A 144,179-nucleotide genomic window follows, 5' to 3' on the forward strand; every position below is an offset into this window, starting at 1 on the left:
TAGTAAACTGCTCATTTTGGTGTCTGTCGTGTTTTGCAAGTGCAGTTCTACTTTTGTAAGCTTACCTGCATGGAACTATTCTTTTCCAAGTAAAGAATGTACCTGGCAAAAATTTGAAACAGTGCTACAAGAAGCACCGCAAGAGTGCCATTTCCACAACACGCAATTTGCAATGATTGATCAGGAAGATCGTCTTGAGACTGTGTTATTCCAACTTGGAAATTGTATCCAGCTGTGCGCTACAAAGGTTATTTTATTTGGATCTCCTAAGGGCTTGGTATGTAAATGCACTGACCAGTGTGAGAAGCTAAAGCCACAAAAACATTTGCTCTTCCCTGCCTGTTCAATTACTTGCTAATATTTGTCAGGGATCACACATGAGAAGGATGTGTGGACCCTCTGGTAATTGATCCAGTTGGGAGAGTTTCTTCCTCTGCCCACATCCCATGAATGAAACAAAAAGTTCTTAACGGGAGACATTGCTGGCTGGGACAACATTTATCGTCCATCTCTAATTGCTCTTGAGAAGCTGGCCATGGGCTGTCCTCTTGAATCACTGCAGTCCTTGGGACTTAGGGACAGCAATAGCGCTGTTACGAAAGGGGTTCCAGCATGAACCAGGACAGTCAAGCGACAGTGAAGGATCAGTGATAATGTTCCAAGTCAGAATGCGTGTGGCTTAGAGGGGAATTTGTATCTTCTGCCCTTGGCATTTTAGGTGCCAGAGCTTTTGGGTTTGGCAGGTGCTGATGAAGGAGGCTTGATGAGTTTGTGTACAGTTCTGGTCACCCCATTACAGGAAGGATGTGGAAGCATTGGAAAAGGTGCAGAGGAGATTTACCAGGATGTTGCCTGGTCTGGAGGGAAGGTCTTATGAGGAAAGGTTGAGAGACTTGGGTCTGTTCTCATTGGAAGGAAGAAGGCTAAGAGGGGATTTGATAGAGACATACAAGATGATCAGTGGATTACATCGGGTAGATAGTGAAAGTCTTTTTCCTAGGCTGAAGATGTCAGCTTTTACGAGGGGGCAATACTACAAATTGACAGATGATAGATTTAAGACAGATCTCAGAGGCAGGTTCTTTACTCAGAGAGTGGTAAGGACATGGAATGCCCTGCCTGCCAATGTAGTTAACTCAGCCACATTAGGTAGATTTAAACAATCCTTGGATAAGCAATCCTTGTAGCTCAGAGCTAGAACAAAAAGAGTCGTTGTCTCTGTTTTGTTACCCGTGCCACGTGATAGAGAGTCGAGGAATAGGGAGAGAGAAGAGTTAAATGCGTGGCTACAGGGATGGTGCAGGAGGGAGGGATTCCGGTTTCTGGACAACTGGGGTTCTTTCTGGGGAAGGTGGGACCTCTATAAACAGGATGGTCTACACCTGAACCTGAGGGGCACCAGTATCCTTGGGGGGGAGGTTTGCTAGTGCTCTTTGGGAGGGTTTAAACTCACTCTGCAGGGGCATGGGAACCTGGAGTGTAGCTTTAGGGTACAGGACCTAGAGTGTAGGGAGGTTAGGAATATGGCATCGATCTCGAAGGAGGGTGCCTGTAAACAGGAAGGTGGCTTGAAGTGTGTATACTTCAATGCCAGAAGTATAAGAAATAAGGTAGGTGAGCTTGCAGCATGGGTTGGTACCTGGGACTTCGATGTTGTGGCTATTACAGAGACGTGGGTAGAATAGGGACAGGAATGGCTGTTGCAGGTTCCAGGGTTTAAATGTTTTAGTAGGGTCAGAGATGGGGGTAAAAGAGGGGGAGGTGTGGCATTACTTGTCAAGGATAGTATTACAGCAGTAGAAAGGGTGATGGAGGAAGACTTGCCATCTGAGGTAGTGTGGGCGGAGGTTAGAAATAGGAAAGGTGAGGTCACCCTGTTAGGGGTTTTCTACAGGCCTCCTAATAGTCCAAGAGAAGTAGAGGAAAGTATTGCGAGGATGATTCAGGAGAAGAGTGAAAGTAGCAGGGTGGTTGTTATGGGGGACTTTAACTTCCCAGATATTGACTGGGAAAGCTATAGCTCGAGTTCGTTAGATGGGTCGGTGTTTGTCCAATGTGTGCAGGAGGGTTTCCTGACACAATATGTAGACAGGCCAACAAGAGGTGAGGCTATACTGGATTTGGTTCTAGGTAATGAACCAGGCCAGGTGTTAGACTTGGAGGTAGGTGAGCACTTCGGGGGCAGTGACCACAACTCGATGACTTTTACTCTAGTGATGGAGAGGGATAAGTGTGCACTGCAGGGCAACAGTTATAGCTGGGGGCAGGGAGATTATGATGCGGTGAGGCATGACTTAGGATGCGTGGATTGGAAAAATAGGCTTCAAGGGAAGAACACAAATGATATGTGGAGATTGTTCAAGGAACAGCTAATGAGTGTCCTTGATAAGTATGTACCAGTCAGGCAGGGAGTAAAGGGTCTTGTGAGGGAGCCGTGGTTTAACAAGGAATTGGAATCCCTTGTGAAAGGGAAGAGGGCGGCCTATGTAAAGATGAGGCGTGAAGGTTCAGTTGGGGCGATTGAGAGTTATAAGGTAGCCAGGAAGGATCTAAAGAGAGAGCTAAGAGCAGCGAGAAGGGGACATGAAAAGTCCTAAGTTGGTAGGATTAGGGAAAACCCAAAGGCTTTCTATAGGTATGTCAGGAATAAAAGGATGACTAGGGTAGGTATCGGTCCAGTCAAGGATAGTAGTGGGAAGTTGTGTGTGGAGGCGGAGGAGATTGGTGAGACACTAAATCAATACTTTTCGTCAGTATTCACTCAGGAAGAGGACACTGTTGCTGATGTGAATATTGAGTCACAAGTGATTAGAATGGATGGCCTTGAGGTATGTAGGGAAGAGGTCTGGGGAATACTGGAAAGGATGAAAATAGATAAGTCCCCTGGGCCTGATGGCATTTATCCTAGGATCCTCTGGGAAGCTAGGGAGGAGATAGCGGAGCCATTGGCCTTGATTTTTATGTCGTCGTTGTCTACGGGAATAGTGCCAGAAGACTGGAGGATAGCGAATGTGGTCCCCTTGTTCAAGAAGGGGAGCAGGGATAGCCCGAGTAACTATAGGCCAGTGAGTCTCACTTCTGTTGTGGGCAAAGTCTTAGAGAGAATTGTAAGGGATAGGATTTATGAACATCTGGATAGGAATAATGTGATCAAGGATAGTCAGTATGGTTTTGTGAAGGGCAGGCCGTGCCTCACAAATCTTATTGAATTCTTTGAGAAGGTGACCAAGGAAGTGGACGAGGGTAAAGCAGTAGATGTGGTGTACATGAATTTTAGCAAGGCGTTCGATAAGGTACCCCATAGCAGGCTAATGCAAAAACTACGGAGGTATGGCATTGAGGGTGCATTAGAGGTTTGGATTAGGAATTGGCTGGCTGGAAGGAGACAGAGGGTAGTAGTTGATGGTATAGGTTCATCTTGGAGCGCAGTTACTAGCGGTGTTCCACAAGGATCTGTTTTGGGACCATTGCTGTTTGTCATTTTTATAAATGACCTGGAGGAGGGGCTTGAAGGCTGGGTAAGCAAGTTTGCGGATGACACGAAAGTCGGTGGAGTTGTGGACAGCGAAGAAGGATGTGGCAGGTTACAGCACGATATAGATAAGTTGCAGAGCTGGGCAGTAAGGTGGCAAATGGAATTCAATGTAGCTAAGTGTGAAGTCATTCACTTTGGTAGGAGTAACAAGAAGATGGATTACTGGGCTAATGGTAGACTACTTGGCAGTGTGGATGAGCAGAGGGATCTTGGTGTCCATGTACACAGATCTTTGAAAGTTGCCACCCAGGTAAATAGTGCTGTGAAGAAGGCATATGGTGTACTGGGCTTTATTGGTAGAGGAATTGAGTTCCGGAGTCCTGAGATCATGTTGCAGTTGTATAAGACTCTGGTGCGGCCTCATCTGGAGTATTGGTGCAGTTTTGGTCGCCATACTATAGAAGGATGTGGAGGCATTGGAACGAGTGCAGAGGAGGTTTACCAGGATGTTGCCTGGCATGGTAGGAAGATCGTATGAGGAAAGGCCGAGGCACTTGGGACTTTTCTCATTGGAGAAAAGAAGGTTTAGGGGAGATTTGATAGAGGTGTACAAGATGATTAAGGGTTTAGATAGGGTTGACAGTGAGAACCTTTTTCTGCGTATGGAGTCAGCTGTTACTAGGGGACACAGCTTTAAATTAAGGGGTGGTAGGTATAGGACAGATGTTAGGGGTAGATTTTTTACTCAGCGGGTTGTGAGTTCATGGAATGCCCTGCCAGTAGCAGTGGTGGACTCTCCCTCTTTATGGTCATTTAAGCGGGCATTGGACAAGCATATGGAGGTTATTGGGCTAGTGTAGGTTAGGTAGGCTTCGGTCGGCGCAACATCGAGGGCCGAAGGGCCTGTACTGCGCTGTATTTTTCTATGTTCTATGTTCTAAGCACATGGATGATGATGGGATAGTGTAGGAGGATTGGCTTAGATTAGTTCACAGGTCGGCACAACATTGAGGGCCGTAGGGCCTGTTCTGCGCTGTATTGTTCTATGTTCTATGAGTGTGTCCAGCAGGTGGTACACATTGCTGCAACAGTGCGTCAGTGAAGAGACCAGATGTTTAAGATGGCTGACCTGGTGCCATTAAAGGTTTTTCCTGGATGGTGTCAAGCTTGGGTGTTGTTAGAGCTGCACCCATCCAGGCAAGGATGGAGAATTCCATCTCACTCCTGATTTGTGCCTTGTCAGTGGTGGATACACCTTGGGAAGTGAGTTACTAACTGCAGTATGCCTAGCCTCTGACTTGCTTTTGTATTTATATGGCTAGTCCACTACAATTTCTGATCAATGGTAATATCCAGGAAGTTGATAATGGGGGATTCAGCAATGGTAATGCCTTTTACTATCAAGGGAAAAGAGTTAGATTCTTGCTGGAGAAGGTCATTGCCTGTCACTTGTGTGACATAAATATTCTTTGATACATGTCAGCTGAAACCTGGATGTTGAGCACGTCTTGCTGTAATTGGACATAGACTGCTTTAGTACCTGAGGAATCATGAATGGTTCTGGAACATTGTACAATCATCAATAAATGTCAGCACTATTGACCTTATGGTGGAGGAAAAGTCATTGATGAAGATGGTTGAAGATGGTTGGGCCTAGGACACCAGGAGTGTATGCAGTCGCAGTCTATGCTTAGATAATTGATGTCCAACATGCACACCCACTTTGCTTTCTGATAGGTATGATGCCAAGCCAGTGGGGAGCTTTTGCTGATTCCACTTCGATTCCTGTTTTGTTCGGCAGCCTTGATGCATATACTCGATGTCAAAGGCAGTCACTCTCACTCTACCTCTGGGAATGAGAGCTCTTTTTGTCAACGTTTGGAGCAAGGCTGTTCAACCAGCGCTATTGGAAACCAAACTGAGTACAAGTGAGCTGGTTATGCCTTTGGAAATGTCACTTAATAGTGCAGTCAATAACCCTGGTTTAAACCAATGGGTCTTTGTACTATAAGTAATTCCAAAGTTTCTCCCAAGCCTGCGTCCTCTACCATCTTGAAGGTCAAGGGCAAGCAGCTACACGGAAATAATACCACCTTTAAGATCCACTCCAAGCCACTCACCGTCCTGATTTGAAACCATATCGCTGTTCCTTCTGAGTCACCAGGTCAATATCCGAGAATTCCCTCCTTAATATCACAATAAAATTCACAATTCACTATCTTCAAGGAAATTAAAGATGTTGGCATGGCAGCATTACTGACAACCCGCGAGAGATTAAATAAATTATGCAACAGGCAGTCATTGTAAATACCCTTCAGAACTATCAATGGTCATTTTTTTTTCAGAGATTACCAACCCCAGTCAGTGGATGATTAATGTAATGTATTTGTCAATTGACAGAAACCAGTCACCCTCCAATACTATTTGTTTGAATGGAATAATCCAAATATTGCTTCTGTGGCCTGTCATATTCAAATCTCCTTTTAGAATAGTTGGGATTGAACTAGGTCAGCATTAATTCTTATTTAATTTGATAAATTTTTCACTGATTGCATTCCTGAAGAATTCAACAGCTAGTATTTTAATGCTGAATAACCCAGCCTCAATAACACTGGTGGCTCATATCTGGACCTATTCAATGACACAGGATTCAGCTGATTTAAATGCAAAGATTAAAGGAAATGCTTAATCTGGTCTGAACACCTAATGTGTTTTTCTTGCAAATGTCTCTGCACTGCTGTACAATGTTCTTGCCTGAACTTACTTGTCCTTCGTATCCATCTTGGAGGTCTGAGCAGAACATATTAGAGAGTATTCCCTCCCTGGAATTCCCTCAAATGGCATTGTGGGTCAAACCACAGCACATGGACTGCAGCGATTCAAGAAGGCAATTCAACCACCACCTTCTCAAGGGCAACTAGGGATGGGCAATAAATGCTGGCCCAGTCAGCAATGCCCACATCCCACAAATGAAATGTTTTAAAACATGCACATTAAGAGTTAACCACACTGTTGTGAATCTAGTCACATTTACACCAGCCAACTAAGGATACAGATTTATTCCTTGTAAAGAACATTAGCTAATGAGATAGGTTTTTACAACAATCAATAATAGTTGCCATGGTCACCATTTAAAGACAAGCTTTATAAATGTGTCTCATTTATAGCGTGTGTGCCCTGCAGTGTACAGTTTGTGTGTCTCAGTGTTCCGTGTGTGTCTCAGTGTATATTGTTTGTGTGTGTCTGAGTGTACTGTGTATGTTTGTCTCAGTGTACAATGTGAATGAATCTCATTGTTCAGTATGTATCTAAGAGTACAGTGTGTCTCAGTGTATGTGTGTGTGTCTCAGTGTTCAGTTTGTGTATGTATTTCAGTGTACAGTGTATGTCTCTGTGCACAATGGGTCTCAGTGTTGCGTGTGAATATCTCCAATGTTCAGTATGTATCTCAGTGTACAGAGCGTGTCTCAGTATACCCTGTGTGTATGTGTCAGTGGACAGTGTGATTAGTCTGTGTCTCAGTTTTCAGTGTGTGTATCTAAGCGTACAGAGTGAGTGTGCCTGTATTCAGTGTTTATGTGCCTTTGTGTACAGTTTGAATGTTTCTAAATGTTCTTTGAATGTGTACAGTGTGTGTAACTCAGTTTCCTCTGTGCGTGTACCTCAGTATATACTGAGTGCTTCTCAATCTTCATTGACTTTGCATTTCAGTGTACAGTGTGAGAATATCTCAGTGTTCTATGGGTGTGTCCTTCAGTACAAAATTTGTGTGTATTGCATGTGTCTCAGTGATCACTGTGTGTGTCTCAATGCATGTGTGTCTCTCAGTGTGTAGTGTATGTCTCTGTGTGCAGTGTGAGTGAGTCTCAGTGTTGCTTGTGAGTGTGAGTATCTCTTGATGGACAGTGTATGTCTCAGTGTTCAGAATATTTCTCAACAGAAATTTCTCAGTGTAGTGTGTGTATGTTGTTGTACAGTGTATTTGTCTAACTCTTGAGTGTTTGTGTGTCTTGATGTACAGTGTATGCTTCTCAGCATTCATTAACTTTGTCTCTCAGCAGGCAGTGAGTGCCTCTCTATTCAGTGTGCATTCGTTTCTGAGTGTACAGTTTGAGTGTCCCTCAGTGTTCAATGTGTGTGTGCCTGTCTCAATGTGCAGTCTGAGTGTTTCTTGGTGTTCATTGACTGTGATTTTCATGTGCAGTTTTTGTGTCTCAGTGTTTTGCGTGTATTTTAAGATGGCGCCATAGAATGGCAACTTTGTACGCTTTTCACTGTCCTCCTGTATTCCTATACTTGAGCACAGGTTGCACGAAAATCCAATCTAATATTCTAGAGTCAGGAATTAAGTTGAAATTGCACCAATAACCAGTTACATCCTCTGATCTCAGTGCTTTGTTGTAGAAAACGTTAAGTGCACATAGCAAACATTGAAAGCATCTTTGTTACTTAAACTTATATCATGGCTGAATTTTATATAAATAATTTTATTGAAAACCTTTATAAATCATTTACAAAACATCTATATACAAAAACAGAATAACACCATCAAAACAGAAAAAAAGGCAGTACAACAAAGCCATAATGCAGTTCTATTATTAATGAACGATTGACTATTCTACCAGAACAAGGGAAAAACAATGACTGCAGATGCTGAAAACCAAATACTGGATTAGTGGTGCTGGAAGAGCACAGCAGTTCAGGCAGCATCCAATGAGCAGCGAAATCAACGTTTCGGGCAAAAGCCCGAAACATTGATTTCGCTGCTCGTTGGATGCTGCCTGAACTGCTGTGCTCTTCCAGCACCACTAATCCAGTATTCTACCAGAACAAACCTATCTACTTAACTTAAACTAAACTACAAACATATTACATAAATACTAACTTAAAATAAATTCAAGTAATTTAAATTAAGTAATATCTCACTACTTTATTCTATCTCGCTCATCACACCTTCACTGAGGCTCCCATCCCTGGGAGCACCATCTACATCTTTTTCCCCCAAATCTCCTCCTCACAGGGCCCCACGGGCATCCATACTGATTCCCGCGGCTATACTATGGCCCTACTTAATAGTGCTGATAAGTCAGCGTCAATATAATTTAAAAAGGGCTGCCATGTCATGTAAAACTGCTCCGTTTTGTGGTGCACCATATTTGCGAGGTAGTCTTAACGGAGATGCTCCATCACCAGCCTACACCACCCCATAAGACCTGGTGGTTTTTTCTGACGTCCAGTTCATTAGAATGTTCTTCCTTGCACAATGGGTAAGAATGTTACACAATCTCTTCCTGCGTTCCCCCAGAGAGTTCAAATTTGACAACCCCAAAAGAAGAAAAAACGGATCTAGTCCCATTTACCAGCATTTGGCCCACATCCCTCTAAATCCCCAGGATATCCTTTAGCTCCCTCACTATAGCACTCCAGTATCTCCGGACCTTACAACATGATCAGTAGCAATGTGTGAGTGCGTATACTAATTTTACATTTAGGACACCCTGGTGACGCTGCTCTCTTGAACTTAGCTAGCCTCTCTGGCGCCATATGAGCCCTGTATAAGATCTTCAATTGCATGGCCTGTGGTCTGTTGCACACTGACATTTTCCTTACATTTCCTCAAATGTCTATGACTGAATTTTATAAGGGTTAGCTGGAGGACGTGACAAGTCCAGACCCTGGTCCCCAGCAGTGAACTTGGTGCCTGAGGTTGTCGATCACCTCACAGCACATTTCAGTGACTGACTGAAAACCACATCTGGTATGGATTTTGGTGTTTTTTTATGACTGTAGCAGTAGTGTTGGCTGCAGCTAAAGCATGTAACTATTGTTGGCTCATCACCATGGTTTCATAATTGTTTCCATCAATGCTGTGGCCTTTTCTCTTATTCAAAAGATTCTCCAGAAAGGATTGAATGGTGGGCGGGGCGGGGGCTGTGTGGTGGTGGTGGTGTTGGAACAAATGATCTCAATGACCCTCTCTGACAGTTGCTCTTTGGAGAAGTTCTATTCACTCCTTTGTTGCAGCATCTCCCAACCAACTGGTCAATAGACTCCTTGGATTATTGTCTGGATGACCAGACTTGAAGTCTGCTAATCCTGAAAGGTATTCTTACTTTGAGCTTGTGTTTGTGAATTTTCCAGGATTGTTTTGACTGTCTATGTGTTCCTTCAACAAAGTCCCTCCCTTTTGATGAAAAGCAAGATTTTTAGATCTCTTTTGACAGGATAATCTATCACTTCAACCGTAAAATAGAACTGCTTACATTATTTAAACAGTTGTAACAGAGTTAAGGTTTCACCATAGACTCAAAGATGTACAGCACAGAAACAGACCCTTTGATCCAACTCGTTCCCAGCCAACCAGATATCCTAAATTAATCTAGTGCCATTTACCAGCACTCGGCCCACATCTCTCTAAGCACTTTCTATTCATAAATTCCTCCACGTGTCTTTTAAATGTTGTAATTGTATCAGCCTCTATCACTTCATCTGGTAGCTCATTTCATACACGCACCACCCTCTCTGCATGAAAACATTGCCCCTTAGGTCCCTTTTAAATCTTTTCTCTCTCACTCTAAACCTATACCCTCTAGTTCTGGACTCCCCCACCCCAGGGAAAATACCTTTCGATGCCCAATCTATAATTAAGCCTTTGCCTTCAATGCTCTTAGCAGGTCCTTCCTTTTTTTTTACAAGTAGTGCAGTGCAGAACATGCTTATTTCTTTTACCGTTTTTGCTTCTCTCTCCTTTTACTCTTCACTTTTCTTCTGTTTTCCTTTATTATCTCCTGGTTGTTGCTCATTTGTGAATTTCAGGCTTGTAAGCATCTACCTTTGGATGGTTTTTGTGGAAAAAACAGAATCGACGAGATCCCCTTTTGAAATATTTTGTGTCAATTGGGAAAAAGTGGTGAAACCAACTGGTGTCTGGGCACAAGTAAGCATTATTCACGTAGAATACCACTTTAAAAGAACATGTTTAAACTAGATTTCCTTCCACGTGCACTCTTTAGCTTTGCTTTCAAAACTGCTGCATTTTCTTTAAAGAAAATGTTGGATCAGTATTCATCCATTGGCACATTTCTTAAACAAAAAATTACAGTCCTCACTGCATTTGAGCATGGATTTGAGCATGGATCTGTAGTCTTTAGTTTTACTTCAGTCTTCTTATTTATACATAGTATATGTCTTGAAAAGCTTTACACTCAAACTCTTCTTGTTGGTCATTGCCCTATCTACAGTAGACAGTTGTACAATATCTGTATTCTCAGAAACTGATGCTGCTGATTGTCTGAACATTTTGTCATCCAGTTGGCCTTAAATTAGTTTTCCAAATGTCTACCACCAAGATGTAGCAGTCTCTTTTTTTTTATACACTGCCACAGCAATGGGAGTTCGTCTGCAACAGGATATTTTACCTGATGCAGCAATGCTTATGTTATCACCTGTATCACAAGGATGAAATATACTTTCAAGCAGTCTCAGAGATAAATCTTTGTCAGCTGCTTTGGCTTTTTAAGCAGATCTATTGCTATTTCATAATTTTGCGACTAACCAGGTAATTAGTGATAGTTCATGTCATCCTTCATTTCAACTGAAGCTTGGAAAGGTAAATATCAGCCATTGTCTCTTTTGCCCCCTCTTTTCCCCAGCTCCTTTCCCATTCACATGATATCTGTCAGACACCATGTGGTCCTGCTAAAACTTTAGGAATTAGAAAGCTTTTATTGTCACGAGAACTCGAATGAGTGAAAAATTTGTAATGTCATCGCTTTGATGACATTTTAGGTAAGGGATACCTAGGTACAGAATAGAGTCATAGAGATGTACAGCCCGGAAATAGACCCTTCGGTCCAACCCATCCATGCTGACCAAATATCCCAACCCAATCTAGTCCCACCTGCCAGCACCTGGCCCATATCCCTCCAAACCCTTCCTATTCATACACCAATGCAAATGCCTTTCAAATGTTTCATTTTTACTAGCCTCCACCACTTCCTCTGGCAGCGGATTCCACACACATACCACCCTCTGTGTGAACAAATTGCCCCTTAGGTCTCTTTTACATCATTCCCCTCTCACCCCACACCTATGCCCCTCTAGGTCTGGACTCCCCCACCCCAGGGAAAAGACTGTCTATTTATCCTATCCATACCCCTCATGATTTTGTAAACCTCTTTTAAGTCACCCCCTCAGCCTCCGATGTTCCAGGGAAAACAGCCCCAAACTGTTCAGCCTCTCCCTATAGCTCAAATCCTCCAACCCTGGCAACATCCTTGTAAATCCACTCTGAACCCTCTCAAGTTTAACAATATCTTTCTGAGAGGAAGGAGACCACAATTGCATACAATATTCCAACAGTGGCCTAACCAATGTTCTGTACAGCCGCAACATTACCTCCCCACTCCGGTACTCAATACTCTGACCGATAAAGGAAAGCATACCAAATGCCGCCTTCACCATCCTTATCTACCTGTGACTCCACTTTCAAGGAACTTTGAACCTGCACTCCAAGGTCTCTTTATTCAGCAATACTGCCCAGGACCTTATCATTAAGTGTATAAGTCCTGCTAAGATGATACAAAATACTCATTTAGTATCTCCCCCATTTTCTGCAGCTCCACATAAAGGTCACCTTGCTGATCTTTGAGGGGCCCTATTCTCTCCCGAGTTACCCTTTTGTCCTTAATGTATTTGTAAAAATCCTTTGGATCCTCCTTAATTCTATTTGCCAAAGCTATTTCATGTCCCCGTTTTGCCCTCCTGATTTCCCTCTTAAGTATACTCCTACTGCCTTTATACTCATTTAAGGATTCACTCGATCTATCCTGTCTACACCTGGCATATGCTTCCTTCTTTTTCTTAACCAAATACTTGATTTCTTTAGTTATCCAGCATTCCCTCTATCTACCAGCCCTCCCTTTCACCCTGACAGGAATATACTTTCTCTGGATTCTTGTTATCTCATTTCTGAAGGCTTCCCATTTTCCAGCCGTCCCTTTACCTGCGAACATTTGCCTCCAATCAGTTTTCGAAAGTTCTTGCCTAATACCGTCAAAATTGGCCTTTCTCCAATTTAGAACTTCAACTTTTAGATCTGGTCTATCCTTTTCCATCACTATTTTAAAATGACTGGAATTATGGTCGCTGGCCCCAAAGTGCTCCCCCACTGACACCTCAGTCACCTGCCCTGCCTTATTTCTCAAGAATAGGTCAAGTTTTGCACCTTCTCTAGTAGGTATCCCAATAAGGCGATCATCCCTTTCTTATTTCTCAGTTCCACCCAAATAACTTCCCTGGATGTATTTCTGGGAATATCCTCCCTCAGTACAGCTGTAATGCTATCCCTTATCAAAAACATCACTCCCCCTCTTCTCTTGCCTCTTTTTATATCCTTCCTGTAGCATTCGTATCCTGGAACATTAAACTGCCAGTCCTGTTCATTCCTGAGCCAATCCTGTAATTGCTATGATATCCCAGTCTCATGTTCCTGACCATGCCCTGAGTTCATCTGCCTTCCCTGTTTGGCCCCTTGCACTGAAATAAATGCAGTTTAATTTATCAGTCTTACCTTGTTCTCTGCTTTGACCCTGCCTGCCCTGACTGTTTGACTAGCTTCTGTTCTCAACTGTACCACTCTCAGATTGAAATCTTTCCTCACTATCTCCCTGGGTCCCACCCCACCTCTCCCACCTTACTATTTAAATCCTCCTGAGCAGCTCTAGCAAATCTCCCTGCCAGTATATTAGTCCCCTTCCAATTCAGGTGCAATCCGTCCTTGTACAGGTCACTTCTACAACAAAAGAGATTCCAATGATCCAAAAATGTGAATCCTTCTCCCATACACCAGCTCCTCGGCCATGCATTTATCTGCTCTATCTTTCTATTCGTGCCCTCACAAGCTCATAGCACCAGGAGTAATCCAGATATTAGTACTCTCGAAGGCCTCCTTTTTAAATTCCTGCCTAGCTCTCTGTAATCTCCCTTCAGACTCAACATTTTCCCTTCCTATGTCATTGGTTCCAATGTGTACAATGACCTCTCGCTGGCCCCTCTCCCCTGTGAGAATATTCTGCACCCTCTCTGAGACATCCTTGATCCTGGCACCAGGGAAGCAACACACCATTCTGATTTTTCACTGCTGGCCACAGAAACATCTGTCTGTACCTTGGACTAGACAGTCCCCTAACACAATTGATCACTTGGAACTCAATGTACCCCTCATTACATTACAGCTAGTCTCAATACCAGAAACGTGGCTGTTCGTGCTAAGTTCCCTGAGAATCCATCACTCCCTACATTTTCCAAAACAGCATGCTTGTTTCAAATGGGGATAGCCACAAAAAGACTCCTGCACTACCTGCCTACCTCTCTTACCTTTCCTGGAGTTAACCCATCTATGTGACTGTATCTGTGACTTTTCCCCCTTCCTGTAACTGCCATCCAACACATCCCCTTGCTCTTGTAAATTCCTCATTGCCTCTAAATGTCTCCAACCGAATATCCAACTGATAGAATTCACAACCAACGATATTTATTGCAGATATAATCTTCAGTAACCTGTAAACTCTCCCTAAACTCCCACATGTGACAAGAAGGGCAGCACGGTGGCTCAGTGGTTAGCACTGTGGCCTCATAACACCAGGGACCTGGGTTCAATTCCTGCCTAAGGCAACTGTCTGTGTGGAGTTTGCACATTCTCCTTGTGTCTGCATGGATTTCCTCTGGGTGCTCCGGTTTCCTCCCACAGTCCAAAGATGTGCAGGTCAGGTGAATTGGCCATGCTAAATTGCCCATGTTGTTAGGTGTAGGGGAATGGATCTGGGTGGGTTGCTCTTCGGAGGGATGGTGTTGACTTGTTGGGCCGAAGGACCTGTTTCCACACTGTAGCTAATCTAATCTAATCATATGACTCTACTGAAGGCCATTTTTGCTCCTTCACAAACTAGACCCAGAAAATAGTACCGTCTTATTTCTTGACAAAACACTGCTCCAGGATAAATTAATAGTCACTGAAGTGTTTGTTACTGAATTGTAAGAGCAAAATGAAAAACAGTTTAGCACAGGAATGCAAAGTTTTAAAAAGTATCCAAATTACTCAAAGTCCAGAAGAAGAATAAAAAGTATCTTTAAAAGTACTCAAATTACAGTCCATGTCCACCAGGCTTCAGAACTCAAGACCTCACGCTGACCTCCAGCCCATGACTCACCTCCAGGGCTCATCTCCCAAGCTGGCCCGGACTCGGACTGCCTCCCACATTAGGCTCCGGCCTGGACTCGGACTACCTTCCACATCAGGCTCCAGCCCGGACTCGAACTGCCTCCCACATCGGGCTTCGGCCCGGACTCAGACTGCCTCCCACATTGGGAACTGGGCTGGACTCAGACTGCCTTCCACATCAGGCTCCAGCCCGGACTCAAACTGACTTCCACATTGGGCTTCGGCCAGCCACTCGCCTCTCAGACTCACTTCCCGCGCCGGCCTGGTCTCCTATTCGTCTCTCACGGTGACCTGGAATCGGACTCGCCTCCTCCTTTCTCCATTCCCTCCAGATAATGGGTTGCACCTGAACTGGAGGGGCACAAATATCCTGGGTGGGAGATTTGTTCTTGTGGTTCAGGAGGGTTGAAACTAGTTTGGCAAGGGGGTGGGAACCAGATCTACATGTCTGAAAGGGGGGGGGGGAGTTGTATATGGGGCAGTGACAGGATGTAATGAATCTATCAGGAAGGTTTCTCCCATGATGAAACAAAGGGATCAGTTAAAGTGTGTCTACTTTAATGCAAGGAATGTCAGAAATAAGAGTGATGAACTTAAGAGCATGGATCAGTACTTGGGACTATGATGTTGTGGCCATAATGGAGACGTGGGTTTCACAGGGGCAGGAATGGTTGCTAAATGTTCCAGGATTTAGAGTGTTTAAAAAGAACAAGGAAGGTGGAAAAAGAGGAGGGGGTGTAGCATTGCTAATCAGAGAGTGCATCATAGCTACAGAAACGAAGGTTGGTGAGGAAGGTTTGTCTACTGAGTCAGTATGGGTGGAAGTTAGGAACAGCCACCACATTGGGGGTTTTCTACAGACTCCCTAATAGCAGTAGGGAGATTGAAGAACTTATAGTGGGGCAGATTTTGGAAAAATGCAGATGTATCAGGATTGTTGTTATGGGTGACTTCAACTTTCCCAATATTGACTGGAACCTCCTTTGTGCAGATGATTTGGATGGAGCCGCTTTTGTCAGGTGTGTTCAGGAGGGTTTCCTTACTCAGTATGTAGACAAGCCGATGAGGGGAGAAGCCATTTTGGATTTGATGCTCGGCAATGAGGCAGGACAGGTGCCAGATCGCGTGGTGGGAGAACACTTTGGTGACAGTAACTACAATTGCCTCACATTTACCAAAGCCTTGGAGAGGGAAAGGTGCATTTACCAAGGGAAGATATTTAATTGGGGAAAAGGAAATCATGACGCTACCAGACAGGAGTTGGGAAGTACAGATTGGGAGCAACTGTTCCACAAAAATGTGGAGATTGTTTAAGGAGCAATTGTTGCGAGTGATGCACAAATTTGTTCCTCTGAGACAGGCAAGAAGGGGTAAGATTAAGGAGCCTTCGATGACGAGAACAGAGGAGCTTCTCATCAAAAGGAAGAAGGCAGCTTACGTAAGGTGGAGGTAGCAAGGATATAGTACAGCTTTAGAGGATTACAAGCTTACTAGGAAGGAGCTCAGAAATGGGCTGAGGATAGCCAGGAGGCAGGAAGGATTAGGGAGAGCCCAAAGGCATTTTTCTCATACATGAGGAGTAAGAGAATGATCAGGGAGAAGGTAGGGCCGGTCAGGGATCGTGTAGGGAACTTGTGCGTGGAGTCTGAGCAGATAGGGAAAGCCCTAAATGAATTTTTTGCTTCAGTTTTCATTAAGGAAAGGGACATTGTTGTGAATGAGAACTTTGAGGAACTGGGAAACACGCTTGAACAGATCAATATTGAAGAAGTTGATGTGCTAGAAATTTTGGCAAACATTCAGATTGATAAGATCCCAGGGTCAGACCAGATTTATCCTAGGTTGCTCTGGGAAGCAAGAAAGGAGGTTGCCAAGCCGCTGGCAAACATCTTTGCTTCCTCACTCTCCACGGGAATCGTACCGGAGGATTGGAGGGAGGCGAATGCTGTTCCTCTTTTCAAGAAGGGGAATAGGGAAATCGCTGGCAATTACAGACCAATCAATCTTACATCTGTGGTCAGCAAGGTTTTGGCAAGAATTCTGAGGGATAGGATTTATGACTATTTGTAAAAGCATAGTGTGATTAAAGACAGTCAGCATGGCTTTGTGAGGGGCAGGTCATGCCACACAAACCTTATTGAGTTCTTTGAAGAGGTGATGAGACAGGTCTATGAAGGTCGAGCAGTGGATGTGGTGTAAATGGACTTCAGCAAGGCATTTATAAATGTTCCCCATGGTAGGCTCATTCATAAAGTCAGGAGGGATGCGACGTTGAGGTGTGGGTTAGTAAATTTGCCGAAGACACAAAGGTTTGAGGTGCCGTTGATAGTATCGAGGGCTATTGTAGGCTGCAGCATGACATAGACAGGATGCAGAGCTGGGCTGAGAAATGGCACACGGAGGTCAACCTGGATAAATGTGAAGTGAATTTTGGAAAGTCAAACTTGAATGCTGAATATGGGATTAAAGACAGGATTCTTGGCAGTGTAGAGGAACAGAGGGATCTTGGTGTTCAAGTACAGTTCCCTCAAAGTTGCCACCCAAGTGGATAGGGTTGTTAAGAAAGCATATGGTGTTTTGACTTTCATTAACAAGGGGATCGAGTTTAAGAACCGCGAGATTTTGCTACAGCTCTACAAGTCCCTGGTGAGATCCCACTTGGAATATTGTGTCCAGTTCTGGTCACCCTACTATAGGAAATATACAGAGGCTTTGGAGATGGTGCAAAGAAGGTTTACCAGGATACTGCCTAGACTGGAGGGCTAGCCTTATGAAGAGAGGTTGACTAAGCTCGGACTTTTCTCTCTGGAGAGAAGGAGGAAGAGAGGTGACCTGATTGAGGTATACAAGGTAATGTGAGGCATAGATAGAGTTAGTAGCCAGAGACATTTCCCCAGGGCAGGATTGACTAGCACGAGGGATCATAGTTTAAGATATTAGGAAAAAGATATAGAGGACATGTCAGAGGTAGGTTCTTTATGCAGAGAGTTGTGAATGCATAGAATGCGTTGCCGGTGGTGGTGGAAGCAGAGTCATTAGGGACACTTAAGTGACTGCTGATCATGCAGTGAATTGAGGGGTGCGTAGATTAGGTTATTTTATTTTAGATTAGGAATAATCCTCGGCACAACATCGAGGGCTGAAGGGCCTGTTCTGCGCTGTACTTTTCTATGCTCAATGTTCTAAAAGTTCAGGGTGGGGGGGGGGGGAAAGGAAAATTGCAGAAAAGAAAACTAAGGAAAAGGAACTGGCAAAGCAGAGGTGCTCTGGTTGGAGTGTCCTACTCTGCTTAAAATATTTACACAATCCTTCAATACTCCACCTCAGCTCCACTGTTGACACGACGTTTAGTGTTCACAAGACAGAAACCCAATCTGTACTGTTTTCATTGGAATGTTTCAAAGATGTATGCTTCCAGTGTGTGGGCAGCTCATGGTAGAGGCCACGTGGCTACAGCAAGCACGTGGGTACACATTACTTTTCTTGCCCAAAAGCTATGGATGGCCTTAAGCAGGTGGAAGACTTGGTGGGAGGAATTCCCATCATTAAGAGCTGCGGCCAATTTGATTTACTGGCAACTTGCAATGCAAGAACTCAGTCACGAGCACTACTGGGACTTCAAGACAACACCAGGAAGTACAATCCCAGATGAAGACTGAGGTTTGGAAGGGATGAAGAAGCTGAGAGTTTCAGAGGCAGATTCTGAAGCCAAGGAAGGCAGGAATAATGGAGGTTAATAGCTTTCAGAGCGGGTGGCTGGGGGAAAATCTGGGCACAGACCAAATGTTTCAACTTCCCCTTTCAGGAAGCCTTTACCATCATGTCATTTGTTAAACATCCAGGCAACTGACGTGTAAAAAATTTCAACTACCCGTGAATTATTCTAAAAGAAAACAATACCTGGCAGACTCCTAATTTCAGGTAAAATGGAGATTCGGTCAGGGGTGAGCAGGAAGGTGTTGGAATGGCCATCCTTTATATTGCCTATTGCCCCTATCCCCTCACCTGCCTGGTGGCAGTGGGGTCAGGGTGGGGATTAATGGGAAGTTAAAATCGAATCCCAGCAGAAATTATCTGATATTATAGACTACGTTACAGGAGGTAACGTTTATCCCATATTCCAACATTTTGGCCCATAGCCCTGGATTGCAAAACAAGTGTGTGTAAATCTTGACTACATGTTAGGAATTTCTGACTCACCACTCTCTCTGAGTGAAGGGTATCTCTCCTCAACCCCTCCTAACTGAAATCTAAGCCCCTTGATTAATAGAGAAAGTGCCTTTGTGGCCAGCCTGTTCATATCCTTCAATGTTATACGCCTCTGTCATGGCCCTCTTAACCCTCGCTGCTCCAAGGGAGACAACCCCAGTTTATCCAAACTTTTCTCATTGCTCGGAACCTCCATTCCAAGCAGCATCCTGGTAACTCTCCTCTGCATCCTTTAATTCAATCATCCTTCCTGTAAACATGATGTCAAGAAATGTACGCAGTATTCCAGTATTGGCATAACTGGAGTTATACAGTTTCAGCATTACCTTTTTATTATTAAAGATGTTGCAAGTCAAAGGTGGACTTACATAGCCAGAGTGGATTTCTTAATTCAGTTATGCAAACGATAGCTGGAAATTCAATATCAAGACAAACAGAGGGTGGTGCGTGCATGGAATGAGCTGCCAAAGGAAGTGGTGGAGGCTGGTACAATTACAGCATTTAAAAGGCATCTGGATGGATGGATAAACAGGAAGGGTTTAGAGGGATATTGGCCAAGTGCTGGCAAATGGAACTAGGTTAGGGTATCTGGTCGACAAGGACGAGTTGGACTGAAAGGTCTGTTTCTGTGCTGTACATCTCTATGACTCTAGATTTAACACCGACACTTGCCACAGACAGAGCCATAGCTTTTTAATCTGAGGGGCTTATTTTTGAGTAGTGCGTTTCCAAACAGGATGCTCATTTCAGAACCTGCCCAGCATGGAACAAAATCAGGATGTAATTGAATCAATAAAATGGTATGGTGGCTCAGTGGTTAGGATTGCTACCTCACAGTACAAAGGACCTGGGTTCGATTCCCACATTGGGTGACTGTCTGTGTGGAGCTTGCACAATTCCCCTATGCCTGCGTGAGTTTCCTCCCACAATCTAAAGATGTGCAGGCTAGATGAATTGGTCATGCTAAATTGCCATAGTGTTAGATTTATTAGTGAGGGGTAAATAAGGGTTTCTCTACAGAGGGTCGGTGTGGACTAGTTAGGCAAAAGGGCCTGTTTCCATACTGTAGGGAATCTAATCTAACCTAAAACAACAAATTGCGGAGATCTGAAATATACAAAAGCAAAAATTACTAGAGAGGTTCTGCAGTATTGGTGGACAGAAAACAGTTAATTTTTTCAAGCTCAGTGTTCCTTCCTCAGATAACATTGCATACTTTCAAAAGAGAAGGACATACATGCTTGGTGTCTCTCTCAATAAGCATTTAGAGGTCATAGAGCTGTACAGCACATAAACAGACCCTTCAGTCCAACTCATCCATGCTAACCAGATATTCAACATTAACCATTTGCCAACATTTGGCCTATATCCCTCTAAATCCTTCCTATTCAAGTACCCATCCAGATGCCATTTAAATGTTGTAATTGTAGCAGCCTCCACCACTTCCTCTGGCAGCTCATTCCATACACGCACCACCCTCTGCACGAAAACGCTGCCCCTTAAGTCCCTTTTAAATCTTTCCCCTTTCACCTCTAACCTGTGCCCCCTAGTTTCGGACTCTCCTACCCTAGGGAAAAGACCTTAGCTATTCACCATATCCATGGCCCCTCATGACTTTATAAATCTTTATAAGGTCACCCCTCAGCCTCCGATGCTCCATGGAAAATAGCCCCGGCCTCTCCCTATCGCTCAAACCCTCCAACCCTGGCAACATGCTTGTAAATTTTTTCTGAACACTTTCAAGTTTCACAACATCTTTCCTATAGCAGGGTGACCAGAATTGAATGCAGTATTCCAAAAGTAGCCTAATCAATGTCCTGTTCACTTGATGCCATTCTCCCACCTTCACACTGTAACCCCACACATGATTCCTTTGCTGATAATGGAATCTCACAGAAAGTGATATGTAATAAACACATTCTGACTTAGGTAGACCTTCAGTGAGAAGCATGTTTCTGATTTGCATTTTGTTTGGTGACTATTTCTGGGAAACCATCATTTAAGGCACCTGTTGTCTGCGCAGTCTTATTCAGCAGACAACTCAGACAGCAAAATGATGATCCACACCCTGACTAAGCAGGCCAGGTCATTGATGCAAGTATTACAATATGAATGGCAAAAGCATTTACATTGTCAAAAATCACGTGAAAGTTCCATTCCACTTTGAGGAGAGAATACATATCACCAGGTATTATCACTATGTGCTGCAATAAACTGCTCTGTTTGAAGAAAAAGACATTAAAACAAAGGACGCCAGGTGCTGAAGATCTGAAACAAAAACAAATTGCTGGAGAAACACAGCAGGACTAGCAGCATCTGTGGAGAGAAAGCAGAGTTAACATTTTGCATCCAGTGACTGTTCTGAAGAGGAGTCATTGGACTCGAAGTGTTAAATCAGTTTTTCTCTCCCCCCCCCCCCACAGGTGGTGTTGTCAGACCTGCTGAGTTTCTTCAGCAAATCCTGTTTGTGTCAAAACTCTGCATTGCTAGCCATTGTTATCAGTTTGTTCTTGAGCAGATACCGGGGGAGTTCAGGGAGTAACATGAAAGTATTTACCAAGCAAATGGTGACAGTCTTGCTCCAAACCAAGGAGCCTGCCACATATGCGATGCCAAGGGAACAAGAGATACGATGCAAGGTTACTGAGAGTTGAATGCAGTGTTGCAAATTGGAATGTCTTGTCCTTTTTTCTTTGAATATGCAAATCCAATGACTTCATAGTATTTAGGAAATAAATATCATTCTTGTTTTGGGTTTATTTAATGTTGCAGCACTTATAGCAACTAATTTGCCTGAATTTCAAATGGACTAGCAATCACAGTTCAATAATAATTTAAATAGTGTTCCATAGCTACCAGCCAATGAGAGAGTACTGAATGCAATCTCTCAATCCCTCTTCCTGAATCACAGAATCCCTACAGTGTGGAAAGAGGCATTTGGCCTATCGAATCTGCACTGACCCTCCAAACAGCATCCCAACCAAACCAAGTCCTCTATTCTATCTCTGTAACCCCACATTTACCACAGCTAGCCCATCTTGCATGCCCAGCCCTGCCACTACAGAGCAATTTAGCATGTCCAATCGATCTAACCTGCACATCTTTGGACTACAGGAGGAAACCAGAGAGAACCCGTACAGATATGGTGAGGATGTGCAAACTCTACACAGTCAGCCAAAGCTGGGATCGAACCCTGACCCCTGGTAGCAGAGCTAACCACTGAGCCACCGTGCCACCCAATTATAATCAGTTGCAAGCTGTATTTCCTGGGGGTTTTTTGGCCTTGGGACAGTGAATACCAGGCCAAACTTCAAGATGACCATGTAAATCTGCACTTGCACCAAGTATGAAGGGAAACCAGGAGATAGATAGTGAAGCTGCAGATGCTGGAGAAGTTAGAGTCGACAAAGTGTGGCACTGGAAAAAGCACAGCGGGTCAGGTAGCCTCTGAGGAGCAAGTGAGTCGATGTTTCGGGCTTAATCCTTCATTCCATTAAGGGATACTGGCCAACGGTAGGTATATAGAGTTAGGTCACAAGTCAGCCTAGATCTTATTGAATGGTGAAATAGGCTCAAGGGGCTGAGTGGCTTTCTCCTGTTCCTAATTTCCTCTGAAATTGCTGTCAGGATCAGAGTGATAGCAATAGTGAACACTGTCAGGAAAATATTTTAGAATCGCTATCGTGTGGAAACAGGCCCTTCAGCCCAACGAACCCACCCAGACCCATTCCCTTATTTCTCCACATTTCCCTTGATTAATACACCGAACACTCTGGGCAATCTTTAGCATGGCCAATCCACCTAACCTGCACATCTTTGGACTGTGGGAGGAAACCGGAGTACCAGGACATGGCAAGAATGTGCAAATTCCACACGGACAGTGAGCCGAGGTTGGAATCGAACCCGGGTCCCTGGTGCTGTGAGGCTGCAGTGCTAACCACTGAGCCACTGTGCCGCCCCAATTTGATGAGCACTTAATGACGTAAAACAAGGTTTAAAACAAAACTCACTATACAGTTTAAATGCAACCCATTTAACTAATCAGTAAATGCTTTTTAATAGCACGAAACAATGTAAAAAAAATACACGTTCATCCAAAACCCAAAATCTATATACAATGCAATTTTAAATGGACAGTCAATTTGTTTCTTTGCTTCAGGATTGAGCTGCCATCCTTATTTCATACATAAAGCAAAAGTGTTTCAGCCCAACAGCGCATGATCAACAGCCAACGCACTACTTCAGGAACCGGTCCAACTTTCTCTGAATGTTTACAAAAGCATCCCTTCCCAGATAATCCACATTGCCTTCTTCCCACCTCCGTCTTTCCTCCGCTTCCACGGGCTGGGTTGGCTCCTCATCCAAGGACAGGTCTGCGAGAGAGGCTGCTACATCTTCCTGGTGGGGGGGCTGCAACATACAAACCGAGTCAGGATTCCACCAAACTGACAAAAACGATTGTCAAATAAAGAAAGACAGCTAGGGAGAGAGGAGGAGAAATAAAAATAGCCAAGAGAGAGGGAGAAGGAAAGAGAGAAGCCTGGGGGAGACAGAGAGAGACAGAAGCTGGGGATGAGAGAGAGAGAGAGAGAGAGAGAGAGAGAGTGGAGGTGGGGACAAGGAGAAACTGGGGTTGGAGGGGGGAAGAGAGAGAGAGAGAAGCTGGTGTGGCGGGGGGGGGAGACAGAGAAGCTGGGAGGCTGCAAGAGACAGAGAAGCTGGTGTGGGAGGGCGCAGGGAGGGAGACAGAGAAGCTGGGGACGAGAGAGAGTGTGGAGGTGGGGACGAGAAGAAACTGGGGAGGGCAGAAAAGAGAGAGCGAGAGAGAGAGAGAGAGAGAGAGAGAGAGAAGCTGGGTGGGTGGAGGAGGAAGAGAGAGACGGAGAGAGAACCTGATGGGAAGACATTGATGCTGGGGAAGAGAGAGAGAAGCTGGAGGGGTTGGGGACAGACAGAGAAGGAGAAGCTGGGGGAAGGGAAAGAGACAGAGAGAGAAACTGGAAAGAGAGAGGGAAGCTGGGAAAGAGAGAAAACTGGGGGGGGGGGGGAGGCGCAGAAAGAGAGACAGATAATAGGTGTGTGTATGCGAGACAGAGTGTGTGGGAGAGCATGCAAGGGAGAGAGTGAGAACGGAAAATAATACTTTTTCTGCTGACACATATCACAGTAATGCATTGCTTTTATGACCAGGCTAATTTATGCTGCAGTGTGCAGCCAATGCATTGCAATACAGTAGAAAAGAAACATAGTATTAACTCAAGACTTCCCATTGATATCTCTAAGGGCACCCTAAATTAAGAACCTGCATTTACTGAATGCCATTTGGTATCTTCATGGTGTTTGAATAACAACTCCTCAAGTGCAATCCACATCGCACTGAGGGTAAAGACAGACGCCAAGTTGCACACAGAAATCTATTCCAAGGACCATGGCAACCAGTTATTTATGATATCAATCAGTAGTTAAATATTGGTCAGGGACACCAGGCCAAACTATTCCAGGCAACCAATTATTCATGATATCAATCAACAGCTAAATATTGGCCAGGGATAGCAAAACTCCTATGTCTTTCTAAACAAGTGGGAAGGACTTCATCCAACAGATGGCACTTCTGAAAATATGCACCAGTACATCACTCCCACTCTAACGTGTTAGCCTAGATTGGAATGAAGCTCTGGAGTGTTCGAGTTACTGAAAAAAAGAGGTATGTTGCCAAACCTTTGCTTTTTGTACACACCAGTACAAATGGAAGAATGCCCAATTTCAAATTTGGTGGCACAGTGGCAAAATCAGTAATCCAGACCCCCAGGTAAATGGACAAATCTCATGAGGGTATCTGGGGGAATTTAAATTCAATTAATAAAATCTGGGATTGAAAGTCAAAATTATTATAGAGATGTACAGCATGGAAACAGACCCTTCGGTCCAACCCGTCCATGTCGACCAGATATCCCAACCCAATCTAGTCCCACCTGCCAGCACCCGGCCCATATCCCTCCAAGCCCTTCCTATTCTTCATATACCCATCCAAACACCTCTTAAATGTTGCAATTGTACCAGCCTCCACCACTTCCTCGGTCAGCTCATTCCTTACACGTACCACCCTCTATGTGAAAAAGTTGCCCCTTGGGTCTCTTTTATATCTTTCCCCTCTCACTCTAAACCTATGCTGTCAAGGTCTGGACTCCCCGCCCCCAGGGAAAAGACTTTGTCTATTTACCCTATCCATGCCCCTCATAATTTTGTAAACCTCTATAAGGTCACCCCTTCAGCCTCCGACGCTCCAGGGAAAACAGCCCCAGCCAGTTCAGCCTCTCCCTGTAGCTCAGATCCTCCAACCCTGGCAACATCTTTGTAAATCTTTTCTGAACCCTTTCAAGTTTCACAACATCTTTCCGATAGGAAGGAGACCAGAATTCCAACAGTGGTCTAACCAATGTCCTGTACAGCCGCAACATGACCTCCCAACTCCTGTACTCAATACTCTGACCAATAAGGAAAAGCATATCAAATGTCTTCTTCACTATCCTATCTACCTGTGACTCTACTTTCACTCCTGCACTCCAAGGTCTCTTTGCTCAGCAACACTCCCTAGGACCTTACCATTAAGTGTATTTGTCCTGTTAAGATTTGCTTTCCCAAAATGCAGCACCTCGCATTTATCTGAATTAAACTCCAGCTGCCACTTCTCAGCCCATTGGACCATCTGGTTAAGATCCTATTGTAATCCGAGGTAACCTTCTTCGCTGTTCACTACACCTCCAACTTTGGTGTCATCTGCAAACTTATTACCTGTACCCATAGAGTCCTACAGCATGGAGACAGGCCCTTTAGCCCAAGCTAGTCCATGTCGATCAAAAATGTCCATCCACACTAACCCCATTTCCCGGCACTTGGCCCATATCATTCTGATCCTTTCCTAGCCATGTATTTGTCTAAATGTCTTTTCAATGTTGTTAATGTACCTACCTCAATGGCATTCACCCTATCCATGTCTCCATGGTTATGGAGACAACCATCAACGATGATTGTAAATAGTGGTCTGGCTCACCAAAGATAATAGGTAATGGGCCATGGTCCCAGAGGAGTACATGGCTGCTCTCCCATCAGAGAGACACAACTGGTGGTTGTTTAACCTGAAATCCTTTAAACATTCATAACCAGAATCACAGTGAAGGTGGTTCTCCAAGAGCGCAACAAGATCTTGATCAGGTAGTCAATGGGCCAAGGTGTGGCACATAAAGTTTAATTTCGTTAAATGTAAGGTGTTGCATTTTGGTAAGGCAACTCAGGGCAGGAATTATACACTTAATGGTAGGCCCTGGGAGTGTTGCCAATCAGAGATACCTAAGAGTGAAGAAATCTTTGCCAGACATCTTGGTATCTTGTGTAGCCCAACAGTAAAATATCATTTGATAATACCCCTTTGAAGTGTGCTTCTGTGGTTTCTTTAACATGGGTTGTGCCAGGGCTGGGCAAGATAGTAGTTGGGTTGGTGGAGGGGGCAGGGATTTGGTCAAAGCCTGGACCACTCGTGCCAAGAAAAATGGCATAGTTGCTTGAAATGGGGGCATAGGTAGGCAGGGCAGTGAAGGAGGTGCTTGGCACACATGCCTTCATTGGTCAGATCATAGAGTATAGGAGTTGGGATGTCACATTGCCATTGTACAAGACATTGCTGAAGCTACTTTTAGAGTATCGCATTCAATTCCGGTTGCTCTGCTATAGGAAGAATGTCATTATACTAAAAAAACTGCAGAAACAATTTCCAACTGTGCTGCTGGGACTGGAGGGTTTGAGTTATTGGGATAGGTTAAGTAGGCTGGGATTTTTTTCTCTAGAGCATAGGAGGCTGAGGGGTTTATCAAATCATGAGGGGCATGAATAGGATTGAATAGCCAAGGTCTTTTCCCTAGGATGGGGGAGTCCAAAACTAGAGGGTTTAAAGGAAGATTTAAAAGAGGCATGAGGGTCAACCTTTTCCATGGTGTATGGTGTGTGTATGGAACAAACTGCCAGACGAAGAGGTGGAGGTGGCTACAATTACAGCATTTGGACAAGTACATTGATGGGAAAGGTTCAGAAGAATATGGGCCAAATGGTACTAGTTGGTGCAGACGACTTGGATCGAAAGGTCTGTCCCCATGCTGTATGATTCTACGACTCCATTATATAACTGGGATAAGATGCTGATTTCTCAGAGCTCTCTCTATTCCTCCAATTCTGCCCTATTGCACATCCCCATTTCTCACTCTGCCAATGGAGACTACACTTCTATCTGCCTGCACCCCAAAAACCTTGAGACTTGTCTATTTCTCCACATTCCTTTAGGATGGTACTTTGAAACCCACCTTTGCAACCAAATCTTTGCCAGACATCCTGGTATCTTGTGTAGCTCACGGTAAATATCATTTGATAATACCCCTTTGAAGTGTGCTTCTGTCGTTTCTTTAACATGGGTTGTGCCAGGGCTGGGCAAGATAGCAGTTGGGTAGGTGGAGGGGCAGGGATTTGGTCAAAGCCTGGACCGTTAGTGCCAAGAAAAAATGGCAGTGGTATTTGGCTACAGCAGCAAAGATAATGCAAACACAAAGACTTTCAGGAGAGAGGATTAAGGGATGGAAGAAAAGATTGTGGAACAAAGATCTGCACTTTAATTTCTGTTCTCCTGATGCTGGCTGGCTCACTGCATTCCCCAGGTTTTGATTTACTTTTCATGCCAACAGGTCCAGAACCACAGCTGACATTAACTTGCTCATTCTCTTGAGGGGCCAAATCGATATTCACATTAAAAAGTTGGCCTCAAAGTAAGAGGCGGGTAAAATGACAAATGGTGTGGTACATGGGTGCCTATCTACAGAAATGGTTCAAATTTATTCTGCTTCGGGTTTTGGCTCAGTGGTCATGTGAACAATGGCATTGTTTCAGTAGTAATCCCCTGGCTCCTCACCTCTCACTCACAGCCGTTTGAGTGTTTTAGGTGTGTCCCCTGTCCCCCCCACTGTGTTGCAGTTTGTCATTTTCTATACGTTAGCCCATGTGATGCACGCTGTGGAGAGTCAGTCACTTGTTAAGTCAGATAGCTCGATGATTATTAGCAACACCAGTTATGATTCCAAACTGTGTTAACATTTCGAGTCCAGTGACCTTTCTTCAGAACTGATTGCAGTTAGGAAAGGTTGTATTTATGTTGATGGTAGATGCCAGAATGGAAAAGGAGGGAGTGGCTCAGCAGAGAAGGAACCGAGAGAGAACACAAGCAAGACAGCACGAGAGTGCAAGCGATTTCAGGATTGTTGATAGTAAGCCAGGGAAGTGAAGATGCTAGATAATGGGAACTATGAGTAGTTGAAAATGGATTGACCATGCTGAAAGCAACCCATGACAGGACAGGAACTGGGTTGTGGGGGTGGGTAACAGACATGGAAGGAAATTGTCATGCTCTAAAATGGTTAAAGTTGAAGTTGAGTCCTAAAGGCTGTCATGTCTCCAAATATCAGATGAGGTGTTGCTCATCCAGATAGCATTGCAGATTGTAGATACTTTGCATGAATGTGTTCAGATACATAATGACACACCTCTGGAGCAGGTGAGGCTTGAACTCAGGCCTTGCAGCTCTGAGGTAGGGTCACTACCTTTGTGTCATATAAACAACATTGTAAAAAGGTGAACATTTGCTTTTTCTCAGAGCAAACCCCAGCACCTCTAAAGCTCTCCCCATCCTGGTCCCAAATTAGTCTTGCCCTCCTCCCACCTCACAAACACTCAACAACGAACCCTCCTCCTCAGCTGAGATTACATGCGAGTTGGCGTCACCGTGGGTCCTAGCAAGTCTCTACTGATTCCCGGATGCCTGGCCACCACCATTGCAACTGCTACTCTACCCCACAGGTGGGAAGACATATAGACCCACATTCCTCATGGGCACAGTCTCACTGTTATAGTGGGTGGCACGGTGGCACAGTGGTTAGCACTGCTGCCTCGCAGCGCCGGAGACCCGGGTTCAATTCCCGCCTCAGGCGACTGACTGTGTGGAGTTTGCACGTTCTCCCCGTGTCTGCGTGGGTTTCCTCCGGGTGCTCCGGTTTCCTCCCACAGTCCAAAGATGTGCAGGTCAGGTGAATTGGCCATGCTAAATTGCCCATAGTGTTAGGTAAGGGGTAGATGTAGATATAGATGTAGGGGTATGGGTGGGTTACGCTTCGGCATGGCGGTGTGGACTTGTTGGGCCGAAGGGCCTGTTTCCACACTGTAAGCAATCTAATCTAATCTAATCTAATCTACAAGACTCTGGTCACAATGATCCAAAACGTGCTATCGTTTCTGATCCACCAAACCCACAAAAAGAGAGTTTTTGTCTCAGTGGTAGTCTCATGGCCAGAAGGTGCAGCAAATGGGTGTGAACCCCACTCCACAGACCCTGAGCAAAGAGAGACTAGGACTTCAATTCTGAATTCTAGTTTAACACTCTGCTGAATAACAGTGTCTGGTGGACCCCAGCTGGGGTACTGTGTGCAGTTCTGGTTACCACAGTACAGGAAGGATGTGAAAATGCTGGAGAGGATGCACAGGAAACTCACCAGGATGTTGCCTGGGCTGCGGTGATTCACCTATGAGGAGAGACTGGGGCTATTTTCCTTTGAGCAGGAAATGGTTCAGCGGGCAAGTGATTGAGGTGCGCAGAAGTTCTGAGGGCCACAGACAGGGTAGAAAGGAAGAAACATTTACCCTTGATAGGGGGATTCAATAACTGCAATGCGCAGGAGGTTTAAGAGAGGATTTAAGATAAAAGTTTATTCACCCAGTATGGTGGGTGTCTCAATCGCACTGCCTGAAAAGTGTGATGGAGTTGGGAACCATCACAACATTTAAAACTACTTAGATGAAACATCATAAATAGCAAAAACAATGAATAGTCAAGAGCTGGAAATGGAGATTAATGTACCTCGGTGCTTGATGATTGGTGTAGGCACTTTGGACTTGAAGGCCTCTATCCATGCTGCAAACCTCTGTGACTCGGTGGGTGTGCACATCTCAAAATATCAATGACTGGAGACTGTACATCCTCTTTGCATTTGCAACTGATACCCCAGTCAGCCCTATTCCATACAGTCATTATGGCACAGAAGGTGAACATTCATCCATCAATGCCAGTCTACTAATCAGCCTGTGAATCCTTCCCTCCTACCTTACTGAGCCCTTCCTTCGAGAATAGTGAAGATATGTACAAGCAATGGAAGATTTATTTTTTAAAAAGCCTCAATTCTACATTGTGAAAAATACACTTACTGGTTTACTTGGCTCAGGTGTGTCAGGAGGTATAATTTCAGTTTCCTAAGTGAAAGATTGAATAAACAAATCAGTATCCACATTTTCAAAATAACCTATGATTTACAGGATTGATTAATTGGTAGTTTTGGCCCAGTTTTCCAAAAGTACCCTGAACCAAGCAGTCATGAATTGAACTGAGATGAACGTTTACATTTTTCTTCTTATTTATGACTTCAGTGGTATGGCAACATCTAAAACTTACATTTTTGTAAAAATATACATGACAATAAATTGCTATTCTGTTCGAATTCAAATTCCAATTTTCACCATATTAGGTTCTGTGACTTTAAACTGGAGCTATAATGCTGACATTTGGCCTCTCTGTTCATATACATTTGAGTTATTCGAGAGAATAATCTTGTGTTTTGGTCAGTGATTGATTTAATTACTTGTTGCTATTGGCAATCTGGCCTTGGCACCTACAGAGTCAGTGAACTACTCCAGGACAGAAGGCCTATACTGCAAAAGAGCAAGAGTATGCTATTCAGCCCCTCAAACCTGCTCCGCCATTTAATAAGATGGTTGTTGATCAGTTTATCAAATGCATTTTACTCCAATTCAACTCAGCAAGTAGTAAATATTTTGCTGGAGATGTGGAGGAGAGGTGGGTGAGGGACCTTGTGAAAGATAGGGACAAAGCATAGCATAGTTTTGTTTTTGGTCAAGGACAAATGCATCTGAAAGAATGACACGGCAAGGGAATTTTAAAAAGTGAGCAAGGTCAAATAAAGAGGATGGATCTGAAGTTGGCATGCACTGATCAACATAGCTTCAGTAACAATTCTGCCTCAATAGACAGCAGCTACCATGCTACGTTCTGTATCAACTACAACACAACACTGGGACAGTTACCACCGAGTTAGCTGTACTCCCCAGACGACAAACATGCACAGCATTAGAATTAGATTGTGACATAGATGGTTAAGAGGGAAGATCAGGGAGACACAATTGAGTAAGTCAAGCAGTACTCTTGTCATGACGCCCAATACTCAACTGATATGGTAACACAGTCTGCTTTACACAGTATCAGTTCACAATCTTTGATTAGAGGGATTTTTAAGGCAATTACACCTAAAAAGTTTGTATTAAACTCTTAGTGCAACATTGTTGATTAACATGCCCAAGCATTAGAGAGCAGGTTAGCTTATTTTGTAAAAGAGGCTGGGTAATTGAGAGGATTGATTTACGCGGCTAGTTGCAGTCTGATATTCACATGTACCATCTCCAAAGGCGTCGTAAGGGGTTCAGCAAGTAACGGCACATTCGGTTCTGTTACATTGTCATTAGGTATATATGCAAAATAGTGCTGTTGAAAATAAAGGAGAATGATTTGTAAATGTTATTTTATCACACCGGGCTTAATCTCTACCATGCCATTTAATTGCTACAATATATAAATGTCATATTTTTCTTTGTTTAAAAAAAACAACCAAAAATCAATTCAGATTATAGATTCTTGCAACATTGCTACTAAGGTTTCTATGCATATTTAATGTTAGAAACTAAAGGAGATCAGAGGACAAACATTTTCACCTAGAGAGTGGTAGAGTTATGGAATCTACAGCCTGAGGTGGTGGTGGAGGCAAGTACTCTCATAACAGTTAAGAAATATCTGGATGAGCACTTAAAATACCAGGACACAATTGGCGATGGAACAAGTTCAGGTAAGTAGGATTAATGTAATTTTATACATTTTAGTCAGCATTGACACGGTCTACGGAGTGTCACAGTAGCTCAGTGATTAGCACTGCTGCCTCAGTTCCACGGACCCAGGTTCCACCTTCAGGTGACGGTGTGAAATTTGCATGTTCTCCCTGTGTCTGTGAGAGTTCCCTCCATGTGCTCCAGTTTCCTCCCACAGTGTAAAGATATGGAAGTTAGGCGGATTAGCCATGGGAATTACAGGGATAGAGAGCATTGGGTGGTCATTATGGACTAGAAGGGCCGAATGGCCTGCATCCATACTGTAGGGATTCTATGAATGGTGAGCTGAGGGCCTGTTTTTATGCTGTATGACTCTATGATTAAAATAATGCTTTAGCTTAAGGACAGTTTATCAATAAGCCACTTAGTGACCAAATTAACATTGTACCTCTTTGCTCAGTATGAAAGCTGGCAGTTCTGTGCCAAGACAAGCAGTTAAAAAGCAATTAGAAAGTTATAACAAATGCTAGTTTTGACATTTTCCATGATAACTGTGTCCCAAACCAGGTGAAGTATGAAGCTTTACCCTCAATGGCAGACAAACAACGAACAACAATAGGCCATTTGAGCCTTCTCCACCATTCAACATGACCTTAGCTGGTTGGATCTTAACTTCAACTGTACCTTCTTGAATAGTCCCGATAATCCTTCTTCCCCTTGGTAATTAAGGATCTACCCCTTGATAATTAAAGATCTTTCTACTTCTGCGTTAAAAATAAAGATTCTGCCTTTTCAGAATGGAATTCCAAAGACTCTCAACCCTCAGGAGAGAAAAAAAATTGCTTCTGCATCTCTGTTTTAAAAGGACAGCCACTTATTTGTAAACCCTGACCCCTAATTCTAGATTATCCCACAGAAGGAAATATCCTTTCAACACCCACCTGGTCAAGTCCCCTCAAGATTTTGTATGTTTGTCACATCTGACTCTTCTAAATTATAGAGGATACAGGCCTAGCCTATCTGCCTAAGCCTTTCTTCAGAATACAGTCTGCTCTTTCCAGGTAACAGTCTAGTAGATCTTCTCTAAACTGCTTCCAACACATTGTCATCTTTCTCAGAGTACGGTGGCCAGTACTGTACACAACACTCTGGATGCAGTCTCACCAATGCTGAAGCATAGCCTCCTTAATCTTGCATTCAGTTCCCTTCGCAACAAACCAGTACATTCTATTAGCTATCCTGATTATTTGCTATACCTGCATACTAACCTTCTGTGATCCATGCACTTGGACTCACAAATCTCTCCACAACAATATCTCATCATTCAGATAATAAGCTGCTTTTTTTTTATTCTTTCTGCCAAAATGGACATTTACTCTATTTGACAGATCTTGTTCTTGATTGTTACTTTATTTACAGAATACAGAATTACACGTGTCCTCACTACCTGACAACTGCCCCATGGAGCCCTTTGGATTCTTTTGATATATCTAACTTAGCCTGTTAAACCAAATTGATCCAACGTTTAAAAAGTGATAGCACCAATAAAGACACTGTAACAAAAGACAGAATCCCACAAGAAACTTACCAAGTTCAAATGAAAAACTGATTTTAGAGGGAGTTGATGCACTACAGCTCCTGCAGTGCCCACAAGTCATGGCACAGTCTCTCTTCTTACTATTTCAAGAGATCATTTAAAGTAAGGCACACAAATTAAACCAAAGGTGGAGCAAATTAAACAGCCCCCTTAAGAGCACTTGAACCCTGGACCAAAATCTCAAAGAAAACTTTGTAGGGTAATTATGCATGCCAGCTCCTGTTGGACCCATTGTCACCTTTATATTATCTTAATTAAGCCAATCAAACAGAACTAAACTAAACAAATGAAAGCTTCTTAGAAATGGACACTGTAATGAAAGAAGATTCTAAAAGAAAGCTTACTAATTTAAAGTTTGGTCATGGGGACAGTTTTTGGAGAAACTCATGAAACCAGGACCATTTCCATTTAGAAGGTCAGGGACAGCAGATACATGGGAACACCACTTCCTGCAATTCTCTTCCAAGGCACTAACCATCCTGACTTCTAAATATATTGTATTCCTTCAGTTTCACAGAGTCAAAATCCTGAAACTTCCTCCCTAACAGCATTATGGGTCTACCTACAGCACATGGACTACAATAGTTCAAGAAAGCAGTTCACCACCACTACCTCAAGTGCAACTAGGAATGGGCAATAAATGCTGACCCAGCCAGCATTGCCCATGACCCATGAGTGAAAACAAAAAGCCTACTTATAACTGCTCTCCTTATTTAAACAATTTTACTGTGTATCTTCATATAATTAACATATTATTAAACACAACATAATCAAAAGTGCCATTTGGTTCGACTAAATCACAAACATTTAATTTTATAAAGTTTAAGGTGGCTGAAAAAGAAACTTATTTTTGAATAACTTTGCTTCGTGATTGGGTTATAGAGGTCTTTGAAGACAGCATTCTTCAAATGCATTAACATTTTGAGTCAGTGAAAGGGCACAGACTTGGAAGTTTGTCTCAAAGAAGTTCAAGACTTGGAAAAGGTATCGAGTTTGGATACCGCCATGTCTTAGCACACTCTGTTTAACTTCAGCATTGCTTCCACACTGTTGTGGAAATTCAAATCCCATTGTGACGATAATCAATATTTTTGTAACAGTGCATGAGTGTTTATTGATATATGTTCATGCAAAGGTAACTCTACCAGCTCCAATTTACTCACTGTAAAGTAAGCAACTTAACTTGCGTTCTGCAATCAATTGTGCAGTCTCACACATTTAGTTGTGAAATAGACTCAAACTTTGAGTCAGAATCTACCAACACAAATAACTCAGCTCGAATGGGGATCTCTCTCAGTCATTCCACAATGAGACATATGAGAACTCACTTGCACAAGCAGTCAGGATAACTACATTTGGGTGAGCTTGATAAACGCAGGCAGGAACAGAATGGAGTATCTTGATGGGGCTGAGATAAAGGAGGGGTGGGAGGAAGCTGGTCTAAAGCATAAACACTACTTCAGCCTTGTTGGCTGCTGAGGCAAATATTATTACAATGGATGCAAGAATCCTGTGTGAAGGGAGATCAGGGAGAGTGAACAGAGATTCCTAGTGGGGCATGATTGAAACAAAAGCACACGTGAGACAATGTAAATTGCAAAATATAGAAAATGGTGGAAGATGTACAGTAATGGAAAAATAATCTGTTGATCATACAGTGGTTGGACAAGATGACGTCTGACAGAGGCTCTCAAACCCACAGACGTGAACTTTTTGCTGCACAGATGCTGACTGAAGGCCTTTGGGATCTTCTGTCCAATGAACAGGACATCAGGTCATGACCTCTCGAATATCTGTATCTCCCAAAGGAACCTGCAAGTTAGATAGGAGGATGGGGGAGATTGACATTGGCAAATAGGATACAGCTGCTGAGGGCTGGGACAGTTGAAGGATGATCATAAAAGTAAAGTATGGGAATGGGGGAGGGGATCAGCTGGCCAAATAAATGGCCCAGACAAACAAAGGCCAGCGAAACATGCACCTTCCCAGCCCACTGCCTTCTTCCACAGCATACATAGCTGAGCCTTGGGGCTGTTGGTTATATTAGGGAATGCTTTGCAGAATTAATGCGCAGCACGGTGGTTAGCACTGCTGCCTCACAGCGCCAGAGACACAGGTTCAATTCCCGCCTCAGGCAACTGTTTGTGTGGAGTTTGCACATTCTCCCAGTGTTTGCGTGGGTTTCCTCCGGGTGCTCCGGTTTCCTCCCACAGTCCAAAGATGTGCAGGTCAGGTGAATTGGCCATAATAAATTGCCTGTAGTGTTAGGTGTAGCAGAATGGGTTTGGGCAGGTTGCTCTTCGGATGGTCAGTGTGGACTTGTTGGGCCAAACCAGCATCTTGTAGACAGAATTGCTATTGTCACTGACTAAACTGCAGTGTATTTCCAGAACTTTCTGTTTCTCTGTCCGAAGAGTTGTTCTGAGAGGAAGTGAGGACTGCAGATGCTGGAGATTAGAGTCGAAAAGTGTGGCGCTGGAAACACAACAGATCAGACAACATCCAAGGAGCAGGAGAGTCGACGTTTCGGGCATAAGCCCTTCATCAGGAATGTATGCCAACATTAAACCTATTAGTCCACCAGTCAATTGCAAGAGTAAAGAAAGCTCAAAGCCAACATTGTGATAAAAGTGGGCAATAAGGGTTTTGATTCGCAATTGTCACTTTAATCAGTATAAATCCTGATTTTTGTACAATCGATAGATGATGATGATTAAAGTTTTAGAATGTCTTTATACATACAAATTGCTAACTATACATGCTGCAGATATCCACAAAACATTGGACCACTTTAAAAGGGGTGAACAGTACAATTCAGCACTCCCAACCACTATCACCAGGAATATCACGGAATCTTCTAGAATTGAAGATTAGCCTCCAGGATACAGCTGCAAGAAACCCAGGTCAAAGAACATTGATTTTATAACCTATTTGGAAAGCTTCTTTCAACCTTCTCATTTACTGTAAAGAAAATATTGGGACATGAGGAAGGAACGCTGACTGTTTCACCAATTGTCAAGGTTACTGCAATTGGCTAACAAAGCAGTCGTCCCCTTCCTCACTGGCCAGAGAACACAGCCAGGTGATGGAGGATTCTTTCAGGAGGAGAACATTCAGTCTGAGCAGGAAACCCAGTCTGCCACACTTGCAGGTAGAGTGCACAACGAGCATCAGAAGTTATAATGTAACACACTTATAAATTATTTGAGAATTTTAAAAAATGCCTCAGCAAATATATACTTACATGTTTGGTTAACATGGAATGGCCAGCGGTTATCTTTTCTCTTTTCTGAAATGGAAAATTGTGCAAACAATTTTTTTACTAATTTAAATAAATTGATTAATTTAACCTTTTAAAGGTTATTTATGACTTGCAGTAATTGAAGTAAATAAATTATATTCTTATTTTTCTTAACTGGTGCTACATTCATAGGCTTTCAAGACTTTCCATTTTCTCTTCAAAACTGAAAACCAATGGTCCTTGCCTGAGGTAAATTCCACCTCCTGTCGGTCTAGCACTGCAGACACAGCACCCAAAACCGTAATGAAGTCCCAGTTGGCAGAGGCCTGGGCATGGCCTTATTGTTGCGCTCACCAAGACCAGCTGCTAGAATTGAACAGAAGCAACTCGAGTCGGAAAAGGGCCAAAAACGTTGTTACTACGTGCTCAGCTACTGGTCATCATCCAATAAGCCTTGCATGAATGTGACGTGAGGTTAGCATCCATTTTCCAAGACTGAAGAGTCTGTTGGCATTCACCACGAAATCAAATGCAAGAATACATCCTTCATGGGATAGAGTGAAAAGGTATTGCTACCTTCAAACCAAAGCTTGACTACTGCTAGTATTTAACTAGAGGTCAGGGGAGGAAATATTAGCAAAACCAAGAAGTTCATGATGTTGGAGAGAAAACAAATTAAGCCATTCAGATATTGTTCTAGTGCTAATATCACTAGACTGGCAACCCAGAGGCTCAGATTATGCTCTGCAGACATGGATTCCAATCATTATGGGCTGATGGGAGTTTAAACTCAATCAATAAATCTGGAATATAAAACTAGTTACAGTAATGGTGGCCCTGAAGCTATCATTGGAGAAAGAATCAGACTTGATATTCTCATCCAATATGGCATTTCCTTAGTACAGTTCTGAAAAATCATAGCTGACTCAGGACACTGATTCCATTTCTCTCTCCACTGATGCTGCCAAACCTGCTGAGTTCCTCCAGTATTTTATTTCATAATTCCAGCAACAACAGCTTCATAATAATAAAACAACACACTATCACGCTAAGAACCCATTGGATGAACTTATGACTCTTAAGGAAGGAAATCTGCTGTTCTTACTTGATCAGGCCTGCACGTGACTCCAACCCACAGCATTGTGAGTGACTCTTAATTGCTCTTTGAAATGGTCTAGCCAGCAACTCAATCAAATAGCAATAGTTTCTGGCCTTGCCACTAACATCCATATTCCACGAACAAATGATGAGATTGTGCAAAATGTAACATTACTATTTTTCAAAAGAAATCTATTAGGATTTGACTGTCATCGCCCAGACCTTCAACTATTGCCCATCCCTAGTTAATGAGAGAATGTAGTAGTCGACTCAGCTTTCTATCTGTGTGGGACTGGAGTCACATATAAACCAGACCAAGATGGGAAGCAGGTTCCATTTGCCTGAAGACATTAGTGGTCCAATTAGTCATTTGGTTGTTGTACAATGTTCCGTCAGCGTCACATCACCTTTACAGTTACCAATTCTTCATCCACTGGATTCAAATTCATCAACAGCCAGAGAGTGAGACTCTCTGGATTGTTAAGACTCCAGTAAGGTAACCACTTCAATGCCTTGAAGGAGACCGAAACAGTGACGATATCGAGCAGGAAGGGAAAATGGCTCTGAAGCATTGTGACCACAAGACAAACAAACAATGATTGTAGCTAAACAGCGGCCTAATGTTTAGACCACTTGAGAAGAGATTTAAAAGTCAAGCACCTAGTTCAGGCAATTTTTTTTTCAGAAAAAACTAAAAAGCCTTCAGAAAAGAAACGTTACCCTGAAATGTAAAGAGACCACCACAACAAAAAAAAAATGACACTTTCCTAAACCAAATAGAAGGCAATTGAGGTGGACTGTACAGTGTACTTTCACAAACAAGTCGCAAGTATTGCTGAATAAAACAGAGAGGTTGTCAAAGTTTTTGACCTGCACTGATACAGGACTGTCAAAGATTTAAGCAAAGATTCAAAAAAACAAAATTAATTTGCGTTGACTTTGACTTATCAATTTTTTTTAAACCTCATTTGTATTTTATTTTTCTTCATGTTTCCAGTGCATTGGCATTCAGATGCTTAGATAACCTTTGCTCCCCACATTTAAAAAATGCTGTTCATCTTTTCTTGACTTAACTCAACCTAAATGGAAAATAATAGAATAGAAATGACAGTGTGGCCTTCTAGAGCATTTCTGAAAAATAATTCGCAAATTGTATTAGTCATGGTTACTTACTGATGTCAGATGTTGATGTGGAGGTGCCTGTGTTGGACTGGGGTGGACAAAATCACAAGTCACACGACGTCAGGTTATAGTCCAACAGGTTTATTGTAAATCACAAGCCTTCAGAGCACTACCCCTTCATAAGATGAAGGCTTCACCTGATGAAAGAGCAGTGCTGCAAAAACTCGTGATTCTCAATAAACCTGCTGGACTATAATCTAGTGTCATGTGACTTCTGACAATGCCAGATTTTGCACTAACAATCAAAAAATGTAAGTCAGTAAGTAAAAATAACTGCCTTTACATTAAATATTAGTTATTCCTTTGGTAAACAGAAATCAAATTCTCAAACTGCCACAGAGGGATTTTAAATGCTTGTGATCCAGATTATGGCCAGTCCACTAACAACTACACGGCTGTAGTTTTTTGGATATTGGTTGAATCCTGATGACCAGTCAGGTCCAGTTGAGGTTATACCCATAAAGCAGACTGAATCAGAATCACAAAAGATGTGCAGGAGAACGATTGCAGGTGTACAGTCATTCATCAAATGTTCCCATTCTTACCTGGCATACACGCACAGTATGACCTACAGGCTTCACCAACCAACCTTATATATTTTAAATACAAGAGACTGTGACCATTTGAAAAAAAACAATTACTTCTAAACGGTTTCATTAAATGCAGTGCGTGATGTTGATAGCTAATGTTGCCAAGTATTAGATTGTCAGCTAATTCTATTTTGAAACCTAAGTGGGTTGTTGAGAGGATTGATTTACGAGGTTAGTTGCAGTCTGATTCTCACATGTACTGTCTTCTGAGCTGGCTTTCTGGTTGGAAGGGTTACACCATATCTAATAGATGCAGGTATTGGTAATTTCTGTTAAAAGTAAAGAAAAACGATCTGTAAATCTCAATTCTTCACATCACATTTGTCTGTGCTGTGCCATATTGTTATTGCTACTGCACATAATAATAGAAAGGTTATATACTACAGACGATGAAACCCAGATTAAGATGAGTTTCATCTTTGTATCATTGCCACTACACTCTGTGGAGTCTAACTTCTATGGTAAGAATCAGGGAAAAAAACAAAAACTTAACCTCAGGATAGTTTTAATAAGTTGCTCCACAGGTGGAAAGTGGCATTGTGGAGGAGCTACCAGTTACAGTCTCAGTGTATAAGAAAAATACATGAACATATTAGGAATAAATCATTTATCCCTTTAAGTGTGTCTTGCTAATTGATCTGATTGTGGCCTCTCATACACTTTGGCTCCCATTTCATTCAAGAATCTCTCTAACCCCAATTTCAAAACATTCAAAGACCCTACCTCAATGCTCCTCTTGAGAAACAAATTCCACAAACTAATGACTCTAAGAGACAGCATTCCTTCACACTGCCATCTTAAATAGGAGTCCCTGTAGTTTAATGTGTTCCTCAGTTCAAGTCTCCCTCATTGGGAGCAGGGGCTTGACAGGCTGCATAGCCAGAAGCTGACAGGGGATACCTGAACAGCTTTGACTTGGGAGGTGGGTTTGGATGGGTCAGTCTCACAATATCGAATCAATCATTTAGGATGGACAAGAGGAGAAATATCTTCACTCCAAAGGCACATGAATCTTTGGTATTGTCAATCCTAGAAGGTTGTGAGTGCTGCTGGGTCACGTCTATTTGAGACCGCGATAGTCAGACTTTTTTGATCTTTCAGACTACCATCAGATGTCGGGAGAGAGTGGGAACGTGGAGTCATTTGAAACTGTATTGAATAGTGAAGGCAGCTGAAGGGAACATGGGTCTTACTCTCTCTCTCTTACTGTAGATCTTCTTAATCCATCGAAAATGACACAGGAAAATTCCAAAACTTATGCCAGAATTATGATAAATACTATTTTCAAACTAATAGAGATTGAAGCGAATTGACCAAAATAAAATCACCAACATTTATATTCATCCAGTTTGCCTAGCAATAAAAGTATATGAGGTATCCTTTGAAATAAGCAATGGGAACAAACAATACAGACAAGTGCCCCAAGCCATACCCACCAGTCAAATAGCAGGACAACGTAACAGTGGTTTCTGTTCGAGGCTGTGACCCCCTAGTCTTAGTTCCACCTGCTAGTGGAAACAACCTTCCTGCTTCGATAAGATTCCCCCATCACATACAGGTCTGATCAGGTAAGGACAGCAGATTTCCTTCCTTAGATTAAAAAAAACACCCAAGCCAAAAGTCAACTGGTTTCTGACCCTGACATTCCTTGGACTTTTGCTGAGGCCGGCTCAGAGTATGCACCACCAGAGGCCAGACATTAGTTAAGCCCATCCCTATGGCACAGTGTTTCAGTGATTAGCACTGCTGCCTCACAGCGCCAGGGACCAAGGTTCAATCCCATCCAGAGACCTGGGTTGAATTCCACCCTCAGTCGACTGTCTGTGTGGAGTCTTCACAGTCACTCTGTGTCTGAGTGGGATTCAGCCGGGCACTCCAGTTCCCCCCACAGTCCAAAGATGTGCAGAACTGGCCATGTCAAGTTGCCCACAGTGTCCAGGGATGTGCAGACTGGGTGAGTTAGCTATGTGGAATGCAAAGGAAATGACAGAGATGGGGCAGGTCTGAGTGGGATGCTCTTCAGAGGGTCAGTGTGGACTCGATGGGCCAAATAGCCTGCTCTCACACTGTAGGGGATTTTATAGCTCGGACCCAGATACCCCTCCCATTTTGAATTGGCCAGTTTGTTCACTACACATTCATTTCAATTACTGGTTGGAATGGGACCGTTTTTGCTGAAATACACATTTCCAATTCTTCCAAACCTCATCTTTTTGAAACCTGCTCCCCAAACCCTCCCATCCCCTAAGCAAAAGGGTTAGGCTTTAAAAAGGTTCTAATGACTAAATCGCTCAATATGTAAATGGTTCAAGTCCATCAGCACCTCAGGCAGGGACGAAAAGCACATGTGACACAGCAGTTTCCACAGTGTTGATCTCTCAGATAACAGTGTACGGAAAGCTCTGCTCTGACTCCATATAGAGCCTGCTGTTAATCGACAAAGGACCCATTTATCTGGTGTGTCTGGTAGGCTTATGTTAGAGGCCAGCAATACCACAGTGCATGTGTCAAATTCTACCACCTTCCTAAAAACCCTCTGAAAATATTGGCATTCCCAGGGGTCTTCTGCCAATGTCTGCAGGATCTTTTCAAATATTAACACATTCTTGGGATTCCCGACAAATACAAACAGACCCTCAATTCACTCAAAAGCCTTGAATGGAGATTTCCTGCTTCTTTCACCCCAACTAATTTCACATTTTAATTATGAAACATATGATTCCTTCCAGTACCTCCCAATTTAATCATGCATCACAAGCCTATTTTACTTGAGGGAGAAAACACTAATGGACATTAAATAGCAGAATATATTCAATATTACTGTTAATATAAACAAACTCCCAGGAAGAGAACATCAGAGAAAAATATTACACTGGTTATCGTCTGATTATTTTGCTCACCATGTTGTGGTGGGAAAGCGGGTTAATCAAACATCTTGTTCAAGTAAAACAAAATGACTGTCTGAGGCATAGGATGGAGATGGTGGTTAGCACACTGGCCTTTCATCCTCTGGGATTCAAGCTAAAATCCAAGAATTTCTATCAAGGATTGATGACACATACAATGATCACATGTTAAATGAGAAAAATTCAATTGTATGTCCTGGTGACTATGATTAAAAATAATGCAGAAATCTTTGTTCAAAGGGTAAAAAATACAAAGTATTCAGGGGAAAAAAAAATTTGCAGATGTTTTGTATCGATTGAAACAGATCTGACAAAAAAAAATCAATGCAATGCATTTTTGCTTTTCAGAAAAATGGGCATTTTTTAAGAATTGGATTTACGGCCACCTGAGAATTTGACCAAATGGGAAGGGAGAGGATGAGGTCTTGTATCAGAGTAGGCAGCATTCCGTCTCTGACTCAAAAGGCTGTATATTCAAGTCCTACTCTACAACGTGATGGTAACGGACCTGGAAATCTTTCCAAAAACGCCTGATAGCAGACAGTAGGTATGGGAGAGTTTCCTAGTCAGCCATGCTGCAGAAGGGAACAGCAAACCACTGCAGTACCCCGGCAGGCATAGTCACAGATCAGTGTACATGGCCACCAAAGCCCTCTTAGAGCAAGGTAGCTGAAGAGAGGGGGTACTGGAATTATACTGATGCAGTACAAACTTGTCTGAGATTGGGTGAATCCAATACTCTGGCCTCTGTTTTAACCCCTTCTACTCATCACTCCGCCCCACATTCCCCCAGATCAATAGTAGCCTACCCCGCGAGGAGGGGCTGTTGGAGATATTGAGTCTAGACTGCATTACTTTTATTTCTTCCTCGTGACATTTTATACAGATTGGCCTATGTGGAGTGACTATAACGAGGTCAACCAGCTGGAGCTCATGGAATGAATTCCCTGATTGGATCAGATTAATTGCTCCAATCAGGGAGACCTGGTTGACATAAAACGATGAACGTTAGGGATATTGAGCCCCGGGAATTCCTGACTCAGAGAGAGGCAGTGCTATTGTCAAAGACTATTCATTTGTCAATAAAGGGTGATTGATAATGGGATGCACTTTGATACTGACAGCTACTGCCCTAGTATATGTGCAAAGGGTTAGATCACTCATACTGTGTGGGCTATGATGAGGTCCATGCTGGGCCAGTATTGCAATAGAAGCCAGAACATGGTTTTGAAGCACTAACTGATCCAATAAAAGTCCTGGCTGAATATGAAGCAAAAAGAAAAACTCCATGCACGAACTCCTGGGATTCCTCCATCACATCTCCTCCCCATTCCATTTTCTGCTGCCACAGTCTCCCATGGAGTCAAGCAGAGGAATCTGGCTGGGTTTGGGAAAGTTAACGGGAACAGTTCAAGGAGGGCCAGCCAGCAAGATCCGTCAGAGGGGTGTGTCTGCTCTTCCAGCCTCCCCACACAACACAAAGTTCGAGGAACCCCTCCCCTTTCAAATTCAAGTCATTTGCAACAAGGTGCAGGTAACCCTGGCTATCTGAACACTCCTATGAAACCTTTTGTAAGGCAAAAAGGCATAAAATGATGCAGCATTATTTTATATGGGAAAAAGTTCGCCTTTTCTCATACAAGTGAAAATCCCCTTCAGATTTCTTTTGGTTAGCGAAACCAGCTACTAATGTAGTAGTGAAGTGGCCTAAAGCAGACTTTCGAAAAGCAGGGGATACCTGCTTTAAATAGGGCAAGAAAAATCATGAAAGAACACGCAACTCACTTTTGTGTGGTCAACAGACAATTAGTCACATTTTACCTACCCAAATTTCAGAGTTTCTTATTTAAACACAAGAGAAATGTGCAATTGTAGCCCATGTGATAAAGGGCACAATTCCACACTCTCAGCATGGCCTACAAGTCTAGAGTGGGCCAGCTTGAACCTACCTCTCCTGGACTCAGCTCCCTGCCAGGATATCACCACCTAGAAATTAAAAGCACCTCAGTTTCTCACTGCCAGACAGATGCTTACTTTTTTAGCTGCCAATGGGTCAGGCAACAGCACATTTCTCTTCTAAATGAAAGACAGTGCAAACATAAGTATCTATTCATGTCATGGTTTTCAAAACAATTTTTGCAACTTACAGCAATTCAATAAGGAAATTTCCACTTTTTAAACAGATCGGGTCTTTCGTTGTTACCACAAAAGATTCGCTTCTGCTGCTGTCTTCACCATCCCCTTTAGAATTGAAAACCAAAATGCCCACGCCCATGGTCAGTTAGGGGTACATGTCCCCAATGTTCAGGCCAACTCTGCAGTTGAGCTCTTATAATTAGCTGGAGGGTTCACCTTCCTTTCAACCCGAGCAGAAATTCTTGGACACTGCCCTGATGGGAGTTGAGCCGATGCTCTGTGTAAGATCATTTGTCCAACAGTAAAGCTGAAGTTCTGTACAGTCATCATCAGCTTATAGCAACTGTGTCTCATTTCACAGTAATAAAAGCTGACCATTAGGTTACAAGTGAGACCATCAGCTTGCCCTGCCCCCTCACCAAGGTGAGTCTGCAGAGAGTAAGAGCTTATCTGGAATTTGATCGGATTGCAATAAACCCACAAGACAAAAGTTGGGTAGCAATTAAGAACCAACAAAAAAAAAGGCAAAAATTAGAAATCTGCACTCTACTTCATAGATCACAAATTGCTTAAATAAAACTAAGAGCAGTCGATACTGAAGATTGGAAACAAAAACTGCGATTGCTTAGAAACTCAGCAGGTCTGGCAGCATCTGTGGAAAAAGAAACAAAGTGAACGTTTCAAGTCCAGTCACCTTTCTTCAGAACACAAAAAGGGTCAATGAACTCCCAAACGTTCACTCTGTTTTTCTCTCCACAGATGCACTGGACCTGCTGATTTTCTCCAGCACTTCTTGTTTTTGTCACAGCAAATCCCTGTTGGGTGCAATTTTAACACAGAGTCAATTCACAGGAACGCCATTAATCACGCCTCCTGTCATGAAACGGTTACAGCGCAAAAAGAGGCCATTTGGTCTATCACATGTCTGTCGGCTCTCTCTAAGTCAGGTAGGGCCACCTACTCCTCTGTCTTTTTCCCGCAGCTCTGAAAATTGTCTTCTTTTCAGAAAACTAGTGCCAATAGAAACCTGTCTACTCTGTCCAGACTTCTTAAGATTTTGAACAGCTTGATCAAAATGCCTCTTAAGCTTTGCTCCCCAAAGCAGAATAGTGCTAGCTTCTCCAATCTATACACATAACTGAATTACTAGAATCATTCTTGTAATTATCCTAAGCATCTTCTCAGCAAACTGTCTTATTCTCTAGTGACTGCAGCAGAGAGTGCCAAGACCAGAGTGGAGTTCCTGAGCCTCACGCCATGATGGGTAACGTAGTTGACCACCCAGGCATGAACTGTCACCTTTCAAATTAGAGGGAAGCTACTATTCCGCATCCTAATGCCTTCCCAGAATCCCAATCAGCCCGATTCACTCTCCCACTTAATGAGTGCTTGGGTGCGGGGTATGGGGAGCGGTGGTTGGGGTTACCCACCGCTGGGAGATCAAGGCAGGGCCTCCCCTGGAATTGAGTGGGCCTGATCACCATGGTCACCACTATGATGGGCTCCACTCAATCCAGCCCACTGTGTGGTGAACAGGTTTCATTTGTGGTGTGCCTTTAGTGCACTAAAAAACAAAACCCCAAGATGGCTTCCTTCCACAGAAAGAAAATGGATATTTAGCACATCTTAATAAAATGAGGAACGAGAGGTAGAAAGGCGCAGAAGTTTAAGCCACCATTGGTGAAGTAATTTGGATCAGGAACACTCATGAAATCAGAATTGGAAGACTGCCAAGGCAGGACCTGCCAAGTCATGTACCGTTTCTATCCTGACCTCCCATACTCTCAGCTGATACAATGGCATGATATGCAAGAAGTTCACAAAGCAACCTTTTTGCAGAAAAGTGATCATACCCAAAAGGATTGCTTAAACCCTTAGTGGGACATTGCAAGCTAAAATAAGCCAAGAATTTGATTGTAAATTAAGTCATTTTTGTTTAGAAAAACCAACTGATTATTGAGAGCATTGATTTATGCAGCTAGTTGCAGACAGATATTCAAATGTACCATCTTCGCAGACGACTTATGCAGTTCATTGGCATATGGCAGATTCAGAAATCTTACATGTTTGGCTTCATGCTGTGGAAAATAAGGAAAGTGAACTGTAAGCCTCAACTCTTACACTGGCTTAGTCTCTACCACGTCAAATAATTACTACAACATTACACGACTTTTTAAAACGTCCTATTTTCCTCTTAAATAATTAATAAACTCAAATTAAAGATCATATTTCACACACAAACTTTCTGTAGAACCCACGTTTAACAGTGGAGTAAAGCTACAGTCTGCTGAGGTTTTTGGCCAGGGATCAGGTTGGGTCAGCTTTACACCAAAGTGCAGTCACATGTTAACAATGCAAGACCTGGGACTTTGTCAGAGAGGCGTCCTTTCACCTGGACAAGAGCACATCAAAGCTGAAACTATCATCATGCTTTTAATATGGACAGAGAGCGGTGATGCTTTCAATTTGCCTCATGAAGACATCATTTTAAAAAATGCAGAATCAAATAAAATGCTTGCCTTACTGGCAAATAAATAATGTTCCTTCTGGGCATCTCCCAGCCATCTGACTTTAATAACAATTTTACTGTTTAATTAGAATTTTCAAATTCTCTTGGACACGTCGTAACTATTTACTGCCCTTGCTGACTCATCTATTGTTTCCACACATAGTCCAATAGCATTCAACCTTTTGTCACATACCACCATCTCTTTAAAACTTTGTGATTTTGTCTACTGCATAGTCAACCTTCAGATTCTTGCACAGAAGTTATTCTGTATCTTCAAAGACATTGAATTGTCTGAGAAAGCAACATGTTGATCAACATCTAATCAACAATCTTACAACATGATAGTAGTTACCACTGATAAAGAATCTGAACTAGACTATCCATATAAACACTGTGGTTACAAGAGCAGGTCAGAGACTCAGAATCCTGCATTGAGTAACCTTTCTATTGCCTCCCCAGAGCCCGTTCCCCATCTACAAGATACAGATCAGGAGTTACGACGGAATATTCTTTGCTTTTGTGGATGAGTGCTGCTCCAACATTCAAGATGCTTGACACTACATAGAAGCCCCGTTGATTGGCACTACATTCACTGCCTCCAACACCAACGTTTAACAGCAGCAATCCATACCATTTACAAGATGCATGCAGCAATTCATCAAGCTCCTTAAACTGCATCTTCCAAACTCATGATCATTTCGGTCTAGAAAGACAGTGGGAGCACCACCACTTGTAAGTTCCCCTCCAAGTCACCTACCATCCTGACTTGGAAACAACTTCCTTCAATGTTGTTGGTTCAAAAGCATGGAATCCCCTTCCAAATGACATTGTGGGTGTCTCTACACCAAATGGACTGTTGTGGTTCAATAATATATCAATCACCCACCACTTTCTCAAGGGCAATTAGGAATAGACAATAAATGTCAGCCTAGCCAACGATACCCACATTCTATGAACAAATAAGAAAGGACTCAAAACATTAATTGTGTTTCTCTATGCCCATCCTGCTGAGTTTCTCCAGCATTTCCTGTTTTTTTTTCATCCTTGCAGCCTTGCTGTTCAATATTTACACTAATAGCAGCCCATTCACCTGCAGTCCAAATAGTGCCCCCACCTGCAGTCCAAATAGTGCCCCAAGATGAATTGGCATAGTAGAGGAGTCCTTTAGCGTTGCTAAGTTAACCCAACGACCTGTGCAATATATATGCAAATCATATGCAAACCAACCCTGAGTGACACACAAAACCAAACTAAAATGTTGCAGATGCTAGAAATCGGACATTAAAATACAATGCTGCAATACAAAGATTTATATTGTTTGCACAGCCTGAACACTGCTTCACTCTCTAAGAATGCTGCCAGACCTGCTGAGTATTTCTACCATTTTCTGTGTTTAATCGTGATATTTCATTAATAATGAAAAGCTGCAGATCAACTCTTTACAACTTTGGAACAGAGATGCAAATGTTAAATGGATTGGGTTGGGAGAATACTGACTCACCAATTTAAGCCAGTGTAGCCCAGAACAATGCAAGATCATACTCTTAAGCTTCGAAGATTATTCCAAAGCAAAAGCAAAAAGGAGACAGCCAGAAATAGGCCTAACTGGGGAGTTGACCTGAAAGCATTACAAACAACTGCCCTGGCTCTGTACTACTCAGGAGCTGCACCTTCCCCAGGGAAGAGATTGGATGATATCTCTGCGACATGTATTGCTGAGCAATTACTGGCTGCCAGAAGTCCATTAAAGTGGGAAATCTGCACCTACCTGCTGAATACTCCAGCCATAAGGAAGCAAATTACAATGTGTAGAATCAAAGTGGACCAGTGATCCTATTCATCCTCCAGTCTAGAAAGAACCAGCAACAATATGGCCCCCAGGGCATCCAGCTTCTTGACTCGAGCCCCTCAGCTGCTGCTTTGCTGACTGCGAACCCATCGACAGTCAAAGGCACATCAGTTGGCTAATGGAAGAGATGGATCTTTCAACAAGTAATCCTAAGTATCTACGTTCCTCAACTACCCCAGTACTGATGCAAGCCACAGCAAGGCCCTTATGCAAGAGTGGAGAATGTAGCCAAATAAATTCTCTTGGTTGTAGTAAGGCGACCCTAATAACACCACACCTCCTCAAATACTCTCTACTACCACAGCCCTATAGAACTGAAGATCATAAGGTCTTCAGCTATCGAGTGAAAGACTAAGTGGAACAGAGGTGAAGGAAGGTGTAGCAAGACAAATCCTGTTTCATCTTTTCCACACTTGGCAGAACGCAGTCAGGCCAGGGCTGGGGGAATTTAGCTGCAAGGCTAAACTGGACAATCTGGAGTTGCAGTAGATGTAATAACTTGGAGAAGCAATGTGCAAGTCACTCTCCTCCTCTCTCAAGTTGCCCATTGTTTGTAAACCTTTGTCTCATTACACTATGGTATTTAGCAATATATACTATCCTCATTCTTCAAAACACTGTGTAACAAACCTCACTTCCAACAGTGGTGGCTTATACATCGTGAGCTTGGAATTCAATATGCTCACAAACACTCAGTCTAACCTGGAATAGAATTCTACACTCCCATTTTTTCCCAACCTGTAGAACAAAGTGGATATTTTGTGCAAAAAGTCTTAAAAAGATGAAAAAAGTGCCGTTCCCTGGTTATTTCTATTTTAGGTTGAAACAATAAGCATGAACAATGACCCACTGGTGCTTTCACAGTTTACATCCATCTTGAACTATTTAAGAGGAAAACATGACTCTTACACACCATGTATTACAGCCAATGCTAAAGTCAGCTACCCTGCAATGAAATGATGGTTTATTTCTCGATACGTGCTCCTCCAGCCAGTTTCTTCACAAAATTCAAGAGAAAAGATCTCCTACACTTGTATTAATAGATTAGATTTTTTTGATAACCTTCTGTAATCACTGGGTCTTTGTTCAAATGGCTGAACCTTGCTCAGTGATAAAGGTTGTGCTGCACCTTTCTGTAGCAACATCTGATGGCTGGGGGGGGGCGCGGTTAGCATGGTGATGGTTGATCAACCTGTAACTTTGTCCCCAGCAGTGTAGTCTATTGTAGGGGTGTCATACCCAAATTGTCATTCAGTAGTCTTGAATGCTTTCTAGGTCCTTTCCTTGCTGAAGTGGGAGGGGCGGGCTGGGCCAGGTGGACAGTTTGGGGTGCAAGAGGCAACCTTCACAACTCTCACAGTAATAAATAGAATTTACTAGGTACAGGAAAAGAGCAGGGGACTCCCTTGTTGGTTAATAGATAATTAGTGGCATCTCTATCTCCTTCAGGCACATACAAACACAAACGTGCATGCGTATGCCTACACACACATTTTGGCAACTGCAAGTTTCCATGGTGCAAGAAGATTCAAGTCTTATTTGTATAGGGAGGGGAAGGGAAGACCTGACTCCTGTTGTGAGGATAAACACTCCACTAGATGACCAAATTATCAGTATTTAATTAAGACTGACCAAGTTACAAGCCATTAAATATAACCTTGTAGATAAGGAACATCAAATCCCATTAGATGAACCTCAGGTTCTGAAGGTACACAAATACAAAGAAATGGCCCATCACAAATTAATAGTGAAGGATGTCAATCTTTGGCTGTGGGGCAGCATTAGTTGTACATCCCATGATGCCCTGGTGCTGGGTCTGCTTTTCAAATGGATGGCTGCCAATATGATACAACCAAGGTCTTGCTAGGCCAACAAGAGATAAACAAGCGTGCTGTCACAGGCAAGGTGGCAAGTTTGATTCCTGGAGGAGTGATGGATTTTCCCCAGCAACCTGACAGATTTTACTTTCAAGCTAACTGAATGCAAACTCTAATGGGAGTAAAGTGGGAGGTGAACTCACCTTCTCTGGACAATGAGTCCAAGCTTGTGGACCACTAGACCAGTTACACACAGATATTACTCTACTGTACCTGTATCTTAAATTTAGAACACCCATCGAGTTAGAGCTTGTGACTGCTGTAGTGTTAGATTTTATCTATTCAACAGCAGTTAGCCGGAGAGTAAAGATGATGTACCAGTTCAACAGGTGGACCCAAATCTGGCAGCTGAATAACTATTTTTGGAATAGGTGGTGCAACTGGCACAGATGGAGGTATATAGAAATATCCACGTCGTTGCCAAGTTACTAGCTGTTAAAAAAGATAAAAAGGCAACATCAGGTGTGGGTCAAATTCATATTTGTTGCTAATTTTAAGGCTAATCTTTTCTTTAACAAAATATACACAGCCAACATGACTATCCTCAACTTGAAGTCAACAAGATGCAAGTCACAGGACCTTGCGGAGTGTTTTGCAATGTATACAAGAACAATCAATTGAGGCTTCCTCATTCTCTCACAACAAAGCATCAGACAACAGGAAGGGTTCTGTGAATTAACTTTAGAATAATGGGACAGTACATCAATTTCCACGCATTCAACACTGCATCCAGTGACAGTTTGCACTGGCCCCCAGCAGTTTACAATTACTAGAATATGTTGCAATGATATGCTGTAGTTATCCTACTGGACTCACATCCCATCATCTTGTACTGCCGTGGCAGTGTCCCTACCTCTGGGCCAGGAGGCCCGCATTCAAGTTCCACTTGCTCCAAATGTAACAACATCTCTGAACAGGTTGCTTCAAAAAATCTCCTAATGTCCACTGAAATAATTCCGAGGAGCACAGACTGTAAATGGCAGGACTGCTAGGAGCACCGATACAAAGGGATTCAGGTCGACAGCTTCCTGACCATGGTGATATAAGTGGATAAGGTGGGAAAGAAGGCTTTCATCAGTCAGGGCATCGAGTGTAAAAGTTGGCAAGTCTCGTTGCTACAGTATCAGACTTCAGACAGGCCGCATTTGGTGCGCTGTGTGCAGTTCTGGTAGCCACACCACAGGAAGGATGTGGAGGCTTCAGGGTGGGTTCAAAAGAGAATTCAAGGATTCAAAGGGGAACCGTCAGTTTATGTTGCTCATTTTGAAATCACACAGTCAGCACATGGCAGCAATAAATTTGGGTTTGCCCAGTTGCTAATCATGTTTCACAATCAGAGTCAGCTAATTGGTACCAATTCCCCCTCTGACAGAATCCCTCAGCGTGGAAGCAAGCCATTTGGCCCATCAAGCCCACACCATCCCTCTGCAGAGCATCATGCACATCCACTACCCTATCTCTGTATCTCCCCGCCCCCCCCCCACCCACCCCCACCAAGGGGGATTCACCTAACCTACACATCCCACTACAGGCAATTTAGCACAGCCAATCCATTCTAACCTGCACACCTTTGTACTGGTGGAGAAAACCAGAGCACCTGGAGGAAACTCACACAGCCACTGGGAGAGTGTGCACACAGACAGTCGCCTTAGGGAGGAATCGAACCTGGGTACCTGGTGCTTTGAGGCAGTGGTACTAACCACTGAGCCACCGTGGTGTACCACATATGTGTCAGATACCAAGGAGATTTAACATATTCTATTTACAGAGTAGTACCAGCACCAATTTGAGTCCCGAGTTACGAAATAGGTGGAATTCACTTGCCCTTGGTCCCATTGAGACTCTTACGTCGAGAATCAATAGCCGCTCACGTCCCTCACTCGCCCCTCACTGCCATATTACGCACAGCAGGGGAAGATTCTTCACGGAATTTCAATCAGCTACTGGGGAGACCAGCTTTTATTACTCATCCCTAAATACGCAGAAAGCAGTCAAGAGTTAACCACACTTCTGTGGGTCTGGAGTCACATATAGGCCAGACCAGGCAAGGATGTTGGATTTCCTGCCCTAAAGGACATTAGTGACCTGGATGGGATTTTACAACAGATGACAGTTGTTTTATGACTGCCATTCGTACCAGAGTTTTGTTATTAGTGAATTCAAATTTCATACGACTACAAGAACTAGGTGCAGGAGCAGGCAATTCAGCCCCTCAAGCCGGCTCTGCAATCATTACTGATCTCATCTCAACTCCACGTTTTTGCCTGTTCCCCATAGAATTTTAATTTGCAACAATTAAAAAGTTATCTCCTCCTTAAATTAACTCAATATTCTGGCATCCACCACACTCCAGGGTGCTGCAGATCCATAATGCTTTCAAAGTAATTTCTCATCATTTCTATTTAAAATCTATTAACCCTTATCCTAAAACTATGACCCCTCATTCTAGATTACCCCATGAGGAAACATCGTCTCTACCTGTCCTTGAAGGAGCAGTGCTCTGAAAGCTAGTGCTTCCAAATAAACATGTTGGACTATAACCTGGTGTTGCATGATTTTTAACTTTGTGCACCCCAGTCCAACACCAGCATCTCCAAATCATCATCTCCTTTGTTGATACTCTTTAGCACCTGATTAGGCAGAGTCATATAGACTCAAACAGCACAGAAACAGACCTTCAGTCCAACCAGTCCATACCAACCATAATCCCAAACTAAACTAGTCCCACCTACCTGCGCTGGACCCATATCCCTCCAAATGTTTCCTATTCATGTACTTATCCAAATGTCTTTTAGGAGCAGAAATAGGCCATTTGACCCATCAAGTCTGCTCTGCCATTGGATAAGGGATGATATGTTTCTAAACCCCATTCTCTTGCCTTCTCCCCATCAGCCGTGATCCCCTAATCAAGAACCTGTGTCTTAAAGATGCTTAATGGCGTGGCCTTCACACCCTTCTGCGGCAATGAGTTCCAAAGACTAAAAACCCTCTGGCCAAAGAAATTCCTCCTCCATTCTAAACGATCATCCCTTCACTCTAAGGCACTTAAAAGAAATAGACATTCAGCACTCCTTCGGTGCTGTACATGACTCTGACTGTATAACAGACCAGACAGACAGACAGAGATAAAAGACAAGTTGTGTTATTGGAGTGCCCTTTGTGTTTGCACAATGGCATATGGCTGTTTTGAACATTTAAGAGCTTTTTCCTGTTCGGGAGCAGTGGCAGACAGAGCAGGGGTGACGTTGGAGACAAGGAGGTTGCCAGGAAGGTAAGGTCTTAGTATAAATTTGAACAGCGGCTAAACCCAAGATACCACACTCGTGTAGTAGTACTCCCTCCCGCCTCCCTCCTCTAACGAGAAGAAAAAGGACTCTGAAAGGCAAGCTTTTTTTTCCTTATCTTTCATATATTTAAGTGCATTGCTTGGTTTTAGTTAGTTGATATAAAGCTAAGGCTTACAATGGCAGGGGACCTCAGACTTGTGGCACGTGCCACTTGCCTGATGTGGGAGCTCAGGGACATTCCTGACTCTTACACTTGCAAGAAGTGTGTCCAGCTGCAGCTCTTGTTTGACCACATGACGGCTCTGGAACTGCGGATGGACTCACTGTGGAGCATCCGCGAGGTCATGGATAGCACGCTCAATGAACTGGTCACACAGCAGATTAGAATTGCTGAGGGAGACAGTGAATGGATGACCAAAAGACAGAGAAAGAGTAGGAAGGCAGTGCAGGTGTCCCCTGCGGTCAGCTCCCTCCAAAACAGGTATACCGTTTTGGATACAGTTGGGGGAAATGGCTCACCAGGGGAGGGAAGCTGTTGCCAGGATCATGGCACCGTGGTGGGCACTGCTGTTCAGAAGGGTGGGAAAAAGACTCATAGAGCCATAATCACAGGGCATTCTATTGTAATGGGAGTAGATAGGCGGTTCTGTGGCCGATTACGAATGGTGTGTTTCCTCCCAAGTGCTTGGATCAGGGATGTCACCGATTGGCTGCAGAGCATTCTGAAAGGGGAGGGTTAACAGCTAGTTGTTGTGGTACACATTGGCACCAATGATAAGTAAAAAAATTAGATGTGGTCCTGAAAGCAGAATTCAGGGAGCTAGGAGCGAAGTTAAAGAGGAGGACCTCAAAAGGTAGTGAGCTCAGGATTGCTACCAGTGCCATGTGCTGGGTGGGCGTGTGGAATGCTCTGCCCCAGAAGGCAGTGGAGGCCCTGTCTCTGGATTCGTTTAAGAAAGAGTTGGATAGAGCTCTCAAGGATAGTGGAATCAAGAGTTATGGAGAGACGGCAGGAACAGGATACTGATTGAGGATGATCAGCCATGATCATAATGAATGGTGGTGCAGGCTCGAAGGGCAGAATGGCCTACTCCTGCACCTATTGTCTAGCCAGGGTAGAAGTGAAAGAATAAGCAGGATGAACACGTGGCTTGAGGGATGGTGTAGGAGGGAAGGGTTCGGATTTGTGGGACATTGGGGAAGGTGGGACTATTACAAATTGGACGGCTTACACCTGAACAAGACTGGAACTAATGTCCTTGAGGAGTTTTTGCTCCTGCTGTTGGGGAGGTTTAAGCTAGTGTGGCAGGGGGTTGGCAACCAGAAAAAAAAGACTACTAGACAGTGAGGTGGAAACTGGAGACTGTAAGGATCACAAAGTTAGCATTACCAAGGGGAAGAGTAGGCAGACAGCAGATGAACGCAAAAGAACTTGCAGCCTGAAGTGCATATACTTTAATGAAAGGAGTATAGTGGATAAGGCAGATGAATTTAGGGCTTGGATTGATGCCTGGGAGTATGATACTATTGCCATCACACACAGTCTTGGTTGAAGGAAGAGCATGATCGGCAACTAAATGTTCCAGGATACAGGTGCTTCAGACATCACACAGAGGGAAGTGAAGTGGGGGGGGCGCGGAGGGAGGGAAGTTGCATTGCTGGTCAGGGATGATACCATGGCTATGCTAAAGGAGGACACTATGGAAGGCTGGAGCAGTGAGGCATTATGGGTGGAGCTGAGAAATAAGAAGGGTGTAGTTACATTGGTGGGCTGTATTACAGGCATCGCAACAGTGAGCGTGGGGTAGAAGAACAAATAGATAAACAGATTATGGAAAGGTGTAGAGGCAACAGGATGGTGGTGATGGGAGATTTTAATTTTCCCAACATTGACGGGAATACACTTAGTGTCAGAGGTGTTGATGGGGCAGAATTTGTAAGGAGTGTCCAGGAAAGTTTTCTAGAGCAATAGTCCAACAAGGGAAGAGACCATATTGGACCTAGTGTTGGGGAATGAGCCAGGCCAGATGGTAGAAGTTGCAGTGGGGGACTTCTTTGGGAATAGGGAGTTTTGAGAAGGTTTGTAGCTCAGGTTGAGGTTCTGGATGTAGGTTTGTTCGCTAAGCTGGAAGGTTCATTTCCAGACATTCGTCACCCTACTAGGTAACATCTTCAGAGGGCCTCCGGGTGAAGCACTATTGATATTTCCTGCTTTCTATTTATATGTTTGGGTTTCTTTGGATTGGTGATGTCATTTCCTGTGGTGATGTCATTTCCGATGGCGATGTCATTTCCTGTTCTTTTTCTCAAGGGGTGGGAGATGTCTTCTTGTGGCTAGTTAATGTAGACATGACCCTCTCTCACTAGTATCCTTACATACAGATGAGGAAGGACAGCACTTCAATTGGGACAACACATCCATTCTAGGACAAGCCAAACAAAGACAAGCACGAGAATTCCTAGACGCACAGCATTCCAACCAGAACTCTATCAACAAACACACTGAGTTAGACCCCCATCTACCACCCCCTAGAAAAGGAACCCGAAATGACATCACCACGGGAAATGAAGTCACCAATCCAAAGAAACCCAAACATATAAATAGAAAGCAGGAATTATCTACAGTGCTTCGCCCGGAGTCCCACTGAAGATGTTACCTAGTAGGGTGATAAAACATCTGGAAATGAACCTTCCAGCTCAGCGAGCAAACCTACATCCAGTTCTTTGGGAATAGTGACCACAATTCTCTAAGTTTTAGAATTCTTGTAGACAAAGATGAGAGTGGTCCTAAGGAACCAGTACTAAACTGGGCCAAGGCCAATTATATCAAAATTAGGCAGGAGCCGTGAAATGTGATTTGGACACAGCTATTTGAAGGGAAGTCCACATTTGATATGTGGGAGGCTTTCAAAGATTGGTTGAAGATAGTGCAGGATAGGCATGTCCCTTTGAAAACAAGGGATAGGAAAGGCAAGACTTGTGAACTGTGGATGACAAGAGAAATCGTGCGACTAGCCAAGAGGAAAAGGGAAGTGTATATAAGGTCCAGGCAGCTAAGGATAGAACAAGCCTTGGAGGAATATTAGGAGAGTAGGGGCCAATCTTAAATGAGGACTCAAGAGGGCTAAAAGGGGTCTTGAAGTAACTTTATCAAGCAACTAAGGAAATCCCAAGGCCTTTTATCCTTATATAAGAAGAGGGTAACCAGAGAAAGGATTGGTCCACTAAAGGATAAGGAAGGAAGGTTGCTCATGTTGTCCATTGTACAAGAAGAGTAGTAGAGATATTCCAGATAACTACAGATCAGTGAGCCTGACATCAGTGTTGTATTTGGAAAAGAATGGGCTTTTCAGTGATAGGCAACATGGTTTTGTGCGGGGGAGATTGTGCCTTACCAACTAAGAGTTCTTTGAGGGAGTGACCAAGTTGATAGATGAAGGAAGGGTTGTAGATGCCATATTAATGGACTCTAGTAAGACATTTGTTAAGGGTCCCCATGGTAAACTAATGGAGAAAGTGAAGTCACATGGTGTGCAGGGTGTTCTAGCCAGATGGATGAAGAACTCGTTGAGCAACAGGAAACAGAGTGATAGTTGAAGGGAGTTTCTCCAAATGGAGAAAGGTGACCAGTGGTGTTCCACAGGGGTCAGTGCTGGGGCCACTGTTGTTTGTAATCTATATAAGTGATCTAGAAGAGGGCATTGTTGGTCTGATCAGCAAGTTTGCAGATGGCACGAAGATTGATGGAGAAGCAGAAAGCATAGGGGACTGTCAAAGAATGCAGGAGAATATAGATAGACTGGAGAGTTGGGCAGAGAAGTGGCAGATGGAGTTCAATCCAGGCAAATGTGAGGTGATGCATTTTGGGAAGTCTAATTCTACAGCGAACTCTTCCATAAACAGCCTTGGGAAACATTGATGAGCAGAGAGATCTGGGGGTTCAGGTCCATTGTACCCTGAAGGTTGCTGCACAGGTGGATAGTGTGGTCAAGAAGGCACATAGTATGCTTGCCTTCATCGGGTGGGGTATTGAGTATGAGAGCTGGCAGGTGATGTGAAAATTGTAGAAGACTTTGGTTCAGCCACATTTAGAATACTGCGTACAGTTCTGGTTGCCTCATTACCAAAAGGATGTGGATGCTTTGGAGAGGGTGCAGAGAAGGTTTATGAGGATGTTGCCTGGTATGGAAGGTGCTAGCTATGAAGAGAGGTTGAGCAGGTTAGGATTGTTTTCATTAGAAAAAAGGAGATTGAGGGGGTACCTGGTTGAGATCTACAAAATCATGAAGGGTATAGACAGAGTAGATAGAGATAAGCTTTCTCCCAGGGTAAAGGATTCAATAACGAGAGAAGTCACACGTTCAAGGTGAGAGTTGAAAAGTTTAAGAGGGATATATGCGGCAAGTACTTTACACAGAGGTTGGTAGGTGCCTGAAACGTGTCAAGCAAAAGTGAGGAATGCAGATGCTGGAAATCAGAGTCTACATTAGAGTGGTGCTGGAAAAGCACAGCAGGTCAGGCAGCATCCGAGGAGCAGGAAAATCGACGTTTCAGCTTTTGCCCGAAAAATGTTGCCAGCAGAGGTCGTGGAGGCAGGCACAGCAAATTAATTTAAGGTGCTTCTACACAGATGCATGAGGAAGTGGGGAGCAAAGGGATACAGATGCTTAGGAGTTGGGCGATAGATTTAGACAGTGGGTTTGGATCGGCTTAGACTTGGCATGGCAAAAGGGCCTGTTCCTGGGCTGTGAATTTTCTTTGTTCTTCATGAGAGCTGGTACTCAGTCAATTATCTTCAAATTGTCATCTCACTCTAAAATCAATCAAGTTTTTGACTGTATCTCTGAAAAAGTGAGACAGTGGTGGGGGGGGGGGCGGGGGAGTCAACATGCCAATTACTTTTCCACATGGATCCCAGTTATAAATGACTGCATGATAAACAGTCTCTATAGTTGAAGAAATGGGCTCCAGTCCACCAGAGGGAGCTCTCACAGCACAGTTGTGTTGTAGCCACAATGAGATTCCCACAGGTCTGCAGGACATGTGTACAAGTGACTGGGTCAGAGCCAATCAAGTGTTCCAATCAACCAAAATTCAAGGTAAGCATAATTTCAGAAATGGACCCAAAGAATGCGACATTCAATATTTTAGTTGTGCACTATTTTCTGTGCATTTTATGTTTCCATAGACAAAGACAAGACTTGTTTGATATTACATTTACATTTAAAGTCACACTCTCTTAACTGGCCATGTTTTGGAGATACCGGTGTTGGATTGGGGTGTACAAAGTTAAAAATCACCCAACACCAGGTTATAGGCCAACAGGTTTAATTGGAAGCACACTAGCTTTCGGAGCTGATGAAGGAGCGTTGCTCCAAAAGCTAGTGTGCTTCCAATTAAACCTGTTGGACTTTAACCTGATGTTGTGTGATTTTTAACTCTCTTAACTGGTGGTGAGACTGACCTGAGGATCACCACACCTCAGGCAAAGCTGAGAAAGCAGGGCCTTCAAGGTGACCTCAGCCGGTGTCACAATTGAACCCATGGTGTTGGTGTTGCTGATGCAGCCAATTGAGTGAATCCAACCGCCAACATTTGTCTTTAAGATCTTAACTATTTGGGCTAGGGTCCTGTGGCATATCATGCAAAGCTGACTGTTCACTCTGAATTCAAGCCCCCAAAGTTGGGTGCATCTTAGGGTGCTAGTTCTGTGGGGAGAAAGTGAGGACTGCAGATGCTGGAGATCAGAGCTGAAAAATGTGTTGCTGGAAAAGCGCAGCAGGTCAGGCAGCATCCAAGGAGAAGGAGAATCAATGTTTCGGGCATGAGCCCTTCCTCAGGAATGAGGACCTGGGGTGTGCAGTGAGAGAGGGACTCACTGAAATCCTTGTAGAGGGAAGAAGAGAGCTTCTTCAAGGAAGGCATCTTGCAAGAGGATTCGCAGTAGGTTAAAATCATCGAACAGAAAGTGAGGACTGCAGATGCTGGAGATCAGATCTGAAAAATGTGTTGCTGGAAAAGCGCAGCAGGTCAGGCAGACTCCTCATTCCTGAAGAAGGGCTCATGCCCGAAACGTCGATTCTCCTGCTCCTTGGATGCTGCCTGACCTGCTGCGCCTTTCCAGCAACACATTTTCAGCTCAGTGCTAGTTCTGTGTTTGTGTGTGACACCTGTTGCAGTTTTCAATGAGCAAGCTAATTAGCTGGCATCAAATTAGAGGCGGCTGCAGTGGCAAGGGCTGACCCCTGCCTCTGTCTGACACTAGGAACAATCCCTGTCCATTGGTAAGGCAGGGAGAATTCAGATCAGTATCAATAGGGTAGCACTAACAGGCCCATGCAGTTTTTCAACCTAGCCTGGAAATTAGGAATGTGCCAGTCACTAACAGAAAATTCCACTTCCGCCCTCCTCCATTCCCATTTCTGTGTTGGTTCAAACAGAACAGCCCCACGCCTTCACTAACCTGACACAAGCTACTTTCTAGAAAAGGATCATTGATAAGAGACATTGCAGCTAATCACCAAGGATGCTTTGACAGCATTTCCCAAAACCAAAGAGCTCTATCACCCTCAAAGACATGGGCAATCAATGCATAGAACCATCAAGACTTGCTCAATCCCCTGAAATCTCACATGGTCCTGGATTGGAGCTCAGTTACTGATCCTTCTTTGCCCCTGGGTAAAAATTCTGGAACTGTCTCTGGAACAGCACTGTGGGTGTTTGACTCCATTGACTCCAGTGGTTTAATGTAGCTTTAAAAAGCTTCTGAACAGTAATTAGGAATGGGCAATGAATGCATTCAACGAAACATCAAAATCTCTCCCCTTTCATTGCTCCCTGCAATCCCAGATGTTTTGTATGCCATACATTTTATTTGTGAAAGATGCCACCAGCCCTATAGCTCAGCGATTCCCACAATCCCTAATCCTTCTTGGTCAGATATCACTGTCACTTTACAATATTGGGGTGGCATGGTGGCTCAACATTAGCACTGCTGCCTCACAGCACCAGGGACCCAGTTTGATTCCACCTCAAGTGATTGTCTGGAGTTTCCAATTTCTCCCCGTTTCTGTATGAGTTTCGTCCCACAGTCCAAAGATGTGCAGATTACGTGGATTGGTCATGGGAAATTGTCCAGGGATGTGCAGGCTAGGCGGGTTAGCCATGGGAAATGCAGGGTGGGTCTGGGTGGGATGCTCTTCAGAGGGTCAGTGTGGAACGATGGGCCAAATGGCCATACAGTAGGGATTCTGTAACAATATAATCTCCGATCAATTCTGACATTTTGTTCTTGTATTTGGCAATGCAATAATAGGAATCCTGCATCTCTGACTACACTCTCCCCTCATCTCTGGTTCTTATTCGTTATAATTGTGAAAAATACGACCTGTTTTCAGGTCAGTTTACTGACACAATTTATACTAGTTATACCACTTTCATAGAAACGTCGAATTTAGGAGGAGTAGGTCCCTTGACCCTCCCAGGATGTTACATCCTTCAATATCATCCTGTTCTTGCTCTTGATCCCTAAGAACTACATCAAGCTCCTTCTTGAAAAGATACAATGCTTTGCCTCAATCACTTTCTGTAACAGAGAAATCCACATGCGCACCATTCTCTGGGTGAATCTGTCTTCATCTCATTCCTAAATGGCCTAACCTGTAACCTTAGACAGTGACCTCTGGTTCTGTATTCCCTTGTCTAGTCCGGGTAGAATTTTATGGATTTCTATGAGCTCCACCAACATTCTTCAAAATTTCTGTGAATATCGTTCTAAAATGATTCACTCTCTCTTCATAAGTCAGTCTTGCTATCTCAGGAATCAGTCTGGGAAACCTTCATTACACTCCCTTTGTCGCTAGAAAAATCTTTCTTCCATTCCACCCTTTCATCCTTTCCTGTTTAAAAGACTCATTCCGATCAGCCTTCTATCTTTAGCTATTTCAGTCAATCTTGTTGCTTCATTCTCAGTCACTATTGTCCACACTGCAGGTCCTGATCTCTCTGGTATTATCAACACATTGCAATTTTATCTTGGGGCCCAGCAAGTTGATTCCAAGTGGCATAGCTGTGTCGAACCTAGACTGTGAAGTATTGATTAATGTTCCAAGATAGAGTGGATAGAGGGGAATCGTTCAACAACAGCTTACAAACTAATCTCTTGTACCCTGAAGGACAAAAGATAGCATATACACAGGAACATCACAAGCCACAAATTCCCCTCCAAGTCACACACTTGGAACTGCACCACCATTCTTTCAGTGTCACCGGGTCAAAATTCCTTCATTCTGGCTGTTCCTACACCGTACGGACTGCAGCCATTTAACCTTCCAGCTCACCACTCAAGGGTTATTGACAGTGGCCAAGCCAGTTGTGCTCACATTCCCAGAATCAAATCAAACAGGGGCCGTAAGTACAAGATAATCACCAATAAATCTCAGAGGGAATTCAGCAGAAACATCCTTGACCCAGAGAGTGGTGAGACAGGGAGACATTGAGACAAATAGCTTGGATGCATTGAGGGGTTAGCTAGCCAAGTATTCCAGGAATAAGAGAATAGAATTATATTTTTATAAGAGTTAGATGAAGTGGAAGGGGAGGAGATGTGTGGAGTATAAACACCAGGGTACATCAGCTGGGCCAAATGGCCGATTTCTGTGTAAACTCCACACACCAGGATTGTGCAAGATATCAAGAGACAGGCAGTTAATAAGCAAAACATTACCAATAACAAACAGTAAAACAAAAACTGCCAAGTTTCATCTCCTTCCTAGATCATCCATATTTACAAGAAAATAAGAATGCAACAGAAGCAGAAAAAGACCATTTGGGCCCTCAAGTCTGCTCCACCAGCCAATAAAATCAAGGCCATCTGCCTGTTTTCTCAACTTCTGTTAGCATCTTGTGGATTAAAATTCTCTCCAACTCAGGCTTGAATATATTCAATGAACAGCCTCTACTCATGAACACAAGAAATAGGAGTAGGAGGAGAACATTTTGTGGGTGATCCTCAAGTGAGGAAAGACAAATGCCTCGTCATGGCTCATAGAACATTACAGCGCAGTACAGGCCCTTCGGCCCTCGATGTTGCACCGCCCTGTCATACTAATCTGAAGCCCATCCCACCTACACTATTCCATGTATGTCCATTTGCCTGTCCAATGACGACTTAAATGCATTTAAACTTGGCGAATCTACTACCAAAGCAGGCAAAACTTTCCATACCCTTACTACTCTCTGAGTAAAGAAACTACCTCTAACATCTGTCTTATACCGATCCCCCCCCTTACTTTAAAGCTGTGTCCCCTCGTGTTTGCCGTCCCCATACTTGGAAAAAGGCTCTCTCTGTCCAGCCTATCTAACCCTCTGATTATCTTATATGTCTCTATTATGGCTCTTCTGCCATTCAAGACAATCATCTTCAGCTTCACCCACAGCTGGTGGATATTCCTGCTTTAGGCTGTAAAATGGCCAAACAAGGAAAAGAACAGAGTTCAACACACTCACTCAAGGTTCAATCCGTACAATTTAAATGAATGGGAATCGGCTATTCACCAATGATTGGCTTTTTCATAATTATAGACAAGTCATACAGGACAACAGGGTCAGAAGCCGTAGAAGCAGAGAAGGCTGTTCGACCCATTGGGTCCATTCTGCCATTCATAGCTAATCCATTTTTCCACCTGGCTCTCCATAACTCTTGACTCGCTCACTGATTAGAAAATCTGTATCGAGCTCAGCCATGAAATATAAGTAATGACAAAAACTCTATACACTCTGTGGCAAAGAATTCTCCAGAATAACTCCCACCAGAGAGAAGGAATTCCTCTTCATCTCTACCTTCATGCTGAGATTATGCTGTGTGGTCTAAACTTCTATCACAGTGGAAGAACTCACATCATCTACTCTGTCAAATGTCCTGTCTTTCAATAAAGTTGGCTCTCTTCAAACTCCAGTGAGAACACGCCCAACCCACTCAACCTCTCCTCATGAGAAAATACCTCCATATCCAGGATTAGCCTCGTGAATCTTCTCTGGACTGCCCCCAATGCCAATATATCTTTCATTAGCTAAGGGGCCCAAACAAATTCCTCAATTCTTGGTGCAATTTGACTGATGTCTGATATAGTTTTGGCAAGACTTCCCTACCTTGAAATACCTCCCATTTTCTTTGAGCCAACACTCCATTTGTCTTCCCCATTACCTGCTAAACTTGTACGCTAACTTTTTAAGCACAAGGGCCCGAAATTCTTCTGTACTGCATCTTTCTCCATTTAAATAATAGTCAGCTCTTCTATTCTTCCTGCCAATGGGCATAAAATAGAACATAGAACATTAAAGTGCAGTACAGGTCCTTCGACCCTCGATGTTGTGCCGACCTGTCAAACCAATTTGAAGCCCATCTAACCTACACTATTGTTGTGGTTCTGTTCACCGAGCTGGGAACTTGTGTTGCAGATGTTTCATCCCCTGTCTAGGTGACATCCTCAGTGCTTGGGAGCCTCCTGTGAAGCGCTTCTGTGATCTTTCCTCCGGCATTTGTAGTGGTTTGAATCTGCCGCTTCCAGTTGTCAGTTCCAGCTGTCCGCTTCAGTGGCCGGTGTATTGGGTAAAGGTCGATGTGCTTATTGATTGAATCATTGGATGAATACCATGCCTCTAGGAATTCCCTGGATGTTCTCTGTTTGGCTTGTCCTATAATAGTAGTGTTGTCCCAATCGAACTCATGTTGCTTGTCATCTGAGTGTGTGGCTACTAAGGATAGCTGGTCGTGTCGTTTCGTGGCTAGTTGGTGTTCATGGATGCAGATCGTTAGCTGTCTTCCGGTTTGTCCTATATAGTGTTTTATGCAGTCCTTGCATGGGATTTTGTACACTATGTTGGTTTTGCTCATGCTGGTTATCGGGTCCTTCGTTCTGGTGAGTTGTTGTCTGAGCGTGGTTTGTGTGCTGTTATGAGTCCTAGTAGTCGCAGTAGTCTGGCTGTCAGTTCAGAAATGCTCCTGATGTATGGTAGTGTGGCTAGTCCTTTGGGTTGTGGTATGTCCTCATTCCGTTGTCTTTCTCTTAGGCATCTGTTGATGAAATTGCGCGGGTATCCGCTTTTGGCGAATACATTGTATAGGTGTTCTTCCTCTTTTTGCAGTTCTGGTGTATTGCAGTATGTTGTGGCCCTGTTGAATAGTGTCTTGATGCAACTTCTTTTGTGTGTGTTGAGGTGGTTGCTTTCGTAGTTCAGGACTCGGTCTGTGTGTGTGGCTTTCCTGTAAACCTTTGTGGTGAATTCTCCGTTAGGTGTTCTCTGTACCATCACGTCTAGGAATGGGAGTTGGTTGTCCTTTTCTTCCTCTCTAGTGAATCGGATTCCTGTGAGTGTGGCGTTGATGATCCAGTGTGTGTTCTCTATTTCTGTGTATTTCTGCCGGAAGCAGCAGATACAAATCACTATAAATGCCGGAGGAAACATCACAGAAGCGCTTCACAGGAGGCTCCCAAGCACTGAGGATGCCACCTAGACAGGGGATGAAACGTCTGCAACACAAATTCCCAGCTTGGCGAACAGAACCACAACAACGAGCACCCGAGCTACAAATCTTCTCACAAACTTTGAAAATCTACACTATTCCATGAACGGCCATTTGCTTGTCCAATGACGACTTAAATCTACTTAAAGTTAGCCAATCTACTACCGTTGCAGGTGAAGCATTCCATACCCTTACTACTCTCTGAGTAAAGAAACTACCTCTGCCATCTGTCCTATATCTATCACCCCTCAATTTAAAGCTATGACCCCTCGTGCTCACCGTCCCCATACTTGGAAAAAGGCTCTCCCTGTCCATCCTACCTAACCCTCTGATTATCTTATATATCTCTATTAAGTCACCTCTCAACCTTCTTCTCTCCAATGAAAACAGCCTCAAGTCCCTCAGCCTTTCCTTGTAAGACCTTCCCTCCATACCAGGCAACATCCTAGTAAATTTCCTCTGTACCCTTTCCAAAGCTTCCACATCCTTCTTTTAATGCGGTGACCAGAACTATACACAATAGTCCAAGTGCGGCTGCACCAGAGTTTTGTACAGCTGCAGCATAACCTCATGGTTCTGGAACTCAATCCCTCTATTAATAAAAGCTAAAACACTGTATGCCTCCTTAACAACCCTGTCAACCTGGATGGCAACTTTCAAGGATCTGTGCACCTGGACACAGAGATCTCTCTGCTCATCTACACTGCCAAGAATCTTACCATTAGCCCAGTACTTTGCATTCTGGTTACTCCGACCAAAATGAATCACCTCACACTTGTCCGCATTAAACTCCATTTGCCACCTCTCAGCCCAGCTCTGCAGCTTATCTATGTCTCTCTGTAACCTACAACATCCTTTGTCACTATCCATAACTCCACCAACCTTAGTGTCGTTTGCAAATTTACTAACCCAGCCTTCTACGCCCTCATCCAGGTCGTTTATAAAAATGACGAACACCGACCCTTGCGGTACACCACTAGAAGCTGGACTCCAGGATGAACATTTCCCATCGACCACCACTCTGGCTTGCTGAAAGAAGACAATTATAGATCCAAACTGCTATATCTCCCACAAACCCGTTCCTCCGCATTTTGTGCAATAGCCTACTGTGGGGAATCTTATCAAACGCCTTGCTGAAATCCACAAACACCACATCAACTGGTTTACTCTCATCTACCTATTTGGTCACCTTCACAAAAGAACTCAATAAGGTTTGTGAGGCACGACCTACCCTTCACAAAACCGTACTGACTATCCCTAATCAAATTATTATTTTCTAGATGATTATAAATCCTATCTCTTATAACCTTTTCCAACACTTTACCAACAAACTGAAGTAAGGCTCACTGGTCTGTAATTACCAGGATGGTCTCTACTCCCCTTCTTGAACAGGGGGACCACATTTGCTATCCTCCAGTCTTCTGGCACTATTCCTGTAGAACCTCCCATTTCCCCACATTACATTCCACCTGCCAAAATGTTGCCCATTGGCTTAACCTGTCTATATCCCTCTGTAGACACTCTGTCTTCCTTACCACTTGTCTTTCCAACTAGTTTTGTGTCAACTCCATCTTGGTTATAATACTTTCCTCATCCAAGTTATTAATATATATTGTAAATAATTGTGGCACCAACACTGATCCCAACGGCACTCTATTTGTTAGAGGTTACCATCCTGAAACTAACCCCATTATCCCAACTCTTTCTTTTATTAGCCAGCCAATCCTCCATCCATGCTAATGTACTATCTCCAATACCAAGGGCTCTTTTTTGACAAGTGGCCTAATGTGGTGCCTTATCAAAAACATTCTAAAAATCTAAATATGTTACATCCGTTGGTTTCCTTTAGATTAGATTAGATTAGATTACTTACTGTGTGGAAACAGGCCCTTCAGCCCAACAAGTCCACACCGCCTCGCCGAAGCGCAACCCACCCATACCCCTATATCTACCCCTTACCTAACACTACGGGCAATTTAGCATGGCCAATTCACCTGACCTGCACATTTTTGGAGTGTGGGAGGAAACCGGAGCACCCGGAGGAAACCCACGCAGACACGGGGAGAATGTGCAAACTCCACACAGAGAGTCGCCTGAGGCGGGAATTGAACCCGGGTCTCTAGCGCTGTGAGGCAGCAGTGCTAACCACTGTGCCACCGTGCCGCCCAGTTTAAGAACCAGTTAGTTGTCTTGAGATCAAAATTAAGTCTTTTGGTCAATCCCACCTTTTACCAGCTCATTCCTAAGCTTGTGTATTCCAGAAAACACATATTGTTGAGTCCTAATAGTTGGATGCTTTAATCGCAGTTGACAATTTTTTTTTAAGTGAACATTTGAGTGAATGGTTATGGTGCTGTCTCACAACTACCTGATGAGGAAGCAGCGCTCCGAAAGCTAGTACTTCCAATTAAACCTGTTGGACTGTAACCTGGCGTTGTGAGATTTTTAGCTTTGTCCACCCCGGTCCAACACCGGCACCTCCAAGTCATGACAACAAAGTGCGTTAGCATATTGGTAACAATCATGTTAGCTTGGGTTTATTCACCTCATCTCCTGTTATGGCACAGGAATCTATTGAGGCAATCAATCACTGGGTTCTGCCTACAAGCACCAAAACCACTGCAAGATCTCCCTGGATAAACTCACTCCAGTTCATTCCCAAAGATTGAGGCCTGTAAAGTTTTGAACTAACGCAAACAAGAAGCTACTTAAGTTTTCCATCCCCATGGCAATGAAGAGAATGTTTAGATTCGACAAGGTCCGGTCTGACTTGCACAGCATCTACACAGAGAAAGAAAACCAAAAAAAAACCTCAAAGTGCTTCCCTCCCTGAACTCTTTCCCCTTTGGCCTGCCAACAAACCACACCATACCAGCACCACTCCCGGTCGATTTTCCTGCAGGATTGAAGTGTATTCCGCTGGCAGTGGACAAGCCTCACAGTCTGCTCTGAAATGAGACACTAGGAGCCAGAATGCTTACCTCAGCGCTTTGCAAATGGTCCTGCGTCTCCAGAAGTTTGGAAGCCTTGATGGGTTTCTCATGTGCAACAGCTTCTTCCTGACGTCTCATGCTAACTTGGAGATCTCCTGCTTGAGGCTGCTCAAGAAACAACCATTTAAAACATCAGTTATTATTTCCGTTTTCAAAGAGGGAAAAGAAAGAAGGAGGCGGAGACATTGGCTACACCCTCCCTCCTTCCCCTGGAGAGACTGCAAGGCAACAGCAGACCTCCGCTGACACAAAATAACATGAGCTCAAGTTGAAGCTTCAAAGGAGAAAGTGAGGACTGCAGATGCTGGAGATCAAAGTCGAAAAGTGTGGCGCTGGAAAAGCACAGCAGGTCAGGCCGCATCTGAGGAGAAGGAAAGTCAATTTTTCAGGCATCAGGATGAAGGGCTGATGCCCGAAATGTCGATTCTCCTGTACCTCGGATGCTGTCTGACCTGCTGTGCTTTTCCAGTGCCACACTTTTTGGCTTGAAGCATCGAAGAACAAGCTAAAAATAATGGTGTGTTTGAGCACCGCACATGTGGCAGGTCATGGAATCATTAGAGGAACTGTGTGGTCAGAAACCTACTTGAGGGTGGTGCATGTATGGAATGAGCTGCCAGAGGAAGTGGTGGAGGCTGGTACAATTGCAACATTTAAAAGGCATCTAAATGGGTAAACGAATAGGAAGGGTTTGGAGAGTTATGAGTCAAATGCAGGAAAATGGAACTAGATTAGTTTAGGATATCTGGTTGGTGTGGATGAATTGAGCCAAAGGGTTTGTTTCTGTGCTATACAAAGCTATAACTCCACACTCCAGGGAGCTGCTCCCTCTGCAGTATGTACCAATATGGAGTTGAGAAGTGTGGTGCTGGAAAAGTGCAGCAGGTCAGGCAGCATCCATGGAGCAGCAGAGTCCATGTTTCGGGCAGGAGCCCTTCTTCAGGAATGCATGCAAATTAGGTGCAAGAGTAGACTTTGCAACTCCACAAGCTTGTCCTGCCATTCGACAAGATTATGGGTGATTGGGTTGCTGCCTTGACTCGATACCCTTTCACCCCTTTGCTGGACGAGAAATATTTACGTCAGCCTCAAAAACATTCACCTGCCTGAAAAGGTGCTGCAAGCAAATTCTATGCACCTACAGTCATTTTTGGTAAAAAAAATTCTCCTTTTCTACATCTTCAATAGAGAGTGACAATTTTCTGACAGTGATGGAGTTGGAGATTCTAGGCCATTCGGCCCCTCGACCCTGCTCCACCCTTCAATGTTTGTGGACGCTTATTGTACCTGCTATAGTGTAACATGCAACTCAGAAGTGGAGTCCTCCCTTGCCTTTGCAGGCAGAGATTAAGACAGACTTGCATTTATACAGCACCTTTCTTGGCCACTTGACTGCCTAATGAGCTCATCGAGTCCTTTTTAATACAACAAAGTGCAGTCAGAATTGTCATGGAGGAAATAGTGAAACCAACATATGCAGAGCAAGTCCCAGTAACAGCAATTATCCAATCAGTTTTTTTCGTGATTTGATTAAGAAATAGATATTCCAGAGTATTTTGTTTTATTATTTTCATGGGTTGTGGGTTTGGAAAGGTTAGCGTTTGCTCCTCATAATTGAGAATCTCTAAATTGCCCTTGAACCAATTGATTCTTAGCTGCATTCTGAAATGGCCCAGAGAGCCAAACACATTTTTATGGGTCTGGAGTCACATGTAGGCCAGACTGGGTAGGGACAGCAGATTTTCCTCCCTAAAGGTCATCAGTGAATCACGTGAGTTTTGTTTATACAAATGCATGATATTTTGAGGCTGGCTTTCAATTCAACTCTCCAACTCTTTTTTTAAAAAATAGTGTCAAAGGATAATTGATATTTATTCAAAAGGGTGGAAGAGACCTTGATCTGACATCCCATCCACAAGACAACAGTTCCGACAGTACAGCACTCGCTCGGTACCTGCACTGGAATAGCAGCTTTGATGTTAGCGCTCAAACCCATGAATGGTAGCTACTGAGCTAAAGCTAAAATGGTGGCAGAATTAAGGCAGATAATCTCTAGGATTAATTGCTTTGGGAGTTTGGGGGTAAGTCAAACCAGTCTGGTCATAAAAATAAATTTATGTGTGAGTATCTACACTAATAATAAACATTATTAATACAAAATTCATAGGACAATGCAGAAGATGCTGCAGTTACTCAGCAGGGGAGGCAGCGTCTTTGAAGGGAAACAGGCTGGATCCTCTAAAACATCCCTTGGCATTGATAAAGAAAGACTTGCATTTATACAGCAGTGAATGTGGACTGGCTGACTGACTGGCACGGTGGCTCAGTGGTTAGCAATGCTACCTCACAGTGCCAAGGTCCTTGGTTTAATTCCACCCTCAACAGGCAACTGACTCTGTGGAGTTTGGATATTCTCTCCAGTCTGCATGGGTTTCCTCCCACAATCCAAGAACGTGCAAGTCAGGTGGACTGGCCATCGGAAATACAGGGATAGGGAGGGGTGAGGCAGTCTGGTTCTGTGTGGGATGCTCTTTGGACAGTTGGGGTGGACCCAATGGGTTGAATGGCCTGCTTCCACACTGTAGGGTTTCTTTGATTCTAAAACTTTAGGACTGATTGGAAGAGCTGACCCACCCATATACACATTAAACATCCCAGAGGTTTAAAAACTTTCAATAGGGGGTGCCACAGTGGTCTCACACTGCTGCCTCACAGTACTAGCAACCTGGGTTCAATTCCAACCTCAGGCAACTGTCTGTGTGGAGTTTGCACATTCTCCCCATGTCTGTGGGTTTCCTCCAGGTGCTCCAGTCTCCTGCCATAGTCCAAAGATGTGCAGGTTAGGTGAATTGACCATGCTAAATTGCCCATAGTGTTCAGGGATGTGTTGGTTAGGTGCATTAGTCAGGGGAAATGTAGGGTAATGGGTCTGGGTGCTTTGGAGGAGCGGTGTGGACTTGTTGGGCCAAAGGGCCTGTTTCCACAATGTAGGTATTCCAATTTTAATTTTTAAAAAAAGTTTCCTGCCCAGAGTACAGGTGAAGCAATGCTGTGGAAAACATATATTCGAATCCCACCATGGTAGTTTGTGAAATCTGAATTCAATAAATAAAAAGCTTGCCAATGGTGATTGTTGTACAAACCCAACTGGTTCACTAATGTCCTTTTCAGAGAATGAAATCTGCCATCGTCACCTGGTCTGGCCAACACACGATTCCAGACTCTCAGTAACGCGGTTGACTCTTAACTGCCCTCTGGAATGGCTCCAGCAAGCCACTCAAAGGGCAGTTAGGGATGAGCAAAAATTTTTTTTTTAATAAACAGAATATGGATGTCACTGATTGGGCCAGCATGTATTGCCCACCCTTAATTACCCAGAGGGCAGTGAAGAGTCAACTACATTGCTGTGGGTCTGGAGTCACGTGTAGGGTAAGGATGGCAAAGTTCCTTCTCCAAAAAACACAGAAGGGTTTTTAACAACAGTTGATTCCTGCTTCTTTTAAAACAAAATCAAGTTTACTTGTTGAATTTAGATAGGGATTTGAACCCAGACCGAAAGAGAACAAGCCAAGTACTGTGGATTATTAGTCCAATGATATTACCATGATGGGATCATCTCCATAAAGCCAAAGGACGCACAAGTAGGTCATTCAGCCCTTCAAGTCTGCTACAGCATTTCACAACCTTGTGGCTGGTCTGACAATCCTCAGCCCTACTTTGCTGCCTTTAACCAGCCGCCCCCCCCCCCCCCCCCACCTCATAACCCTCAATTCCCTTACTAATTAAAAATCTATCCTGGTCTTGAATATACTTAATGATAGCGCTGACATTATCTGTGATTTTACCTCTGTGGTAAAGAATTTTACAGATTCACTACCCTCTGAAGAGAAATTCCTTCCCCATCTTTGTCTTAAGTGGGTGACACCTGAGATTGTGCTCTCTGATCCTCAACTCTACCCAAGGGGAAACAAATATTCTGTTGAGGCCCATAAGAATCTTGTATATTTCTATAAGGTCCCCTCGTATTCTTCTTCATCCCAATGAGTATAGGACCAGTCTCAAGTGGGTCGGGGTGACTGCAGCTAGTTAACCCATCAACTCTGCACAGGCAGATCCCACACTCCCTCCGCCACACCTTGGGCATCGACCGTTAGAATGCCATTTCACAGCAGGCGGGTGACTTTTTTTTCCCCTGAGCAAGGATGCTCTTGGTCTCAAGTACAGTGAAACTTTATCAGGTGGATGGCAGGACCGACGCAGGAGGAGAGATGGACTCGGTCAGGATTGTTTTTGGTGGAGTTCAGACAAATGTATGTGGCGGGTGGGGGAGTCTCAAAAGAGACTTATAAAATTCCGACAAGGCGGATGTGGAGAGGATGTTCCCGATGGTAGGTGTGTCCAGAACCTGGAGGGGGTCACAGTCTGAGGACTCAGGGTGGACCATTGAGGACGGAGATGAGGAGACATTTCTTCATCCAAAGAGTGGTGGAGCCTGTGGAATTCATTACCAGTCGACGCCAAAACACTGGACGTGGTCAAGGGGTGGCCAGACGTGGCACACGGGGCGAATAGGACCAAAGGTTATAGGGAGGAAGCAGGATTAGGCTATTGAGTTGGACTATCCATCATAATCGTGAAGAATGGCAGAGCGGGCTCGAGTGGCCTCCTCCTGCTCCTACGTCTCTATGTTTAGGACACCCCCCCCCCCCCCCCCCCCCGACCGACAAACGGTCAACGTTACCTTCGTGATGGCTTGCGACATGTGGAGGGCCAAGACAGAGACGGAAAGCACACAAAACGGGCCCACTATCCAATCACCCACCAGCTCCTCCGGGTCACGGTGCCCTCACTGCCTGCCGGCCGCTCTTTGGCACAGGAGGAGTGCTGCCGGTCCTCCAGGTGATCACCTGACACCCTGCCCCATTGTATCCATCCCTGGGCATTAGCTTACATTCAAACAGACACATTCTCTCTCTCTCTCTCACACACACACACACACACACACACACACACACACACACACACACACACACACACACAAAACGCACTTGCAAACCCATCATAATAAAGATAAATCGTTAATACGAAGCTTCCCCTAACCCGAGTGGAGGAATTTAGATTTGTAGAAGTGTGATCAGATAAAAATGTTTCTTTTTTTATAATGACAAGCACATTGATTTTTAAATTGGTGGCCCGATTAAATATTTTAGTCTTCCAGTTCTCACTGCAGAAATAAATGCCAGCGCTCTGTGCTTTTCATGGCATTTTAAAATTGCATCATCACTTTTATTGAAATGTTACCATCAATGGGAAGGACAATATAAAGTCCTATCCTTTAAGGATGAATAAAGTCAGAAACCTCTAGCTTGGTTCTGTGTAGGGTGTGTGTGTTTTCTTTTGATTTTGCACCTCTCCAAGTGCAGTCCCATGCAACTGCAGAAGGTATGCAGTGTTTCTCAGAGTGATTGGAAGTGCATGGACTTTGTGATTCAGTTGAGGCAGCTTCTGTTCAGTCTACAGCCAAAGACGGTCTCGATATACCTACTGGACATTGTGTGTCCACCACCTGGTACCCTCACCTTCTGACTGGCTGGTATAAATTAGATATGTGAACAAAGGAACAGGAGCTGAAGGGATATGGAAACAGGATGGTAAGTACAATTAGAAAGATATGCTCATGTGAAGGATACATACCAACACAGAAAGAGTGGGGTTTAATGGCCCTTCTCCATGTTGTAGATTTTGCATACTTCCAGACGAGTACAAAATGCAAACAAAAACATCTAAAGTTGGCTCATAACATTTGAAAAAGCTATCAAAGCAAGTTAATATTTAGATCCATTGACAGTTTGGATTAATTGCATGCTCTTCAGTGGTATTAGCAAGTTGAGTGTACATACCCCACTGAAGACAGTGAGCACATTATCTAATCTAACACAGTATCGATAGAGTGCAGAACTGTCCCACAGATCGTCATTTGGATGCTGCTGATGTGATGATGGAACATATCAGGTTTTGTTTGGAAAATTGTGCATGTGAATCCATTTTAAACCACCATGGAAGACTCTGGAATACTTTAATTAAATATTAGACAACAATCCCCAAACACTGGGAGCGGAGAAGATTAGGGGCAGGTGGGATTGAATCTGAGGTGTTCAGAATCATAAGGGAGGGGTTTCGATCGAGTCAGTGAGGGAGGAACAGTGGGTGCCCCACAGAGGACATGGGATTGAGGGGAACGAGATAAAAGAACCAGAGGAGGAGAAGAATTGAGGGAAATGGGATAAAGAACCAGAGAGAGAGATGGATTGAGGGGAATGGGATAACACCATTGCAACATTTAAAAGGCCTCTGGTCGGGTAGATGAATAGGAAGGGTTCAGTGGGATATGGGCCAAATGCTGGCAAAAGGGATGATATCAGTTTAGGTAGTCAACATAAACAAGTTGGACCAAAGGGTCTGGTTCCGTGCTATAAAACTCTTATGAGTCTATTAGAAGATGTTCAAATTGCTTACACAAGAAGGAATAGTGCCACTGTGCCCAAAAAAACATTTGGAAGCACAAAATCTTGGAGGAGACTGTAAATTGGATTTATCCTTGGACAGGAAATGCAGAGTCTCTCACACTTTTCAGCTTACCATCTGGTATTCGATCGTCTTTTTGTCTACAACTTCATGTTCCACCAGCAACGGCAAAATGCAGGTGGTGTAGATGTCCCACCACAAATTCAGAAAGTCTATAAACTGCGAGTCTGAGGGAGCCAGGTTCTCCTGGATAACACACTTGGTCTGAGCGTCGTACTTGAGATGCCAAGGCTTGGTTGGGCCCAGGAAATGAAACACTTTCACGCTGGAGCCAAAGCTGCAGGAGGAGAAGGAGATTATACAGGAAACAGGGATGGCAGGAATTTACATGAATGTAAACAATTTACATAACACATGAGAAAGAGGTGACCTCGAAGTACCAGTACATCAGAAGAATGCAGCCATCTGATGACCCAAAGAGATGACTGTGTTCACTGTACAAATTTGGAATGGCTGATAATAAAATGCCAACATTTAAGCATTGATCAGAAGGCAATTCTTCATATGGAGCATAAAGCAGGAAGGTGATGAGAGAAAGCAGAGAAGGATTCTTCACAAGATTTTTTTGTTGTTTATGCATAAGGATGTGTGCCTAATAATTAATTATTATTGGTTACAACAGGAATAGCAACAAAGTTCATTTATAAAGCATCCTTAAAAATACTTAAAAGGTCCAAAGGATAGATATAGGAGCAGAAATAAGATGCATTGTATTGCTGTTCAAGTGTCTACTTTAGTGGCTCGATTGGCAGGTAAAGGTTAAGTCATTAAAGTTCAATCAGACCATAGGGCTGCTCCCCATTACAGAGAGATGTGACTGGTGATGATTTAATCTGAAGGTCAACACACCTCAGGTGAGGGGAGAGGTTGACAAGGAGAATCCTTCAGACGGCAGCCAGTATTGGAATTGAACCTACGTTTTTGGCGTCACTCTGTGTCACCACCCAACCACCCAGCTCCCCCAATGAAGAAAACAGACCTAAGGACTATGTAAAGTAAAGGGAAGAAAAGGTGGCGAGATAGAAAAAAAATTAAAAGGAGGAATTTCAAGCTTTCGCCGAGGCAGTTAAAGATTATGTTGGAGATGCACAGAGATCTTGAAGGAGGTATTGGAGATTGGGGCGGGGTGGGGGGGGGAGCGGCGGGGAGTGGTGGTGAATGGTGGTGAATGGTGGTGAATGGTGGTGGAGGAAGGGCAATGTCCTGAAGAATTTCAAAATAAGGATGCAAAATGCAATAAGCACCACTTAACAGATAAGGAGCCAGTGCAGGTCACGAGAGTGATGGGTGAACAGGAGTAAACACAAGTTAGGATACAGACTATAGACTTTTGGATTATTCGAAATGTTAACTCTCTCTTCCTCTCTCTCTTTTTACCAATGTGACTCAATCTACTGAGATCTGAACCTAACTGAATTAAGATTAGGAACAGTACGCTGCAGATCTGTTTGCTGTCTGCAAAATAAATTATTCATATCTGGCCTCAGATCACTCATACTGGCAGGGCAGATCACTCATATTGGCAGGGCAGGCCACACAGGAGCATCGTGGAGTTCTCAAGAAGGATCACTGGACTCGAAACATTAACTCTTTTCTCTCTCCATGACTGCTGCCAGATCTGCTGAGTTTCTCCAGCAATTTGTTTTCTTTTTGGCAAAGTTGTATAATTGCTTCATTGCCAACTTAAGTGACCATATAGCTAGACATTGACATAGAATTGTTTTGCTACACATTATTATGCTTTAAATATATGCTATTGTGCTTAAAATAATGATAGGTAAGAGGATGCTTACTGCTTGAAGGCTGGGAGGTAGCTATATATGGCAATGGCACTGAGGTTGTAGATGAATGGTAGATGTTTGTGGATATCTGTTGTAGACCAGTCACTGAAGAAACTATTCAACAAGCCTTGATCTCCTCCTGGTATACAGGACAAAAGGAAAACCTGTCACGGTAAGGCAACGGGAAAAGCAGCTCTACAATCTCAACTAATAGTATATCGAATGATATTGGACCAGATGAGCAAATATTTTCTCCTCCTGGTTAATATATTCCCAGTCAGAAAATTGGAATCATTAAAAGATAACCATTAAAAAGTGCCCTTACCTTCCATCCTATCAACCTCAGTGTTCAGTCAACTCACCTCTGCCATTTCTGCCAAAGTCTGCATGATGGCATTTTGATTTCACAGGTTGACGCAACATTGAGGGCTAGAGGGCCTGGACTGTGCCACCAAATGCGTCTTCTCCTCCCTTCTCTCAACACTCCAAAAGGGATTGTTCTCTCTGCAATACTTTGATCTAATGCCAATCACCTGCATTAACCTTTCCCTGCCTACAGCACCTTTCCATGCAAGCACAAGAAATGCAGGACTTGTAATTTTACCTCCTCCCTTCTCACTGCACAAAGAACAGCCCTTCCAGGCATAGCAGTGAATGACTTGTACTGGCAATTTAATACAGTGCTCTCCACTCAAGGTATGATCTTCACTATTTGGGCAAATAGTACCAGTTGACTACTTTGCAAATACCCCCCTGTTCAGGGTGGCATGGTGGCTCAGTGGTTAGCACTGCTGCCTCACAGCACCAGGAACCTGGGTTCTATTCCACCCTCAGGCAACTGTGTGGAGTTTGCACATTCTCCCTGCATCTGCATGGGTTCCCTCTAGCTGCTCCAGTTTCCTTCTAGAGTCCAAAGGTGTGCAGGTTAGGATTAGCCATGCTAAATTGACCATAGTGTCAGGGTATGTGCAAGCTAGGTGGGTTAGCCATGAAAAGGCAGGGTTACAGGGATAGGGTGGGGGGTATTTCTGGAGAATTGGTGTGGACCTAAAAGGCCGAAGGGTCTACTTCCATACTTTAGGGATTCTATGTTCAGTCCACATGCATGACCCAGAATTTCTATTTACCTGTCACTCTATACCTCTGTTGCTGTGGTCACTGTCCTTGGCCTCCTATAGTGTTCCAATAAAAGATCAATGACAGTCTAGGGATCAAGCCCTCATCTTCTAACTGAGTCTTTCTTTGCAAATTTTCCAACAATCTCTAGAACCATCCCACTGCTCCCATTTTGTTCCCTTCCTCTGTGTTGGCTTGGCTTTTCATGCATTTCTTTGCTGGACAGCAGCTGTCTATCATTCCACCATCTCCATTGACTTGTCCCAATACCTCATGACCTTGCACCTGAAACCCCTTTATCCTTCAATCCCTCCTGCCTTGCACTTTATCCCACACACGCCATTTTGTTGACCTTCCTCGGTGATTAGCTTAAAATCTACTGACTTCTCCACTGGAGAACTTGATACCAACTCTGCTTGTCTCCCTCTTCAGATGTTCCCAGACTCTATTTTTGCTTTCTTTCCAAAATGACACTATACAGCAAACCTAAACCCATTGCTCAAAGTCAATAGTTCGCCATTAAATTGGCTACCACCCTCAGACCAGAGTGATAAACAGAAGGCCCAGAAGAGTAACCAATGGGTGAAATGTCCCCATCCCTGGAATAGTGTGGGCAATGAGGAATAATTTGGGAGAATATGCCAAGAACTGAAACAACACAGATTCTGAACATTCAGCAAAATGCCTGTTGTACCCCCTCAGGTTTCAATGGTCACATCAGCATCTTGCTGGTATGTAGTAATGACTTTGTTTCCGTGCATTTGCTAATCTATTCTCATTTCTAAGCGGTTATGATTGTCCCAGGCAATGGTGAGAAACTAAATGGTGCCATTTCCTGACTTGCACATCAAAGTTAGAGCAGATAGCCAGTGACTGGAGCTGAGTGGTTTCATCTCCAGGCCACCACGTCCACCTTTGATCGCCAACATCTCCTGGCACACTCCATGGGCAGCAACCACCTCCAGCCATCGTCCAACAATCGGCCAAATACCAGCCTCACCACATTCTCATGGCCGATCCCCACTAACTCAGAATGTACTTCAGCTCTTCACTTCTGCTCCCTGGAGCTCACAAGTAACCAACATTGCAATGCTCCTGTCAAGTTGCTCTGCACACAAAGAGGCACCCACCTCATCTCGTGTGTCTCATGGTTTGTTCCTTGTTTTTTTTAAGAGGTCACTCACTTTGTCTGAAATTGAATGCTCTCAGCTCCAGTGATTGGAACATGGTAAGGCAAGTGGACCTCAGAATTTGAGTTCCTACATTGGGGCTGTTAACCTGGTCCAATCAAGGAGCCCTGACTTACAGATATAATCAGGAGTGTCAGAGGTTCTGTTCACTCTCAGCGCCAGCTCTGAGGATGCTGGACCAGTGTCAAGTACTAGTCACCTGTAAATAAAGGACAATTTGGTGATGGGATACTGGCCTCTGTGGAGTTATTTCAATGGCATCTTTGCCTTCTTTGCATTTTCGCAACGTCTCTTCACGAGGGCTTCACAGACTCACAGCATCCCTGGGGTGACTCACTTCTTAGCGCCTTCTTTGCAACCGTAACTTGGTATTCTTTGCTCTGTTCTATCGTCCTATGATCTTTGTAGGGTATAAGGAGGAGGTACTGGTGTTGGACTGGGATTGATAAAAGTTAAAAAATAATCACACAACACCAGTCCAACAGTGCTCCGAAAGCTGGTACTTCCAAATAAATCTGTTGGACTATAACCTGGTGTTGTGATTTTTTTTAAACTTGGTAGGGTATGGTCTACAGGCAAAACAAAACTTTTCACTATCCCTAGGTACATGTGACAGTTATAAATCAAATCAAATCCTAGAAATGTACAATAGTCAAGTGATAATAACATTAGGCCATTACTTCCCCATACATTATTGATGTAAGTTATTAATAGAAAAGAGATACATACAGATTGTTTCCAAGTATTTTGAGACGATGAAACATATATTTGGACTATAGCATTTTTGGAAGCATGGCAAACAAATGCCTACAGCAAGAAACAACAACAAGGCTGTTTTTTTGTAATATTGACTGAAAAATAAATATTGGCCAGGACACAGTATGGATATTTTTACCTCTACCGAAGAGCATGATGCAGTACCTCCCCAGTTTAACTCTGGGCTACTCTTGGCACTCCAGATAGACCTGGGAGCTGCAGCCTATTGCTGGCACCCTCTTGATGGCTGAGGAAGACGTAAGGTACAGCATTGGTGAAACAATTAGGGACCCTCACCCCCAACGGTTAACTTCCAGCAGCAGTCCAAATGGACCTGAACTCGGAGGGCCTGCAGCTGTGTCCAACTCTACCCTCATTCCCCATAAACAGGATATACTTGATTTCTGTGCTCACACCCTAAGCTTGGGTATGAAAGCTTTTCTACTGACTCAGTGAGCAATGCTATGAAGTGGGTCACAGTTAAAATAAGAACTGAAGCAGAGGTAGGCAATTCAGCCCCTCGAGCCTGTCCCACCATTCAATGGCTGGTCTCATCTCAGCCTCAAGTCCACATTCCTCTCAGCTCCCCATAACTCTTCACACCCGCACTAATTAAAATGTGATGATTCGAACAAGGAGCGGGATAGTCCTTTTTACTATTAATGTGTGGGATGTGGCATTGCCAGCTGTGGGGGAGGGAATTCCAGGATTTTGACCCAGCAACAGTGAAGGAACGGAAATATATTTCTAAGTCAGGATGGTGAGTGGCTTAGAGGGGAACTTGAAGGTGGTGGTGCTACCCTTGTCCTTCTGGATGGAAGTGGACGTGGAGTTTGCTTAGGAATTAGCAGGTGAGTATAATTGGCAAATCTGTACAGGGCATTGAATTTCATACAGATCCTCTCAGGGAAGGATACAATGTCCCATTAGCAGAGGAACAAAAAAAAAATAGTAATGGTGAGTATATATTTTCATGTTTTAGTGAACTAAAAAGGTTACTGCCCAATTCACTGCCATTACAATGATGAGCATGTTAGCATCACTAGGATTGCTCACGTACAATGTGGCCCAGTACCTCGCTCTACACCAGCCAGACTGGAGTCTTCACTTGACATCCTTTCCCTTTGGCCAGTGGCAAGTTGCCTGGATGAGCAAGAGAGTGATCAGACCTACCGTCAAAGCTACCTTTCTCAGTGGCAAACTTGAGTAACTGATTGTAGGTTTCGAGGGAAGGCCTGTATACAAACACTCCAGTATTGAAGCAGTCTGGCCAGCCAGGATCTGGGGCAGCAGAGAGCTCCTCCCTTTCAAAGAGGTCATCGATGTTACTACACACCTATAAAATGACATAAAAACACACACAGAGAAAAGGCAGGCACAATGCTTTGAGGTAGACATTCCTGTTTAGACACTTAAAAAAGTGACTAATTTGAAACTGTATAATGCAATAACTGTAGTGGTTTAAACCTCGCACTGTAACCTCTCCAGTCCAGAATGCTTGGGAGCATTTCATTTCTGGATTTTGGGGTTTGCTGGATTTTACAATGATATCAGAATGCAGAACTGCAACGGTTTGAAACAAACATTAAAGATGTAAGTATTTCTCTGAAGTTTATAATGGTGGTAAAATATTCAAGCAAAACTTGTTTTACTTGTTCAAATATTGCAAATTTCATGTTTCTGTTCCCAAAGTTTATACTAAAATATCATTTGGCACTCAAAGATAACCAGGCAGTTAGAGTCCATGATCAATAGGCTTCTGAATTGGAAGAGTTATTGTGTATGTGAAGTGGATTAAAAATAATTCATCCCCTTAATGGGGCAGACCAAGGAAGGGCATTCTAAGTTGGACAAACAATGAGAGGCCCATACAACACCCCAGGCAAACCAGAGTCCCTGCACCCACCCCCTCAACAACCGCAGGACATCACAAATATTGGGCCCAATGGGAGATCTCCAACTCAAACTGTGCAGTCTGCCTGGAGCATTTGGAAAAATCAACCAGGGACACTTCAAGAGTGAACCTCAGGAGTCTGTGGCTGTATTCCAAATCTCATGCCTCATTTGCCTGCAGAAACAGGACAATTCCCAGAGTCACTGAAAGAGAGTCTAGCCTCAGCTGCACTGCTCCTAAGGGAATGGTGAACAGGAGGGAACACAAGAGGATTTATAGCTCACTCAGTGATCCACACAGTTTACTACCACCTGACCACTCACTGTTTGTTGGAGTTTTTCTCCTTTCACAACAATGTTCACATCCCACATTTGTTCCCCTCAACTCCAGCTTCTCAATACTTGCACCAGCTTCAGGGCGAAGTACATGTCACATAAATCCTAAATTTCTTAAGAGTCAGAGATTTTGTAGCAGGGGAAAGACCCTTCGGCCTATTGTGTCCACGGCAGTCATTAAGCATTTATCAATCGATTCTTATTCCATTTTCCAGCCCATAGTATTAGAAGCTGTGGCTTTTTCTGCTGTCCCAGCCCACCCAAAAACTTATCTCATCCTCCGTATTTGGAAAATCAAACTCACCAAAGTATCTGCATCCATGAACACACACTTGGAATACTGAGTGAGGCACCAGCAGTGTATTTTGGTAAATGTTATGCCAAGTTCCGGTCTTGTCAACAGGGCCAAGTGGGCAGAGTCACCGCTGTCCAGCACATTAACTTCTACGATCTCATCAAATAGACGCTCAAGGACACGCCTGGATTTTGTACAAAGAGAAAACAAAGCAAAGCAGGTCAGTGACCGGAGACATGGCAAAGCATGGACAGAAGTAAATATCGACTTTGGAGTCAAGTTGACCAAGGTGTGTAGTTGGCGGGAGGGGAAAAACATGAAATGTTCAAAGCAGATTGTTTGTGTCCAAGGCTATACAGTGGTTTGAGTACCCACTACGTTTTGCATGCTGCTCTCCACGGGATATACTCCCACTCTGTGCTGCAGCATGTTTATCCATTGCTGCAGATACCAGACATTCCAGGATGGGAACCATTACGCAGAAGTGATCCAATACTCTAAGTAAGACGGACAATTGGAAGCAGTTCTGGAGGGAAGTCAACACTCCATATGGGAGCTGGACATAGTATACTGTTACTCATCTCCTGCTAACTGGTCACCACTGGGTCAGCGGGTCTAAACCATCAATTTTCAGATCTGTTACATGGCTTGTTCCTTTACTCAGGATAACATCAATCTTATTCTTCACCTTCAGGTTAATTTGAATCAATTGGCACAATGCTTTTACAAGATCTACCTCCCAAAGCTGGTGTGTTAGTGGATATTTTGCACAGTTTCAATCCATGACAGGCAATACAATTTTTTAAAATTCATTTGTGGGATGTGGGTGTCGCTGGCTGGGTCAGCATTTATTGCCCATCCCTAGTTACCCTTGAGAAGGTGGTAGTAAGCTGCCTTCTTGAACAGCTGGAGTCCACAATGCCAGGATAGTGAGAAACAAAATAATAATATGCACAAAATTAAAAAAAATACAGCCAGTGTGTAAGTCAATGTATTTTTTTTACATTATCTGATGCTTAAAGTAGAGATGGATGGATTTCTGGTTACCAATGGCACAAGGGGCTATGGAGATGAAGTGGACAAGAGGTCAAAATGTATGAAATGATGGACCTGGCCCAACAGCACATTCACATAGCATTTCTGAAGATTCAACCATTTGAGTTTTCCTGACCCATTCCAATAAGTGCTTGCTCCCTGCTCTGATGGTGCATTTAGTCTTGTGTGTGTTCTTTAAGCAGGTTCTTTTCACACCCTCCACACCCAGTTTTCTACTAACACTGAACACCCTCACGCCAGCGCAGTGAGTTGCCATGTTGGCACGTGTTACAACTTTAAGTTTGAAAGCAGTTTCATGCTTTGCTTTTCTTGCTGCCGCATCCATTTCTGCTCATCTCTTCCCTGTACCACGAACAGTCTGTTTTGTTTGAGCTTAAACCCCTGCATGTTATCTTTAAAGCAGCTGGAATCACTTAATTCCCGTGCGCTGAATTAATGTCAAAGGAAACAATAAGACGCGTTTCATGGGGTGTGAAATTGAGGATGACCCCCAGTGCAAATACACCATTTCCCAGTTCAAAATGGAGACTGGCTTCTGTGCCAAGTATAAGCAGAAGCAGAGTATTTAGTGCTAAGAAACAGGGTTGTCCTATATGCTGCAATTCATTGCACACATTTCGCCAATGGTCCAGGTGGGATGCTGTGTACTCGATGGGCCAAATGGCCTCCATCCACAGAGTAGGGATTCTATCATTTTATGATGGTGTGCCTTCCTGCACTTATCATTGAGCCAGCAGGGAAAATGTTGGGTCACTAGATTACAGATTGTGCTCGATTACTGTTCTGCTCCTGCTGATGGTGCTTCCTGTAATCCCTGTTTTAACTTCCAGCAGCTATTTGATGTCTGTCTCATTTAGTTCAGGGTGCCCTCATATACAGTTGGGGGGTTTGTTCCTGAAAAATCACAATTTTAAGAGAAAAGACTTGAAGCGGAGCATTGACTTGAATTGGAATCAATGTTAAAACTGGAGTTAGGACCCACTGAGCCTTGCTGGGCAGAAAAGGAGAATTGAAACCTTAAACCCATACCCTCCAAATTGAAACAGATGACTGTAAATGCCTAATAGGTAAAAATAATGACTGCAGATGCTGGAAACCAGAGTTTAGATTAGAGTGGTGCTGGAAAAGCATAGCAGTTCAGGAGCAGTAAAATCGACGTTTCGGGCAAAAGTCCTTCATCAGGAATACAGGCAGAGAGCGTGAAAGGTGGAAAGAGAAATCAGAGGAGGGTGGCGTGGGGAGAAAGTAGCATAGACTACAACAGGTGTGTGGGGGAGGGGATGAAGGTGATAAGTCAAGGAGGAGAGTGGAGTGGATAGGTGGAAAAGGAGATAGGCAGGTAGGACAAGTCCAGACAAGTCATGGGGACAGTGCTGAGCTGGAAGTTTGGAGCTGGGGTAAGGTGGAGGAAGGGGAAATGAGGAAACTGGTGAAGTTCACATTGATGCCCTGGGGTTGAAGAGTTGCCTAATCCCTACATTGGTAAAAACAAATTAACTGTAAAAAAGCAAATTATTTTCAAAGGTAAAAATGTTTAACTATGGAGATTGCAATGAGGTCAGCTTCATAGAGGTTTTGAGGATCACTCACCCTGAAACCTTAACTCTGATTTCTCTTCACAGATGCTGCCTTTTCCACTGAGCTTTTCCAGAAACATCTGTTTTTGGACCTCATAGAATAAATGTCAGCGGTCCACATATAGTCACATGGGCAGAGGTTCAAACATTTGTCAGTATAAGTGAAGTAAACTACGTTGCTGTTCCTTCAGTGCAGCTGGGTCAATATCCTGGAACTCGCTCCCTAACAGCACGGTTTCCACATAAAATGGAAGGCAGTAATTCAAGGTAGTGGCTCACCACCAGCTTCTGAAGGGCAATTGAGGATGGGCAACAAATGCTGGCCTAACCAATTATGCTCACATCACAGAATCCCTATACAGAGGAACCTTGATTATCCGAACATCAATTATCTGAATTTCAGATTATCTGAAGAAAATCTCAAGGTCCTGATAGAAATTTTACATCAGAGGTGTCTCCAACACTGATTGCGTCTTTTGTTTACAATCATTAAAAATGAACTCGGCTCAACGAAAGCCTGCCGAGAACAGTCCTGGACATCCAGACACTGTCACCAAATGACTGACCTCTCGCTCTCTCCCCACACTTTCCCTAGAGTTCTCCACAGGGTGTACCCTAAACCCTCCCGCCCCGCCCCCCCACTTCCTTAGATCATCGCTCCAACTTTGCACTGTACAGGGCAAAGGTGGAACTTGTCAAAAGAGTGTCTGTGTGTGTGTTTTTGCACTATTTTGACCCCCCCAAAGGCAGCAGCAATCTTGCTGTTGGTGTCCAGTCCGACTGAGAGCAGACAGTGGGCGAGAGCAGAGACTGACTGGTAACTGGAGCGGGGCAGGGTTGGACGGGCTTGGAGGGGAGCAGGACTCAAAACACTGTTTGCTGCTACCTAGTCTCCTGAACGGGGAGCAGACTTCGCAAGTGCTCGGGTCTCAATACCATTGAACTGATTGAGTTTGGGGGGAGGCTTCAGCAGTGCTGCAGGTCCCTTACACACAAGTGTGTGTCTGCTCAGAAACAAACCCTGAGACAGAGAGGGGGAGCAAGGCAGGCAGAGTGAGGAAAAAGGAAACTTCAGAGTCTGAGAGGAGAGGCGTTGAAGAAATCAATTGTGTTAGGGGATTCTGTAGTCAGAGGTACAGACAGACGTTTCTATGGCCAGCAGAGAAAAAGCAGAATGGTGTGTTGTTTTCCTGGTGCCAGGATCAAGGATGTCTCAGAGAGGGTGCAGAATGTTCTCACGGGGGAGAGGGGCCAGCAGGAGGTCATTGTCCATATTGCAACCAACGACATTGGAAGGGAAAAGATTCTGAAGGGAGATTACAGAGAGTTAGACAGAAATTTAAAAAGGAGGTCCTCAACAGTAGTAATATCTGGATTACACCCAGTGCTATGAGCTAGTGAGGGCAGGAGTAGGAGGATAGAGCAGATGAATGCATGGCTGAGGAGCTGGTGTATGGGAGAAGGATTCACATTTTTGGATCATTGGAATCTCTTTTGGGGTAGAAGTGACCTGTACAAGAAGGACGGGTTGCACCTAAATTGGAAGGGGACTAATATACTGGCAGGGAAATTTGCTAGAACTGCTTGGGAGGATTTAAACTAGTAAGGTGGGGGAGGGGGGTGGGACCCAGGGAGATAGTGAGGAAAGAGATCGATCTGAGATGGGTACAGCTGAGAACAGAAGTGAGTCAAACAGTCGGGGCAGGCAGAGACAAGGTAGGACTAATAAATTAAACTGCATTTATTTCAGTGCAAGGGGCCTAACAGGGAAGGCAGATGAACTCAGGGCATGGTTAGGAACATGGGACTGGGATATCATAGCAATTACAGAAACATGGCTCAGGGATGGGCAGGACTGGCAGCTCAATGTTCCAGGATACAAATGCTACAGGAAGGATAGAAAGAGAGGCAAGAGAGGAGGGGTAGTGGCATTTTTGATAAGGGATAGCATTACAGCTGTGCTGAGGGAGGATATTGCCAGAAATACATCCAGAGAAGTATTTAGGTGGAACTGAGAAATAAGAAAGGGATGATCACCTTATTGGGATTGTATTATAGACCCCTCAATAGTCAGAGGGAAATTGAGAAACAAAGGAGATCTCAGCTATCTGTAAGAATAATAGCGTAGTTATGGTAGGGGATTTTAACTTTCCAAACATTGACTGGGACTGCCATAGTATTAAAGGTTTAGATGGAGAGGGCTTTCTCAAGTGTGTACAAGACAATTTTCTGATTCAGTATGTGGATGTACCTACTAGAGAAGGTGCAAAACCTGACCTACTCTTGGGAAATAAGGCAGGGCAGGTGACTGAGGTGTCAGTGGGGAAGCAGTTTGGGGCCAGCGACCATAATTCCAGTCATTTTAAAATAGTGATGGAAAAGGATAGACCAGATCTAAAAATTGAAGTTCTAAATTGGAGAAAGGCCAATTTTGATGGTATTAGGCAAGAACGTTCGAAAGCTGATTGGAGGCAGATGTTCGCAGGTAAAGGGATGGCTGGAAAATGGGAAGCCTTCAGAAATGAGATAACAAGAATCCAGAGAAAGTATATTCCTGTCAGGGTGAAAGGGAAGGCTGGTGGATATAGGGAATGCTAGATGACTAAAGAAATTGAGGGTTTGGTTAAGAAAAAGAAGGAAGCATATGTCAGGTATAGACAGGATAGATCGAGTGAATCCTTAGAAGAGTACAAAGAAAGTAGGAGTATACTTAAGAGGGAAATCAGGAGGGCAAAAAGAGGACATGAGATAGCTTTGGAAAATAGAAATAATGAGAATCCAAAGGGTTTTTACAAATATATTAAGGACAAAAGGGTAACTAGGGATTGAATAGGGCCCAAGGCTGTATCTCCTGCTGCTCGGATGCTGCCTGGCCTGCTGTGTTTTTCCAGCATCACATTTTTCAACTCTGGTCTCCAGCATCTAAAGTCCTCACTTTCTCCTAGAGAATAGGGCCCCTCAAAGATCAGCAAGGCGGCCTTTATATGGAGCCACAGAAAATGGGGGAGATACTAAATAAATATTTTGCGACAGTATTTACTGTGGAAAAGGATATGGAAGATACAGACTGTAAGGAAATAGATGGTAACATCTTGCAAAAAGTCCAGATTACAGAGGAGGAAGTGCTGGATGTCTTGAAATGGTTAAAAGTGGATAAATCCCCAGGACCTGATCAGGTGTACCCGAGAACTCTGTGGGAAGCTAGAGAAGTGATTGATGGGCCTCTTGCTGAGATACTTGTATCATCGATAGTTACAGGTGAGGTTCCGGAAGACTGGAGGTTTGCAAACATGGTGCCACTATTTAAGAAGGGCGGTAAAGACAAGCCAGGGAACTATAGACCAGTGAGCCTGACCTCGGTAGTGGGCAAGTTGTTGGAGGGAATCCTGAGGGACAGGATGTATTTGTATTTGAAAAGGCATGGACTGATTCGGGATAGTCAACATGGCTTTGTGCGTGGAAATCATGTCTCAAAAACTTGATTGAGTTTTTTGAAGAAGTAACAAAGAAGATTGATGAGAGCAGAGCAGTAGATGTGATCTATATGGACTTCAGTAAGGCGTTCGACAAGGTTCCCCACGGGAGACTGATTAGCAAGGTTAGATCTCATGGAATACAGGGACAACAGGCTATTTGGATACAGAACTGGCTCAAAGGTAGAAGACAGAGGGTGGTGGTGGAGGGTTGTTTTTCAGACTGGAGGCCTGTGACCAGTGAAGTTTCACAAGGATCGGTGCTGGGTCCTCTACTTTTTGTCATTTACATAAATGATTTTGACGAAAGCACAAGAGGTACAGTTGGTAAGTTTGCAGATTACACCAAAATTGGAGATATAGTGGACAGCAAAGAGGGTTTCCTCAGATTACAACAGGATCTGGACCAGATGGGCCAATGGGCTGAGAAGTGGCAGATGGAGTTTAATTCAGATAAATGAGAGGTGCTGCATTTTGGGAAAGCAAATCTTAGCAGGACTTATACACTTAATTGGCAGTTCACGCAGCATCTGAGGAACAGTAAAATCGACGTTTCGGGCAAAAGCCCTTCATCAGGAATTCCTGATGAAGAGCTTTTGCCCGAAACGTCAAGTTTACTGCTCCTCAGATGCTGCCTGAACTGCTGTGTTTTTCCAGCACCACTCTAATCTAGACACTGATTTCCAGAATTTGCAGTCATTGTTTTTAACCTTATACACTTAATGGTAAGGTACTAGGGAGTGTTGCTGAACAAAGAGACCTTGGATTGTAGGTTCATAGCTCCTTGAAAGTGGAGTCGCTGGTAGATAGGATAGTGAAGGTGGTGTTTGTTATGCTTTCCTTTATTGGTCAGAGTATTGAGTACAGGAGTTGGGAGGTCATGTTACAGCTGTACAGGACATTGGTTAGGGCACTGTTGGAATATTGCGTACAATTCTGGTCTCCTTCCTATCGGAAAGATGTTGTGAAACTTGAAAGGGTTCAGAAAAGATTTACAAGGATGTTGCCAGGGTTGGAAGATCTGAGCTACAGGGAGAGGCTGAACAGGCTGGGGCTGTTTTCCCTGGAGTGTCAGAGGCTGAGGAGTGACCTTATAGAGGTTTACAAAATTATGAGGGGCATGGATCCGATAAATTGGCAAAGTCTTTTCCCTGGGGTCGGGGAGTCCAGAACTAGAGGGCATAGGTTTAGGGTGAGAGGGGAAAGATATAAAAGAGACCTAAGGGGCAACTTTTTCACACAGAGGGTGGTACGAGTATGGAATGAGCTGCCAGAGGATGTGGTGGAGGCTGGTACAATTGCAACATTTAAGATGCATTTGGATGGGTATATGAATAGGAAGGGTTTGGAGGGATATGGGCCGGGTGCTGGCAGGTGGAACTAGATTGGGTTGGGATATTTGGTCGGCATGGACGGGTTGGACTGAAGGGTCTGTTTCCATGCAGTACATCTCTATGACTCTATGAATCAGTTATCTGAACAAAATACTGCCCACCCATCTCATTCGGATAATCAAGGTTCCTCTGTAGTATGGAAACAGGTCATTCAGCTCATCTGGGGGTGGCACGGTGGCTCAGTGGTTAGCACTGTTGCCTCACAGTACAAGGGACCCGGGTTCAATTCCTGCCTCGGGCGATTGTCTGTGTGGAGTTTGCATATTCTCCCTGCGTCTGTGTGGGTTTCCTCCGGGTGCTCTGGTTTCCTATCACAGTCCAAAGATGTGCAGATCACGTGAATTGGTCACGCTAAATTGCCCATAGTGCTCGGTGCATTAGTCAGAGGGAGATAAGGCCATAAGACATAGGAGTGGAAGTAAGGCCATTTGGCCCATCGAGTCCACTCCGCTATTTAATCATGGCTGATGGGCATTTAGTCCACTTACCAGCATTCTCCCCAAAGCCATTAATTCCTTGCGACATCAAGAATTTATCAATCTCGGCCTTGAAGACATTTAGCGTCCTGGCCTCTACTGCACTCCGCGGCAATGAATTCCACAGGCCCACCACTCTCTGGCTGAAGAAATGTCTCCGCATTTCTGTTCTCTAATTCTAAGGCTGTGCCCACGGGTCCTAGTCTCCTCACCTAACGGAAACAATTTCTTAGCGTCCACCCTCTCCAAGCCATGTATTATCTTGCAAGTTTCTATTAGATCTCCCCGTAACCTTCTAAACTCCAATGAATACAATCCCAGGATCCTCAGCCATTCCTCGTATGTTAGACCTGCCATTCCAGGGATCATCCATGTGAATCTCCGCTGGACACGCTCCAGTGCCAGTATGTCCTTCCTAACGTGTGGGGCCCAAAACTGGATACAGTATTCCAAATGCGGCCAAACCAAGGCTTTATAAAGGCTCAGTAGCACATCGCTGCTTTTATATTCCAACCCTCTTGGGATAATTGACAACATTGCATTCGCTTTCTTAATCATGGATTCAACCTGCACGTTTACCTTTAGAGAATCCTTGACTAGCACTCCCAGATCCCTTTGTACTTTGGCTTTATGAATTTTCTCACCGTTTAGAAAGTAGTCCATGCTTGTATTCTTTTTTCCAAAGTGCAAGACCTCACATTTGCTCACATTGAACTTCATCAGCCATTCCCTGGACCACTCTCCCAAACTGTCTAGATCCTTCTGCAGCCTCTCCACTTCCTCAGTACTACCTGCCTGTCCAACTAACTTCGTATCATCGGCGAACTTTGCTAGAATGGCCCCAGTTCCTTCATCCAGATCATTAATATATAACGTGAACAGCTGCGGCCCCAACACTGAACTCTGTGGGACACTGCTTGTCACCGGCTGCCATTCCGAAAAAGAACCTTTTATCCCAACTCTCTGCCTTCTGTCAGACAGCCAATCCTCAATCCATACCAGTAGCTCACCTTGAACACCATGGGCCCTCATCTTACTCAGCAGCCTCCCGTGTGGCACTTTATCAAAGGCCTTTTCAAAGTCTAGATCGACCATATCCACTGGGTTTCCCTGGTCTAACCTACTTGTCACCTCTTCAAAGAATTCTAACAGGTTTGTCAGGCACGACCTCTCCTTACTAAATCCATGTTGACTTGTTCTAATCCGACCCTGCTTTTCCAAGAATTTAGAAACCTCATCCTTAACGATGGATTCTAGAATTTTACCAACAACTGAGGTTAGGCTAATTAGCCTATAATTTTCCACCTTTTGTCTTGATCCTTTCTTGAACAAGGGGGTTACAACAGCGATCTTCCAATGATCCGGGACTTTCCCTGCCTCCAGTGACTTTTGAAAGATCTCAACCAACGCCTCCGCTATTTCCTCAGCCACCTCCCTAAGAACTCTAAGGGACTGGGTGGGATACTCTTTGGAAGGTCGGTGTGGACTTGTTGGGCCGAAGAGCCTGTTTCCACACTGTAGGGAATCTAATCTAATCTCATCTCATCTACTGTACACCAATCGTCTGAAAAGCATTCCGCTCAGACCCATCTCATTACTTTATAACTCTGATTTCCCATGGCCAGTCCACCTAACCTGCACATATTTCGACTAGACCCAGTGGAAACCCACGCAAACACTGAGAACGTGCAAACTCTTCATGTGAAGACATTCACCCGAGGCTGGAATTGAACCCAGGTCCCTTGCACTATAAGGCAGCATTGCTAATCACTAAGCCTCTGTGCTGCCCCATGAACAAGAAAGAAAAATTAAATAAATTGGGAACATGTTGTGATAACAGAGCACTTGAAAGGGAGACACACGCTTATTTTAATACAGTCTAAGTTCAAAGTTTGTGAGAAGATTTGTAGCTCGGGTGCTCGTTGTGGTTCTGTTCGCCGAGCTGGGAATTTGTGTTGCAGATGTTTCGTCCCCTGTCTAGGTGACATCCTCAGTGCTTGGGAGCCTCCTATGAAGCGCTTCTGTGATCTTTCCTCCGGCATTTATAGTGGTTTGAATCTGCCAGTGGCCAGTATATTGGGTCCAGATCGATGTGCTTATTGATTGAATCTGTGGATGATTCTCACACACACACACACACACACACATTCAATCAATAAGCACATCGACCTGGACCCAATATACCGACCACTGCAGCGGACAACTGGAACTGACAACCGGAAGCGCAGCTTCAAACCACTATAAATGCCGGAGGAAACATCACAGAAGTACTTCACAGGAGGCTCCCAAGCACTGAGGATGTCATCTAGACAGGGGACGAAACGTCTGCAACACAAATTCCAGCTCGGCAAACAGAACCACAACAACAGTCTAAGTTGTTGTGATCACTTGAAATTTGGCATTCTTGCCATTTGACCTGATCAATACAAGATGCAAAGCTTCAGCAACACTGTCTCTCTTTACAGCAACATTCATGCTCTGTACTACCAAGCGACCACTTGACTTTCCTTTCCTTAAACTTGAGAAGTCTGATTCTTGTTGTAAGCTACCTTTATCAAGGTTCCCACAAATAGTTTCTCCTTGAGTGCGAACCAGTCTCTCTCAAAGGACTTTGATTTAATTCATGATGCTGCAATTCACAGACTTGACAGGATGTTGCAACACAGCAGATTTAACATGAAAAAGAAGTTTTAAAAACTGGTAAAAAGTCATCATAGTCCTAATGAATCATAGAGCTGTTCTCTCATCAGACACACACACACACACACACCTGATGGTGGTTTAATTGGAGGGCTACCACACCTCAGTAGAAGGGCAAGATTATCCCTTTATAGTAACCTTAGGAAATGAACCCACACTGCTGGCATCACTCTGCATTGCAAATCAGCCATCCAGCCAATTGAGCTAACCAACCCAAAATAAGTACATCAATTATGAAACAAGCAGCAGTTCCAGAGTGTTCTGCAATGAAAATAACTTTCTTTAAACAGAAACAAAACCTCCAGCACTGAACACAATAATGGTAAATGATTGCAAACTAAAAACTGGTCTTGTTTAAAAGTGTTAATGCAAATAAAATAAATCCTTACCTCATATTACTGGAGACCTGTGGTGTATATAGAGCAACTATTTGTCTCGTCGTCTTGTGATGCCTCAGAGATTGGCAGAGTACCAGAGCACCCCGACAATAATCATCATTGGTAGCAAGAGTCACAAATGCCTGGTCTGTTACTACTAGAATAAATCAAATAAACACAAATTATTTCTTGTTCTTTCACAAAATGCATGGGCTAACTAGCATAGGTTTGGAAATGAGGTGCAAGGGAACAAAAATTTCAACATCAAGCTGTGATGAAGGATTCTGCCAGTCAGCACAGCTTATTTAGGAAAACCCAGCCCATCCGTTTTTTTTAAGACACAGTGTTATAGATCAGACCAGACCCCCCTCAAAATATATTATGAAGATAGCACAGACCCTAATTTCTCTTATTCCAAAACGTAAATGCGAGGTGCAGTGTTCTACTTGCAATTCGATTGGTCAAACTACTTGACATTAAGCAAAACAATTTATTAAAACACTAGTTAAAATACAACAAAAAAAACTTAGAATAATAGATAGAGTAACTATTACTAATTAACTGTTCCAATATAACATCTCATATACAACTCTTGGCAAAAAGGCAAATTTAGAAAACAGATTTTCTCACATGCAACATCCACAGTAAAAGGAGAAACCCCAGCTTCAAGCTGTAATTGAGATAGCGGAAAAATTAGCTTCTATTTCCCCAAGACTCCAGCAGCTTCTGCTGAATCTAAAATCTCAAAAAAAACTAGAAATCCTGGTCTGTGAGAACTAGCCACACCCATCCAGGCGACTTCTATTATTCCAACATTTTAAAGTAAACCGTAAGGCCTTACAAGCTGTTTACATTACTACAAACTACATACCACCTCAAGTTGAAAGAAACCAGCACAAAATTCAACTCTTAGAACCACAGCATCATCACAACAGGTCCACCTACAAACAAAATGGTTGCTTGTTTCTTGCCGCCATTTGGTGGAGACAAAGCTCTGTCATTTAGAATTTACTTCATTGGAAATGAAGAGCATACAAGAAAAGTCACCCAGTTGCTTATAAAACAACTACTCCAAGTATCCAACACAAATTATTATGGCTTTTTGCCTGACTCCCGTGAGACATTTAATTTTTGTACAAAAATAGGTCACATTAACTCAGAGTAGGAGTAGGCCATTTGTGCCCTTGAGATTGTTCTGCCTTTACATGGCTGATCCAAAAATAGCCTCATTCTCTCTTCCCCCCCACCCCCCCTTCCAGTCTACCTCCAATACCTTTGGCGACCCCTTCATTAGTTAAAGAATCTACTAACGCAGCCTCAGATTTATGCAATGACACTGCTCCCACAGCTCTCTGAGAAAGAATTCCACAGCTCTCAAAAGAAAAACATTCTTCTCACCTTCTTGAAAGGGAAGGACTTTCTCTTTACAAACAAATTCAGAACTGAAGGAGATTACCCTACTCCTTCAAACTGCTCTGCTATTCACTCAGATCATGGCTGATCAGTCAACATTCCCATCCACTCCCATGACCTTTGAATTCCCAGACCAAACAAAAATCTACTTTCAAAAAAGAACATTGATTCCCCTTCCATTAAAGTTACACAGTCCTTCGCAAGGGAAAAAAAAATTCTCCTCAACTCAAAAGAGTCATACAGCCCCTTCAGTCCAACTCATCCATGCCGACCATGCCCAAACAAACTTAATCCCACTTACCTGCACTTGGCCCATATCCTTCTCAAACTTTGCTATTCACATACCTGTCCAAATGTCCTTTAAATGTTGTAGCTGTAACTGCATTTCTCACTTCCTCTGGCAGTACATTCCACATATAAACCATGCTGTGTAAAAAAGTTGTCACTCAGATTCCTTTTAAATCTTTCTCCTCTCATCTTAAAACTATGCCTTCTACTTTTAAACTCACCTACCCTCGAAAAACAACCTTGGTTGTTCACCTTATCTACGTCCTTTATGATTCTATAAACCTCTATAAAAGGTCAACTCTCTAACCTCCTAGACTCCAGTGAAAAATATCCCAGTCTCTCCTTACAACTCAAACCCTCCAGTTTCAGTAACATTCTTGTAACTCTGTTCTGCAACAATTTGTTACACAATGCATGCTCAGTCTAGACCAGCCCTCAAGAGGAAATATCTTTTCCATACCTACTTTATCAACTACCATCCAGGATGTTATAAAGGGTCCCCATTTATGAATATCTGACTTACAAATGCTTGTACTTACAAATATGGTTCAATTCACGTGTCGTTTTAAAGGCCCAACATACTTATGAACGCAAGACAATGCAAAGTAGCCAATGTGTTCCAGCCTGTGTACAAAATCAGCTTGTGAACAGATTCCAGAATGGAATCCATTCACAAACTGGGAACTGTCTGTTACTTTAACCAAGTCAAAACTCACTTTGAAACACGCCCCGCCTATGCAATTTTTCCATGTAAGACCACCTGTTCATTTCAGTTTCAAGCAGGAAGTCTCTGAACCGCCTCCCAATACATTTACATCTTTCCTCAAATAAGGAGCCCAATGTTGCAGTGATCAGAGATGTGGCCTCACCAATTCCCAAAGAATATTCACGTCCTCTTTCAATGAAAGACTGCATTCCATGTGCCTTCTTAATGATTTGTTGTTTCTGTAAATCAACCATTTGAAAATGGGGGTGTCTACAGGGGTAAGCTAGTTTATTTGACTAGGCAGATGGTTTGTGATGCAGAGTGATGCCAACCACATGGGTTCAATTCTCATATCAACTGAGGTCTCTATGAATGTCCCACCTTCTTGCCTGAGGCACGGTGACCCTCGGGTTAAACTCACCATCAGTCATCCCTCTGTAATGGGAGAGCTGTACCATAGTCCTTTGGAACTCTGGTGACTTAACTTGACTAGCCATCAGTGACTCTGGCACTTGAACACCTAGATCCCTCTATACCTTGGAATGTGGAGGTTGTTGTTTTTAATTAGTTAGTACTCTGCTTTTTAATCATTTCCTGCAAAAGTGATCAACACTTTTCTCCTCACACTATACACTATCTACCAGATTTTTGCCAATCACCCAATCCATCTATATCCATCTGCTTTCTCCTTATGTCCTGCACACAATATACTTTTCGACCATTTCTGGGTGCCATCTACAAATCAGAGGCCCCAGTGGTACTCTACTAGCCACATCTTCGAAACAGAAAAGGATCCATTCCTGCATTCTCCCAGTGTTGTTCCCTGATCTCTGATCATTCGACCAAGGGGAAAACATTGCTTCCTGGCGGCCTAATTTATGCCCCTCGATCTTATATATCAATCATGTCTCCACTCAGTCTTCTCTGCTCTAAGGGAAATAACCCTATTCTATCCAATCTCTCTTCATAACTGAAACTGTCCAGCCCAGGCAACATCCTGGTAAATCTCCTCTGCATTCTTTCAATCACATCCATCTTCAAATGCGAATTCCAGACTTACTCACAGTACTCTAGCTGTGGCTTAACCAATAGTTCCTGCATAACCTCACTGCTCTTAAACACCATGCCTTGATCAATAAAGGCAAGTACCACACATGCCTTCTTAATTACTTTATCCACTTGTCCTAATACCATAAGGGATTAGTAGATATGCACACCAAGGTCCCTCTGATACTCAGTGTTTCTCAGTCCTACCGTTCACCTGTATTCCCGTCCTGCCAAGTGCATCACCCAACATTTACCACGATCAAATTCCATTTGCCAATCCAGAATCCAAAGTTATACCGAGAGCATAAAAAGCCAAAAGTACTGTTCTGAAAGTCATGATGTGGAAATGTAAAGCAAAAGCAAGACCAAGAAACACAATAGCCATGAAACTCAGGAGCAGAAGTAGGCCTTTGGGATTCATCCAGACTGTTCCATCATTCTAGGAGGTCATGGCCACAACTCCACTTTCCTGCCTTTTCCCCAAAACCCTGGATTCCCTTATTGATTATAAATCTGTCAATCACAAGCCTTAAACATTCTTAATAAGAAATTCCAGAGATTTACTACTTTCCAAGGGAAGAATTTCTTCCTCATTTGCCTTAAATGGGTGACTCCTTTACACTCAGATAATGTTCTCTCAAAGGGAGAACAACCTCTCCACACCTACCCCTTAGAGCTTCCCATCATGTTTCCCCGGTTAGGACAGAGACAAGGAGGAATTTCTTCCCTCCGAGGATAGCAAATCAGTGGAATTCTTTACAGCAGAGGGCTGTAAAGGATGGGTCAATAAATATTTTCAGGGCTGAGGTGAAGAAATATTTAATCATTAAAAGAATCAAGGATTATGGAAAAGGCAGGAAAGTGGAATTGAGGATTATCAGATCATCCATGATCTCATGTTGTCCTAAGGTCACTTCTAATTCTTCTAAAGTCGAGATTAGAGTGGTGCTGGAAAAGCACAGCAGGTCAAGCAGCATCCAAGCAGCAGGAAAATTGACGTTTCATCAGGAATGTGATTTTTAACTTTAGCCATGCTAATTTACTACCTCAAACACCATCATAGGCACTTACTTTTCTTATTTATTCATTCATGGAATGTAGATGCCTTAGGTACTGTATTTATTGCCCATCCCTAATTGCCCAGAGGGCAGTTAAGAGTCAATCACATTGCTATGGGTCTGGAGTCACATATAAGGCAGACCAGGTAAGGATGGCAGATTTCCTCCCCTAAAGGAGATTAGTGAATGTGAGAGGCACTTGCAAATGTTGTTTCTGCAAAAATCACAAGGCGAGATCATGAGGGTGTATACCAAGAAATAACTAACTGAAAAGGGAGGTGGTCGATTGGTAGAAACAGATGTACTGACATGACAGTTGCAATTGCCATGCACATAGGGAGTTAGTTAGTATGAATATGATAACCAAATAAGACCCAATGTTACATCAGCAAAAGGAATAAGATACAGCTATCGGGAGGTGGTGGTGGGAGGGGGTAGTTGCACACCAACAACAGGCCACAGACAGAGGTGGTAAACCGATTAGATTAACAATTGCACAGAGTAATACAACTATCACATACGAGATAAAAGGGGAGTACCGAGAAACTCAACTGAACTGTATTAATTGTAATGTAACCTTTTGATCAGGGTGCCTACATGTTAGACACCATCTTGCAAGAATGTTTCAATAAAATTCACTGCTTCAGAATTTGACTTGGACTGAAATTTATTGATATGTAAGCTTTGTTTCTCAAAGTGAACCTGATGGCTTTTTCCAACAATTGACAATGAATTCATGATCATCATTAGACACTTAATTCCAGATTTCTTTTACTGAATTCAAATTCCATGAACTGCCATGGTGGAATTCACACCCAGGTCTCCAATACATTATCTGGGACTCTGGAATAACAATCCAGCAATAATACCACTAAGCCATCGCCTCCTCTACTTATTTAGTAGCCTATTGTGTGGCACCTTAATCAAACATCTTTTGGAAATCCAAACACATTACATCTACTATTGATGATGTCAAAACTTATGCTCCGCTCCCTGCTCTTGGTCTTCTGTATCCAATATCCGAAAAATGTTACAGCTCAATTTGCTCTTTTAGTGAGACTATCAAGCAAAACAAACTCATTATTTGCTTCTCTGCTTTCCCTTTGCAGTGAACTTGCTTTCTCTTCGCTTCACTTCGTCAGCTTTCCTGATTGTGTGTGTGTGTGCAGGAACCATCCATCTTAGAATATTACAGCACAAGGGCAAACCCATCATGGCAAGCCTTGGAATTTTCCAATTAGTCCCACTCAACAGCTCTTTTGCCATAATCCTGCAATTTAAAGTATTAATCCGATTCCCTTTTGCAAGTTTTTTTTAAAACCAGATCCGCTTCCAAATCTACATGTCACTAAAGTACATAATTCTCAGCTCCCCTCAATCCCTTTTACAAACCATCTTCAATCATTGTCCTTTGGTTTCAGACCACTCAACTACTGGACGCAGTTTTACCTTCTTAAATCACTCAAACAAATCCCTTCATGGTTTTGAGCACCGGTAATTACTTCTCCTCAATCATTTTTCCTTTCTCAAAAAAACAATCTGGACTTCACTCACATCTCCACATAATGAAATTCAGTCATCCCTGACATCATTATTAAATCTCCCCTGTGCATACCGTGGCCTGGCCAGTGTAAGTTTGGAGTCACATATTGCTGTGAAAGTAAAAAAGAACCTCTTAAGCAACATAAAATCCAGCCAAATCAATTTCTGCCTACATCTCTCAAACACTGGAGACGTTTAAATTATAGCTGCTGTGATCCTAAACATTTTCTATTCCACCTGTTTAGAAGTGTTGTTACACACTTCTGGAAGAAGCCAAATAAGAACTGAGAACTCCTGGCTCAGAGTTAGGGAGACTACCACTTTGCCAAAAGAACCCTCCTCTTCTCCCTCATGTGGTATGGGAGGCGCAGAGAAGAGAGAAAGAAGAAGAGAGAGAAAAGAGAAAAAAGAAAAAAAAGAGACAGAGAGAGAGAGAAGGAAGAGAAAATGAGTGAGAAAAGAGAGGAGAGGGAAAAGGGAAAGAGAAAAAAAATGGAGAGAGAGAGAAAAAGAAAAGAGTGAGAGAAAAAGAGAGAGAGAGAGACGCAGACCGGCCGACTCAGATCGCAGTTCCAAGGGGCTGAACTCGGGAGTGACGAGCATTTGTTAAATGGATATAGTTGGCATTTGGAGAGTGTGCATTGGTGCACTGAATTGTTTTCAAACTGTGCAAGCAACTATAGCAACACTTTGTGAAGCCTGATTTGGAACATGTCCAATTGTCCCTCTGTAACCGTGCAAAGCAGATTGCAGAATCCTTGGGCCTTCTTAAATGATTGTTAAAATCTACCTTTTTCAATCCTTATTAGAAACAGACAGGAACAGTTTTTAAAACCAAAATTGTTTCGGAAATTATTTAGATCGAACTGGAGGAATTAACCTTTGTTGGGATGTGGTCACGGTGAACCCGCCCTGAAATGTGCTTTGGTCATGTTTAATGCAAATCGCAACTCATCAGCTGCAGTGATCCTTGCAAAGTTTATTAAATGTGGAAATTATACAATGAATGGCATAAGCCTAAGGAGTACTGATATTCAGAAGGATCGGGATGTGCAGGTCCACAGATCACTAAAGTGGCAGCACAAGTAGATAAGGGAGTAAAAAAGTCCGATGGCATGCTATGGAAGGGGCATTGAGTATAAGAATAGAAAAGTTATGCTGTAGCTCTATAGAGCTTTTAGTTAGGCCAACTAAAATATTCAAATATTGCATACAATTCTGGTCACCACACTAACAGAAGGACGTGGATGCTTTGGAAAGGGTAGAGAAAAGTTTTACCAGGATGTTGCCTGCTATGGGGGATTTTAGCTATGAAGAAAGGTTGGAGAGACTGGGTTTGTTTTCACTGGAACGCAGGAGGTTGAGAGGCAACCTGATAGAAGTTTATAAGATTGCGAATGGCATGGATAGAGTGGAAAGTACGAGGCTTTTTCCTAGGGTGGAGGGGTCAATTACTAGGAGACACAGGTTCAAGGTGCAGGGGGTGGGATGGAGTTTAAAAGAGATGTTTGAGGCATGTTTTTCACACAAAAAGGTGGTGAGTGTCTGGAACACACTGCCAGAGGTGGTGGTGGAAGCCGACATAATAGCAGCATTCAAGAAATACCTGGATGAATAGGAAGGTAGATCAGGTTGGGATATCTGGTCAGCATGGACAGGTTGGACCGAAGGGTCTGTTTCCACGCTGTACATCTCTATGACTCTAAGTAAATACAGCTTTAGTGTAGAAGATAAAAATGTGTCGGAGGGCCAAAGGGCCTTTTCCTGTGCCGTATTATTCTTTGTTTAACACTGTTTAGGCTAATGAACCACTCTTCAATATGGGAAAGTCCACCTATAGAACATTACAACCGCTTATGGAATGCCACAGAATGCCTGAACATCACAGAGAGAAGCCAAATTGAATGTCTCAGTACTACAAGTTCTCGTGATTTATGGAGTGTGACTGAAATATTTTCAAATGAATAGTACTCCCAGTCAACAGGAGGGAGTGAGCCCAGAGCACATCACAGAAAATGTGAACAACCATAACAAAAATAAAGAGTTTTAAAAGAAAGAAGAGATCAACTTTGAACAAAGACTTGCTTTTATCATTCACAACCACTGCCATTCCAAAGCACTTTACAAACCATGAAGCACATTAGAGCTGTGGCCACTGTGGCAATGGTAGAAACCACGGCACTCAAATTACACACGGCAAGCTCCCACAACCAGCAAAGTCCAGAAAATCTGTTCTTGTGATGTAGAGTGCAGAGAGTCAGGATACATAGGTTAACAAGTGCCTGATCGTCTTTGATGTATAATCGTAGAATCCCTACAGTGTGAAATAGACCATTTGGCCCATCAAGTCCACACTGACCCTCCAAACAGCATCACACCCCAGACCCATCCCCTACCCTATCCCTGGAACCCTTAATTTCTCATGGCTAACCCAGCTAGCCTGCAGGTCCCTGACTTTTGCCCGAAATGTTGATTTTACTGCTCCTCGGATGCTGCCTGAACTGCTGTGCTCTTCCAGCACCACTAATCCAGAATCTGGTTTCCAGCATCTGCAGTCATTGTTTCTACCATATCCCTCCGAACCTATCTTAACAAAAAAATTAACAAAAAACTGTACAGACACTAATTTTATTGCATATTGGAAACAGAGCTGCACAAAAATCATGAGCAAGAGAACATTACAGAAGCATTTCTACAGGTTAACCACCAGTGTCTGAATACTAATCAGGTCATGTTTAAACACAACCTGGCCATATCAGAGAGTGGAATAGTGACTTCTGACCTCATTCCAGCCAAGCTACTAGGGAGACTGTGCAAATAAGCTTATCAGTCAAAGGTTATTAGTCAGTGCAGAACTTTCTAGCTACCATTCCTCTAGATATTCCCTGCCTTATATGACAACCCTTGAATGTGCCATACATTGACTGCCCTTAGAACCAAACTACAATATAGCGCCCAAATCAAATATGATTAAATACTTTTGTAAAACATACTGCAATCTTTTCAGACTGGGTGGTTCTCACTCTTGACTGGGACTTCTGTTCAGCTGAAAACATTTATGGCACACTCCATAAGTCATGAGGACTTGTAAGACCTAAGCATTCAGTTAGGCTTCTCTCTTTTTCTCTCAGGGGATCATACTATTTTCTTGTGGCTATGGTCTGTTTTGTAATTGTTTTCAATACTTTCACAGCAATTTTGGTGAGTTGGGTTTGTCCTGTGATTCTGAGGCTGCCTTTTGAAGTCAGTTCTTTGTCCTTGTAGAACAGTATGACCCACACAGATCAACAGTCATCCCCACTTACAGTAAACACTTTCCAGGATTCATCGTGACATTGTGCCACACTGCTTAGAAATTGCATAATATTAAATATGGACCAGTTTTAAAGAAACTAAAACATTTGTTTAACTTCATAAAAGCCATTTCACCTCATTCGACTCACTTTTTCCAAATTAACAATGCATCTTCTCATTGTATTATTTAACCATGATGTGATCTGGCCTCAGTTGTACTATCCAGTCTGGATCAAATGGAAATATGAAACAATGACAAAAGATACCAGATACCAATCATACCTTTGAACCACATCAGCTTATCATGAGTTAGCCACCCTTTGAGAAATGTCTCTTGATTGAGTTCATTTGAGAAGCTAAACCGCTGACCTTCGTACATTGGAGTGTAAGCCGAGATATAATGCCCCTGTCTCGGGGTTGGATGTTCCCTGGGAATTGGAATTGCATCCTGTACTGTGTGCAGGCTATGGGATCTTGGAAGGAGTTTGCAACTTTGGCCACAATACAAAGTGTTGTGCATCACAGCTATTTATGGGATTGTTTTGTAACGTTGCAATTTATGGTACTAGGATACAAGGGTTGTCAAGGATACTAGGAGCCAACATGTAAACTCCACACTAGGTAGCTGCCCAAGATTCACACTGTGTTTAGTACTCACAGCTGTCTTTCACCTGGACTGTATGGGGTCTGTTTAATACTGTTGCCCTTCAAAGGGTCTCCCAGTGCTCAAACATGAAGCTTCCTCCTTGATAGAATGATGTTAGCCTGCCCACTCTGGCTGTGGAAGCAGTCGTTTTCAACTCCACTGTGCTCCCTTTATTTGTATCACACGATGGAAGGAAACAGTGATCACACACCATGCAGCAAGTTTCAGGCTCAGCCTCTGAACTTAGGCGAATGAGCATTCCCTTCATGGTAGCTCTCCCTGACAATCCTATTGGCTTTGAATTTCCCAATGCTCCTACCCAACACCTTTATCTAGCGGTTCAACTCCCCACTGAGTCCTTTATATAGAATCAAGATGCCAGATATAGTCATGCATTGAACCCCCCACCCCACCCCATTGAAGCTGAGTTGGGGGGGGTGCGGTTGACTGTTACTTTGAAACAGGAGTTGGCTATTTAACCCTTGGTATCTGTTCCACCATTCAAAATAGTCATGGCTGATCATCCAACTCACCAGCCTTTTCCTGCTTTTGCCCCCATGCCCTTTGATCCTTTAAGCCCCAAACAACTAATTAACTCCTTCTAGAAAATATTCAGTGTTTTGGCATCAACCACTTTCTGCGGCACAGAATTCCATAAGCTCACCACTCTCCAGATAAAGAAATGTCTCCTCATCTCAGTTCTAAATGGCCTTTTCCATATCCTTGGACTGTGAGCCCTGGTTCTGGGCTCCACAGTCATCAGGAACATGCTTCCTTCATTTACCCTGTCTAGCTCTATTAGAATTTTACAGGTTTCTTTGAAATCTCCTTCATTCTTCTTAAGTCCAAAGAATATAGTCCTAACCAATCCACAGTCCCTTTATAAGTCAGTCTGTTGGCCCTGTTGATGGCAATCCCTCCTGTATTACCCCTTTTCCTTCCATGCACTGTCATTTCTAATTCCCACCCCCACACCCTCTCCCAAACGCCATGACAACCTATGCATGGTGGAACCTGACAGTTTCAGAGATCTTTAGTCTGCCAAAGGTGTCTCCATACCTCTTGAAGCAATTCCATTCTGCTGCTCAGGGACAGAGACACCACTCAACCCTTGGTCATAGAGTCATAGAGATGTACAGCATGGAAACAGGCCCTTCGGTCCAACCCATCCATGCTGACCAAATATCCCAACCCAATCTAGTCCCACCTGCCAGCACCCAGCCCATATCCCTCCAAACCCTTCCTATTCATATACCCATCCAAATGCTTCTTAAATGTTGCAATTATACCAGCCTCCACCACTTCCTCTGGCAGCTCATTCCATACACGTACAACCCTCTGTGTGAAAAAGTTGCCCCTTAGGTCTCTTTTATATTTTTCCCCTCTAGTTCTGTACTTGGTCAATTTAAGGCCAAAGTGTTGATCAAGTGAGTTGGAGGACACATACTTGTCCTGCTCCACTGAGTCCACCTACAGAGTGACCAGGTTTTAGGTTTAGTCACTGTAGAGACAATCCATAAGCCTCCAGTGATGGAGATACCTTATTTAGGAAATAATTGGATGCAGTATGCTAGCTGCGTCTCGCATAATCCTGTACCAGCCAAGTGAGGAAAGGTAAACTATGCCAGTTGGACCACACCTGGTACACTGTGAACAATGTTTTACTTTTGTTATTACAGCACAGAAGGAGACTATTCAGCCCATCATACCTGCAAGGACTCTTCAAACGAGTATCCATATATAGTGCCAGTCTCCTGCTTTCTCCCCCATATACTGCATACCATTCTACCAAAACAATTGTCCAATGCCCTCAACTGATCCTGTCTCCACCATATTTCCAGACAGTGCATTCCATACTCTAGCTTCTCGCCGTGTGAATAAGGATCTTTTTCTCACATCACCCTTGCTTCATTTGTGCATCACTTTAAGGGCGGCACGGTGGCACAGTGGTTAGCACTGCTGCCTCACAGCGCCAGAGACCTGGGTTCAATTCCCACCTCAGGCGACTGTCTGTGTGGAGTTTGCACATTCTCCCCGTGTCTGCGTGGGTTTCCTCCGGGTGCTCCGGTTTCCTCCCACAGTCCAAAGATGTGCAGGCCAGGTGAATTGGCCAATCTAAATTGCCCATAGTGTTAGGTAAGGGGTAAATGTAGGGGTATGGGTGGGTTGCGCTTCGGCAGGGCGGTGTGGACTTGTTGGGCCGAAGGGCCTGTTTCCACACTGTAAGTAATCTAATCTAATCTAAACCTGTGCCCTCTTGTTCTTTTTCCCTTTTATGAGCCGGACTGACTTCTCCCTATCCTCTCTGTCCAGCCCACTCATGGTTTTGTAAACCTCGATCAAATCTCCTCTCAGCTGTCCTGACTTCAAGGAGAGTGGATTAGTGGTGCAGAAAGAGCACAGCAGTTCAGGCAGCATCCAAAGAGCAGCGAAATCGACGTTTCAGGCAAAAGCCCTTCATCAGGAATAAAGCACTGATGAAGGGCTTTTGCCCGAAACGACGATTTCGCTGCTCGTTGGATGCTGCCTGAACTGCTGTGCTCTTCCAGCACCACTAATCCAGTATTTGGTTTCCAGCATCTGCAGTTATTGTTTTTACCTCCAAGGAGAGTGGTCCCAACTTCCTCAATCTTGCCTCACTGAAGTGTGTTAGTGCCTGGTCAATCCTCATAAAATCTGGACCCCAACAACCAGTGGTAAATCAGGTGATTTTAGCCATCTGGAACACAGACAGCATCAAGGATCTATAAATAATAACTAATTACACAACGACAAGTGAAGGTACTTCGTAGACCTCTAATTTCTCCAAACACTGCGTGAGCCTTCAATTTCTGTGCCCAGCAGCTGCTAGAGAAAACAGGGCGTCAATGCATTGTTTTATTCAAGGGCAGGGCCATATTGAAAGACTAATGAGTTTACAGACTCTCTGCCTCCATGTTCCATACCGGGGAAAATAATTGGGGGGGGGGGGTTAACATTGACCAGAAACTCAACCAGACTCACCAGATAAATAGAGTGGCTACAGGAGCAAGTCAGTGGCTAGGAATTCTGCAGTGCTAACACACCTCCTGATTCCCCAGAGCCAGGCCACCATCTGCAAGGTAGAAGTCAGGAATGTGATGGAATACTCCCCACTTGCTTGGAGGTATGAGAAAAACACTGAAAAGAAATGTACTAAAATGGCACCAGAATGGAAAGATGATAACCTACTGGGAATAGATGTACAACCGACTGGGTATTCTTTGTTTTCTTTTCTAGAACATTGTCCCCAGTGAGGGATATTAGGATTATAAAAGGCTTTGACTGGTTGGACTGAGCAATATTGTTTCCAGAATAGGCACATTAAAACAAACAAACAAACAAACAGTCACTAGAAATCTAATCAGAAATTCAAGAGAATCTTCTTCTTCTGGAGTTGGGAACAGGACTGGCTACCACAGGGATGGTTGAGGTAAACAGCACAGAAATGTTTAAGGGGAAGGGTGAACACATTGATGGGATTAGTTAATGTTGCACATAAAGACTGGAGTGGTCCTGTCAGTCGAATGGGCCTTTTCCTTGCTGTTAATAATACAAACTAAAGCGGCAAGCAGTATTACCTAGTACCCAGCCAAATCACTGCCACTCATTAACAAAACACACAAGCACCACCACCTTTACCAACAAGGGTTCCCACAGGAGGCCATTTCCTTTGCCTCTGTGCAGCCAAATAGCTGCTGTAAAATGACCTCAAATATTTTCACGCCCAAAAAACACAATGGGCAACAAAAAAAAATTGAAAATCCTGGGAAAAGCTCTGGATAATAGAGCTGATGTTGGCATGATGGACCAAATGATGCCCTTCTGCATGGTGATAATTTTGAAAGTGTGACCTATGTTAGAATTTGGGAATCTGCTCAAATTCCCTTCCTTCACAATTCAGGTTAACTACTGTCCCATGAATACAAACATATTTCGAGGCATTAGTGCCAAAGAGACTGCTGCACAGCTTGTGTGGTGGGTCACATTGCCTCAGTGCTCTTGAGCTGTAGTTACAGTCAACATCGAGTACCATGGAACACTGCAGGGGGCCTCCTGCTGTCACAACTGATTCACTCAGAGAATACAGTGCTGAGGTCTCACAAGAACAGAGGCTGGTGGGTCCTGAAAGTACAACAATACCAGCACTGCATTACAAAGCAACAGGCTTCAGATGTGGGGAGGACACAGTCACCTCTGACTGAGCAAGCCGGCAACTCTGGATCTGAACCACCCTCCCCTCCCCCGCCAAGTACTCAGTCAGGACTTCAACCAATAATCCCTTTGGTGGGGTTGTGGGAAGGGGAAAGTTGAATGAGCGACAGTTTTTTTGGAAGGTAGTAAGAATTTACAGATTCCATTCCTTTTCCGCAAATTCAAAACAACTGGTACTTCTATCCAACTGGTTATGAAAATTCATTGTCCAACTCTGCAGGAATGCCTACTGGAAATATTTTTCTTATTCTATCATGGGACGAGGGCATCACTGGCAAGGCCACTGAGCAGCCTATGCTATTCCAGAGGAGAGTTGTTACCCTTTTGGTTGTGGACCTGGAGTCATGTATCAGCCAAATGGGGGAAGAATGACAGATTTCCTTCCTGAAAAATACATGAGTAAACCGACGAGTTCTTGCAACAAGTCAATGACAGTTGTCATGGTCACCATTTCTAATTCTAGACTTTATTGCATTTTTATCTGCTTTGATGGGATTACCAGAGCATTAGCCTGAGCCTCTCAGGTTACCATTACAATACCATCTCCCCCCCCAGTACGTGTGTGTTGCTGCAGGCTCGGTTCAACAGTCGAATTGCTGACATTCAAACGTTGCCTCTGTGAATGGGAAACTAAACATTGGGGAGCTGGACGCAGGAGAGACAGGAAAGAGAATAAAGCAAGAAACCTCAAATACTGGAAATCCTCATCACGGCAGGCACCATCTCTGGACAAAAGCAGAGGTAACATTGTGGCTCAGCATCTGAACCAGTGATAAGGGAATCAAAGGTAATGGCGAAAAAGGCAGGAGAACCAATTATCAGACCAGCCATCTAATAGCAGAGCAGACTCAATGGGCTGAATGGCTGCTCCCAGAGCTTATGTGGTCCTTGACTTGAAACATTAACTCTGTTCCTCTCCAAGTCGCTGCCCGACATGTAATTGATTTCCAGCATTTGGGAATTTTTATCTCAGATTGCCAGAAACTGGTACGGATTTCATGTGAAGTGATGCATTTTGGAAGGCTGAACTCGAATGCTGATTATAGGATTAAAGACAGGATTCTTGGCAGTGTGGAGGAACAGAGAGATCTTGGTGTTCAAGTACATAGATCCCTCAAAGTTGCCACCCAATTGGATAGGGTTCTTAAAAAAGCATTTGGTGCTTTGGCTTTCATTAACAGGGGGATCGAGTTTAAGAGCCGTGAGGTTTTGCTACAGCTCTACAAGTCCCTGGTGAGACAACACTTGGAATATTGTGTCCAGTTCTGGTCGCCCTACTAAAGGAAAGATACAGAAGCTTTGGAGAGGGTGCAAAGAAGGTGTACCTGGATGCTGCCTGGACTGGAGGGCTTGCCTTACGAAGCGAGGTTGACTAAGCTCAGACATTTCTCTCTGGAAAGGAGAAGCAAGAGAGGTGACCTGATCGAGGTATACGAGATAATAGGAAGCATGGATAGAGTCAATGGTTAGAGACTTTTCCCCAGGGCAGGAGTAACTGACACGAGGGATCATAGTTTTAAATATTAGGAGAAAGGTATAGATGGGACGTCAGAGGTAGGTTCTTTATGCAGAGAGTTGTGAATGCATGGAATGCGTCACCAGCGGTGGTGATGGAAGCAATGGAAGCAGAATCATTAGGGACATTTAAGCAACTGCTGGACATATACATGGATAGCAGTGAATTGGGTGTGTAGATTACGTTATTTTATTTTACATTCGGATTAACCCTTGGCACAACATGGTGGGCCAACGAGCCTGTTCTGTGCTGAACTTTTCTATGTTCTATGTTCTATATAACCTGCAGTACTTTGTTTTTGTCAGCGAATGACAAACTGCAGAAAGAATTAAGCTATGGTAGCTCCCTTATTCCAGACATAAATGTGAAAGTTTGGCTTCAACACTCGTGACTCTAACCTATTCCTAAAGTTGAATGAACGATAGTGACACGTACTTCTTCAGAGCTGGAGAACAAGGAAAATAGCAGAATGTCCAAATTCCTGGCTACAGGTCAATTTGCTCATTAGCCTCTCTGTAAAGCCCAGGGTGGCTCAGTGGTTAGCACTGGTGCCTCACAGCACCAGGGACCCAGGTTCGATTCCACATTCGGGTGACGATCTGTGTGGAATTTGCACATTCTCCCAGTGTGTGTGTAAGTTTCCTCCACGTGCTCTGGTTTCCTCCCACATTCCAAAGAAGTGCAGGTTAGGGTGAATTGACCATGGGAAATTGCCCCTAGTGTCCAGGGATCTGTTGGCTAGGTTGGTTAGCCATAAGAAATTCAGGGTGATAGAGTAAGGGATGGCCTTTGAAAGGTTGGTGTGGACTTGGTGGGCCAAATGGACTGCTTCCCACTGTAGGGATTCTATGAAGCCCATTGATAGGGAGGTAAGAAATAGAAGCTGAGTTAGAGCATTTTGGTCCATTGAGCATGCTTTATTATGTAAAAACAATAGAAGGTCAGGCATTCCAGATTTGTAAAAATAATAAAGGTGGTTATGGTAGGGGATTTTAACTTTCCAAACAGAGACTGGGATTACCATAGTGTTAAGGGTTTAGATGGAGAGGAATTTGTTAAGTGTGTACAAGAAAATTTTCTGATTCAGTATATGGATGTACCTACTAGAGAAGGTGCAAAACTTGACCTACTCTTGGGAAATAAGGCAGAGCAGGTGACGGAGGTGTCAGTTGGGGAGCACTTTGGGGCCAGCAACCATAATTCTATTAGTTTTAAGATAGTGATGGAAAAGAATAGACCAGATCTAAAAGTTGAAGTTCTAAATTGGAGAAAGACCAATTTTGGTGGTATTAGGCAAGAACTTTCAAAAGCTGATTGGGTGCAGATGTTTACAGGTAAAGGGACGGCTGGAAAATGGGAAGCCTTCAGAAATGAGATAACGAGAATCCAGAGAAAGTATATTCCTGTTAGTGTGAAAGGAAAGGCTGGTAGGTGTAGGGAATGCTGGATGACTAAAGAAATGGAGGGTTTAGAGTCACAGATGTACAGCATGGAAACAGACCCGTCGGTCCAAACCAGACCAGATATCCTAACCAAATCTAGTCTCACCTGCCAGTGCCCAGCCCATATCCCTCCAAATCCTTCCTATTCATATACCCATCCAAATGCCTCTTAAATATTGCAATTGTACCAGCCTCCACCACTTCCTCTGGCAGCTCATTCCATACACGTACCACTCTCTATGTAAAAAAGTTGCCCCTTAGGTATAGAGTCATAGAGAAGGTTAAGAAAAAGAAGGAAGCGTATGTCAGTTATAGACAGGATAGGTCAAGTGAATCCTTAGAAGAGTATAAAGGCAGTAGGAGTATACTTAAGAGGGAAATCAGGAGGGCACAAAGGGGAAATGAGATAGCTTTGGCAAAGAGAGTTAAGGAGAATCCAAAGGGCTTTTACAAATACATTAAGGATAAAAGGGTAACGAGGGAAAGAATGCAGCCCCTCAAAGATCAGCAAGGCAGCCTTAATGTAGAGCTGCAGGAGATGGGGCAGATACTAAATGAGTATTGTGCATCAGTATTTACTGTGGAAAAGGACATGTAAGACATAGAATGTAGGGAAATAGATGGTGACATCTTGAAAAATGTCCATATTACAGAGGAGGAAGTGCTGGATGTCTTGAAATGCATAAAACTGGAAAAATCCCCAGGACTTGATCAGGTGCACCATAGAACTCTGTGGGAAGCCAGAGAAGTGATTGATGGGCCTCTTACTAAGTTATTTGTGTAATTGTTAGTCACAGGTGAAGTGCCGGAAGACTGGAGGTTGGCTAACGTGGTGCCACTGTTTAAGAAGGGTGGTAAGGTCAAGCAGGGAATTGTAGACCAGTGAGCCTGACGTCAGTTGGGCAAGTTGTTGGAGGGAATCCTGAGGGACAGGACGTACATATATTTGGAAAGGCAACGACTGATTAGGGATAGTCAACATGGCTTTATGCGTGGGAAATCATGTCTCACAAACTTGATTGAGTTTTTTGAAGAAGTAACGAAGAGGATTGATGAGGGCAGAGCGGTAGATGTGATCTATATGGACTTCAGTAAGGTGTTCAACAAGGTTCCCCATGGGAGACTGGTGAGCAAGGTTAGATCTTATGGAATACAGGGAGAACTAGCCATTTCGATACAGAACTGGCTCAAAGGTAGAAGACAGAGGGTGGTAGTGGAAGGTTGTTTTTCAGACTAGAGGCCTGTGACCAGTGGAGGTCCACAAGGATCAGTGCTAGGTCCACTACTTTTTGTCATTTATATAAATGATTTGGATGTGAGCATAATAGGTATAGTTAGTAAGTTTGCAGATGACACCAAAATTGGAGGTGTAGTGGACAGAGAAGAAGGTTACCTCAGATTACAATGGGATTTTGACCAGATGGGCCAATGCGCTGAGAAGTGGCTGATGTGTGTTTAATTATGTAAACACGAGGTGCTGCATTTTGCGAAAGCAAATCTTAGCAGGACTTATACACTTAATGGTAAGGTCCTAAGGAGTGTTGCTGAACAAAGAGACCTTGGAGTGCAGGTTCATAACTCATTGGAAAAGTGGAATCGCAGGTAGAAAGGATAGTGAAGATTAGAATACTTACAGTGTGGAAACAGGCCCTTTGGCCCAACAAGTCCACACCGACCCTCCGAAGAGCAACCCACCCAGATCCATTTTGGTACATTTACCCCTTCACCTAACACTACGGGCAATTTCCCATGGCCAATTCACCTAACCTGCACATTTTTGGACTTAGGAGGAAACTGGAGCACCCAGAGGAAACCCACGCAGACATGGGGTGAATTGTGCAAACTGAACACAGACAGTTGCTCGAGGTTGAGAATTGAACCCAGGACTCTGGCGCTGTGAGACAGCAGTGCTAACCACTGTGCCACTGTGCTGCCCCCATAGGAAGAAGGCTTTCTTTCTTTTATTTGTCAGAGTATTGAGTACAGGGGTTGGGTGGTCATGTTGTGACTGTACAGGACATTGGTTAGGCCACTGTTGGAATATTGCATGCAATTCTGGTCTCCTTCCTATTGGAAAGATGTTGTGAAACTTGAAAGGGTTCAGAAAAAATTTACAAGGATGTTGCCAGGGTTGGAGGATTTGAGCTATAGGAAGAAGTTGAACAGGCTGGGGCTGTTTTCCCTGGAGTGTCAGAAGCTGAGGTGCGACCTTATAGAGGTTTATAAAATCATGAGGAGCATTGACAGGATAAATGGACAAAGTACTTCCCCTGGGTGTGGGAGAGTCAATTACTGGTGGGCATAGGTTTAGTGTGAGATGGGAAAGATATAAAAGAAACCTAAGGGGCAACTTTTTCACGCAGAGGGTGGTATGTGTATGGAATGAGCTGCCAGAGGAAGTGGTGGAGGCTGGTACAATTGCAACATTTAAAAGGCAGCTGGATGAGTATATGAATAGGAAGGGTTCGGAGGGATATGGGCCAGAGTTGGACCGAGGGGTCTGTTCCTGAGCTGTACATCTCTATGAGTCTATGAGGATGTCACTGGCTAGACCAGCATATATCGTCCATTCCAGAGGGTAGTTAAGAGTCAACCACATAACTGTGGGTCTGGAATCACATGTAGGTCAGACCAGATATGACTAATGGCTTCCTTCTCCACAGGGCATAAGTGAAGCAGATGGGATTTCCCAACAATTGACAATGGATTCATGACCATCATCAGATTCTTAATTCTAGACAGTTATTGAATTCAAGTTCCACCACTAGCCACAGAGGGATTTGAACTCAGGTCTGCATGGATCTCTGGATTAACAGTCCAGTGGTAATATAACTAGGCCATATCTTCCCAGTGGACTTTCCCGTTGTCCAAACAGCTTTCAATGCCAGTCATGAACATCCTCCCAACTAACCCTCTGCAGATGAATTACGAAGATTCACCAGACTTTTGGCAGCACCTTTTTTTTTCCTGGTCTCTGCTCCAAACGGCCTACTTTTTATTCTGGGACTGTGACCCTTCCTTCTCAGCTCTCCAGCCAGCAGAAATATTTTCCCCACAGTTCGGCCCACTGGGAATTACCAACGGTTCAATGACAGGAAAATGAGGGGGAGTCATTTCAGAAAACGCGGTGGATGAAATGAAACAAAAAAAAAGTCTCGACTTCATGAGTCCACAGGCAACACGGAGCAGAAATGATACGAAATAAATAGCAGCTCATTGTCTTGACCCCTTTCCAGTTCATTCAAAGCTAGACACTCAACTAGGATCACATGGTGAAACCATTCTTCCCATTGTGCCCCTGCCAACAGCAATGATGAGCTACATCCTCTTTCCTAGTTATAGGAGCCCTGTAAGTTACAACACTTCAAGTTTAAAACAGAAACTTGGATTTTAAAGTGACGGCCGACTCTTTCAGGCAGCAAGTCCCAGATCCCCACTCCAAAAAACAAATCCCAACTCCCAGCTAATCCTTCTGTCAATTATTTCAGATTTACAGTCCCTAGCCTATGACCTCTCTATTGAATGAACAGGAGCAGCAGGAAAAACTGAACACTTCTGCACTTACCACACATTCTCTTGCCTTGTTTACCCTCGCCAACTATATTCTTTGGTCAGAAAAGCATAGAAACTAGGAGTAGGCCATTCAGCCCATCTAGCCTGCCCTGCCATTCATTATTCATACTGGACTGGACTGAATCTCATTACATTATTGTAATCACGCCAAGACATAATTCATTAAAATAAACTCCATAAAATCATCAAAATTGCACTGCTGTATGCACTGCCAAGACATAATTCATTAAAATAAACTCCATAAAATCATCAAAATTGCACAATGCTCATCTGAATAATTTTAAGACAAAAAAAAACGCAGATGCTGGAATCCAAAAGAAGGGTTACACCCGAAATGTTGACTTCTCCACCTCCTGAGGCTTGCTGTGTTCTTCCAGCCTCCTGCCTGTCATCTGAATACTTTGGCAAACATAAAAATGCTAAAGCAACTGAAATATATCTGGCTCTGAACAATAATTATCCCTCAACCAATGTTAAAACTTATCTGACGATTATAAGAACAGGAGTAGGCCATTCAGCCCGTCAAGTGTGTTCCACTGTTGTTTCTAGAAGCTCGCTGTGCACTTATAGGATGCATGCTGTTTATCTTTCAACAATAGAGTTAAATTATCAGCAGAGATCACACAACATTTAGGAGGGATGATTTGAAATTTCCTAAGACCCTGAGTGGAGTGGATACACACTGGGAGAATCAAATGATCCTTGAAAGTTTACAGCACAGAAAGAGGCCACTTGGCCCATCATGCTTGTACCAGCCAGAAAAAATGCCACCCAACTTAATCCCAGTTTCCAGCATTTGGTGAGTAGCCTGCAAGTTACTTGAAATTACATACCCAGACACTTTTATTTTAAAATGGACTCCATGGTCTCTGGCTGTACAGCCATTATAGAGCATGAGCTCTAGATTCCCATCAGCCTCTGGGTGAAATTAATTGTCCTCATTTCCCTTCTAACCTTTCTATCGAACACATTAAATTGGTGCCTACAGTTACTGGCCACTCTTAAATAAATCCAGCCCCGTCAGCATTCTGTACATCTCAATCAAATCTCCTGTTGTATTCCAAGAAGAACAAGAACAGTTCATCTACATCTCACCTCAATGTTGGAATTTTTCAATCCTGGCAACATCCTCTTAAATCTCCTCTGTATCCTCACGAGTGCAACTACATTCTTTCTGTAATGAGCTGACCAGGCCAGTGCACAGTGCTCAAGTGGTACTCTGACTCATGATTTAAATGGATCCAACATAATCTGCACGCGCACATATTCTACACCTCAGCTACATTCAGGATTGTCACTCCAAAGTTCTGCACCTTTCATCACTCCTTTGCCTCACTACACCTCCCAGGCTGAATTCCATTTGCCACTTTCCTTCCAAACTGACCGGCTCATCCATAAATCTCCCTGCAGTCCACAACTTCCCACCTCACTAGTGAGGACAGTCACCATAATCCCAGAGGACTGCTCCCTCAATAGGGAGGAACATCTGGGCGGTGGGTAAACTTGAAGTTCACCCCACCTCAGGCAAGGAGCAAGGTCTAGAAGGCAGGACCTTCACAGTGAGGGAACTGAAACTGCAAAGTCGGCACCACACTGCTTGGCAAACCAACTGTCCAGCCAACTGAGCTAACAACACCCTGTTTATGTCATCATCAGAGTCCCTCGCAGATGAGGATGACTTTCCCACTCTCAGGGTGAGTCTGCAGGTGACAGTACAGCCTGATGCGGCTACCTCAGGCTCTGTCACATTGGGGCAGAAGTTGGTCGTGGGTGAGGTGTTGGTGTGTCAGCGCTTTCCTTTCACTGTTTTCGCTTGCCTTTGATCCCACCAACCCCATGCCAAGTCTCCAGGTGCTTGATGCCTTACTGGATGCTCCTCCTCCATTTTGGACAGTCTTAGGCCAGTGTTTCCCAGGTGTCTCTGGGAATGCCACACTTCATCAGTGAAACCTTCAGGGGATCCCTGAGGTGCTTTGTCTGTCCATCCGGGCTCACCTGCTATTCTGGAGCTGGGATAGAGCACCTGCTTAGGGAGTCTCATGTCGGTCATGCAGATGATGTGCCCACCCCAACGCAGCCAATCGGAGCGGGGGTGGGGGTGGGTGGTGTCAATGTTCATGTATACCACAAAAAGCAGAGGATTGCTACTGAGCCCTGCTCTGGGGAGAAACCAATACTGACAGTTGGGGAGTCACAAACCAGGAAAATTAATTACAGGTCGTTCTGGTATAACACAATAGTGCTACAGAAAATCACGATATTGAAAACTGCAACAGCAAATTGCGCTATGGAAAACCGCTACAGAAAATCGTTTTACCTATTCAAGTAGAAAGCTTGTGTTATCCAAACAACATCCACAATTAATTGCCGTTATAGCCAATTTGCGCTGACAAAACACACGTTATGGCAGAATGACCTGTAATTTTTGTTAACTAAAAGTGTAAAGAGATGTAATGCAACTTTGCCTCTGGCATGGTGTTTTACCTGACATAGCAACATTGGTATCCTCTCCCATAATGCAAGAAACTGAATGTGGCCATTGTGGTATTAAAGAATCCATTAGATATTAGTTAGTTAACCAATGCATACAATCATTACATTCATCAGGTCAGAGCCAATATTAAGCCATTAGGTTACAAAGAATAGCAAATTTAGACAAATTCTTGGGATAGTTGATATATGAAGGGAGACTATTTCAGCTAGGACTATATTCACTGGAGCTGAGAAAATTGAAGGAGGAACTCCTAGGAACCTGAGAAATTCATTCAGGACTAGGCAGGGTAAATGCAGCAAGGATGTTCCTGATGACTGGGGAGTCCAGAACCAGGGGTACACTATTTAAGGAAATAGGAGAAATTCCTTCATCCAGATCTCTGCCATAGAATGTGGCCGAGGTCTGAACATTGCATTCAACAAGGAGTTAGATATAGTTCTTCAGAGATTAAAGGGTATGGGGAGAAGGTACTGAGTTGAATAATCAATCATGATCATACTGAATGACAGAGTTGAAGGCTGAATGGCCTATTCCTGTTCGTGGTGTGACGATCGATGTTGCACCTTTAACGAGGTTATGTTGTTTTTGGTTTTCTTTTTAGAGGGGTCATAAAGTCAGAGGGGTCATAAAGTCAGAGGTTCCGACATGTCTGGGTTTATCTACGTGAGAATGTTTTCAAGTCTTTCTTTTAAAACACTTGTACAATGAAAGGGGAGTAGCCAGTTGTCCCAGTTTAAGGTTTGGCTTGGTTTGGTTTGGTTTCAGCAAGTTTTTGAGGCTGCTGGTCAAAGAAACAGCTCCATGCTCATCCCCACTCTTTCTCACATCTCACCTCTAAGAGCCTGTGTTTAATTTTATCTTTTTTTTGCCAAGGGGGTGTTTATGGGGATGTTGCCAGTATTTCGAACAGCATCATTAAGTTGTGATAGAGTTGACTGGGTTTTCAGATAGGTTATGTTAGTGTAAATTTGGTTTTCTTTTACCTGCTTAAAACTAGAAAAGTTCGGATCTGGGCTACCTTCTTGAAATATCTTGAGGGAGTCTGGCCTGGTCCATAACATTGTCTTCTTTATTCATAACAATGCTGTCATGCTTAAAGGGATCATGGGTAAGATGCAGCAGGACACTTTACATCTTTGGGTCATGTGCTATGATACAGCACATAGATATGCTGACATACTTTTACAAGGCATCACACAAGAAGATATGGGGCAAAAGACTGAAGAAAGTAGATTGCAGATTAGCCATGATTTAAATTGAATCAGAATTGAAATGAAGGACTATGCTAGAGGGGTTAAATAGTCAGCTGCTTTCCTAATTCTTTTTTAAAAATGACTTAATTAGCAGTAAAGTGATTTGTGATCTCCCAGATTCATAAAAAGGTGCCGAGTAAATGAAAGTCTTTTGTTATTTTGCATATTTCAAAAAGATTCTCTGTGATAAAAATCTTTAAGGCTGGTTTCTCAGTTGTCTGATTGCGCAGCACAATGAAATGTCTCAGTGGTGCGGTGGCTAACATTCATGTAATCGGCCTACACAAACATTGCACAATTAGCTCTGATCAGGCTTCCTGAAGAGATAAGATTGTGCAAGAAACTGACAGCCTACACCTCACTCTGCAACCTTAGAGATGGCCATTCAAAGACTGAGAATTCGCTTTTCCAGATAATGGCCAAAAGTGAAAGGAATGCACAGCCCTCCTTGAATCATTTTTGATCACAATGGATTAATTAAAATCAGACTGTGTTAGCTAGGCACTGCACATGAAGGGTTAAAGTTGGATACTGCCAAGTCTTTCTGCAGAGGACACACATTAGACTGGCTGATACTGCAGAACAGGTCAGAGACAACGCGTGCTTCATGGAGACCTCAATGTCTGTGGACAGATTGCTCCCATTATCCGTGGAAGCCAAACCATTTCACAGAACATTTGCAACTGTTTAATGGATTAAGCCATTACATTTAGTCACAAGAGACATGTAAGGTATTTACATGGGTCTTAGCAGCTTGATTTTGAATGCTGACTGTTGTTGTGGTTCTGTTTGCTGAGCTGGGAATTTGTGTTGCAGACGTTTCGTCCCCTGTCTAGGTGACATCCTCAGTGCTTGGGAGCCTCCTGTGAAGTGCTTCTGTGATCTTTCCTCCAGCATTTGTAGTGGTTTGAATCTGCCACTTCCGGTTGTCAGTTCCAGCTGTCCGCTGCAGTGGCCGGTATATTGGGTCCAGGTCGATGCGCTTATTGATTGAATCGGTGGATGAGTGCCATGCCTCTAGGAATTCCCTGGCTGTTCTCTGTTTGGCTTGTCCTATAATAGTAGTGTTGTCCCAGTCGAACTCATGTTGCTTGTCATCGGCGTGTGTGGCTACTAAGGATAGCTGGTCGTGTCGTTTCGTGGCTAGGTGGTGTTCATGGATGTGGACCATTAGCTGTCTTGCTGTTTGTCCTATGTAGTGTTTTGTGCAGTCCTTGATGGGATTTTGTACACTATGTTGGTTTTGCTCATGCTGGGTATCGAGTCCTTCGTCCTGGTGAGTTGTTGTCTGAGAGTGGCTGTTGGTTTGTGTGCTGTTATGAGTCCTAGTGGTCGCAGTAGTCTGGCTGTCAGTTCAGAAATGTTTTTGATGTATGGTAGTGTGGCTAGTCCTTTGGGTTGTGGCATGTCCTCATTCCGTTGTCTTTCCCTTAGGCAATTGTTGATGAAATTGCGGGGGTATCAGTTTTTGGCGAATACATTGTATAGTTGTTCTTCTTCCTCTTTTTGCAGTTCTGGTGTACTGCAGTGTGTTGTGGCCCTTATGAACTGTGTCTTGATGCAACTTCTTTTGTGTGTGTTGGGGTGGTTGCTTCCGTAGTTTAGGACTTGGTCTGTGTGTGAGGCTTTCCTGTAAACCTTTGTGGTGAATTCTCCGTTAGGTGTTCTCTGTACCATCACGTCTAGGAATGGGAGTTGGTTGTCCTTTTCTTCCTCTCTAGTGAATTGGATTCCTGTGAGTTTGGCGTTGATGATCCGGTGTGTGTTCTCTATTTCTGTGTTTTTAATGATTACAAAAGGTATTATCTACACATCTGACCCAGAGTTTGGGTTGAATTTGCGGTAAGACTGTTCGTTCTAATCTTTGCATTACCGCTTCTGCTATGAGTCCAGAGATGGGTGAGCCCATGGGTGTGCCATTGATTTGTTCATATATTTGGCTGTTTAATGTGAAGTGTGTTGTGAGGCACAGGTCCAGTAGTTTGTGTATGCAATCTTTGTTGATAGGTTCCCCGTCTTGTTGTTTGTTCTGTATGTCCAGCAGGTTGGCTATTGTTTCTCTGGCTAGGGTTTTGTCGATAGAGGTGAAAAGTGCCGTTACATCAAATGAGACCACGGTTTCTTCCTTGTCTATGTGTTTATTTCTGATGACGTCCAAGAATTCCTGTGTGGATTGTATAGAGTGTCTGGATCCACTGATCAGGTGTTTCAGTTTCTGCTGTAGTTCTTTAGCCAGTTTGTGTGATGGTGTCCCTGGTAGTGATACTATGAGTCTGAATGGAATGTTTGGTCTGTGCACTTTAGGTAGTCCATAGAATCTGGGGGTGTTGTTGCTTTCAGGTTTCATTCTCTGTAGGTCAAACCTGGTTATCTGTCCGTTTTTTTGTCGGTTCCTCAGTGTGTTGTTTATCCTATTGGTGAGCTGTGGGGTGGGGTCAAATTCCCTCTTTTAGTAGGTGTTGGTATCTGCAAGTGGTTGTTGTGCTTTTTGCATGTACTCTGCTTTGTCCAGGATGACAATCATTCTGCCTTTGTCTGCTGGTAGTATGATTATTTTCTTATCGTTTCTTAGTGCTTTTTGTGCTTCCCTCTCCTTGGTGTTGAGGTTGTGTGTTTGTCTTTTCTTTGTTATCAGGGGTACAATACTTTGTCTCACTGTTTGTTGTGTCTCTTCTGTCAGTCCATTGTTCCTGAGTGTGCATTCTAGTGCTGCTAGGAAGTCTGCTGTCTTGGCGTCCCTGTGGTTGTAGTTGAGTCCCTTGGCCAGTATTGTTCTTTCCGTGTCTGTGAGCTGTCTGAGGGAGAGGTTTTTAACCCAGGTGTGTGTTGTGGTGTCCTCTCTGTAGTGTGTTAGTTTGGCCATTTTTTCTTTTAGTGCTGTTTTTTTGTGGTGTGTGGTCCTGTTCTGTACTATGGTGATGGCCTGTGCTATGGTCCGGGTCCAATCCTGATTGGTGGTTTTTGAAATTAACAATTTTTGGTGCGCAATTTCTTGTCTGTATTTGTGTAGTCTGTTGTGTGCGTCTGTAATCATTACCTGGATCATCCTAAATCCAAAAACGGATACCCCCGCAATTTCATCAATAGATGCCTAAGGGAAAGACAACGGAATGAGGACATGCCACAACCCAAAGGACTAGCCACACTACCATACATCAAAAACATTTCTGAACTGACAGCCAGACTACTGCGACCACTAAGACTCATAACTGCACACAAACCAACAGCCACGCTCAGACAACAGCTCACCAGAATGAAGGACCCAATACCCAGCATGAGCAAAACCAATGTAGTGTATAAAATCCCATGCAAGGACTGCACAAAACACTACATAGGACAACAGGAAGACAGCTAACGATCCACATCCATGAACACCAACTAGCCATGAAACGACATGACCAGCTATCCTTAGTAGCCACACACTCAGATGACAAGCAACATGAGTTCGACTGGGACAACACTACTATTAAAGGACAAACCAAACAGAGAACAGCCAGGGGATTCCTAGAGGCACGGCACTCATCCACAGATTCAGATTCAATCAATAAGCGCATCGACCTGGACCCAATATACCGGCCACTGCAGCGAACAGCTGGGACTGACAACTGGAAGCGGCAGATACAAATCACTATAAATGCCGGAGGAAACATCACTGAAGCGCTTCACAAGAGGCTCCCAAGCCCTGAGGATGTCACCTAGACAGGGGACGAAACGTCTGCAACACAAATTCCCAGCTCGACGAACAGAACCACAACAACGAGCACCCGAGCTACAAGTCTTCTCCCAAACTTTGAATGCTGACTGCTAGTACTTATAGAATCACAGGGCAAAGACACCATTCACCATATCATACCCCTGTCCGCTCTTTACAAGAACTAAGCATATTAAATAATTGAACGTATTTAAAACTGGAAAGGACAGATTCTTATTCTTTAAGGAGAACCAAGGGATATAGGGAGCAGCTTGGAATGCGGACATGTTTTTGTGGAATGCTCTTCCCTCACAGGAACATTCTTTATTTTCCTTTTCCAAGCACCTACCCAATTGCATTTTTGAGACTTACCCCGGAATCTGCTCCAACCACCCATTCGGGCAATGCACTTTGGATCACAGACACACTGTACAAAATAAAACTCTCCTCTGTCCAGTCTCCACAATTAAGTAAAATTGCCTTTACCCACCCTTCTGTCATGGGAGACAGTTTCTCAATTGTGTCTATTTGATCAAAATCCCTTGTCATCTTGTGCACACAGTCATCAAGTCTTCCTAGAACTTCCTAAGAGTGAACTCAGCTTCTTTCGCCTGTCAACTATTAAACTCCCTGGGATCATTATAATAAGTTTTCGCTGCTTTCTTCCCAAGGCTTTTACTGGCAGTACAAAGTACAATTCGGCAGTGTCATCTCTTAAATGTGTGTCTCCAGGTTTTTAAGAAGAATAAGGCATGATTCATAGTGAATAGGAAGCAAGGAGGCAAACACCAGTGGTTTATATTCCAAAGGACAATCTGTTCTTCAGGCTTTGGAATTATTTGAGGTAAAATTCCCTTCAAATATGTTGCAATTTTGATACCATAGCACAGGAACATGTAAGAAGGAAGTATGTGAATTCCACCATTAAGAAATTCAGTAAAGACTATTTTATATGAACAGGAAACAAGAGTAGGCCGCTCTGCCCTTCAAATCTGCTCCACCATTCAATAAGATTGTGGCTGATCAGATCTTAACCCCAGTTGTACCACCCACGCATTCCCTGATAAATTCTTGATTACCATGGGGATGAAAGACTATCTGGCTCTGCCTTAAAAACATTGAAAGATTCTCCATCCATTGCCTTTCCAGGAAGGGCATGCCAAAGACTCTCAATCCTCAAAAGAGAGAAAAAGGCTTTCCTCAGTTGTTTTTAAATAGGTGATAGCATTGACTTAAGGAAATACGAGATGAATAAATAAGAAAGAAAGCCACAAAAGCTTAAAACTGACTAGCTTAGATGATGAATGAGGAGCCTAAACACCAAAAAGAACAAAATCTGCTTCAGTGCTGTATAGTTACTTGCTACACCCGAATACAGACTTATAGTCAACTATCTAGTAGAATTGAAAGCAGGGTCTAAGACTCTATCTGATGCCTACTCTGGCTATCAGTGACAACTGACAACTTGAAGACTGTTTCCACAGGATGTTGTACATCGTTATTACGCAACTATACCATGGTACACACACTATGCAAGTTTCCCAGCACGTTTGAGCTAATCTCAGGTGATCAATCCGCTGACGTGCTCTATGTACAGTAACACTGGCCACTTTGCACTCTCTTTATTTAAGCCTTTTTCACTAATGTGCTGTTCTGTTCAAGCCCATTTAATTGCTCTGGAATTATCCTCACTGGCTTTCCACCAGCACAAAACAGGGACTGCACAATTTCATTTCCAGACGTTCCCTAGCCAGACTTCCTGCACTGAAATCTCAAATCCCAGTGTGAGCAGACACAGACTTCACTTGTTATCTCTCACATCATTATCAATCTGGAGGCTGGCATGGGCAGACATGTTTAAGAGCTCTAACAAGCAAAAAGGCTTTGTATTTTTCTCTTTGATGCAAGCGCTATTCATAGACCAATGTGTGTTTCAGAATCTGCTAATTGTCGCAAGATTCAGGCTTGGCCAAATTAACCATCATGCACCTGTATCTACACTACTGCTCTTGGGTCTTGGATTCTTCTTTCACCTTGACATCCCATGTATGCCCCACCACAAAACAAATTCCACACAGGGCTACACCATACCGGTTTACATTCTTTTAGCTATGTAGCTACCTTATAGATAAATGAAAGTACAGTAATAGTTAATAATGCATCCTTCCATTACATTTGCTCTGGCCTGTTCTTCAACACCTTTCAAGCCAACTCCTAAAGGTCAACCAGTCGCTATTTGCTATTTTTAGTTTGGCAACACTTAACTACATTCAGTTATGTCACAGACAGAAAAGGAATTTACAGGGACTATTAATCTGAAATAATTGACAGCAGGGAGTTGGGCTTTGTTTTTTGGAGTGGGGATCTGGGACTTGCTGCCTGAAAGAGTTAGTCGACAGTTTATAAATCCAAGTTTCTGTTTTAAACTTGAAGTGTTGTAACTTACAGGGCTCTGATAACTAGGAAAGAGGATGTAGTTCATCATTGCTGTTGGCAGGGGCACAATGGGAAGAATGGTTTCACCATATGACTCTAGTTGAGTGTCTTGCTTTGAATGAACTGGAAAGGGGAGACGTGAGACGTGATTTCCCATGTTTAAAGCCATTTTGACTATTTCTAATCAGTCCTTGCCTATCCAAATACATGTGAATCCTGTCCCTCAGGATTCCCTACATCTTCTTAAAGAATGATCCATCATGATTTGTTGGCTGTTATTTACAAAATGTGATTGGTGTACTGTGCATCTACATATTATTACAAATCATGCACTAACTTCTTCTCCTTAATCTTAGTTTAGGTTTTCATTTGAACATTTTCCCACTCTTCCCATACCATGCCAACCATCACGGTATTGTCTCATGCTCTGATTGGTTTGTTTCTGAAGCTCTTCTTACAGCTCTGCCTCATGAATATCCAGGGCAAAGCCACAGATACTCCAGAGTTGAAAAATGTAGTGCTGGAAAAACACAGCAGGCCAGCCAGCATCCGAGGAGCAGGAGACTCGACGTTTTGGGCATAAGCCCTTCTTCAGGAAGAAGGGGCTTATGCCCAAAACACCAATTCTCCTGCTCCTCAGATGCTGCGTGGCCTGCTGTGTTTTTCCAGCACTATATTTTTCAACTCTGGTACTCCAGCATCTGCAGTCCTCAATTTCCCCATGGGTACTCCATCAAGCTTCAAGACACACTCCCCTCCAGCACTGGCACATCGCAGTTGCAATGCCTAACATTTACAGGAAGAGCACATCAACTCACCAAGAGTGCTGCAGTCCCCAAAATTCATCATTTAGGAGAGGAAAAGCTACAGCTACTTAACAACACCATCACTACACTTAAGTTTCCACCCATGACATGTCCAGATTTGGATACATTGTTGTCCCTTCAACATCACTGGGTCAAATCTTGGCAATTCCAACACATTGTGGGAGTATCTTTAGACCATCAACCACAACAGTTAAAAACAGTAGTTCACTGCTATGTAGCTGGGGACAATGAGGAATAGCCAACAAACGTTGGCCTGAATTGGACACATACATGAGAAAAATTAGCCTGTGTTACACAGATTCATGTCATTTCAGCAGGGGAGATGGTCACTTGGGATTTTACCTGTGGCCCCTGCATTACATTCTTCATTGATACAACTAGATTCAGGTATCACTTCTCTCCTCATGTCAAAGTTAGGGAAAACTGATGAGAAACATTTACCTATTTGAAAATCATCACACTCAGAAATAAACATGCAAGCCAGATCCTTCGGATGGCCTAGAGGTAATGTCACTGGGCATGCCATCCCCAAACATTGGCACCCATGACATCAGAACATTAGCCAGTCTTGGAAACAGAAAATAGGAGCAGGAGTAGGCCATTCGGCCCTTCAAAGCTGCTCCACCATTCAGTATGGCCAATCCCAATGTGGCAGATGGTGAAATTTGAATTCAGTACAAGTACAGAATAAAAAGCTGGCCGAATGGCAGTCACTATTGATTGTTGTGAAACCATCTGACTCAGTATTGTGCTTCAGAGAAGGAAATCTACCAAATTTTCTTCTGGCCTATATGTAACTCCAGATCCGCGAAAGTGTGACTGATTAGGGATGGGTAATAAATGCTTATCTTCATCCCACAAATGAATTCAAAAACTAGGTTTTAGCCATGAATAACAATTCCTTTTCATCAATCTTTAATCAAGAATCCTGCCATCGCAAGGGTCCATCTAATTCCCCTCTTATCCTGGCAGGAGCATGAAGTAAGAATGGTGCAATCAAGCCTAATAAGTTAATCTCTAACAGAAGCAGACAGTGTAAACCTGGTGGAGACCTCAGGTCCCAAAGCTAACTGATCATTGCAGAAAGCATGCTATGGCCACCACAGATGTCTCAAATTGCTCAGAATAATAGAACGGTGAATGGTTAAAACATAGGGGAAGGTCATTTAGCCCAGAGTGAGTGCACCAGCTCCAGACAACAACAACTCACCTACTCCCACCACCCCAACCTCTCCCCATGGTCTTGCAAGTCCTTCCTCTTCAGATAATGATCCAACTCTTTTTACCCACAGTTGACCCTCCCCCACCACACCCTTTTTCAAATTCATTCTTGGCAGCATTTATTGCCCACCCCTAGCTGCCCTTGAACCAAGTGCCTTACTGGGCCTTTTCAGAGGGCAGTTGAGAGTTAACCACATTGCTGTGGATCTGGAGTCACATGTAGGCCAGACCGGGTGAGGATGACAGATTTTCTTCCCTGAAGGTTATGAATGAGCCTTCAGATAATATGTTCTAGATCCGGATCTTTGGCTACATAAAAATATTTCATCTCATGTCACTATTGCTTCTCATTAAATCATATTAAATTGTTGTCCTCTGGGTCTTGATCCTTTTATTGATGGGTAGAGTTTCTCCCAGACTAACTCATGACTTCAAACACCTCTTTCAAATCTGTTTGCACCCTTCCCTTCTCCAAGGACAACGGCTCTGATTTCTCCAATCTATCAACGTAAGTGAAGTTACTCATCCCTGGAACCACTCTCATCAATCTTCTCTGCAGCCTCTAACACCTTCCCATCCTTCCTAAAGGCTAGTGCACAGAGCTAAATGCAATACTCCAGCTGAAGTCAGGGCAATGTTTTAGATAAAATCACCAGAACTTCCTGCCTTTTGTACAGTCTGGTTCTAATAATAAACTCCAAGTTCTGAACATGCCCTAACAATTTAAAATGTTATACGCATGTACACCTTCAGAACCTTTTGCTTTTGCACCACGGTTAGAATTGCATCCTTTAAATTTACATTGCTGTTTATAAATTGTTAGTTTCACATGGAAAGCTGTTTAATTTTAATTTGATCGATTCAGTACAAACTGTGCGGACTATCTCTCTGTGGTGTCTATTCTATCGATTTGCATTTGTTGAAGTGTATCCATAGATTAGTTTTGAATTTTCTCCCATCAAATGCAAGCCATGTCATTGTGATGGACAAGTAGTCCACGACAAATTGATTCATCACCATCCAGTTTCTGCTGTGTCCCAAGAACAACATACGAATTAGGAGCAGGCCACTCAGTCCCTCTAGCCAGCTCTGCTGTAAAATAAGATGACTGCCAATTGGATTACTTCACATTCCTATTTACCCCAGATAACCTCTCACCCCCTTGACCATCTGGAATCTATTAACGTCTGCCTTAAAAATAGTCAAAAACTGCTTCCACAGCCATTTGAGGAAGTGCACTGCAAAGACTGGAAGAGAGTTCCAAATAGCATATCATCTCTCAGTCTCTCTTTCCCAGTGAGAACATGTTGTTTTACGTAATTGCTCCTAATGCAAACCCTTGATTCCTCTCAAATCATGCTGCTTGCTATTCTGTCTTCTTACAGTAGATGTAAAATTAATTTTGTACCATGGGGACCAGCACGATACATTGCATTCTAAGTGCAATGGCACTAGAGATTTATAAAGTAGCATTCCTACTTTACTATTTTCAGCTCAATATTGATCTTTCAATATAAAACAATACCTGATTCACTTTACTTGCTGCCAACAGCATACACTGTTGAGAAAGCCTCAATTTATTGTAAATTCTGTTAACTTTCCAGGGGGAAAAAAATGAGGTAGATAGAGTTTTAAATATTGGGGGGTAGAAATTGGGGAGATAGAGAGTTGAGTGCTGTGAAAGGCTGGCACATAAAGAAGTCGAAAAGTGTGGTGCTGGATAAGCACAGCAAGTCAGGCAGCATCTGAGGAGCAGGAGAGTTGACATTTCAGGTATAAGCCCTTCATTAACGTCAACTCTCCTGTTCCTCGGGTGCTGCCTGACCTACTGTGCTTTTCCAGCCCCACACTTTTCGACTCTGATTTCTAGCATCTGCAGCAGATACTTTCTCCCTGGCACATAAAGGAGTTGAGGTTTGGAGTAGATCAGCCATGGCTTTATTGAACAGCAGGGCAGGCTTGACAGGCTGAACGGCCTATTCTGGTTTCTATTTCTTATGTTACACACATTATTTTCTTTCCACTCAAGTCACAAGCTAGCAAGATTCCATGAGAGCTTTATGCTTTCCGACATGGGAACTGGTAAATAGAATTCAAAGTATATCCAAATCATGTTGAGGTTCACCCAGTCAAGTTTGCAGTCCAACACTTTCAATAGATTTGAAACATCTGTAAGCTTCATTAGCAGACCTGTGACTCTGGGATACAGATCACTTGTGAAGACATTAAACAAAATAGATCTTGAAATCAGTTACATTGTGGCACTACTGGCTTCAAACCAAGTGCAATTATTCAACATTCAGAGGGGACTTGACAGAGATGCTAAAAGGATATTTCCTCTCATGGGAGGTATCTAGAATTGGGGAACAAAGTTTCAGAACAAAAGGTCACCCAATGTAGATGAAGACGAGAAGGCATTTCCTCTGTCAAGGTCACAAATCTCCCGAATTGTCTGTCCGAAGAAGCATGCTACATTCAGGCATGGTACAACTACAACATTTAAAAGACATTTGGATAATAGAGAAGGTTTAGAGGGTACAGACCACACGCAGGCAACTGAGACTAGTTTAATTTGGGAAACATGGACGAGTTGGACTGAAAGGTTTGTTTCCGTTCTATAGACCTCTGTGAAATGTAGAGGACTTGCGTTATGGGGAACAGACAGAAGTGGAGTTGAGGCCAGATTCAAGGCCAAATGAATAGTAGAGCATATTTGAGGGGCCAAATGGTCTACTCCTGCTGCGACATTATTAAGATTTTAATTAGTATGTATTCATCTCAGATTGTCATATAAAATATTTGGTATCAGAATGCCTCTTATTATACACAGAAACTTAATTTCATTGATATCAACAGAGCTGAACACAAGGCACTATGTGCAACAAGCGACTAATCCAACATCACATACCCTGTATGCCAATATTATGTTCCCAGCTGATAGCAACACCGGCCAAGTCAGATCTCAGATCACTACATAATAACCACTGGAATTATCTCATCCCTTTTACCACAGCAGTACCCTTACAGACACTCAAACCTCAACATGGTGTCACCTTCATCTCCACACTAAAGCTTTTTTTCCAGCTAAGATGGCTATAATTAGTTTCCTCTTAAATTGCTGTGCATTCACTAAATTCTATTTTACTTCCTGATGAAGGACTTTTGCCTGAAATGTCGATTTTCCTGCTCCTCAGATGCTGCCTGACCTGCTGTGCTTTTCCAGCATCACTCTAATCTTGACTCTGATCTCCAGCATCTGCAGTCCTCACTTTCGTCTATTTTACTTTAGTTAATTTCTCTCCACAAAAGTCTGAAGCTGCTAACTCAGCTCACTATTACTTTAACATGAGCTCGCTAACTCATTTTCAAAAGCCTTTTCAGAGGTCTTACTCTCTGACACCCCACAGCCTTTTGTTTCTGGAACAGCTTCCTCTGGAGATTCTAACAATAGCACCTCTGCTGTTATGGATTTCTTCCCTCTGCACAAACCTGCTCCTGCTCCTCCCTTAGTCTAGTGGTCATAAATGATAAGGCCTTCTTCAGGAATGAGTAGGGTGTCCCAAGCAGGCTAAGATAAAAGGTAGGGAGGAGGGACTTGGGGGAGGGGCGTTGGGAATGCGATAGGTGGAAGGAGGTTAAGGTGAGGGTGATAGGCCGGAGAGGGGGTGGGGGCGGAGAGGTCGGGAAGAAGATTGCAGGTCAAGAAAGCGGTGCTGAGTCTGAGGGTTGGGATTGAGATAAGGTGGGGGGAGGGGAAATGAGGAAGCTGGAGAAATCTGCATTCATCCCTTGTGGTGGAGGGTTCCTAGGCGGAAGATGAGGCGCTCTTCCTCCAGGCATCGTGTTACCATGGTCTGGCGATGGAGGCGGCCAAGGACCTGCATGTCCTTAACAGAGTGGGAGGGGGAGTTAAAGAGTTCAGCCACGGGGTGGTTGGGTTGGTTGGTATGGGTTGGTGCGGGGACACCTGCTCCTCCCCCAAGTCCCTCCTCCCTACCTTTTATCTTAGCCTGCTTGGCACACCCTCCTCATTCCTGAAGAAGGGCTTATGCCCGAAACATCGATTCTCCTGCTCCTTGGATGCTGCCTGACCTGCTGCGCTTTTCCAGCGATACATTTTTCAGCTCTGATCTCCAGCATCTGCAGTCCTCACTTTCTGCTTGTCATAAGTGATAAGTCAGCAAACACCTAAGCAATTATCTCAACAGGTTGCTTGCTGGTCATTTAGCTAAAATCCCCTGACTTCTTGAAAATACTGTTTTAAACACACCGTTTAAATGACTTTCTGACCTTTAAGAAAACAAAAGGTAAATTTTCACAGAACTGAAAATTAAAGTGGATGACAACTGGATTTTAGGATCAAAGCTCTCAAATAATACTTTAATGTAGATCTTCGTTAACACTGCCCAGACAAACTTGGGTCAACAGTCCTAATGAGATCAAGTGCGACTTGGTCCTACATTTTGTTTGATAATAATCACCTTGCGACGGTCTCCTGGAGTAGCCAGTAGTTCAGTGGTTACATTCAGGACTAATCATCCAGTGACAAGAGTTCAAATTTCACTGTGACTGCTGGGGAATTTGAAGTTATTTAAACAAAACAGGAATAAGAGGAGTATTGGTATGCTGATCATAAAACTACCAGGTTGTCATGAACACCTATTAGTTTCACTGTTGGCCGTTAAGACATGAAATCGGTCATCCTTACTCTGTCTGGCCTATACATGAATCTAGATCCACAGTGATATGGCTGATTCTCAACTGACCCCTGAAGTAGTCTACCAAGCCACACAACTGTATCAAATCATTAAAAAAAAATTAAGAATTAAACCAGACAGGCTATTCAGCATCACCCAGCCACTGGACACAAAAACATGCACTTAAATTCAGGAAAGAATAGCTCGAGAAGTCTTCAATTTTGACCCAGTCCACATGGAATCTTGTCGCATTAGGTTAAAAACGGATGAGAAAATTCCCAATTAGCCCTCAGTGTACTCCCTCTGCTGACGTGTCAATGATCCTCTATGCTCAGCATCACTTGGAAGAAATAAGGAGGGTAGCAAGTGCACAGAATGCATTCTGGGTGGGGGACTTCACTGTCCATTACCAAGAATGGTGTTACACCATTGCTGAATGAAGCCATAAGAACATCAACTACCAGAGCTGGCCTGTGGGAGATACTGCATGAATCAACAGGAATAATCAACATGCTTTCACTAATCTACCAGTGGTAAGTGTATCTATATATAGGGGTAAACACATACAAGTTCATCATTGAAGACACCCTCCATTATAGAGTGTGGCCCAGCCTCAACAGTCCTCTGTGGCAACTAATTCCAGAGATTCACTTACATCCAAGAAGACATTCCTCCTCAACTCTGTCTTAAACGTGCAACTCCTTAATCTGAGAATAGTCCTCCACCCCCTTGCTCTTCTAAACTCCAGAAGAAACAAGCCCACATTGCCCAAACTTTCTTCATTAGACAACCCACTCATACCTGCTATTAATGCAGTAAATCTCTTCTGAACCACAATGAATTTAGTCTTCCTTAAATAAGAAGAACAATAAATGCCTACAGCATTTGAGATATGGTCTCATCAAAGCTCTGTATAACTGAAGTATAAGATCTAATACATACACTTCTTCTGATAATGAAGGATAGCATCCCATTAGTCTTCTTGATTAGGTACTGTACCTACATTGTAGCCTTTCGTGATTCATGCACAAGAATACCTAGATCCCTTTGCACCTCAGAATTCGCAGTCATTTTCTGTACAGACACAGCTCCCACTTTCCACAGTACTGCAGCCCGTGCCCCACAAACCCAGAATCCACTACTGTCACTCCAGCTATCTTTCAGCTATTAATCTTGCATGCTGATCATTAATTTGATATGCCACCTGCCCACTGCAAATGGCTTCAGTATCAATACCCTTGAGATTCTGCAATTTGGTGCCTAGCTCCTCATACTGTCTAAGCATAACCACTCTCCTAATGCTGCTTACATCACCGGCACTGACATGGACTGTGACAACTGGATCCTCTCACTCTAATAAGATGGTCTGAACCACGGCATCCAGAAGACAACATAGCCTGTTGGACTCATGTACTTTGCTGCATAGAATCATTGTTGTGGGTATATTGGCCGAGCTAGGATGTTGATTTGCAGACATTTTGTCCCCTGTCTAGGTGACACCTTCAGTGCTTTGGAGCCTCCTGTGAAGTGCTGCTGTACTGTGGTTCTGGAATCTATTTGATTCCATTCCTGCTGTTCCAGTTGATAGAAATGGAATCATTTCTACCATTCAGAGGAAGGGTCACTGAACCTGAAATATTCACTCTGATTTCTCGACACAGATGCTGCCAGACCTGCTGAGCTTTTCCAGAAATTTCTGCTTTTTAACCATTTTTACCCCCACACGACACTTTCCCCTACCAACACTATGTTCCTTTTACTCCCCCACCCTCACCCAATTAAAAGATATCCCTGTATCACTGTGGTATGGTCAATTTACCCATCTCATCATACAGCCCTCACTCTCATCCAAACAAAGCAGAAAAAACCTCAAAGCTGTTGGTGAAATTGCAAGAGTATGTTCCTGCACTCGGTCATCTGGATTCCCTGTACTGCCTCACTTTCTGTCATACCCTCTTGTCCCTGATTAAACCAGAGACCCCCTAGCATGGGGGTGTGGCTGCCTTTGAGCCTTAAATCAATCCAGTAATTTAGCCTCTCCCTGACATGTCGCAGTCTCTGCAGGACAACCTCCAACTCCAACTCTGAGCCAAAACTGCTTGACCTGTCAAAATGTACTCAAGATGTTTTCTGTCGTCGACCACACTTGCTACCCACAGCTCCCACATCCTGCAGCCATGACACGTTACCTGCTCCTGATAAAAGGCTCTGGCCCGAAACATCAATTTCCCTGCTCCTCGGATGCTGCCTAACCTGCTGTGCTTTCCGAGCAACACACTCTCAAACCTGCCCTGCCTTCCTCAATCATATTTTAATTAACTGATGAAATAATTTATTCTTTTGTTCAATATATTTTATTAATTCTGCCACTAGCCCCTATACTATTCCAAACCTGAGCAATAAAACATGCAGTAACCACCTACCAGACACTCACCAAATAGCTGGCTTATTCTCTTGCAGTCAGGTCAGAACTGATTCCAACCTGCCAGCACCTTCACTGTGAGATCTTCTTTCACCTCTTGGCTGATCTGATTATTGTCTCAGCTACACTTACCCCGACCCACTACACACCTGTCAGTCCCTTGTCTATCCTTAACCTTATATTCAATCACCAATGGTTAATGAAGAAAGGGACAGGAAAAAGGGTAGAGAAAGATAAAAAGGGATTAAGTTAAACAATTATCTCCCCCCAAAATACAGGCAGCAGTTATGTGACAGCATTATCATAAATTAATACCATTCAACAATTCACAACACTGAAATGCTTCAACTGTCACATCAAGAGATTTCAGAACGAGTGATGACTTTATATCTGTGCAGGATTTGAAAATAGGCTGGTGCAGTTAGGGCTTTATTCTCTCTCTCTCTCTCTGTCTGTCTGTTCCCACCCTTGGACTGACCTGTTGCTCACTGAGGAACCGAGCTGCCGGCTGATCCAGGGAACAAGGAGAGAGATCTGGGGCTAACTTATAGAGGTCACTATTGAGCGAGGTAGCTGGAGGTCAGAGATTCAAACCTGGCCACAGGGCATTGCAAACCACACACTGGGATAGCGGGTAAGCCTTTAATGCAACAAACCTCAAGGTCAATACAAATTATAGAAACTCACCCGACACCATAATAGAGGTTCTTGCGGTGAAGCTTCTTTTTATGAGTGCGAAATGTACTATGTATATCGTTGACTTTGCTTAATCCAGATCCAGAAAGCGAGAAACTGGGTTTGGGGGCTGGGAGCAGTCAATGTTACTGTCAACTCGCCCAGGACTGGTCTCCCTCTCTCGCAGGAGAAGCAGGTTATGGGAGCCGCGGTGATCAGAAAACAGGAGAGAAATCAGCTTCACAAATGCACCTTCCAGCTCTGCTCTCACACACACACAGAGGGAGTTACCTCTTCACATTGCAACATCCAATCAGCCTCCTGGGGCGGGGTAAAGTCCACCTCGACTCCGTTTTAAAAAGGACATACTACACGAGAAATCAAACCTGCACACTCCCAATCTCCCCTGTTTACAATAACTGAAATCATCTTTCTCTCTGCGTGTGTGTATGTGATAACGGGGCGTTATCAGCTTCCTGAAGTGATTTGAAGCCCCCCTTTGATAACACTGACCATTTACTGAACTAGCCGTGTAAATGCTGTGGCTGCAGGAGTCAGTCAGAGGCTAAGAATGCTGCAACTAGAACACTATTCCTGAGTCTCCAAAGACAGTCCACCTTCTACAGTACTAGGTACAAGTCAGGAGTCCTGAAGAAGGGTTAATACCCGAAACATTGACTTCTCCACCTGTTGGTGCTTCCTGGCTTGCTGTGTTCTTCCAGCCTTCTGTTTATCTACTTTGGATTCCAGCATCTGTAGTTTTTCTGTCTCTCAACAATTCAGGAGTGTGATGGAATAATTCCCACTTGCTTGGATGAGTGCCACTCCAACAACACTCAAGAAGCTTGACACCATCCAGGACGAAGCAGCCCGCTTAATGGGCACCACATCCACAAACCCCTGATGCTCAATAGCAGCATTGCATACCATTTTCAAGGTCGGCTGCAGTAATGCAATAAAGATCCTTACACTTTCCAAACACATGACCACTGCCACCTGGACAGAGAAGAGCAGCAGAAGTATGGGAGTTCCATCATCTACAAATTCTCCTCTTAGCCACACACCATCTTGACTTGAAAATATGTCATTGTTCCTTTATGGAGTAATAGAGATTAGATTCCCTACAGTGTGGGAACAGGCCCCCTTTGGCCCAACCAGTCCACACCGACCCTCCGAAGAGGATCTACAGCAAAGAAAAAGACATTTGGCTCATCAAGTCTGCACTGCTCAAAAACAGCCAGCAAATTATTCTAATCCCATTTTCCAGCACTTGGCCCATAGATTTATTTTTTTTATTAAATTAATTCGCAGGATGTGGATATCACTGGCTACACCAGCATTTATTGCCCATTACTAATTGCCTAGAGGACAGTTGGGTGTCAACTTCATTGCTGTGGGTCTAGATTTGTGTGTAGGCCAGTGCAGGTTAGGATAGCAGTTCCCTTTCCTAAGGGGCATTAGTGAGGCAAATGGGGTTTTCTCCATGGTTCATGGTCATCATTAGACTTTTAATTCCAAAAATTTCATATAATTTAGTTCTGCCGTGGAAGGATTTGAATCCATGTCTCTAGATTAACAATCCAGCAATTATACCACTAGACTGTTATCTCCCCTATATGTCTTGGCATCACAATGCACACCTTACTATTTCTTAAATGTTATGAGGGTTTCTGTCTTTACCACCCTTACAGGCAGTGAGTTCCAGATTCTCATTACTCACAAAGGGAAACCTGTTTCCTCACATTTCCTCTGCCTTAAATCTGTGCTCCCTGTTCACTGATCTGTCCACCAAGAGTAAAAGTTCCTTCCTCTCTCCCCAATCTACGACCCTCATAACCTTATACATCTCAATCATGGCCCCTCTCAATCTTCTCTACTCTTAGGCAAACAAACCCAATCTGTTGAATCTGTCCAGTTCAAGCAACACCTGGGTAAATCTCCTCTGCACCCTTCCCAGTGGAATCACATGCCTCCAATAGTGTGAATTCCAGAACTGCACACAATACTCTAACCAATATTTTGTACAGTTGCAGCATAACCTCGCTGCTCTTGATTTCTGTGCCTCACCTAATAAAGATGTGCCTTCTTGACCACTTTATCTACCTGTCCCTTAAGGGACTGGTGGAAATGCAGACCAAGGTCCCTCTGATCCTTAGTGCTTCCCAGGATCTTGCCTTTTATCATGTATTCCCTTGCCTTATTTGTCCTGCCCAAGTACATTACCTCAGATTTATCCAGATTGAATTCAATTTGCCACTGGTCAGGCTATCTGACCAGCCTGTCTATATCCTCCTTTATCCGCCTCATCAATTACCATGCCATCAATTTTCATATCATCCATGAATTTACTGATCAACCCTCCCACATTCAAGTCTGAATCATTTATATAAACCATAAACAGCAAGGACACCAACACTAATGCCTGCAGAACCTCATTATGACTTCCAGACATAAAAACACCCCTTGACCATCATGCTCTGCTCTTGCTACTCAACCAATTCTGGAGTCAATTAAGTCAAATTTCCTTGGATCCTATGAGTTCTTACTTTCACTATCAATCTTCCACACAGGACCTTATCAAATGCCCTTCAGTGTCGTTTGGTCAAAATCCTGGAACTCCCTCCTGAACAACATCGTGGTTCGATTTTGAGCACATGGACTGTAGTGGTTCAACAAAGTTCACCTCTGTGTTCTCAAAGGCAAAAAGGGATGGGCAATAAATGGTGGCCCAGTCAGCGACCCACATCCCATGAATTAATAAAGAAAAGTGATACTGTCTCCTGTTCTCTTCTCCTGTTTGACACTGCAACATCACCTGAACTGTTTGAACTCTGTGACCAAACTGGATAGGGTGCCTACCTTCACTCACACCACCAAGATTGATGAACCTGATTCCCCAACTTGGAAATGCTGCAATGGTTGGTTCATGCTGTCATTTGAAATTTTCAGGAAGGAGGTTGGAGTAGGCCAAAGATTTTCTGTATAGCGGTTAAAGAGGCAATTGCACTCCTGAAATATCGCTGGCCCAGAAAATATCATTTTTAGTCTCTAAACAAGATTTATTTCTTCATAAGCCTCTCTGTCAAATCAAACAAGCCAACAACTTCCAAAAACACAAAACAGCCATGCAGATCCAAGCTTAATCAAAATACCCCACTAACTTTGCAACGCATGAATAAATGTACTCAAAGGGAGAAAAGGTATTTAATAGAAGTAAGCTATTGCAGCTTTCTCATGCTAAATGAATCAATTTTCACTGCCATCAGTCAAGTTTTGGAAAAGTTGAGAGTTTCAGAAGTAAAGCAGAAGACATGGATTTAGTATATTTGGCTCTTTAAATCTTTATTTCTTTCTCCTCAGTCCCCTCAGCAGATCAGCAGATTGAGAAGGATTTAGGATTGTAGAGAAATGGCAGGAGTGTTAATGTTGACGTCATTTGGATAGAAATAGTGTACAAGAGAATGGTAGAAAAGCAGGAGATTGGTACTAGGTAAAGAAGCCTGTTTGAAGATGAGTGCATGTATGATGTAATAAATGGCCTCCTTCAGTACCACAGCTAAATGTGTGATTCTGCAACGAAAATCAGCAAAATGAGAGTATTGTTGGGTTTAACATTCCAGACAGTGATTGTATTGGCAATGAAGGTATTTTCATTTGTGAGAGCAAACAGCAGAGTAGGTGTTCTTAATGACTGAAAAATAGACATCTTGGCACTCAACAGGACAGGTTGTAAGAAGAGCAATGTAAGGAAAATAAATATTTGTATTGTCAGGAATTTGCTTAGGAATTGGGCAACAGGTTTAGACAGTAGATTTGGATCGGCTCAGGCTTGGAGAGCCGAAGGGCCTGTTTCTGGGCTGTAAATTTTCTTTGTTCTTTGTTCTTTGTTTAAGAAGGCAGAGCTGATTGATTGACTTGTGGAGACATTGTCATAAAGAATGCAACAGTTAAAAGATTGGTCTTATCAGCAATCTCATAAATAGGACTTGAGCCATTTTTTCACCATGCAACCTTGATTATGAAATAGGGAACGTTAAAGCCACCTTGCAGGGTAATGGCTATCCAGATCAGATTTCTTCTCACAACATATTATGGCAAAGTTATGAATGGGCCTAAGGCAATCACCTTTGGTGCTGAAAATTGTACAATCCAGCATTTTGCCTATATCCCTCTAAACCCTTCCTATTCATGTACTCATCCAAATGCCTTTTAAATGTTGTAGTTTTACCAGCCACCACCACTTCCTCCGGCAACTCATTTCAAACATGCCCCACTTTTAGCATAGATGGACATTTTGGGCCCTTCATCTGGCCCTTTGAGCCTGCTCCACCATTCAATAAGATCACGGCTGATCTTTTCATGGCCTCAGCTCCACTTACCCACCCTCTCACCGTAACCCTTAATTCCTTTCCTGTTCAAAAAATGATCTATCTTAGCTTTAAGAACATTTGCTGAGGAAGCCTCAACGACTTCACTGGGGAGAGAATTCCATGGATTCACAACCCTCTGGGTAAAGAAGTTCCTTCTCAATTTTGTCCTAAATCTGCTCCCTCTAAGCATGAGGCTATGCCCTCTTGTCCTAGTTCCGCCTGCCAGTGGAAACATCCTCTCTACTTCTATCCTATCTATTCCCTTCATAATTTTATATATTTCTCTAAGATCCCCCCTCATTCTTCCAAATTCAATGAATATTATCCCTGTCTACTCAGTCTCTCCTCATGAGCCAACCCCCTCAACTCCAGAGTCCACCTAATGAACCTCCTATGCACTTGTCTAGTACCAATACATCCTTTCTCAAGTAAGGAGACCAAAGCTGCACACAAGACTCCAGATGTGGCCTCACCAACACCCTATACAGCTGCAACATAACCTCCCTGGCTTTTAAACTCAATCCCTTTAGCAATGAAGGACAAAATTCCTTTTGTCTTCTTAATTACCTGTTGTACCTGCAGATCAACCTTCTGTGAATCATACACGTGGACACCCAGGTCCCCCTACTCAGCTGCATGCTGCAATTTTTATCATTCAAGTAATAGCCCTTTTTACTGAATTTCCTATTAAAATGGATGACTTCACACTTATTACCATTGTACTCCATCTGCCAGACTTTTGCCCATTCACTTAAACTATCTATGTCCCTTTGTAAAGTTTCACAAACCCTTCCCTTCGCTCTGCCACTCATCTTAGTGCCATCCACAAACTTTGACACATGACACATGGACCCCAACTCCAAAGCATCTATGTAAGTTGTGAATAATTGCGGTCCCAACACTGATCCCTGAGGTACACCACTAGTCACTGATTGCCAAGCAGAAAAGCACTCTTTCAACCCCACTCTTTGCTTCCTGTTAGTTAACCAATCCTCTATCCATGCTAATACATTGCCTTAACACCTTGTATCTTTAATTGAATTTAAATTCTACCATTTGCCATTTGAACCTGCTTCCCCAGAGTATTGGACTGCAGCTGCTGGATTACTAATCCAGTGACATTACCACTCAACTATTGCTTCCCCTCAGAGCTATCAATGAGGTGGAACCAAGATGGTAAATGGTGTTAAGGTGGAGATTAGTAAAGATTGAATTGAATGGAGAACAGACTTGAGAAGCTGAATGGTCTACTTTTGTCCCCTAGATGGATAGTGGGGGATAGACTGTTATGATTTTCTAATGCATGTTATCACTGTATGATTGATCTTCTCATTAATAGATATATACAGAATAAAATAAAATAAATTAAAATGTTCAGAAGAACAGTAATGTTGAGCTCTTTGAAAGCATAATGCCACTGAATAGTAATGGGAGCCATTGAAGAAGTTGGTCTAGATCCAATTCTCTTTCAGAACCAAAACAGAGACTAAGGGGTAAATATTGACTAAGTTTAGCTGTGAAATGAAAACTAAATAGTTGAAACCTAGGGGAGGAAGTGCTTGCCAAATTCTTACATGAACAATCTGTGGGAGGAGTATCACAATCAAGGACAAGTCACCTGATGTCACACATTGGCAGCCAGAGAGTAAATACAGAGGCATTCTCCAGCAACAGGACAGGCAAAACCAAATGTATTCACACAACATAGTTCCATTCCATAAGACGCAGGAGGAGAAGTAGGCCATTCAGCCTATTAGGTCTGCTCCACCATCCAAAGAGATCATGCCTGAAATGATAATCCTCAATCGTGTATGTCTGCCTGAAGGTAGGTCCTCAGCTCACTGGTTTACCATTGCACTCCACACTCAGGTGTAGGACAAAGAGGCAATTCCCAACTCTAAAAGCAAATCATCGTAGATACAAGAAATGTTGAGGAACGTTTTCCTTTTACTCACTTGTTGAGCATGGTTGATTCTGGCAGGCCAGCATTTTTGCCCATCCCTTGTTGATCTTGTGAAGGTGGTGGTGAGCTGCATTCTTGAACCATTGTACGATCGGCAGACCCACACTGCCATTAGGGAGGAATTTCCAGCATTTTCCAGTGACAGTGAAGGAACAGCAATACGTTTCCAAACCAGGATGGTGAGTGGTCTGGAGAGAGCTTGCAGATGGTGATGTGCCATGTACCTGCTGCTACTGAGCATCAGTGGTGGAGGGAGTGAAGTTTGTGGATGTGGTGCCAATCAAGCAGGTTGCTACACCCTGGTTAGTGTCAAGCTTCATGAGTGTTGATGGAGCTGCACTCATCCAGGCAATTGGAAAAGATTCTATCAAATGCTTGACTTATGTCTTGTAAACAGACTTTGGGGAGTCAGAATATAAGATACTCGTGGCAACATTCCTTGCATCAAGTTCAGAAGGAGACACTTTCTGACTCGAGACAGATGCTGCCAGTCCTGTTGAGTTTTTCCAGTATTGTCTATTTCTCAGTGAAAGATTACATTGGTTGGAAAGGTTACCAAATCTGTTCTTTTGGCATTACTCTGCATAAGGTATCTGATTTGGAGACACCATTGTTGGACTGGGGTGTACAAAATTAAACATCACACGACACCAGGTTATAGTCCAACAGGTTTATTTGGAAGCACTAGCTTTCGGAGTGCTTTACCTTCATCAGGTGGTTGTCCTGATGAAAGAGCAGCACTCTGAAATCTAGTGCTTTCAAATAAACCTGTTGGATGTTGTGTGATTTTTAACTAAGATATCTGAGCCAGCTAAGCTCTAACACAATATCCAACTCAGCTTGCTGAGACCAAACACAGTATCCAACTGAGCTAGCTGAGCTTTCACAACTGAAACAACTACACAGTGATATCAACAAGTTGCATCCCACCATCAGCCTTACTCTTTAGTATCTGTCTCATTCTTGGACACATGCATCTCCATCAAGGACGGGCACCTGTCTACCTCACTCTACTGCAAACCCATGGATAACCTCTCGATGCTGCACTTCTCCAGCTTCCACCTAAAACATATTAAAACAGTCATCCCCTACGGACAAGCCCTCCGCATACACAGGATCTGTTTGGATGAGAAGGAACATGATGGACATTTGAAAGTGCTCAAGGATGACCTCATAAGGACAGGGTACGATGCTCAATTCATCGACCACCAGGTCTGACGTGCCTCAGAGAGAAACCATAATGACCTCCTCAGGAAATAGATACAGGCTGCAACCGACAGGGTACCCTTTGTTGTCCAGTATGTCCCAGGAGCCAAACGACTACGCCATGTTCTTTGCAGCCTGCAACACATTATCAGTGCTCACCAAGGCCTTCCCCAAGCCTCCACTTTTTGCCTTTAAACAACAACCAAACCCTAAACAGATCATGGTTTGTAGCAAACTGCCCAGCCTTCAGGACAACAACACCATATAACCCTGTCACAGCAGCCACTGCAAGTCGTATCAGTGTTGACACAGGTAACACCATTACATGTGGGGACATCTCCCACCATGTACGTGGCAAGTACTCATATAACTCGGCCAACATTGTCTATCTCATACTGTGCAGGCACGGATCCCCTGAGGCATGGTATACTGGCAAGACTGACCAGAGGCTATGGCAACGGATGAATGGACACCACACAACAATCACCAGACAAAAGTGTTCCCTCCCAGTCAGGGATGACTTCAGCTGTCCGGGACATTTGGCCTTGCACCTTCAGGTAACCACCCTCCACAGCGGACTTCAGGACAGGCAGCAACGCAGAGTGGCTGAGCAGAAGCTGATAGCAAGTTCGGTACCCATGGGAATGGCCTCAGCCGGGACCTTGCGTTCATGTCACACTACAGGTGACCCCACTAGATCACACACACACACACACACATACACACACACACACTCCTACTTTCTCCCTCACACACAAGCTCCCATATGCACACACGTATACCTCCCTCACTCACACCAACACATGCACCCTCTCACACAAATCCATCATGCTCACACACACACTTAACCAAGCTTACACACAAACATATATACACCCACACTCTATCACATGCACTCACACCCAAACGTACACACTCACGTGCACAACCTGTCGCTCCCACATGCGCACACATATAAGGTTGAGGTGAGTTTGTTTTTGCAGAATTATGTTTTAATTTGCTCAAAAACTGCATGAATCCATGTAAAACTCTGTAAAACTGTACAGAGGGTTTGTCAGACTGTAATAGCATTGGGACACAGACAGACTTTATACCTATTGTTTAAAAAGCTGAGATATCTTGAGAATGTAATTTAAAAGAAGTTCTGGGATTTACATATCAAAGAACAGAAACCAGCATATTCCATTATAAAAGATGAAAGTTTTAATCTAAGATTGTTTACTGTATCACATCTCCATGACACTGGACTCCTTTGGCTATAAATTCTGTGAGCCTGATCTTAATCTCCACAACTACCTGATAAAGGAGCTGTGCTCCAAAAGCTATGCTTCCAAATAAACCTATTCGACTATAATCTGGTGTTGTGTGATGTTTAACTTTCTCCACCCCAGTCCAACACTGGCACCTCCAAGTCACAAGATTCAACTGAGCTAGCTGAGACCAAACACAATATCCAACTGAGCAAGCTAAGCTCTAACGCAATATCCAACTGAGCTAGCTGAGCTCTAACAGAATATCCAATTGAGTGAGCTGAGACCTAACACAATATACTTGTGCTTTATAGAGTCATAGAGATGTACAGCATGGAAACAGACCCTTCAGTCCAACCCTTCCATGCCGACCAGATATCCCAACCCAATCTAGTCCCACCTGCCAGACCCGGCCCATATCCCTCCAAACCCTTCCTATTCATATACCCATCCAAATGCCTCTTAAATGTTGCAATTGTACCAGCCTCCACCACTTTCTCTGGCAGCTCATTTCATACATGTACCACCCTCTGTGTGAAAAAGGTGCCTCTTAGGTCTCTTTTATATCTTTCCCCTCTCACCCTAAACCTATGCCCTCTTGTTCTGGACTCCCCCACCCCAGGGTAAAGACTTTGCCTATTTATCTTATCCATGCCCGTCATAATTTTGTAAACCCCTATAAGATCACCCCTCAGTCTCTAACGCTCCACGGAAAACAGCCCCAGCCTGTTCAGCCTCTCCCTGTAGCTCAAATCCTCCAACCCTGGCAACATTCTTGTAAATCTTTTCTGAGCCCTTTCAAGTTTTACAACATCTTTCCGATAGGAAGGAGACCGGATTGCACACAATATTCCAACAGTGGCCTAACCAATGTCCTGTACAGCCGCAACGTGACCTCTCAACTCTTGTACTCAATACTCTGACCAATAAAGGAAAGCATACCTAATGCCTTCTTCACTATCCTATCTACCTGCGACTCCCCTTTCAAGGAGCTATGAACCTGCACTCCAAGGTCTCTTTGTTCAGCAACACTCCCTAGGACCTTACCATTAAGTGTATAAGTCCTGCTCTGATTTGCTTTCCCAAAATGAAAGCACCTCGCATTTATCTGAACTAAACTCCATCTGCCACTTCTCAGTCCATTGGCCCATCTGGTCCAGATCCTGTTGTAATCTGAGGTAACCGTCTTCGCTGTCTACTACACCTCCAATTTTGGTGTCATCTGCAAACTCATTAACTGTA

The 144,179-nt window shown here is 43.5% G+C and overlaps 1 protein-coding gene across 4 annotated transcripts; it reads right to left on the reverse strand.

Moving 5' to 3' along the window:
- Positions 1-22,937: 22,937 nt before the first annotated feature.
- On the reverse strand, positions 22,938-95,496 carry gyg2 (glycogenin 2). 4 transcript variants are annotated; one of them, XM_072576896.1, is made up of 13 exons: positions 95,433-95,496; positions 93,687-93,831; positions 82,631-82,805; positions 81,271-81,433; positions 77,048-77,174; positions 75,309-75,531; positions 68,658-68,774; positions 51,184-51,297; positions 46,637-46,708; positions 36,722-36,766; positions 31,456-31,542; positions 30,195-30,239; positions 22,938-23,315 (listed from the first exon to the last, which is right to left on the reverse strand). In XM_072576896.1, exons 1-13 carry the CDS (start codon positions 95,470-95,472, stop codon positions 23,142-23,144), a joined length of 1,527 nt encoding a protein of 508 aa, XP_072432997.1. In that variant the 5' UTR covers positions 95,473-95,496; the 3' UTR covers positions 22,938-23,141. The 4 variants fall into 4 exon arrangements, with proteins under 4 accessions (XP_072432997.1, XP_072432999.1, XP_072432998.1 ...); XM_072576898.1 differs by lacking the exons at positions 46,637-46,708; positions 51,184-51,297; XM_072576897.1 differs by lacking the exons at positions 46,637-46,708; positions 51,184-51,297 and having other exon boundaries at positions 31,450-31,542.
- Between the last annotated feature and the right edge of the window lie 48,683 nt (positions 95,497-144,179).

The sequence above is a fragment of the Chiloscyllium punctatum genome, chromosome 9 (genome assembly GCF_047496795.1).
Source record: "Chiloscyllium punctatum isolate Juve2018m chromosome 9, sChiPun1.3, whole genome shotgun sequence".
Taxonomy (NCBI): Eukaryota; Metazoa; Chordata; class Chondrichthyes; order Orectolobiformes; family Hemiscylliidae; genus Chiloscyllium; species Chiloscyllium punctatum.

Coding starts and splice junctions, on each gene's coding strand:
- gyg2 (XM_072576896.1), bottom strand. CDS start 95,472: ATGCAGTTACAGCTACAACATTTAAAGGACATTTGGACAG. Junction 93,832..95,432: donor TTTAAAGGACATTTGGACAG/GTATGTGAATAG, acceptor GATTTATTCTAG/TAGTAACAGACCAGGCATTT. Junction 51,298..68,657: donor ACCATTTGCAAAGCGCTGAG/GTAAGCATTCTG, acceptor CTTTTTTAACAG/CTAGTAACTTGGCAACGACG.